The 144179-nt window shown below is 40.9% G+C and overlaps 4 protein-coding genes across 4 annotated transcripts; 3 read left to right on the top strand and 1 right to left on the bottom strand.

Annotated features, from left to right (window-relative positions):
• Positions 1-34649: 34649 nt before the first annotated feature.
• PCK1 (phosphoenolpyruvate carboxykinase 1) lies at positions 34650-41173 on the top strand. Its single transcript, XM_063425647.1, has 10 exons — positions 34650-34723; positions 35203-35476; positions 36047-36228; positions 36827-37030; positions 37208-37395; positions 37786-37948; positions 38491-38715; positions 39579-39710; positions 40036-40131; positions 40253-41173. Exons 2-10 carry the CDS (start codon positions 35253-35255, stop codon positions 40705-40707), a joined length of 1869 nt encoding a protein of 622 aa, XP_063281717.1. The 5' UTR covers positions 34650-34723; positions 35203-35252; the 3' UTR covers positions 40708-41173.
• A 7007-nt stretch (positions 41174-48180) lies between these two features.
• LOC134566210 (uncharacterized) lies at positions 48181-54149 on the top strand. Its single transcript, XM_063425919.1, has 2 exons — positions 48181-48283; positions 53497-54149. The coding sequence occupies exons 1-2, from the start codon at positions 48181-48183 to the stop codon at positions 54147-54149; spliced, it is 756 nt and encodes a 251-aa protein (XP_063281989.1).
• Positions 54150-67900: 13751 nt separating this feature from the next.
• On the top strand, positions 67901-85979 carry LOC134565950 (protein spire homolog 1-like). Its single transcript, XM_063425646.1, has 16 exons — positions 67901-68127; positions 70252-70283; positions 71048-71230; positions 71901-72026; positions 72304-72369; positions 73138-73302; positions 74763-74840; positions 79229-79358; positions 81368-81498; positions 81912-81981; positions 83023-83171; positions 83895-84005; positions 84118-84185; positions 84569-84596; positions 84680-84822; positions 85467-85979. The coding sequence occupies exons 1-16, from the start codon at positions 67902-67904 to the stop codon at positions 85654-85656; spliced, it is 1896 nt and encodes a 631-aa protein (XP_063281716.1). The 5' UTR covers position 67901; the 3' UTR covers positions 85657-85979.
• Positions 85980-87637: 1658 nt separating this feature from the next.
• On the bottom strand, positions 87638-115168 carry ZBP1 (Z-DNA binding protein 1). The gene is made up of 11 exons (XM_063425918.1): positions 115024-115168; positions 111567-111647; positions 108444-108620; positions 107497-107574; positions 107058-107138; positions 100793-100978; positions 96744-96827; positions 95246-95389; positions 94356-94520; positions 91217-91327; positions 87638-87831 (listed from the first exon to the last, which is right to left on the bottom strand). The coding sequence occupies exons 1-11, from the start codon at positions 115124-115126 to the stop codon at positions 87638-87640; spliced, it is 1404 nt and encodes a 467-aa protein (XP_063281988.1). The 5' UTR covers positions 115127-115168.
• Between the last annotated feature and the right edge of the window lie 29011 nt (positions 115169-144179).

Genomic DNA, 144179 nt, shown 5'->3' with positions numbered 1-144179 from the left:
ACCACTAATATCGAGTGTATATAATTCTGGCACATGTTTTTACTGTTGCGAACTTTGTGATATTTTTTATAATTTTTTTTTAACCCCTTCCCTAACCGATCCTTAAGGACCTCGAACGTACCTAGTACACCCGCGGTATTCTTATTCACTTACCCGATCGCTGCCGTTCCCCCGCCGGGGGAATATATGTCTACATAGTATGTAGATATATATATATATCTTATATAAAACGTCATACTAAGTGTACTTTTTTTATTAATATATACATATATTAATATAAAAATACACAGAGTAAAATTATATATATATCTATGTATATATAAATAAACAAAATAATATGAAATATACATATATCTATATACATAATTACATAAATAATTTAATAAATATACACGTAGACTTCAAATATGCATATAGTGTATTTGAAGTAATGTATTTTTGCATAGTTAAGTAATTTTATTGATTGCAATTTGAGTGATCAGAGAAAGAAGTCCAGATAAATTAATTTGCTAGCACTGTATTTAGCCCTGTAACTTTCCATGACACCATAATACCTGTACATGGGGGGTACTGTTTTACTCAGGAGACTTCGCTGAAAACAAATATTAGTGTTTCAATACAGTAAAATATATCACAGCGATGGTATTGTCAGTGAAAGTGAAGTTTTTTGCATTTTTCACACACAAACAGCACTTTCACTGATGATATCATCGCTGTGATATGTTTTACTGTTTTGAAACACTAATATTTGTTTTCAGCGAAGTCTCCCGAGTATAACAGTACCCCCAATGTACAGGTTTTATAGTGTTTTTGAAAATTACCGGGTCAAATATAAGGCTTGATTTTCCGTTTTTTTACATTTTAATTTTCCAGATTGGTTATGTTGCCTTTGAGAGCGTATGGTAGCCCAGGAATGAGAATTACTCCCATGATGGCATACCATTTGCAAAAGTAGGCAACCCAAGGTATTGCAAATGGGGTATGTCCTGTCTTTTTGAGTAGCCACCTAATCACAAACACTGGCCAAAGTTAGCGTTAATAATTGTTTTTTGCATTTAAAAAAAAAAAAAAAGCTAAGGACATGTTAACATTGGGTATTTCTAAACTCAGGACAACATTTAGAAACTATTTAGCACGGATGTTTTTTGCCGGTTGTAGATGCGTAACAGATTTTGTGGGTCAAACTTAGAAAAAGTGTGTTTTTAAAAAAATGTCCATCATATTTTATATTTTGTTTTATAGTAAATTATATGATATAATGAAATAATTGTATCTTTAGAAAGACCATTTAATGGCAGGAAAAATGGTATATAATATGTGTGGGTACAGTAAAGAGTAAGAGGAAAATTACAACAAAACACAAAAACCACTGAAATGTAAATGTAATTTGTTTTACAGTGTGCTATTACCTGCTTTATTACAGTTCATAAACGAGAGTAAATTGATTTATATTAAAGTTCATGTTTGGCGCCCCCTCTCTTGTTAAAATACAGTTTTACTTCTTACCTGAGGACCCCCACACCTCCTCTCTGTCGGAAGCTCTCTTCATTGAGAAAAGCATGGCAGTGAAGGCTTTGCTCATTGGCTGAGAGTGATGAGTCAACACTCTCAGCCAATCACCCTGCATGCACAAGGAATGCAAAGTAACCTGATGTCCTTTAAAGTTGATGTCACTTTTTTGGGGGTATGAACTGAGCCTCTCGGATGAGATATAGAACTTAAAGCTGCAGCGATTTATACCAATTGCTGCAGTTTTAAAGGGAAACTGTACGTCCCAGGATTTTCAATATTGTGTTTACTTAACATATCTGTATTCATGAAAATGTGGAAAATGTACTTTATTATAGAAATTTACATAATTTTAACCTGCAACTGGGGGCCTCCATCTTGTCTCACTGTCAATTATTGCTATAAACTCTGTCCTTTGCACCTGGTAGGGAATTTCTATTTCTCCCCCACATTTGCAGTGTTTGTCCTGGCTAAACCTGGAATAAACTGGATTGAAATGTAAAGGAAAGGGAGATCACATTAAAAAGATTAACAAAAATAAAAGTTGTTTTTCAGTGTTATTCAATGGTGTAACCATGGGTAAGTAATGGCTCCCGTGTAAGTGGATTCAAGCACAGGGAATCTCGTTGTACCATACGCGGGAGGCGGTGATGGCTGGACCATAAGGACATCTAATTTATCAAAATCGCATTTTAAGGACGTGTTAGAAAAAACACATGTCTGTCATGCTTGGCAGGATTGTTTACTACAGTGAGAATTCAAAGTGAATTTAAAATGTTAGGCCAATATAGCCAAATTAGAAAAAGCCATGCTTTCAGTTCAGCTAATTCGGCCTTAAATTAAAAATTCGCTTTGAATTCTCCCCTCAGTAATTACCCGTGTATAGCTGCAGTTTCCATACCTCTCCTTATTGATAGACGGAGATGCAGCTGGTTTTGAACTGGGGTTAAGCGGGTAAAATCAACCAAATCTGGGGGTGCAGCGCCCCACCATCTTTGAACTTCGCCAGCCGCCACTGCCTGAAGTTGTTATGGTGCTTGGAGTGTCCCTTTAAGGACTGATAATTGTGGAGAATATATGCTAAAGAACTATATCACCTTTAATGCTTCCCAACAGGATAAACATTATAAGAATGTTTTTCTTTAAACTAGAAAAGAAATATGTAAAGACTGCCAATATCTTAGAAACTTGCAGGAACAGAACAGAGCACAAAAATAGCCGTAACAGCCCTGTCACCTATAGGTGTTTATGTCAAATTCCAAGGGCTGTTTTTTTATTTTTTTGTTCTGCATCTTTAAAAAATATGTTGTTATTGTGACCTTTGTCTTTTTTTTCCCATACCATGAAATCACTGTACAGAAAGTGATGAATCTTCACCCTCGCAGGTCACCAGCTCCGTATAGCCGCCTGTATTGGCGTTTTATATTTAGCCTAACGGGGCTGTCTGTGTGACCAGTGTATGGGTTTAAATATCCTGGATTTTAATTACAATTGCAATGCGAGTGTAGATACTCATAGCAAGTATTTAATTTGGATTTCATTTCGATTACAATTACATTTTTTTGCCAATAATTCACCAATTCAGGTGTCCTTCCAGTTTGGCTATTTTGATATAAAAATTGAAGACTGCATGCTGCCTTGCATTATATCCCAATAGCGAAACTCAGCTGTGCAGAACACACTGAGGGCTAACCACGGATATAGATAAAATAGTGTAGGCTGTACAGCTGTTCATAGCATACTACAGGCAGAACACAGCTGTACATAGCATATTATAGGCTGAACACAGTTGTACATAGTATACTATAGGCTGAACACAGCTGTACATAGCATACTACAGGCAGAACACAGCTGTACATAGCATACTACAGGCAGAACACAGCTGTACATAGTATACTGTAAGCTGAACACAGCTGTGCGAAGCATATTATAGGCTGAACACAGCTGTACGTAGTATACTATAGGCTGAACACAGTTGTACATAGCATACTATAGGCTGAACACAGCTGTACATAGCATACTACAGGCAGAACACAGCTGTACATAGTATACTGTAAGCTGAACACAGCTGTGCATAGCATATTATAGGCTGAACACAGCTGTGCGAAGCATATTATAGGCTGAACACAGCTGTACGTAGTATACTATAGGCTGAACACAGCTGTACATAGTATACTATAGACTGAACACAGCTGTACACAGCATACTACAGGCAGAAAACAGCTGTACATAGTATACTGTAAGCTGAACACAGCTGTGCATAGCATATTATAGGCTGAACACAGCTGTACGAAGCATATCATAGGCTGAACACAGCTATATGTAGTATACTATAGGCTGAACACAGCTGTACACAGTATACTATAGGCTGAATGTAGCTGGGCATACACTGTATGTAGCAATATTGTGCTAAGCATGTTATTATCATAATACCACAATGCATTGCTTCATACATTTTGACTGGCACAGTGCAGAGCTCAATGCTGCCCAGCTCACACTCACTCCTAACACCTCCCTTGTCCCATTCTTGTGAATTTTGTGGGAGCGGAATAATCTAATCTACATCATAAGGAGTGGGGCTAAATTAAAGTATTAAATATTAGTAGATAAAGGATGGGAATTATGGGATATGTAGTATGTCCTATAACAGCAGTCCCCATCATTCCATAGGATTATTAGACCTGTTCAATAAGCTATAGAATATACTGTATCTGCTATCAGTGTATACACAGCCCATCCGACTGTTGTACTGCGTTAGTGTCCATTCACAGTCGGCAGATTCAGTGCCTTCCTTATCGTGCCCGTACACGCACAATAGTGTCCAAACTGGAACAGGCAACTCGGCCTAAGTGTTCAGACTGATTAATCACTGCAGCATTAACATTGGGACTGGCGGCGTCCATGATGTTTGAGACCACCTGAAATATCGGCATCCCTGCCCACTGAAAGGGCATGTCAGCCCAGGAATCCAGCACGCCAGCCTTACAGACAACCTCCCGGCCAATCCCATCATGGAGGCGGCCCCAAACATTCAGCACGAGTGAGTCTATCTAACTGGGACTGTCCTAGCGAAAGCAGGACAGGCGGGAGACATAGCCTTGGACTCAGTGGTGTAAGCACAGTGCACTCTGAATAATGTAAAGTGGTTATGGTGCTTAGACAGATTCTTTAAGAAGCGACATACTGTAGTTATCACGTCTGTAAATGTTTGTATTTTAACATCCATATAACCCCGTATGTACGCACTTCAAGTAAAACCTAGAAGACCACAGCATCGAAGAATGCAGGCAGTCAGGTTATTAAATGTGTGAGTCTAACAGTTATTTTCACCTTGTTTGCAAGAAAATCCAGTACAGAGGTGCAACAGCGACCCGGCATCGTGTAGCTCCTGGGATACGGACGTTTTTTAATTTATAACTCCATCTAACAGACTGCAAAGCGGTTAAAGTTCTCCCCACTTTGGAATTGTTGGGCTTATTCGATAAATAACGAATTGCAGCAAATTGAAAAACAAATGGCAAAGTTTGCAGAATTGGGGTATTAAATATCTAAATCAACCGTTTGGCTTAAACTTTAAAATTCAGTTTTATGTTTACTATTAGTATGGGTTCAGTGAATAAAATCCTGTGTCTATTGCACAAATGGCAGGTTAATTCAGAATGTATAGCAAAAATTAATCCATTCGGCACGCTGGGTTTAACATTTGAGAGAACTGACCGTGTTTCCACATGTTTAGTAGGACAGGTGCACTTGTTATGTAATTTGTGAGTTAATAAAATGAAGATGTGGGTTCGCGAGGAGGAAACCGGTTTAATGATTTTTTTTTTGCTTGTTTGTTTACGCAGAGTGCTCTGGACTCGGTATAAACTTTGAAGAGTCTGTGTTTACTTGCTGGTGTTCTGGAATGTGAAAACAGAACCCACGGAATGTTATGATATATCAGGAGGAGAGGTTTTACCTCTCAGGAGCCTAAATTTACAAGATGCGCACCTCGTTAGCCCCCAAATAATTGTGCTCACCGCTGTTCTCCAGCTTTCAATTGTAATGAAGTTGTTATGGTGTGCGAAGGTTTCCAGGCACTGGCACTGGGGTTAAATCATTAATGAACAGTTTAACCCCAAAACGTTACATACTGCGCCTGATCACTCTGACTAGCTTTTTCGCCACAGTCCGATGCTTAAATTAGAAGCCTCAGACAGGGACTGACAGGAAAATGTACATATTTTTTAAACCCTTTTGGTGAATAGAGAGCTACTGATATCTCAGACTGCGGCAGAAATAGCTGAGCAGACCAACTGAGCGCTGGATTCAACACTTTCCGTTGAGCTAACTTCCTCCCAATTAAGTTATTATGGTGCGTGCAGTGTTCATTTAATTCACAGGTTAGTCATGAAGATAGTTATTCACTAAATAGTAAAATTTAAGGAACTGGAAAATTAACTACAAAGTCTCGGATAAAATAGTTGGACATTTTTTCTTAATTTTAGTCTAAATATTGCAATTAAGTTTTCAGTTCACGACTTTATAAAGCACTAATATATTCCGCAACGCAGGCTATAAAGTATTCACATCCATTTGGGGCTGACCTCCAATTTTTGCGAAGTGAACGGAACCTCTCCGAGGAGAAGGGGCCTCTGATAGCGTGGGCCCCCAGAGCCGGATTTAATATTTGGCAGAGAAGGCATTTGCCTGCTGGCGCAACTCATATAGTGGCGCCACACACACGTGCCCGCTCTGCCATTTTAAATCAGCAGATTTTTGTAACGCTTTACTGGCTGTAAGAGAGTGTTTAGTACGAATATGATTGACTGTACATGTGTGTAAATGCCAAAGTGTTTTATGTTTTGTATTGTTTATACCATCATATAACTTAAAGAAAAACACTATAGTCACCTAAATGACTTCAGCTAAATAAAGCAGTTTTAGTGTATAAATCATTCCCCTGCAATTTCACTGCTCAATTCACTGTCATTTAGGAGTTAAATCACTTTGTTTCTGTTTATGCAGCCCTAGCCACACCTCCCCTGGCTATGATTGACAGAGCCTGCATGAAAAAAAAAACTGGTTTCACTTTCAAACAGATGTAATTTACCTTAAATAATTGTATCTCAATCTCTTAATTGAACTTTAATCACATACAGGAGGCTCTTGCAGGGTCTAGCAAGCTATTAATATAGCAGGGGATAAGAAAATCTTAATTAAACAGAACTTGCAATAAAGAGAGCCTAAATATTAACAACTTTTGGAATACAAGATATTTTTTATGATCAAATAATGAGTTTATATAAATTACCATCGGCAAAAGTATGTGGTGGGGAATTGAATTCTAAAGGATTTATGATAAACAATGGGACAAGACAAGGATGCCCATTGGCTCCAATGCTGTATATTCTCACCATAGAACCATTGGCCGCATTGATCAGACAAACAAAAGAGATACAGGGAATTAATATTGCAGCCTCACAATATAAGATTTCTCTATACTCCGATGATACAATCCTCACACTATCTTCACCTAATACATCTATTCCAGCAGTAATATCGAGTATTGATCAATTTAGCTTATTTTCAAACTATAAAATCAATATGTCAAAATCTCTTGTTCTGTATTATAACATCTTAGAATCGGATCTCAATATTTTAAAAGAGAAGTATAAATTTAAATGGTCACCTGAATTTATTGAATATTTGGGAGTTAGATTGGGATTTAATTGGAACAAAATTATTGAGATAAACTATCTACCTCTTCTTTAGGACATAAAAAATACATTATCTATATGGAAACCTTTATATATTTCATGGATGGGGAGAATAAGCGTTATTAAAGATTACGTATTACCCAAACTTGAATATTTAATGAGATCAATCCCAATGAGGATACCAAAAAAAAATATTGCTCATGAAACCTTCCTGAAATTTGTCTGGGGATTTAAAAAGCCAAGAACATCATACCAGATATTAAGCCGTAGACAAAATGAAGGAGGAGTATATTTTCCTGATTTGATAATGAAACACGACGCAATTATGATTATGCACTTATTTAATTCAAAGTTTAAAGATTCAGAACAAACTTCTTGGGTAAATATAGAACGACTATCGAATAATTTAGATTCAATTGCTTTAATTTGGTTGGATAAAATAGCTTTTAAGAAATTAAAAGTACAAAATAATATCTTGATAGAACTATACGTTTAATTATATGAATTACATAAAAAAAAGATATAAAATTGAAAATAATATTTCAGTATCCGCTCCAATAGAGGTACTGAAGGGATATATAATTGATATAAATTTGAGTAAATGGAAACAGCAAGGATAAAAAGTAATGGGAGACTTTTCTATAGATAAAAACAAAAAGTCTTTTCAAGAAATATATGAATTAAATATCCCTTTAACCCCTTAAGGACACATGACGTGTGTGACATGTCATGATTCCCTTTTATTCCAGAAGTTTGGTCCTTAAGGGGTTAAGGAGGCTTTTATGGTGGAACCCAAGACACAAAGACACCTCAGACCTTGCCTACAACTGGCTGAAGCATTATGGGACGCAAAACAAAAAAAGCGAAAGCGGACAAAGGCTCCCAAGGGAGAGACATCGGTGACATGCTGCGGAACTCGCAGCAGGCCGCGTGGTCCAAAATGGCGCCGGGCGACGACTTAACCTCCTATTCCTCGGAGGACTTCATACCCGACCTCCTGGATGGACCACCTTATGGCTGCATACCAGACCACAAAACGGCGCCTCAGAGGACCGGGGACCCGGTCACTGCAGACCAAATTAAAAAGATGCTGGCGGATCTCCGCAAAGACCTGGCAACGGATATGGCTGGATATAAAGAGGCCATAGCAGGGGCCACAGCCAAAATCTCCCAGCTGGAGACCCACTCTACCACCCACTCTTTTCCACTCACAGAGGTGGAAAAGCAAGTAGCAGACTTGGCACGGCACCACCTAGCCACATCAGACAGGCTGGACGCTTTTGAAGATCAGAGGCGGCGGTGCAATCTGAAGGTCAGGGGGATCCCCGACTCGGTCGACATCGCTGACTTACCTCACTACGTGCGGCGCTTCATAGGAGGGTTGCTTCCACCAAAGCAGGCTAAATCCCTGAAGCTTGATGGCATGTTCCGGCTGCCTAAACCAGCCAGAGCACCGGCAACAGCGACGGCCGACCTCATCCTCAGATTCCAAGCACTCTCCGACAAGGCCACACTCCTAACAGCCTTGCGAAATAAAACGCCCATCTCATTCGAGGGCTCCTCAATTACAGTCTTCCCAGACCTCACCAGGGGCACGCTTACCTGGAGGAAATCATTACAACCTCTCCTGCAACACCTTTGTGCCAAAGATATCCCCTATAAATGGGGTACACCACGAGCTATCATGTTTTCACACAACGGGACTACCCTCAGAGCACAGGAGTATAAGGAGCTAGAAGCACACCTACAATCCGCAGGCATCTGGCAGACATCACCGCCGAGTAAACCGGGACTATCCCAGCTGAACCCGGCCACCATTCGGGACTTTACCCCGAGAGGGCAACGAGGAGCCCCACCAAATGGCTCCATCACCTGAGCGAGCAGAAGCTGAATCACCCATGGGGACTTTTTGTGTTCCACCGTTAATAACCTCCATGACTGCCATAGAATGTTATTTTCGTTAATATGCCTTGATGTTCTCATATATATTTGTTTCTTCTCTTTATTTTAATTTTATTTTCCTTTTTATTGCACATCCTGTAACAAACTACCAAAGCCTCATAGTCCTATAAGCGGCCAATCACACTGTACCATGAGAGAGTAACGAGCACACATATTGAGAAGACGCTGATCCGTTCACTAGCGCCTTGCATACTACACGGCCGAGTAACCACTGCCGCTCGTCTTCTACCACTACCCCCCCCCCCTCCTTCCAGAGAACCAACTTTAAAATGCCGAACACATAGCCTAGTGGAAGGAGGTACAAATTTATCGTAGATACCATCAGGCTGCCATCTACTTTTACCACACCCACAAGGGGTACCACAATCGATGTCACCTACTCTTGACTTGTTTAATGTATTTAAAATATAAAATGTGCTATGTCTTTATATGCCAACGAATGTTTACTAATGTTGACTGCTACGCTAGCAATCGCTGTTGGGGCATTGCTTGCCTAGTTGTACCCTACATTCACAACTAAATAAAGAATAAAAAAAAATTAAAAAATAAAAATATCCCTTTAAAATCTGAGTTCTTGGCTTACCAAAAAATAAGAAACACCCTGAAAACTAAGTGTATTGAAGAAGATCTCTTTGACAAAATTGTATCGATTAAGGGGAAAGATAAGTTAATTTCAAAAATAAATAGAATATTATATGATTATACTACTAGGAATAAATTAAATAAAATCAGTAGATGGGAACAAGAAATAAAAATAGTTTTCACTGAAGAAGATTGGGCAAAGGCATTTAAATTAACAAAAAAACCAATACATAATATTATTATTTATGAGAATTACATTAAGATTCTACATCGGTGGTACATGGTACCAGTAAAACTTTTTAAATTTCAAACAGGTTCTAGTGATATTTGATGGCGATGTAATCTGTTTACGGGCACACATTTACATATATGGAGGGACTGCCCAAAGCTTCAACTAATGAAAAATAAATTGGAATTGGTAATAGGTGGAATCTATGGAATGAACATCCGATTAACCTCTTACACATTTCTATTTCATTTAGATTTACCAGACAGTAATATCTACTCCCACAGATTGACGATACAGATTATAATGGCATCAAAAATCTGTTTAGCTAGGCGATGGAAAACTAGTATAATCCCATCGTGGTCGGAGATACAAGCACAGATACATTTTAAAAAAACGATGGAAAAAGCATTGTATGTCAATATAAGAAAAAAAGAGGAATACTATAGAATATGTAACCCCTGGGAGACTGTTACGGACGTTTCAGAGGTGGCCTTGTAGGCAGATCCCCTCTCCCCCCGATAGCGCTCAAGAATGTATGAGATTAGTGTGAATGGAAGTCTATTTGAGGCAGACTGTAGCTATCACGTTTAAATATAAATATTAAAAAAGTACGAAATTAGCCTAAATAGGGCTCTCTTTACAGGAAGTGTTTATGGAAGGCTGTGCAAGTCACATGCAGGGAGGTGTGACTAGGGTTCATAAACAAAGGGATTTAACTCCTAAATGGCAGAGGATTGAGCAGTGAGGCTGCAGGTTCTATACACCAAAACTGCTTCATTAAGCTAAAGTTGTTCAGGTGACTATAGTGTCCCTTTAACACATAGTGTCATACAGCGAACCCAACCGTCCTTGCCAATAAACTGACCATGCGCCTATGTGCGACTTCCTCTCACCTCCCCCCTCGTCATAAAAATAATTTCCTTCCAATGCCTGCCATCAGCCGACCTTATCCATGCTCGATGGGCACGATACCCCAGGTAACCTAAGGTTAACTCTTTGAAGCAGGGGAGGTTGAGACCTTAAAAATTTGTCCATCTCATTCCATATACTTAAACGTAACCCCTCAAACTCAATTGGCAAGGACATACCCCCGGCTAGCTGTGACTAAATATACTAATAGGGCGGGCGGGAGGGAAGCTGTTTGCTGGCCCGAATCCCAAGTGGCACTGAGGTAAGACCTCCCCCACACTAACTTACACAGAACATAATCCCACCCACACACTCTTTCCCAACCAATCCCATGCATCTATCCCCACACTCCTACATGGGCCCTTGTCCGCTTAGCTGCGCTATCTCCCCAGGGCCTTCTACACAACTGCAATACTACATACAAATACGCCACTACATTAAAATGGCAAAACTGCACACAAACGGCATTTAAGCACCAACACAACACACAAATACACACCTACATAGCACATACCTACGCCATACAAAGCATGTTCATGTTCAAGCACGCAGACACTCACAAACACAGCCCTGCACGGATAGACAAATGGTAAATCCTCAGCTGAAAATACATCATGGGACTTGTACAACAGTTGAGGATTTATCTTTTGGCCACCCTTGAGGTACAGGGGGGACTTAAAAATTCCTTGAACAAGGGCCCTCTCTGTATTAGTTCCGCAACACTTCTGCAATGTTATTGAGTGGCAAATTGGAAGAGGCTGGACAAATTCAGATAATCGGTGCAGTCCATAACAAAATAATGAAATGAGAACTTTGCTGATTGTGCAAGTGACATCATGTGCCCCCCACACATTGGTCCATCTCTACCAAACTGCTCTTATATACCCCAGGGGTGCCCAGCGGAGACTCTTGGTCAGTGATACAGGGTTGCACAGCAGGACTTGGTTGAGTGGAGCTAGCGGAAGCTTCTTGCAAGAGCTTCTGAGCGCCCAGCAAAGCACAGGTAAGTTGCCAAACCATTCTTAAATAGCAAACTGCTTATACTTGGACAGCGTCAAGGAATTCCAGATACCACAACCACTGTAGCAGGTTGTCTTGGCCATGGTGGTTGGAGTGTTCCTTTGATGTTCTCACCATTTCTCACTCAGTTCCTAATGCACAAAGGTTGGCACAGAAAATAACTCTTGGTTTCTCTGCCAGATTGACCAATACGATTATATAACACATAAGATTATACAACACATGGTAAAAGAAATAATTGTCTTGATGTAATAAAGCACATTTTAGCACTGCTATGAAAATGTGAAAAACAAAGTCATAAAGTCAATGGAATTGTAATCAGACTGTCCTCATCATTACCGAGGGATAAAAACAGATTCAATAAAACCTCACATTTATTAGGGTCATTCCTAAGGTAGACAGAGCATCATGTGAAATGTAGTCAGCACATATATGCAGCTCTCAGTTAGGGCATCACTGCTGTAGCTCTAGAATATTTATGAGATTTAATGAGTTAATCCAAACACCATGGCCACTGCTGCTATTTGAAGTGGTTTTGGTGTTCAATGCCTCCCAACACTTCCCTCAGCCAGTCCTATTTGACATCTGTCACCTGGGCAAGTCAGGTGTATGGGAAACTATGACTTCCTCAGACGAGGAAGTGGTGGTCGGTATCTCTGGAAACCACATGTGAGCTGTATGTAGACAATAAATCCAAGTGTTTATCATAGAAACCTGTCCAGACGCTTCTACCACCATAACAACATCAGTGTATGGAAGATTTAGGGGGTGTGAGTATTCCTTAAAGAAATATGATACAAGCAGGTAAAGTAAGAGATAAATTATGGTCATAAATGGATAATCCCTTTAAAAAGGTCACACGGAGTCCCGCCAAGTCTCCTCCCAAAGCGCTCAAACGTAACCTTTTATTTCCCTGATACCAGTTAGATCTTATCTGATGATCTATTATAATGCTTTTATAAGGCTATAACTACCTGGGTCAATTGGAAGAACACCAATTTATATTTGTTAAGCTGTGAATGTACTAAATTTGGATTTAGATTGTGTTATATGGAATAAAATCGTGTTTATTGTCTCTTGCCTTTTACCACGGCCCCATTTGTCAGGTTTTTTCATATCTCACATTATGGATTGGCCATAACAATACGGTTTAGTTGGCACCGATGGGAGGATATCATGTTAAATTCTATGTGTTTGGAGAACAAACGGCTGATTCACAGTTGCCATTACCATCCTGACACCGAACAAACCTTCCAACGAAGGAATCCGTCCTTGAAACTCTATACTAACATCCCTTTGTGTTGGCATTTCTCACCAGCAGTTCCAGATCTGGCATACCAGTCTTGTTTTTGGACCCCTGTCCCTATCATTGTCTTTATCATTGTACAATGATACAACAAATGTTGTACACCAAACAACAGACCCCTTAAGTGATTCATTAAAAGGCCCTCATTCAATACACCTTCCACCATGTCTTACACTATGCCATTGGCAAGGACTCTGCCAGGCCAGTACCCCTCCCCTTGTGTGCCATTTTCATTCCGCCTGATTTTTGGTGTTATGTGGTTATTTTTAAAGATCATTTGCTTACCAATACAATCTGCGCTGATCAGCCACAACATTAAACCCACTGACAGGTGAAGTGAATAACATTGATCATATTGTTACAATGGTTCCTGTCAAGAGTTAGGATAGTCAGTAGGGAATAAGGTGAAAATCAAAGCTTTATCCCTGATGTGCCTACGAGGGTACCCCTTAAAAATTCTAGCCTCCCCTCCAGCCTATCCATAACTGGCCAGATAATAACAAAGCTTGTTCAGATCCCTATACGTGGATAAAATAACTAAATCCTGCAAAATTTAATAATAACCAAAAGTAAATTAAATAATAGAAATAGTGAGATAAAATCAAAGATTGGTTGAACTTGATAAGGGTGTAGTGGCATCCTCAGTATCGTCCCTTGTAAAAAAGCCACTAACACACAGTAAAGTCCGACGTGCTTTTCACCACTAATTGGCTCTTCCAGTATGTATTCAGACAGGTTTTGAACACTTGTATCATTTTTTTCATGAGTTTTTATTGTTTTTGTGTTTTTTTTTTTCTTTGGATTTGTTTTGTGTTCATTTGTATATTTGTTATGGCTTTATTTTATCTATAGTGCATTACTCTTGTTTATTTATTCAGTTGGAAACATGCAAATATGTGCACATTAATGTATGGATATAGAGTTACCTAGTAAAAATGGTGCTGCTTCTCATTCATTCTCTACAGAGCGAAGGCTAGCATAATGCTCGCCATGATAGAAAGCTGTCAGAACACACAGTGCATCTCAGTTTGCTGCATATGGGACTCCGTAGCCGTAGACCAGTCAGAGTACCCATGATGACTCCAGTCCACCGCCGAAAGCACCTTCAATGGGGACGTGAGCATCAGAACAGGACCATGGAGCAATGAAGAAGGTTGCCTGGTCTGATGAATCACACTTTCTTTTAGATCAGGTGGATCGCTGTGTGTGTGTGTGTCGTTTACCTAGGGAATAGAGGGCAGCAAGATGCATTATGGGAAGAAGGCAAGCTGGTGGAGGCAGTGTTAAGCTCTGGGCAATTTTCTGCTGGGAATCTTTGGGTCCTGGCATTCATGTGGATGTTGCTTTGACATGTAGCATCTACCTAGAAATGTTTGTAGACCACATACACCGTTTCATGGCAATGATGTTCCCTGACGGCAATGTGTTCTCTTTCAAGGTGTTGCCATGGCCTCTAAATTCTCCAAATCTCAATTCGATTGAGCATCTCTGGGATACCCTTTAACAACAGATCTAATTCAAGGAGGCCCCACTTCGCAACTTGCAGGACTTAAAGCATCTGCTGCTAATGTCTTGGTGCCAGACACCACAGGACACGCTCAGAGGTCTTGTGTAGTCCATGCCTCAGAGCTTTTTTAGAAGGTGATATTATGTTCATGATATTAGGCGGTGGTTTCCATGTTGTGGTTGATCAGTGTACATGTAAATAGCTTATTTTCTCATTTCCACTCTTGATTTTTCCCACTATCCCAGGGAGCTTAGTGTAGTCATTTATTCTGCAAGGAATCTTTTATTTTAGCACTGTGTGGAAACTGGTCTATAGCAGATGCAGGGCACATATTTAACAATGGATTAAAATCTCAACCGTTGAAATGACAGGCTTGTGAACTTGACATTGGAGATGGCAGAATTATATAAATGGATATAATTAAAAAGCATCAACATTTTTTAATCGCCAAACGAGTTGCATTCTAAGAAGCAAAAACGTAGTTCAAAGTTTTGAAGGAACACAAAAAGTGCTAGAGAATAAAACACACCAAAAATCAGCTATGATACTACGAGTTGTGTCTTGGGCATAACCCGTATATTTATAAAAAAAAAAAAAAATAGAAGAGAGGAGAGGAAGATCCAAAAGAAAACCTACGGGACTCCCGCCGCTAAAATAAGCTACTCAAATAATTGACAGGTCCAAAGTTATATCTCACTTCTGAAACCAGTCAGTAAATAACAATGTACAATGCTTCTACTTTGACCTTATTCGTGTATATATACCATTGGAAACATTGTAATAAAATAAATTAGGTGCCCACAAGTGAGAATATCCCGTAAAGATCTTTTTATATCGATGTCTGGGATGAACGGAATTAAATTATTCACTATTTATGAAACAAAATCCACCAAAATAAATCATCGAAAGTCACCTACTACTAAACTATTCGTTACATCCACACTGAACGAAACTTCATGAACTGTTAGAGAAATATTTTTTTTTAAAAGATATAGGAAATAGTTGAAGAATCACAGATTAGCAGGTAATGCCCTACATTAGGTTCGTGCATGGGTAATGAGTCTAAAGTGTCTTAAAAAAAACTCTCTCTAAGCAAGAAAGAGTAACCTTATTTAAGTGGATGTAGGTAAACAAACCTATTGAAAGTGTAGTAGCAATAATTAGGAGTATCAACAGACTGCTAAACAGAGGAGGGAACTGGGCCGAGAGAGATAAACAACCTTGTTTGGGTGCCAAGCCTCATATTTTAAATACTTTATTGAGCTATATTGTTTTACTGTATATTTATTTTATGAGAAACCTTAACAAATATAATTTCTCAGTATAAAAAATAGCCACAACATATTTATCATGCTTTTCTCCTACAGCAGCAGCCTTCTACACACATTGACCCAAGCCATGTGTGTCATGTCCCACTCCACCACCTATCACTTTGTTCTTGTGTCAAGATAAGTCTCTTATTTAAATCAGCCCTGTTAAGTTTGTTTCTTTTTCAATTTTTCTTGCCTTATCCCCCTGTACTTTAATGATTATATTCTCCCCTTTCTTTACACTTATTGGCTTTTCTTCCTTGTGCTGAATCTCAATATCTGGGGGCAGCCATTTTGATTTCTCCTGCCCATGATGTCTGCTGTTTGCCCAACTGTGGGATTGATTTTACTGATGGATTGCGGGTGAATTTGATTGCCACCTAAAGCACAACCTTGCTTTAAGCTCCACCCCATTGTCAAGGTTTGTCAACCGGACTGCTATACATAAAGAAAATTAGTCCCCACTTTCCTTGATGAATTTTATGGAAACTCGAACACTTATTGAAAAATAAAAATAGATTCAGACACAGTGAGCTACACTATGTGGAAAATATATTGGGAAACCTGACCATTACACCAACAGGGACTTTTACTAGGTCGCCCCTTTGCAGCTTTAACAGCTTCCACTCTTCTAGGAAGGCTTCCCACGAGATTTTGGAATGTTTCTGTGAAACATTTTGCCCATTCATCCAGTAGAGCACTTGTGAGATCAGCCACTGATGTTGGGCGAGAAGGCCTGGCTTGCCATCTCCATTCCAATTTATCCCAAAGATGTTAATGGGGTTGAGTTCAGGGCTCTGTTCAGGGCCAGTGAAGCTCTTCCACACCAAACTCATCCAACCATGTCTTTATGGACCTTCATTTGTGCACTGGGGCACTGTCATGCTGGAATAGAAAAGGGTGTCCCCAAACTTTTCCCACAAAGTTGCAAGCATAGCGTTGTCCAAAATGTCTTGGTATGCTAAAGTATATCTCTTCACTGGAAATAAGGGGCCTAGCTCAACCCCTGAAAAACAGTCCATTACCATTACCCTTCCTTCACCAAAATTTACAGTTGGCACAATGCAGTCAGATAGGCAAAGTTCTCCTGGCATCTGCCAAACCCAGACTCGTCCATCAGACTGACAAACAGAAAAGCATGATTTGTCACTCCACAGAATAAGTTTCCACTGCTCCAGAGGCCAGTGGTGGTGTGCTTTACACCACTCAATCCGCCGCTTGGCTGTCAGGATTACAATTGATCCAACACACAGTATTAGTATCACACTTAGGAGTAAGGATAACGTGTAACATACCAGAGAATAGTCTAAATACTAGTCGAGGTCAGGAACACAGAACGAAACACAGTTGCAAGGAATAGCCAATTGTCAGGGAAACCAGAATTCAGGGAAGTCAGTACGATGCCAAAGTCAATAACCAAAGAAAAACGATCAGAAACACACTTTTGGATAACCAGCAAAGGGAAACCACAACAGGGCAATGAGCAGAAGAAATTAGTGAGTTTAAATATCCCTCTTGCGAATCAGATTTGCCGTATCCGGTCTTTGACCCCAAAACGTGCGCGTGCGTCCTCTACGTGACGTCACCCGCATGTCGACGTCGCTACCACTCTGGACAGACGTGGGGCTGCATAACAGTGTGGATCCGCAGTGGCCGGCGTTCACGGGCCTGTCGCAAAAGCCCGACCTTATGGCATAGGACCGCCGATCAGCACTTCTCCTATTCCTGGAAAGGTGATTTATGTTGTGCATTGCATATGGAGAGGATGTATATGTGACGTTGGCAGTTTACTTGGTGATGTAAGCCTTCCATGCAGCTGCTCGACCATGGAAACCCATAATTCCATAAGCTCCCGCAGCACAGTATTTGCGTTGGAAGTTTGGAACTCTACAGCTATGGAATCAAGTTGGTGACTTACACTCGATGCACCTCAGCACTTGGTGACCCCATTCATGACTTAACCAGGTCTTCTGCTTCATGGTTGAGTTGCTGCTGTTCCTTAACACTTCTACTTTCCAATAATACCACAGTTGACCGTGGAATATCTAGCAGGGATGAAATTTCACAAACTGACTTATTGCAAAGTTGGCATCCTATCACAGTACCACGCTCAAAATCACTGAGCTCTTCAGAACGACCCATTTTTCATTTCTGTTATAGTGGTAAAGGCTTGGGACCTCCAGCTCCTAGTAGTCATTCACAAGACCTTTACAAGGTCTGAGTCTCTCCCCAACCACTGGCGTGCGGGTTGAGGTAGAGGGGAGGCCATTCAGTCTAAGTTACCCCATAGTGAAGCACATAAGGAGTTTGAAAATACGATTAATTGAGTTAGTGGGCTGATCATGAAATATGTGAGTGCAGTTAAGGAGTTCTGACCTTTGAAAATGACAGGTTCTTTTTTAAATTGTGACTTTACTCAGTGTGATTTATTAATCTATTAAAGGTGACGCCTTTAATGTTCCTTTAGAAACAGGTGCACTGAGTTTGCTGGAGAGGCAGAATTGGTGTCAAAAGCAACACACTGTGCCTGACGATAAGAAATAGGAACAGTTTGTTTGTCACAAAGCGGGTGAAAGACCTTTGACTTGGAAACAGAGAGAGAACACGATTATTATAGTAGTGAATGTTTAACTCCTTCTACACTGCTAATTACTGCCAAAGTAATAGAACAACAATTGACTTGCACTACCTGCAAAGTATCGCAATACAGTGTATTGGATTTTTTTTTTAACCCCTTCACTGCATTGCTTTTTTTTTTTAAAGAATCAACATTTTAATGCATATACATACCGTACATTAAAGGTTTTTTTTTTTTTTTGTATCTACATTGCTGTTCAGAGACACCTAGAACTGAATATTTTGTGCATTTTACACAATTTTGATTTTCAATTTGTTAATGCATCATTTATTTCAACGGAGAGAAGTCGGGGGGTGGGACGGAAAAAACATAAAATATTTTACTGTATTATAGTACTGCCGTGCTTCATATTGCTTCTACAATATTACCAGGGGCATGCATTAATTTTTTGGCATGCAATAGAAGTAACAAAACAGGTAAACAAAAATGAATCTATGCGCATCTCAGGGATATGCCATCTGTCATGAGACCCTAAACATTTTGACTATATGTGTTCATAATGCCATCTAATGTTGTGCCATATAGGCCTTCCCTAGCCTCTTCCATGGCTACAAGAAAGCTGCCCTGTACATCAGAGACTTATAGGCTTCTGTATAGGACAGTAGGTTATTTTGTGTGATGTAGAGGGACGGGTTGGGTCTCTGGAAGAGAAATTTGTTTTTCCACTGGGTGAAGACAAGTACTGGAGCAGGGTATGATGTAAGTCCAATTATATGTTTGGAAGAATGTGGGTTTTACTTTTTACAATTTTTTGTTGTTGTTTTTTCTAACCTTTCCTAACTACTATTAACATAGATCTAAAACATATATAATTTGTGGTTTATTATTTTCTCCACGTGACACAGAGTTAACCAGATGCACTAAGCATGGGGTATTCCTGTTAGGTTCAGGAAAAGTCTTGGTAATCAATCAGTCCTTACACCACAAGTTCAATGCGGAGGCTTGCAATAAAGCGTTATTGTCCTTTGCCGACTACCAGAAAGGAGCTCCAGGGTCAGGGCCAGGTTAAGAGCCCAGTGGGCCTGGTGCTGACAATTACGATGGGGCCTAACTACAGAATCTTATCGACCAAAAACACTAAAACAGTCATACCTCTCAAGAGTCATGTATCTGATGGAGTTGGTGTTGGAGGGAAACTCAAAGGATGCAGCTATAAGAAAACACATACTCTATGCTAATCTCTTTATCTAATTAATGCTTTCATCTTTTAGGTAAATCCATACCCCATAACAGCAGTGTCCATGGGCGGGGTAAAAGGGTGCGCCACTGACGCGAATCATATGACTGACCAGAGCTGCCAAAAGGGGCAAACATGCCAAAAAAGGGGGCATGTCTGTCCAAAGAATTGGAAAGCCAGCCTGACATCAGTGTCCCTATGTACCACAGTATCAATGTCCCCATGTCGCCCAGTCCCCTAGTCTCCCAGTGTCTGTGTCCCCATTTCTCCCAGTGTCCCCATGTCTCAGTGTGTCCCGTGTCACTAGGATACTAGGGGACACTGAGAGAAATGGGGACACTGAGAGACCCGGGGACAATGGGAGGAATGGGGCACTGGAAAACATGGGGGAACTTGTGAATACATGGGGACACTGGGAGACATGGGGACACAGACACTTGGGACACTGGCTGGGAGGCATGGGGACACAGACACTTGGGACACTAGGAGACATGGGGCACTTGTGGACATAGACAAGGGGACATTGGGAGACATGGGGACACTGAGACATTTGGGGACACTAGGAGACATGGGTACACTAAGGACACAGAGACATGGGGACACAGACACTGGGAGACATGGGGACACTGAGACACTAGGGGCACTTGCTGGGAGACATAGGGACACTGGGAGACATGGGGACACTGAGACACTAGCTTGGAGTCATGGGGACACTGGGAGACATGGGGACATTGAGAGACATGGGGACACAGATACTGGGAGACTAGGGGACACAGGGAGCCATGGGGACACAGACATTTGGGGAAACTAAGACACTAGGGAAACTGATAGACATAGGGACACAGACACTAGGGACACTGGCTGGGAGACATGGGGACACAGACACTTGGGGACACTGGGAGACATGGGGCACTTGTGAAAATAGACATGGGAACACTGGGAGACATGGGGACACTAAGGACACAGAGACATGGGGACACAGACACTGTGAGACATGGGGACACTGAGACACTAAGGACACTGGCTGGGAGACATGGGGACACTGAGACACTGGCTGCGAGTCATGGGGACACTGGGAGACATGGGGGCACAGAGACATGGTGTCACAGATACTTGGAGACCAGGAGACACACGGAGCCATGGGGACACTGAGACACTAGGGACACTGGCTGGGAGACATGGAGACACTGTGTCCCTAGTGTCTCCATGTCCCAATGTGTCTCCATATGTCTCACAGCGTCCCCATGTGTCTCAGTGTCCCCACATCTCCCAGTGTTCCTTACGTCTCCCAGTGTCGCCTTGTGTCTCAGTGTCCCCATGTCTCCCTGCTGCCTTTCCCCCCATCCTTCACATACCTGAGCTGTAGTCTATCTCTGCAGGCTGGGAGCTGCTACCTGGACTCTCTGTGCTGTGTAGCTGCTCCCCCGCGGGTCAGTGAGTAGAGAGAGGCAGGGAGATTCTGTAACTTGCTATCCCTGCCTCTCTCCATACACAGACCCCTACTGGCTGGTGCTAGTATTGCAGAGTAATCTCAGTTTATACGGAGACAAATATTTGCATTTGTATTGCCGGTATTACTGCAATACCGTCACGGCCAGACAGCCTCCAATACCAGCTGTGCCTTAAAATACCAAAAATAAAAATATATTTTTTTTTTTACAATGGGCCTATTCCATGGGCCTGGGCCTGGAGCTGCAGCTACATCAGCCCCTATGCCCCATTAATCCGGCCCTGTCCAGGGTAACAGCTCAAACTGGTATTACCTGCACATTTTCAAAGCCATGAGCTACAAAACATACTGGCCTTTAACTCCCATTATCCTTAACCAGTAGTCATCTGTACGCAAGGAACATGTGAAATGCAGTTATAGCACACCAGAAACAAGCATGAGCCCACCATCTGGATGGTCTACGGTTGACACTCATCTTTTGGATTTCACGTTACTCTGTTAAATCGTTCTTCTAAATATTTTTGTTCTATCTAACTGCCTCACTCCTTGATGTGTTTCGTATGGATGTGAGAACGCTCTGACAATTGTTATCAATCTTCATCACAATTCTGTTGCTCCTTTGACCAAGTAAACATTTTGTAGTGATTGATGTGTTTTCATTATCTCATTGTTCCATACCAGCTAGCCCAAGGGCTATTCTGGTTACCAGCACTACAGCATAGTTTAACAAAGTCTGTCCCACATGCTGCTGTAAACTTGGCCCTGAAGAGACACTGAACTACTAAATGCTGTGGAAATATTCAAGAATTGTCTACCATTACAGGTTGCGGTGCTTAATATAAATTTGGGTCATTTTAAGAAAAATATGATTGGGATACAGATTGGGCTATCAAAAATATAATTAAGGGAAATAAAGTGCGTTACATATTTCTAATGGCAGTGAATGTCTGGACCGCTACATAACTAAAAGAGTTATTTTCGAGGGGTGATAATTGCCGGGAATTTCAAATTAATTGCCAAAATAGGCAAACAGGAAACAGAATAGACTTTTTTCTGAATTTTTCTAATTTGACTATTTTGGTCTAAATTTTGAAATTTACTCTTGAAATTGCCAGAAATTCGTGGGGTTTTTTTATCTGACAGTTATGGCAGGCAGTTAGGCAATTGATGTGGTGGCTCCTAGACTAGGAATCATGGCAAAACAAGCCCTTGAAGGCCATATTACTACTATGTGAGGATACATCTAGAAGACTTACTTGTGGATACATCTGGTTGCTTCTATACATATGTAGACTCTTCACCATGGGAAATCCTATCGTTTGAACAGATCCATTAATTGCTGTTCCCAACTTCCCTCGAGAAGAACTGCATCAGATCGAAGGGACTCCCCATTGTGGGACCTAAAACCTAACCATCCTCTGTCCTTTGATATCTCGCCCTAAAGAACTTTATTACTTTCTATACAACTCATCCCTGGACTTATCCTACCTTTAATTTCATCATCTGTAAAAATAATTCCAATGTTTTAAAAGTATCCAATCCAATTTATTAATTTATTAAAAAAATATGAAAAAGTATGTATATGATGACATATACTGAACATGATTGTATTTATTTATTTGGAGTTACTTGAAATGGAAGAATACCTGCTTTGGGATATTTCTGCCTCTGTTTAGGGTCCACAGACTCTTGTCTGTTTTTGTAGATCTTATTTTTATTGGCTTATCTCCTACTGGTGGCACACGAATTCTAGAAAGGGATAAGTACAAAATACTTGTTTTCACTGTGTGTGTTCTATTCCAACTCTTGCTTACTTACCTAGCTCGGTCTAAAGAGCCTGTTTTCCAAATCTAACGTTGAGTCTCGTTAACTACTAACTCGATGCTGAGAATTTGTTGAATGTGTGTTCCAGTAGAGACGTCACACATGGCCAGTCCTGATCTTTCACCTACTTTCTTTGTCTCCTAGCTGTAAATAGGAAACAGGTATTGATAATAGAGCTCAGAAGGAAAACAGAATCTGTTCAGAGCACGACACAGCAATAGCCAAACAGGGCTCTCCCTTTGCAGCAGAACTACAATTCCCTTGATGCTTTGCCAGTTACAGATTCACAAATAACTGCTAAAAAAACAATGGGTGTCTTAGTGTATAACAGAGCTCCACGGCAATAATACTGCCAGTAATGTGTCCGAGTGTATAACAGAACTCCACGGCAATAATGCTCCCAGTAATATGTTTGAGTGTATAACAGAGCTCCACAGCAATAATACTCCCAGTAATGTGTCCGAGTGTATAACAGAAATCCACGGCAATAATGCTCCCAGTAATATGTCCGAGTGTATAACAGAAATCCACGTCAATAATGCTCCCAGTAATATGTTTGAGTGTATAACAGAGCTCCACAGCAATAATACTCCCAGTAATGTGTCTGAGTGTATAACAGAGCTCCACAGCAATAATACTCCCAGTAATGTGTCTGAGTGTATAACAGAGCTCCACAGCAATAATACTCCCAGTAATGTGTCCGAGTGTATAACAGAGCTCCACAGCAATAATACTCCCAGTAATGTGTCAGAGTGTATAACAGAGCTCCACAGCAATAATACTCCCAGTAATGTGTCTGAGTGTATAACAGAGCTCCACAGCAATAATACTCCCAGTAATGTGTCTGAGTGTATAACAGCTCCACAGCAATAATACTCCCAGTAATGTGTCTGAGTGTATAACAGAGCTCCACAGCAATAATACTCCCAGTAATGTGTTCGAGTGTATAACAGAGCTCCACAGCAATAATACTCCCAGTAATGTGTCTGTGTGTATAACAGAGCTCCACAGCAATAATATTCCCAGTAATGTGTACGAGTGTATAACAGAGCTCCACGGCAATAATACTGCCAGTAATGTGTCCAAGTATATAACAGAGCTCCACAGCAATAACACTCCCAGTAATGTGTCTGAGTGTATAACAGAGCGCCACAGCAATAATACTCCCAGTAATGTGTCTGAGTGTATAACAGAGCTCCACAGCAATAATACTCCCTGTAATGTGTCTGAGTGTATAACAGAGCTCACCGGCAATAATACTCCCAGTAATGTGTCTGAGTGTATAACAGCTCCACAGCAATAATACTCCCAGTAATGTGTCCAAGTGTATAACAGAGCGCCACAGCAATAATACTCCCAGTAATGTGTCTGTGTGTATAACAGAGCTCCACAGCAATAATACTCCCAGTAATGTGTCCGAGTGTATAACAGAGCTCCACGGCAATAATACTGACAGTAATGTGTCCAAGTGTATAACAGAGCTCCACAGCAATAATACTCCCAGTAATGTGTCTGAGTGTATAACGGAGCGCCACAGCAATAATACTCCCAGTAATGTGTCTGAGTGTATAACAGAGCCCCACAGCAATAATACTCCCAGTAATGTATCTGTGTGTATAACAGAGCTCCACAGCAATAATACTCCCAGTAATGTGCCCAAGTGTATAACAGAGCCCCACAGCAATAATACTCCCAGTAATCTGTCTGAGTGTATAACAGAGCTCCACAGCAATAATACTCCCAGTAATGTGTCTGAGTGTATAACAGAGCGCCACAGCAATAATACTCCCAGTAATGTGTCTGTGTGTATAACAGAGCTCCACAGTAATAATACTCCCAGTAATGTGTCCAAGTGTATAACAGTGCTCCACAGCAATAACACTCCCAGTAATGTGTCCGAATGTATAACAGAGCTCCACAGTAATAACACTCCCAGTAATGTGTCTGAGTGTATGACAGAGCTCCGCAGCAATAATACTCCCAGTAATGTGTCTGAGTGTATAACAGAGCGCCACAGCAATAATACTCCCAGTAATGTGTCTGTGTGTATAACAGAGCTCCACAGCAATAATGCTCCCAGTAATGCATCTGCGTGTATAACAGAGCTCCACAGCAATAATACTCCCAGTAATGTGTCTGAGTGTATAACAGAGCCCCACAGCAATAATACTCCCAGTAATGTCTCTGTGTGTATAACAGAGCTCCACAGCAATAATACTCCCAGTAATGTGCCCAAGTGTATAACAGAGCCCCACAGCAATAATACTCCCAGTAATCTGTCTGAGTGTATAACAGAGCTCCACAGCAATAATACTCCCAGTAATGTGTCTGAGTGTATAACAGAGCGCCACAGCAATAATACTCCCAGTAATGTGTCTGTGTGTATAACAGAGCTCCACAGTAATAATACTCCCAGTAATGTGTCCAAGTGTATAACAGTGCTCCACAGCAATAACACTCCCAGTAATGTGTCCGAATGTATAACAGAGCTCCACAGTAATAACACTCCCAGTAATGTGTCTGAGTGTATGACAGAGCTCCGCAGCAATAATACTCCCAGTAATGTGTCTGAGTTTATAACAGAGCGCCACAGCAATAATACTCCCAGTAATGTGTCTGTGTGTATAACAGAACTCCACAGCAATAATGCTCCCAGTAATGCATCTGCGTGTATAACAGAGCTCCACAGCAATAATACTCCCAGTAATGTGTCTGAGTGTATAACAGAGCTCCACAGCAATAATACTCCCAGTAATGTGTCTGAGTGTATAACAGAGCTCCACAGCAATAATACTCCCAGTAATGTGTCTGAGTGTATAACAGAGCTCCACAGCAATAATACTCCCAGTAATGTGTCCAAGTGTATAACAGAGCTCCACAGCAATAACACTCCCAGTAATGTGTCCGAATGTATAACAGAGCGCCACAGCAATAATACTCCCAGTAATGTGTCTGAGTGTATAACAGAGCTCCACAGCAATAATACTCCCAGTAATCTGTCTGAGTGTATAACAGAGCCCACAGCAATAATACTCCCAGTAATGTGTCTGAGTGTATAACAGAGCCCCACAGCAATAATACTCCCAGTAATGTGTCTGAGTGTATAACAGAGCCCCACAGCAATAATACTCCGTCTGAGTGTATAACAGAGCTCCATAGTAATAATACTCCCAGTAATGTGTCTGAGTGTATAACAGAGTTCCACAGCAATAATACTCCCAGTAATGTGTCTGAGTGTATAACAGAGCCCCACAGCAATAATACTCCCAGTAATGTGTCTGAGTGTATAACAGAGCTCCACAGCAATAATACTCCCAGTAATGTGTCTGAGTGTATAACAGAGCCCACAGCAATAATACTCCCAGTAATGTGTCTGAGTGTATAACAGAGCTCCATAGTAATAATACTCCCAGTAATGTGTCTGAGTGTATAACAGAGCTCCACAGCAATAATACTTCCAGTAATGTGTCTGAGTGTATAACAGAGCTCCACAGCAATAATACTCCCAGTAATGTGTCTGAGTGTATAACAGAGCTCCACAGCAATAATACTCCCAGTAATGTGTCTGAGTGTATAACAGAGCGCCACAGCAATAATACTCCCAGTAATGTGTCTGTGTGTATAACAGAGCTCCACAGCAATAATACTCCCAGTAATGTGTCCAAGTGTATAACAGAGCTCCACAGCAATAACACTCCCAGTAATGTGTCCGAATGTATAACAGAGCGCCACAGCAATAATACTCCCAGTAATGTGTCTGAGTGTATAACAGAGCTCCACAGCAATAATACTCCCAGTAATGTGTCTGAGTGTATAACAGAGCCCACAGCAATAATACTCCCAGTAATGTGTCTGAGTGTATAACAGAGCCCCACAGCAATAATACTCCCAGTAATGTGTCTGAGTGTATAACAGAGCCCCACAGCAATAATACTCCGTCTGAGTGTATAACAGAGCTCCATAGTAATAATACTCCCAGTAATGTGTCTGAGTGTATAACAGAGTTCCACAGCAATAATACTCCCAGTAATGTGTCTGAGTGTATAACAGAGCCCCACAGCAATAATACTCCCAGTAATGTGTCTGAGTGTATAACAGAGCTCCACAGCAATAATACTCCCAGTAATGTGTCTGAGTGTATAACAGAGCCCACAGCAATAATACTCCCAGTAATGTGTCTGAGTGTATAACAGAGCTCCATAGTAATAATACTCCCAGTAATGTGTCTGAGTGTATAACAGAGCTCCACAGCAATAATACTTCCAGTAATGTGTCTGAGTGTATAACAGAGCTCCATAGTAATAATACTCCCAGTAATGTGTCAGAGTGTATAACAGAGCTCCACAGCAATAATACTCCCAGTAATGTGTCTGAGTGTATAACAGAGCTCCACAGCAATAATACTCCCAGTAATGTGTCTGAGTGTATAACAGCTCCACAGCAATAATACTCCCAGTAATGTGTCTGAGTGTATAACAGAGCTCCACAGCAATAATACTCCCAGTAATGTGTCTGAGTGTATAACAGAGCTCCACAGCAATAATACTCCCAGTACTGTGACTGAGTGTAGAGCCCCATACTCCCAGTAATGTATCTATGAACTACAGAAATCACCAACTGTTCCTTTCTGTCTATTAGTGTTTTATTTAAAAAAAAAAAATCAAAAATATAAATTGGCCAGAGTTTTGAAAATACACATTGGCAATGGTATAGTCAACATTGTTAATCTTCCCTATCCAAATCAAAAATCTACCGTCGGTATCATCTAATATCGGAACAGTATGGCAAGGCACGTTTCTATTAACGGACAAAGATAAACCTCTAGACTTATTTTTGTGTGAGAGGTGGAATTGCAGAGTGAAGTGTCTTACCATAAAGTTTGGAACACTTGTGCCCTTAAAATGAATCTCCTGTATGCATATATAATCCAAATTGTGAGCTCTAATCTATTTAAATAATAATCTTCTTTTGTGTGCTGTATTTAGATCCTTTACATTAAAAGATAACATTTCAAAGCCATGATTCATAATTTAAAAAGAGGGCTTTCAGCCCGATAGAGCATACTGTATCAAAATAAGATGAGATCCAAATCACACAAAACACAAGGGATCCAGACAGAGCCGTCTTTAATAATGATTGGGCGCCCAGGGCCCCCTGGACCCACTCCCTGGGGTGCAATCGCGCCTTCCACCCCAACGCAGAGGCGGAACTAAAGTATAGAGGGCCAAGTGCAAGAATTTTATTGGGCCCCTAATTGCAGGGCTGGAAAGATGGTAAAACCCTATCTGTCGTGGAACTCCAACAATGCATTGACAGCTGGGACTCTACCAAGTTCCCATGCTTGCAGGGTTGCATTTAGCACTGTGTTTGTGTGTTTAAATGTAAGCATGTTTTTGTATGGAGTGTGTTTGTATGAATGTGTTTGTATGTGGTGTTAGAGTTTGAATGCAAGCGTGCATTTATGTGTAGTGTTGTTTTTTTAATGTAGGGGTGTGTTTATATATAATTGTGGTGTTTAACACAGAGGTGTGTTTGTATGAAGTGTTGACGTATCAATGCAGGAGTGTGTTTGTATGTAATGTTGAAGTTTGACTACATACAGATACGTACAAAGACTACATACAGATACGCACACAGATATACACACTGACAACATACAGATACACACAGACACATACAGATACACAGACAGATAAACTGAGACTTACTGACACACACAATACATACAATGACAGACATACTGAGACACACACTGACACACAGGCACATACAATGACAAACATACTGACACACAGATATACTGACACACACACAGGCACAAACCCTGATAGACATACTGACACACACACACACACACACACACACACAGATGCACTGATAGACATACTGACACACACACGCACACACACTATGTCTATTAGTGTATGTGGCTGTGTGTGTGTGTGTGTCAGTATGTCTATCAGTGTATGTGCCTGTGTGTCAGTATGTTTGTCATTGTATGTGCCTGTGTGTGTCAGTATGTCTATTCGTGTGTCTGTGTGTGTGTCCGTATGTCCATATATGTGCCTGTGTGTATGTGTCATTATGTATATCAGTGTATATACCTGACACACACACACAAACACACACACACACGTACACACAACAGGTACATATATACACACACAGATATACTGATAGACATATTGACACACAGGCACATACACTGGCAGACATATTGGCACATACACTGATTGACATACTGACACACACACAGGTACATTTACTGACAGACATACTGACACACACACAGACACACTGATAGACATGCTGACACACACAAAGGCACATAAACTGCCAGACATACTGACACACAGACACATACACTGACATACATAGTGACATACACAGACATACTGACACACACACAGACTTACTGACACACACAGACACATACACTGACAGACATACTGACATACACAGACATACTGACGCACACAGATACATACACTGACAGACATACTGACACACACAGACTTACTGACACACACAGATACATACACTGTCAGACATACTGACACACACAGACTTACTGACACACACAGATACATACACTGTCAGACATACTGACACACACATCTGTGAACTATTTTCAAGAAGTTGCAGCCATCATCAGCATGTGCTTAGCATCCTACGAGCTCAGTGTCTTATAGGAAAATGAAGGCAACTCCCCCCTAAATAGAAAGCTGTTTCATTAATGTGTTTATTAATGCATTTTCAAACTAATCATGATTCATTCAAATTTTGGGCAATCATTGAATCGTCCGGATGTCGTAACTCCAAATCGCCATATGACCAAATCACGAAACAAATGAAACTCGGAATGAACGAGCCAGTTTGTTTATTTCATGATTTAGCGTTGTGTCCATGGTGCCAAAAAATAAATAAAAAGATTGATGGGAATAAAAATGATCGATGGTTAGGGAAAGCCAGTAAACATTAATTTTATTCACAGATCAAGTGAGAAGCGACCAATATAGAGGGAAAAAACAAGCAACAGTAAATATTTTTTTTTTTTTTTTTATATATTTATTTTACATATTTAATAAACATACATTTTTTATTGCTTGTTTTTTTTCTCGGCTTGTTGTTCTCACGTGATCTGTGAACCAAATGGCGTTAAAATCAGGTGTCGGTGTACAGTAAAGTATTGATTGATTATGAGATTATGTATATATTTTTCACTACACTAATAACGCATTTTTGCACCATTTTAATTAGTCCGAATCGTTTTTCCAACAACAGTCACAAAATTCGAAACCCGATTCCCCTGAAACAAAAAACATTTTGAGTCAGCCAAAGGAAATGTTGTCGTCTGCCTATTTCCAATACTTTTATTTCTTTATAATGTTTATTGATTTGATTTGCAGAGTGTGAAGACATACATATTTCATTATATCACAATTACATACATATATGAGACACATACAATATGAAGATAATTACAATCCATAAATTAAATTAGGGCAGTGTATAGAAGGTGAGCCACGGAAGGAGAGGGGAGAAGACCTTTATAAACTCAAATCAGCTCAGCTCTGGGTCTCAGCTTCCCAATTATAACATTGTATCTCGGACCTTTATCCAGTTATCCCATATGCTATATTTTTATCGATTAACACAAAAATTTGATTCAATTTCGCGTTCGATTTTACACTGAAATTTAACCTGCTCTTTATTTTGTGGCCATAGTACAACCTTTGTTGTGGCAATAGAGCCTTTAAATGTCATTAAAATATGAGTGACCCAACCAGATTTAATCAGGGGTCAATTCGTCGGCTATGTCCGACCACCTCTCCAACAAAGACATTTATCATGGGGTTACATCCAATTAAATTTTTGCAGGGCTAAGTGTCAGCTATAAAACTCTTATAATGAGTCTTAAGACAGTAAACAGATATATAGTAGTTCCTATACTTTTCACTCGGTCAATGATAATTAGTCATTTAAACCAACTTTTTTAAAATGATTTAATTGACAAATTATAAGAGGGGTGGACTTTGGACAATCAAAGGGCACGCTTGTTAAATTAGACAGCACATTCATTATTGTGACTTTTTATCTTTATGATTTTTTTTTCTTTTGGGACTTGTTTGTACATGACCCTCACAAAAAAAAAAAAAATAGTAATGGTGGTATGTACTAATAAGCCGCATTTGTACAAAACTCCTAAAAATGAATAGTGTGTGCCTCAACTCAACTCTGTGCCTCAAAAATAGCAAATAAAAGTATCTCATAAAAATGTTCATGGTATATATATCGTAAAAACAAAAATTGTGCATGTACTCATGCCACTGTTTAACCTGTATACAACATGTACGCTGTTGTGGCGTTTGATCTTGCGATGTACTTACCTGCACAAAAAAAAAAAAAAAAAATGTAAAAAAAAATAAAAAAAAAATTTTTTTTTCATGGTAAATAAATATCACTTGCACTAAATAGCACATTAAAGAACCAAATACTGAGTATTTTTTAACATGTATTCAATAAGCTGAGATAGTTCTAGTTTGTGAATATATAGAAGAAGTAATTAGACTTAGTAATGACTCTCTGTTTAATTTAGTAAATTACTACCTAGTGCTAAATGTAACAAATCTCTAAGTATTAGTTAATGCTCAGTTTTTTGTACTCTTCATTTTATAAACATTTATTACTTTTTTGCGTTTTTCCCTAGTAGCGATTATGAGTCAAAAAGTAAATTTATAGTAAGTTTAATCTCTGTGATAGTATGTTCCTATATTAGATCTATTTCAGCACATTGACTGATGTACAATGAAAAATACACCGATATGTTCTTTTAACACTATATTTTGTGCAAGTCATACTTAACGTGCATGTTTTGAATTCACTATTTAAAATACATATTAGTGAACAGTGCACACACACCCAAAAAAAAACAAATCAGTTTTAAATCTTACATGGTTCTAAAAAATAATCACCTATTTTAGCAAAAAAATAGGAGGTTTAGTTCCACTGTATCGTCCTATTGTGTTGCGCCCACCACTACGTCCTACACTAACTTTAACATGGGAGATTAACATGCCAACTGCAACACTTACTGCTTATACTGCTTCCCGAGACTCTCAATTTATGCTTTCCTGTGGTCAACTCCAAAGGGGCACCCATAGTGGATGGTTGGTGTGCTCAACCCAAACGGATTATTTTTGAAAATCTTTTTGCTATATTAATTTTTAGTGGTAAGTGTGAAGGTATGGAAAACTGAGACAGAATATTAATTCTTGCTGTTTTGCTAGACACACCATTTATTTTTAGAATAATTTTTTTCTACTGCGGCTGGTCAGCACACCCTAAAATATGGATCCCAGCTTAAAACAATACATATTCCGTTATGGGGATGTACGATCACCCTTCTTTAATGTATCAGCACACTTCTTGTCTCTTTTCTGTGCATTGCACGGCTCTCCTGGCAAGCTAAGTGTTTGATCTGGCAGCTGAGTCAGTCTGTCGTTGGATATTTGGCTTCCAGTCCCTGGGGCTACACACCTTGAGCGAGCCTCCGTGTCCCAGCCAATCCCCTGCACGTGGGCTGGCTCTGGCTAGCCCGGCCTCCCTACCTGATGTAATACCTGCCTATTTGGAGACTGTAAGGGCCAAGTTTCTTGCATCAGGTTTCAACTAGGTCAAAGTTGAAAGCGATCAGCTGGAAGCTTTCTTGTTGGAAAGAATTAGCAGAATAAGGGGAATATGAACTAAATTAGTCTCTTCTTTGCAGGATTTCCCCAGGACGTACTTGGAAACCACAGTGATCTGAATGTACCTTTCCTGGTTAAATACTTTGTTATTATTATTATTTTAATGCAACGATGGGCCAGGCTGGATAATATCCTTGGATAATGTCCTTCGGCCCCCTGTCCATCCGTTAGTCTTATTTCTGGTCTGTTTTCAGTTGAGCCTTTTTATTTTAAGTATCCAGACCACGATTTTAACCCAGACGTCTATTAAAGATGCCTTTTATAAAGCGGCGGTGATTTTAATGACATCCCCTAAGCAGATATTTTGTAACGTGTTAGTTATACTCCCACCAGCCAGAGCAATGTCAACGATCATTAAGCAAGCTAATACACATCATTGAGGATATACTGCTAATTGACATGAATCCTTATTCTGGATTGTGGGTTATATTTAACAAGACCAACATTTTCATTAAGTGCCCACAGTTTAAGGGGCGTCCAATCGCCCTAGGGCAGTCATGGCTCTCCTTGGCATGCCATATGTTTGTGAGCTACATTACCAATGACCCTCAGCCGGCCAATGGATAGTGATGACACACCTTGGATTTCTAGATATTTGTCAACCATATTTCCTATGACCCTCAGCCAGCCGTAGGTAAATGTAATTCACAAACATCTAAAATGTCAAGAAAATCATATTTTGGGTATTCCACTCCAAATCATCCCAGAAATATTGTACTACGCCAGACCACCTTGTCCCTGGATTATACAGCCCGCGGGGTTTTTCAAAACTTGGTATAGTCACTAGTGCCGACTGCCGAGTTAATTGCCTGCCAAAGGACTAGTAAGGAATTTTGTAGAAAAAAAAATTAACTTTTGCATACAACGGAATGTTATAACGTTTGTCTTATTGTTTACGCCGACTTTATTACATTGAAAAATACAAAATTCATTTAATTTTAAAAATCCTTGGCAAGTAGCTAAATAAGCCTAACGTCAGATGCGCTTGTTGTTACATGTATAGTATAGGCAACTGTATATCTACATTCATCTATGATGTAAAATACTGGGCTTTTGCATAAGCCGTAAATGCACACTTTTTGCATGCTACCTTTGTCAAGATGGAAAAATTAAGAATTAAAAAAAAAAAAAAAAAATGAATGCATACCTAACATGCCACATTATTGTACTAATATAAATATGCGAAACGAGCCTGCTAACGCTGTTGTGGCGACACAGGCACTGTTGTACCTACCTGCATACCTAAAAATAAAGAATTAAAAAAAAAAATTAAATATATATATATTATAAAATATATTTTGATATATTGTTACAAGGCATAACTATGTATTGAAAGATTCCTGGAGAAAGTTTTAGAAAGTCACAGATAAAAATGGTTAAAAAATTACCAGTCAATTCAGCACTCTTGGGATAAGGGTAAATGAAAAAGGGGACATACTGTCCTAAGTAGATGTTTTTTTTTAAGACTTTGTTTCCTAAGTGATCTTTGAGCTACTGTAGGCAATAATGCACCCCATGTAAAGGGCAGGTAGGTGATAAACTCCCGGCTGTCCAATTATTAGCTATTTAAGTTAAGTTGTTGTTCAGAAAATTTGTTACGACAAGACTTGTTTGTTGACTTAACGCTAAAACGGTCAGAGATGACGAAAAGATTTTCAAGAGCTGTTTTTCACAGCAGGGGGAGAAAGTTCAGGTAAGAAGGGAGGGGGAGGTAAATGGGAGGAGTCACAGCAGGGTATTTAAGGATCCAGATATCATTTAGGTGTTACAGGAAGAACGAAAGATAAAAAAGCTCTTCTCTTCAAATAAAGAGCACCAAGCTCTGCTCCTTCACTGAGGAAATCATTACTTTGTGAGTATAGACTATCGGAATATGGAATGGCAAAGTATCTATTTCAAATTTAGCTGGTATTATTATTATTATTATTCTTATAAGATTTTATTTTTACATTTACTTATTTTATACACGTTGCTTGTCATTGCACAGATTGCTTTATATAAATATATTTGATGTATAAAAATATAGTATCGAGATATATTTGTAGTCAAATTGGAAATTGCTCAATTTCGGCAAAAATAACAGATTTTTATAGACATGACATTATTTTAAGCTTAATATTGCAATTTTTTTTTTTTTTTTTTTATTCACTAAATTTCTGCGTTTAGTGGATAAATCCCAAAATGAAATCCGAGAGGAGTCAAGAGAAGAGTTGGTGTAATATAAATGAATTAAATTTAAATCAACCAATCGGAAATTGAGAAACGCTGGGTGTATTTACTGCAAGTCATTGCAAACTTGTAATATAATCACTTAATTACATGTCTTTGCAGAACACAGAATTACTTGATCCTTTGTTGGTTCCATCGATAAGAGAGCAAGCATGCCTTCTAAGTCAACAGCTGATCTCCATGTCACCGGCATCGTGACCCAAGGCGACCTCCATGCTTTGCATCAAGACGTCAGCGATTTTATAGTGATCAATGCAAGGATCTGCCAACCTGACGATATCCATATCTGCGATGGGTCGGAAGAAGAAAACAAGAAGGTTCTCCACCTGATGGAGGAGACTGGAATGATCAAGAGACTGACCAAGTATGAGAACTGGTGAGTATTATGCTTAATGCAAACACTGCGATGGCAAAGACAGATACATAGAAATTTTCATAAATTTCAAAAAGCAATGGCTCAGATTGTAGGAACTCTTACACTACATTACTTTCTACGGCCTCTGCTGGAAGACTGTTCCATGCATCTACAACTCTTTCAGTAAAGAATAAATCCTGACTTTATGTGCTGCTTACCAAGTATTACATGAAAAGTTGTAAATCACATATTGATTTATATAAATTACAAATGAGTTTTAGTGTTAAATTTAATGGGTTTCCATGAACTGAAATACGTTCGATTTTTCTGATTTGAATAACTCTGACGTCTGACATTTCAGTGCTAGTTTGTCCACGTATGGGGGTAAGTTCAAGTATGGGGTTAATTTCTTGTGTGTGAGAAGTTCCTTTGTTTGTGGGAATATGATATTAAGCTGTAATCTATCCTCAAGGCGTATCTCTTGCTGTCTGACTTTTGCTAATTTGTGCGTAGAAGGGGTAGACAGGAAATACAATCTCTGGATACATCGTCTACGTACTCATGTTTTATGCATGTTTACCTGTATACCAGCTGGCTGGCACGCACAGACCCAAGGGACGTGGCCAGGATTGAAAGCAAAACCGTGATTGTTACTCAAGAGCAGAGGGACACCGTTCCAGTTGCCAAAAGTGGAATCAGCCAACTGGGTCGCTGGATGTCAGAAGATGATTTCGAGAAAGCATTTAAATCACGATTTCCTGGATGCATGAAAGGTATCAGACAGAATTTTTTTATACTTAGCCCTTTACGAGACGTTAAAAATCATAGTTGAGCACCCATAAGGAATTTGTCTTAATTAAAAGTTGTCATATAAATGCAAATTAAGGGTCTCTTTAAACACCATAACAACTCTGTATCATTACAGAGAGCACCTTGGCTGCTTTTCAACTTAATCAGCAGTTCCATTAATTCTTCAAATAATGGAATTACAGCTAGAAAAGGACTACATAGCTCATAATCCATAATGACTTTTTTGAGTTGGAAAAAATCCAAAAGACTGGAATGAAAGGCACCTGATTGGTGGAGATGCTTCCCGATCAGTAGTCTGTTAGTTATAGTGTTTGAACAGGCAGGTTTTGCAATTTTAGGAAATGTTAAACCCAAATGTAGAATTCCATCCTGGTATTCCTAGCAGGTGCATGTTAGGAGTTGTGGGAGCTGTGGGAGACTTGCAGTCTTTAGTCGGAGAGTAGATGTGGGTAATTGCTTAAACCCTGTAAGTGAAAACCAGGGCCACAGACTCTTTAAAGATATTACTGAAAATATCCTACTCTCATAATTAAACGTGACGTGTTTGGATCTATTTTGCAGGACACACAATGTATGTGATTCCATTCAGCATGGGACCGATTGGGTCTCCACTATCCAAGATCGGGATTCAGCTGACCGATTCTCCCTACGTAGTCGCCAGCATGAGAATTATGACCCGGATGGGAACCGCTGTCCTGGAGTCCTTGGGCGACGGAGAGTTTGTGAAATGTCTCCATTCTGTCGGATGCCCTTTACCGTTAAAAAGTAAGTCACATTTTCAACACTCTCCAATGTCTTGACCTGAAAGACTTCATTTTAATACATTTTATTTGCATTATGGAAAAGGTTGGCCATTTTGTTTCCTGGAATATGAAGCCAAGCCCACTGTATTCCTACTTGCTAGTTACCTGTGGTTGTTTTTTTTTTTTTCTCTTATTTTAGAACCTTTGGTGAATAACTGGCTGTGTAATCCAGAACAAACGCTCATTGCTCACATACCAGAGCGCAGAGAGATTATCTCATTCGGAAGTGGTTACGGAGGAAATTCACTTCTTGGCAAAAAGTGTTTTGCCCTCCGGATTGCGAGCCGGATTGCCAAAGAAGAGGGATGGTTGGCCGAACACATGCTGGTGAGAAAAGTCTTGATATACAGTTTTCTCCACAGTTCTTTGTCTCCCATTATAGCAAAAGGGGTTCTCGTAAGACACAAGAGGGGTGGGCAGTTTTGTTTTAACGAAAATGTTCAAAACAAAAAGATGTGTACCAAAATTAATGAGAGTGATGATGTTTAATAAAATTTTTTTTTTTTTTTTAAATACCTTTTTACAGAAAGCTTTTGGGGTGCATAGATTTCCCCTTTAAATTTTAGAATCAATAAATTAAGAAAAAGTTAACATTAAATACTTCTACAGAAACATTCAATCAACTGGCCAGTTTATTAGAAAAAAAAATCCCTTGGAATGTTGGGGGTCCTGTTGATCTGTTTGCCGGTTGATGTAACAGTTGTATCGTCATTATAGATTCTGGGAATCACCAATCCAGAAGGAAAAAAGAAATATTTCGCGGCCGCATTCCCAAGTGCATGTGGGAAAACCAACCTAGCCATGATGAAGCCTTCTCTCCCCGGGTGGAAGATCGAATGCGTGGGCGATGACATCGCTTGGATGAAATTTGACGAACATGGTAAGAAAGTCATCATATTTAAGAATGACATCACATATACAACATATTATTTTTCTTTTAATGTTTTAGGGGTCCAGTGTAAGGAGAATCACACGTGTCTTATTACCTTGACTATGCATGCAAAGAGCTATAATAATATATTTTTTTAAATTGATCAATTTAAAAAAAAAATGCCATAATCTACAATAACATAATTATGGCCATTAAGATGAAAGCCGATTTGAAATGTTTTTTTCCCATTCAGCTATTTAAGGTCCAACTTTTCGAATTCAAGTTTATTTTGCTGTACTTCACTGCTTAGTGAATACACCACCCTCTCCCTGTAGGCTTACAATCTAGTTACTTACAATGTGTCAGGCGCAGGTAAAATTGAAGAGAATGGAGAATAAAATGAGAGAATGGGAGGTCTATTGTTTTTGCATTCTATTGCTAAATTGAAATATGAAATTATACTTTAAATAAATTTACCATACAGTTGATTTTATATGCCCTTCATATGAATGCTACAAAAAAATAATGAAACTAAACTGATTATTTTACAGGGAACCTTAGGGCTATCAACCCCGAAAATGGATTTTTTGGAGTTGCCCCAGGAACGTCAGTGAAGACCAACCCCAATGCCATGGAGACCATTAGAAATAACACCATCTTTACCAATGTTGGAGAAACAAGTGATGGAGGAATCTATTGGGAGGGCATGGGTGCAAATCTGCCACCCGGAGTTACATTGACCTCATGGAAAAATAAAGATTGGACACGTGACGATGGTAAGAGGAATCTAAATATATCGTAACCTCTATTACAGTCAGGCTTCAATGGATCCAAAACCCCAGATTATCTTAGACCAAAATGCTTTTCAATAATGTAATAATATATATTATATTTCATTATTTTACATGATGTTATATTATATTATAGTTATAACATCATATATGATAATAATTCTCCCTAAAACTCAAAAATACCGCCTCAAAGTTCCAATTCTCTATCAATATTCCTTAAACAATATGAGGTCTATTCCCTAAACCGTGGGTTGTGTAAAATTGAGCATTGCAAATTTCAGACCAAAATTGTTAAGGTAAAAAAAATTCCGACTGTTATGTTGCCAGCTCGGGTACTGCTCCGGCATAAAACCTGCAATTTCCTTGTCAAGTCACCATAAATCCCATTTCTTTTAGTCAGCAAATTAGATTCACAGGAATCTGTACTAAATGATAATAATAATAATCATAATAATTTAAAATAAGTCGGAAACTTTTTTTTTTTTTTTTTTACATTTTTCTATTCTGCTTCGGAGATAGTATTTATATCAGTTCAGTATTAAACCCCGGAGGATTCTAAAAGATTTGTTGAAGCGCAGTAAATACCGTTCTGTTATTACTGGAACGTTCCCACCCAGTCAATGGGACGCTAGTTGTCAGGTTTATTTTATAAGTAAAGGCTAAATTTTATTTATAAAATAATTCTGTGAAATTGAACTATCATTTTGCAATTTTGTTTATGTTCAGTTGAGTTTATGTCTGGCTTTGTAAAAAGTCTAGTCTGACAAAATGATTATCGAGTATAATTTACTTAAATTAATTATGTTAGATGCTGCTCTGTAAACCTGATCGTTTCTCCTTTTTTCTAGGTGAGCCTTGCGCGCACCCTAATTCTCGATTCTGCACCCCAGCTAGCCAGTGCCCAATCATTGACCCTGCTTGGGAGTCCTCCAAGGGGGTACCTATTGAGGGCATCATTTTTGGAGGACGCAGACCAGCCGGTAAGTGCATTAAGTCCTTTAATTTTATTGCACAGTAAGCCATAACTTTATCTAAGTCTTGTACATAAGGACATTCATAAATATTACCTTTAATGCACAAATTTTAATATTAATAATATATATACATTTTCTGTTCTTTGAATGTCTGCACTGCCAGAATGCAATACTCTGAGGCTTATATCTCTATCACGATAATCATCTTATTTGATAACTAGTAACGTGAAGCCCAGGATGCCTAGTGTTAATGCTCTTTTGAGATAGACTTTAGCCGTACGCTATCCATTTTTATGGCCTAATTGGACCGTATCACTTTTATGATCTGCAGGTGTGCCCCTTGTATACGAGGCATTAAACTGGCAACACGGGGTTTTCGTCGGATCATCGATGAGATCAGAGGCAACAGCCGCAGCTGAGCACAAAGGTAGCTATACTCTTGTTGGCACATTTTTGAGTGTTTGCTACCAAAATGTTTCCTTTATACTTTATAACTGCAAAAAAAAAGTATCTTAATGGTTGTTTTCTCTTCCTTTGTGCCCTCACAGGCAAAGTAATCATGCATGATCCTTTTGCCATGAGACCATTCTTTGGCTACAATTTTGGCCGATACCTGAGCCATTGGTTGAGCATGGAGCATCTCCCATCAGCAAGACTTCCCAAGATCTTCCATGTCAACTGGTTCCGTAAGGACAAAGAAGGAAACTTCCTATGGCCTGGATACGGAGAGAACATCCGTGTTCTTGAATGGATGTTCAATAGAATCAACGCAGAAGCCTCCGCTGAAGAGACAGCCATTGGTTATGTCCCCGCAGAGGGCTCCATGAATTTGAAGGGTCTAGGAGACGTGAACACGGAAGAGCTTTTCGAAATATCCAAAGAGTTTTGGGAAGAGGAGGTTGCAGACATTAGGAGATATTTTGATGATCAGGTCAATGCGGATCTCCCTTACGAGATAGAAAGCGAGCTGAATAAGTTAGAGGAAAGAATAATGCAATTGTGAATATTTGTGTAGCATCACAAAAACTTTGTGTAGTCTCTAACATTGAGAATTAGTGAGGGGCAGGCCACTAGTCTAAACTGTGAGCCTGTGTCTTCATTACAAAGGCCATCTTGGTCTTAGCCAATTCCACGTGTTGTGGGATTTTACCTGTAATGGGGCGAATCATAATAGTTAACAAGAACTATGTACTGTATCTTTCAAATACTTGTCTTCCATTCTTGCTCTAATTCCCTGTGTGTATATACATACATATATGTAAGGTAAAGAGGGAGACAGTTTCCGAGGCAGTTTTAGGAGAAAAAAAGGATGCAAGAGCAAGGGAGCGATATTCAGAGAGGGTGAGGATTTAAACTATGAATAATATTTTAATATTGTTTTTTAGATATATGATGTTTCATGAATTTGTAATTATAAATATTATGTCATAATATTTCATGTATAGGAACCTACATTTTATATATTTTCTACCTGTATTTTCTTGCTGTTTCAAAAATATTTTTGTGCAAATTCAGTTATTAAATTTTGTAAAAAAAAAAAAAAAAAACCTATAATATGACTCGTCCAAATTTTGTTTCTGTTAAAGGTTAAAGGTTATTTTTTCAGCCGCTCTGACAAATAAAACATTTTCGATATAGAAATGTGTATTTGTTGCACTCTTTGTGAAACAAATCGATTTGTTTGACATATGGCTCCTTTCGATTAGTTTTTAAAGTTATGGATCAGTCTAAAAACAAATTGAAAGGGGTTCTATTCTGGACTCATCCATGCGCCGTCAAATAAATTGATTAATTTAAAGGAACTTGTTTTCCTGGCACTATAGGGTTATTAGGTCCCCCCCCCCCCCCCTCGGAGCCCCCCTCCCGTTGGACTGAAGGAGTTAAAACCCAGCCACTTGCCTTAATCCAGCACCGGTCTCCCTCTGTGCTGGGGAACTCTCCTCCCACTGCCGACGTCAGCTCTCAATGTGCAGCGAGAGCTGCGCGCGCATTCAAACCGCCCATCGGAAAGCATCACTCAATGCTTTCCTATGAACGTCCAGCATGAGTTTAATGCAGCCTCTAGTGGCTGTTAGAGAGACAGCCACTAGAGGCTGGATTAACCCTGCAGTGTAAACATAGCAGTTTCTCTAAACTGCTATGTTTTCAGCTGCAGGGTTAAAACTAGAGGGACCTGACACCCAGACCCCTTCATTGAGCTGAAGTGGTCGGGGTGCCCATAGTGGTCCTTTAAGGAAAAGTACAACAAATGAACATGTCTACTAAACAAGTCTGTTGGAAACTTGCTTCAATTAAATTAGAATGTCCAACCTAGACACAAATATGAATGCCCCTTTCAGGGTTATTTATTTAAGTGTGAATTTCTGGAAATTCAAAATGAATTTAAAATTGCTGGATTGGAAAAATTCTCCAATATATTTTCAGTCTAGATATTTTTTTACCTAGAATTTTAAATTCTCTTGAATTCACTCTGAATTCCTGACAAATCTCACTTTAGTAAATAAACATGAAAATTGGTAATCATAATACATATCTGATTGCAAGATATATTAATATGGCCACACGGCCCACATGCCAGATTGCCTACATATATTTCAGTTTGCCTCTATTTTATTTTGCCCACATCCATGCCGCATTGCCCACACATGCCATTTTATTACGCCCACAAATGCCATCTTATCCATTTATTTCACTTTGCCTGCTATACCTTGAGTATGCAGGCTCCCTTGACTTGGGCTGGCCGCTTAAGAATCTGCTCCGTGCTTCTACAAGTATGCCTTGTGGCTCTGTAATTCTCGACTGTTCTACTGCAGGACATATTGCCATCTTGCGGGAGAGTGACCTAGATTCAGTGAACCACGCTGTGTGTAAGAGAGCACAGGCCCTGCTCCACGGCCTCCACGGCCCACAGCCTTTGTGCACACATTAATTCGTTTGCAGGCACACCTTACAGTGAACATTGGTCGCGCGAGGAAGCTGAGCAGGGAGAGCTCAGGGGAAAGTGCTCCATTGCCGCCCGCCTGGGAAACAACTGGTCGCCTGCCCCAGGAGGGTCCAACGGCCAGCTGATGGGCCCCCATAAAACGAGGCAAACAAGGCATGGGCATTTGGGGGCGGCGTCTTTTACCGACCCCTGGAAAGTGCCGCCCAAGGCAAATGCCTTGTTTGCCTCGCGATAGATGCATCCCTGAGTCTAATGAGTGGACAAATTTTGCACGCGCATTAGACCCTCCCATCGAAAAGCATTAAATCAATGCTTTCCTATGGGGAGAAATCTGACGCTGGATGTCCTCCTGCAGAGTGTGAGGAGGTCCAGTGACAGTTACCGGACCAAAGGTCCATTTGGATGCAGGAGGAGCCCCCAGTGGCTGTCTGGTAGACAGCCACTGTGGGCAGACTTAGTGCTGCATTGTAAACATTGCAGTTTCTCTGAAACATGACCGGTGTATAGTCGCCATTTGGGCAGTCGGAATCCAGAACAATCAACCCACATACCTAACCCAATAACGTACAGACACTAGGGTATATGGGAAAAATTGTCCACAGCTTTATTAAGCAATCTTAATTAATAACCATTTCAACAGTTTTAATAATAATAATAATAATAATAATGATAATAACTTAACAAGTAGAACATGGGTCATTGTCTCCCATACTCCGCCCTTGCATCCGCATCCTTCTGTTAATATAAAAGGCAATGACCCCCATATAAATAACACATATATATATATAACATACACCAACATTATTCCAACACACCAACTTAAAGTGCCAACCATCCATTAACCACGGCAGGGGTATACCCGGATACCCCTGCCCCACCAGGTTCTGAGCCACCGACAGGACTCGAAACCTATCAACCACCAATGACCACCACTTTTTGTTTCCATCACGTTCATCCTAGGGAGCCTATTTCTTCTCCTTCAGCTCCCTATCCAGCCGCTGTGAAAAAACGAGACAACCCCTACACAGAAACAAAACCAGGGAGGGTGGGTGGGACAAACTCAACCAGGTAGGAAATTATAATGACTTACCTAAGATGGCTGCCTATTTAAATAGTCCAACCTACTTACCCATAACTCCACTCCTTGCTTCCTTCCTCTTCTGCCCACCTCCTAACCCCTGTCAAGGCCCTTTTCCGCTTAGCTGTGCTCTAGCTACATGGGGCTACAGAATGTTCTACATTGCAGCTCTAAGTGCAAAATGTTCACGGCACCCAGATTACTTTAATGAGCTGAAGTGGTCTGGGTGCCTACAGTGTCCCTTTAAGAAGCCGCTGCCAAGGTCATTTTATTCATACAAAAGAGATACATATACCTAACATGAATACCAGTCTGGCCTGAGTGATCTCTAGTCTTGGGGGAAAGGACACTTGCCTTGGGCCCCCCATACTGTTCTAAGTATAAATAAAAATGTCTACCTGTTAAATTAACATTTTATTAGCCTGTAGTCTGGAAGACAGAATTCTCAGGAATAACTATTTCATTGAATGTTTTGTACACCTGGAAATGTTTCACTAGTATTTAATGAATGTTGGCAACTCACGCTATTGATCCATACACATTAGGTCGAATTAAAAAAATATTTGCCATTTTTATCCGAGATCTTATCACCTAATAATTTGTAAGGATGGTTTTATCAATAGCGCACAGTCAGAGTGTACAATTAAATCCCGATTTATCTGCAGGTTTCTGTAATATAGCAATTGCACGGCAGTTAGTCAGACTCAGCACTACCCTTTCACGTTGAGCCTTGACATGAAAACATTTTAAAGTGATTGCAAAATGTCATAACACGAAATATGTCCATAAAGGGGAAACATCTAGCACCATAACCACTGCAGCTGATTGTACAGGTTTTTGTTTTTTGGCAGGCTGCTTTATTGTTCTCAAATATGTTGTGTGCGCTGAGCAACTTTTAATGGCCTCCATGGATCAATAATAATGTGTTTCCTTATGCCTTGTATTTAAAGGGACACACCACTGCAAAAAAGCATGTTTAGCAGATAAACATCCAATGAAAACATGCGTGCATTTACTATTTTTGCATTATCTAAAAACAGCTTGCAAAGTCTACAGATCTCTGGTCTGCAGTCTTTGCAGGCCCTCCCCTTTAATCCCCGCCCAGACTTTCTGTGGCTGTCCAATCACAGACTTCTGAATGCAGCTCAAAGAGATGGGTGGTGTTCTGGGCAATTGCCGCCTCTTGAGTTTAGTTCAACTGAGCAAAACAAACCAGGAAGTAGCAGGTTTGGTTGTCTGATTGACTGCTGGGGGGCTGTAATAAGGTTAATTTATAAAAGTGCCAATTTCTATTGAAATCTGCTCTTTCTGTGAGAACTAAAAAGAGGACACACTTTTCACACATAAAGCATTTCAGCAAGCTAAAGTGCTTTACGTGTGTGGAGTGTCACTTTATCAAATATGTGTCGTGAGGTCTGAAAAATACGATTAAATGCAGAATGAATACCACTGTATTTGTCTCTACCTTTTATCCAGTGCCTCCATCTTGGCTCCTTTAGAAAGGGGTGATCTGCCAGGCTGACTCAGGAAGCCCCATGTACAGAGCGCTACTAACGCACTCTCTCCATGGTTTTAGTGTCCTGTGCCTCACGCCATTGTCCTGCATTATGAAATATGCCCGGTGTGTCCGTTTAATCGCTGAGTTGCACATTTCAGAAAGTGAGTCACGTACCGAGACAGGAGCCCGTGAAGCGGTACTATCCCAGCAAAAACAGGACAGTTGGCAACTACGCATCATTGAGGAAAAAAATCTTTCTTTATTTAATCTCACAATTTAGCAAAAAAAAAAAAAACAAGAACAAAACAGCAGTTGTGGTTAAAAAAGAGGGCGGAAAACATATTTTAATATTCTGCAATTTGCAGTTTAGTAAATAAACCCCGGAGAGACTGAGTGCCATTTACCAGAGTCGTAAACCCTTGTAGATAGATTTCCTGGTATTACATGGATTTTTTTATTACGATCATCTAAAATGGTAAAAAGTTCAGCCCTTGTTTAAATATAAACATGTTTTGCTCTTCGAGTCAATCTGTTTTGCTGGGTTTTTCTCATTTAACCTTTGTTTCCTATAAACATAAAAGTTGTTTCCATAACTAAACTAGGACTTTGTCGGCTGCAGTGGGAGCAGCGTTGCCAGACTGTGATTGTAACGAGGGTCAGGTGTGAAAAATTTATATTTAAACCTGAGCTGCAACATTCAGTGAATCTCCATATCCTGCCTTTGTCATTTTAAAGGGAAGCTCCACTGCCCAAATGTAAAAAAAAAAAGAAATACAAAATCACTTTTTAGTGGCAGTAAACATCCTTGCATTTAATTATATATATTTTTCATCTGGGTTATATCTTAAACCAGCTTGCAAAAACTGCAGATCTCTTATCTGTAGCCCTTGTAAGCCGTCCCATTCTAACCCCGCCCACTGGTTCTGTGGCTGTCCTATCACAGGCTTCACAATGCAGCTCAATACGGAGCCTTTGCAAGGCAGGTGCTTTGTGCAATTACTGCCTCTTGGACCTGTTGTCTGACTGACAGCCAGGGGGTGTTACAACATTAATTTATAAAGGCCTCAATTTCTATTGAAATCTGGACTTTTTGTAAAATGAGCTAGAAAACACTTTTCACGAGTTAACAGGCTGAAGTGCTGTATGTGTCTGGAGTGTCCTTTTAAACAGACACTACATGCACCTAGACTACGTCACACTGGATGCAGTGTTAGTGTCATTTTAGCTCTGTAATGTAAAACATTGCCATTCTTCCTGATAGCCACTAGAGGGGCTTCCGCTGTAAGATCTGAATAAAGCTCATAGAGCAGCATTCAGAGGAAGTAATGTGTGAGAACCGAGTCTGCATTAGATTGGATGAGACACTTGCCCGGTGACATTGCAGAAGGAGGAGTGGGCGGCTCCACGGTACGGGTAAGTCTTGACCGAAAGGTAAGTTAAAATTTTTTTTTTAAATTTAATTTAGGGAGCCCCTGAATCTAAACGGTGATAACTCTAACATTAGGAATACATGTTTGGACTGCTAACGCTATAGCGTTACTTTAAAAACATTGCTTATATTTGCCCTTTCTTAATGCCCGTTGCAGACAAAATGCTTGTTTGCACTCTTAACATTTCTCATTATGGCTACACCAACCGCTGATGGTTTGACTAAATTCCTCCTGATAGCGAACGTTCCGTAATGGAGCCTCTGCTTATATTGCCTTCCTGACCACCCACTCCTCCAACACCTCACTCCACTGCCAATCATTAAACTGGCTCTCTATGTGCTTTAGTTCAAAATCCTAATGACTCGCACCATGATAGTGCCCCAATATACATATCCTTACTAAAAGGTGCATACCATTGTACCACTGCCAAAGACTCACACCTGTCCTCTTTCTGCACCAAAAGATCTAGGCGATCTAGGATTTTCCATATTTTGTTTTCGTATGCCTATTTTGATCAAATATAGTTTTAATGTAAAAATGTAATCTGTTGGCGCTATATAAATGGCAATAATAATAAAAATAATAATAATAATAGAAACCTTCACCTCTTTATCCTGCAGCTGTGCGCCTCCATCTTTGCACCTTGCAATCAGCATAGAGAAAACATACAGAAAAGAAGAGAAATGAAACAATGTTTCTCCTGTTTCTTTCATAAAAATTTTAAAGAAAATGGAGCAACTTAAGAAAAAAAGTCAACACACGTAGATGATTTTCAATCAAAGGTTTAATTTCTAAAGAATTGACGGTTCCCTTTAAAATCCAATTTCTTTTTGAAGGGAAATCAATTAAACAGTTAAGTTCTGCCTCATCTTCTCTAAGGCTTCACTAATTCCACCCTCCCCTCTATGTCTCCTCTTTTTATATATTGTATAAAGACATATATTGTTAATTCATATAGCAATGGTTTCTCCTTTGAATCGAATGTACTTTTACCATTAGCTTCTCTTATAAAGGCACTATAGCTCCCCCCATATCACCCCATCTCATTGGAGCTTGGGATGGGTGTACTGCCCCTGAAGTTCTAACCTCTGCATATGAAAACATTAGAGTTTGCAAGCAACGCAATAGATGTTCTTTATCCAAGGAGAGCTCTGACTGCCATTCTGGGGGCAAGAAGGGTTGTTTTCATAGTTTGTTGGAAAATTGGCATCGCTTCAAACTGGGTTTTTTTCCTTCTTTTTGGATCAACAGCAAAAACAGATGTGAGAAAGGCTGAACTTGATGGACACACGTCTCTTTTCAGATATGTAACTAGGTAACTTTCTTGCAGTAAAAATTAAGCTGTGATGTCCTCCAGTTGTCCATTGCACCAAACGCCCATAATACACATTACATGGCAGAAGATTAGTAACTGTGAAAGTACTAGCTCACTAATTATTTCCCCACTGCTCATTTAGAGGAATGTATATCTACCGCCCCCTAGACTACAGACATGTAGATGAAGGGTTTTACCAGGAGCATTGCAAATGTGCCAAGATGGAGAAACCATTGAGTCTTCAAAATTCACCAATGTGCCTGTTTTGTCAAATATCATCCATCCTCAGCTTAGTTTCTTTGTGAGAGCATTTGGTAACTGAACCTGGAATACCAAAAAATGACTCCATCATGCAGTCAATGAGTGTAAAACCCTAAATATAAATAAGGAGGCTTCTCCTTGACCAATAGTCTAACAGTTATTTTGTATAATTCTGTGGGAGAGGTCTTATCTTCATGTTCTTATTCTTAGCTCCTGCTCGTTCCCTCCCTTCTCCCTCCCTTCCCATTGCTTCTTTGTTATTTTGTCTCTCCATCCTTGAAGAGGCAACGCTGAGTTTTGTCTCTCTCCGTCTTATTAGCAACCGGCGGCTGGACTTGTTTAATCAAACTTGCCTTGTAAATCCCAGGCTTTTGCTTTAGCCTTTCCACTTGAAGTCCATCGGTTGTTATGATCTGATGGTCTCCTTGGAAGGAGTATCTGCTTTCCCACTACTGCAAGATGGTTTGTGTTATGGGACCAGGTACCAAAAATCGGCTTTCCCCCCTCCTTGGCAATGGTCGGATTGGGGAGCCTGCCTGCAGTTGCTTGGTGGTGTTGGTCAAGTCGAAGATGTTTTCAATGGATACACCACTGCACAATCAGATTTGATCTGCATTCTCTTGTGGCCTCCGTCCATCATCGCGGCCACCCCATTTAGTCGAGTTATTTATCTATTTATTATGGCCATTCTATATGAAAAGTTTTGTTGCCTAGAGTGGTGATGTTAAATAAATGATGCCAGTCCTGGCCTTTTTCTCTCCAGCTTGGTGTCATGGGTTTTATTTCTTTGTTTGGGTGAATGTAGGGATCGGTGGTTGTGGAATGGTGGTTAGGAGTTTCTCTTTGAGGTTTTTATGAATTGTAGAGACATTAGAGATGACCCCTTATGATTATTTAATAGTCTTTGTAATAGTATTTATTGAGCTAGATTCTGTCATTAAGCATTGGTTTAGACAGGTTGTTTCTTTTAAAAGAGATTGTAATAATAAATTTTTGCTTTTCTGGTATTTGTTAGCAGTTATGCTAACTGACAATACAAACTCCATTTTTCTAACAAGAAACTCCATTCCATGACGATAGGCATGTCATGTATGCAATGCTGAATCAATTTATGTAGCAACATTCGGATAATGATTGTTGAAATAACTGTATATTGTACCCAGTGTGTCTGGTCTGGTTCTAGCTGAGTTAAGTTCCTTTTCACAGCTATTTTGTTATGTAAATGGGGTGATTTTTGGTATCTAAGAAAATCTTTTAAGTAGGCAATTAGAACAAATTAGGTTGATAAATATTATCTGTAATTTTCTATATTTAGTAGGTATATAAGTCTTTGCACAATGCTCAGAGATCACACTTCAATAGTGATTTTTAGGTTTAACTTGGGATGAGTCATATTGTAATATTAATAAACAGATCAGCCCATAAAGGGTCAACCTGTGCTGGCAATACCTGGTCTGGTTTCATTTTATTCTTGGAACGAACCTATGGTGATTGGATTTATATCCTGAATTCAACAAGATGGATCTTCGCATTAGAATTATTTGAATGTGGACCTCTGCAGAAAGGGTTAAGGCAGAGGGGTAAGTAAGAGGTGTGAGCTGACCGGTCTAGGGCTACATTTGGCTGGATACCACTTGTAGTCTATAGCACAGTTCACATTGCATCAGAATATTTCGAGTTACAGGCTGATATCAGGCAATGCAAAGGAAAATGCTGAGCAAATCGTTATGTCACGGCATTTAAACATGAACTTTGTCAGTTTCTAAATCGGACATTATTGTGCAAGAAAAACAGGCACGTTTAAGGATAGGCCAACACTACAAGCCAACCAAAGCAGTTTAATGCGGATCTGTCACAATACAGATAAGAGTATTTTTTAATTCAGCAAATACAAATAGTTACTATTGTAATTAATTTTTATAGATAGCGCATTCTAAGCAATGCTTTCCTTCCCAACCCTGTGTATGCAAAGTGTAGCGTGACGTCCAACTAAAGATCTCATAACATTCCCCTTTGCTTCAGTGACAGCCTTCACCCAGCAGAGAAACACGTTTCCTCCTTAGGATAAATGAAAACTGGGAGGGACCCTTCCTACAGTCCCTCCCATGTCTCCAGCGGTTCAGACGCTGGCCGCTATAGCCCCGTCCCTTTTTATGATGCGGCGTGTGCCGATGATGTCATAGCCCGCCAAAACGTTTGGATTCAACCGTTTTGAGGGCGTGGCTATAATTTAAAGACATAGGGTATACAAGGAGCACTCAGGGAATGGATCATTGCCCTGTTGTGGTTTCTGTTTTCAGTTCCCAAGAGGGCGTTATATCCTGTGTCTATTCTGGTATTTTGATCTTGGCTTTCAACTGATTATTCTATGTTCTATCCTCCCTGACTCGGCTATTGTTTTTTTCGCTAGGTTACTGTGACAGTATGTAAATGGATCTGTGTGTGGTGTACTTTGTGTAGCTAGCAGCTGTAATGTATGTGCGCGTAAGGGGCTATACAGACTGTGCGTGTGTTTACTGGGGTTTTAGTGAGTGTGTGTATTGGGTCTGTAGAGTGTGTGCTTGTGTATCTAGTGGCTGCAGTGTGTGAGCGTATGTATTGGTGTTGCATTGTGTGTGTATCAACGAGCTGTAGTATGTATGTATATAGGGATTGTTGTGTCTGTGTATAGGGGTGAAGTGTGTATGTGTTAGGGGATAAAGTGTGTGCGGGTAGGTTTACTGCATTGTGTGGGGAGGTGTGATGTGTGTGTATGGGGAGTTGTACTGTTTGCATAGGTGTATTGTGTGGGGGTGTACTGTTCAGGGGAGTGTACTGTGTGTGGGTGGTGTACTGTGTATGTGGGAGTGTGTATTGTCTGTGAGTGTGTACTGTGTATGGCGGTGTGGGAGAGGGGTAGGGAGGGGATTTATTATTTTTATTGCATTAATTCAACAAAAATGATTCCCCTTATCCCTGTTTTTACTTGAAGGGAAGGGGTGCATTCAGATCACTGGTGGTTTTGAGCGTTGCTTACTGATTGGGTGTAGGGCAGGTCACTAGATGAGAGGAATCTCTCTTGGAACCCCAGCATTTACACTTAATGTTAGAGCATTGCCGCGAATTACCACAGCAACACTCTGACACTGTAAGTGCTCTGTTAGTAATGCAAATTCCGGTTTTAATTAGTCGCTTTTAATGTTGCTTGAAGGAGACAAATTATGTTGCATGTTCTAGACCTGAGCAGAGCAGAACATATACTTGGTTGTGAGAAGATGTGGAACGTTTAGGAGAGATATGTGTCCCGTTCACCCACTGGCCATTGACTTAAAAACATGAAGATGCCGAGTGATATCTCAAGCTTGACCGAGGTAAGTAGCTTAGCAAGTCATGAATTCAAGAAAGCTCCAGCCTTCAGCAGATGACCCGATTACAGTAATTCGGATAAGAAGACCCAATTTGGGGTTCAATGCTCTAACATTTACACAATTCAATAGCTAGACTTGGAGATTAATTTCTGTCTGAACTGCAATTCATTTGGATCGGGGCTGACTGATCAGTTGATTGGTCGAATTCCCAAAACTCCAAGCCAAAATGTAGCCGAATTATGAACCAACCAAAACTGGCAATGGCCAAACATGTTCGTTATGATCCGTGATTTTAGGTGTCAAGAAAATAGACGATTGATGGCTAGGGGAACAGTCATTAAATGTTTATTAAATTTATTAACAGATTAAGTGAGAAGGGGCCAATAGAGAAAACAAATTGGGGCAGTAGAAAATAAGTTTAGATTAAATTAATAAATATATACCGTAATATGTAAATATAGATTTATTTTCCATTTTTTAAAAACATTTTTTCATATATTTGTTACTTTTCCTTACCTGTGAACCACTTGGCATGTAAATGCTCATTACGGTGTACTACGAAATATATACAGAATATTTTAGCTATGTATATATTGTGCAGTCAGGGAGACAGCCACAAGAGGCCCGTTAACGCTGCATTGTATTCAATGAGTGGCAAAGACAAATTGTAAGTTTTAGAAGTTCAGCACTTTGTAATCAGGTCTACATACAGTTAGGTGTGTTCCTAAAATCACGAGTAATCTTGTAAAGCCAAAACTTGTGAATAATTATGTAGAATCAAGACTCTGACATTACCAGTGGCCTGCTTTGATTTGGCTAGCAGTGTAGTAGCCAGAATTATCTCACTGTGATGTCATGCAGTGACATCATAAAGGGATAGCACATAGCTGCGACTGACTGGTGTTGAAGAGCAGTTGTTGCTACTATACATTACTGAATCTGAGATTATTTTATTTGTTGTGTGTTTATGGACCGTGAGAGACGGAGGAGGAACCGAAGGATCTCTTATATTGAGGAACCTGGTGCATCCCGACCAAGCAAGTTATAAAGACGTAGTACATCCACTGTCCTCACACACGCACTATGCTCTATATTGTCACACTATCACTTTATGCAGTTCATGTAAAGGTGCTGAAAGTGTTCATCATAGGGAATGTCTCGTTTTTATTTTCAGACATGTAACACCCTTCATTATATGTTTTAGTTGCGTTATATGTCTGCACCGACAAGACTATAGTGTCTCCACTCAGAATTTTACACTTCAGCAAAGTATAATGGGAAAAGACCCCAATAGGGTGGTGGAGTTTTGTTTGAATTTAAATTTTAGGGGTTTATTTGGGTGTAAAAACGGTTGAAAACATGGGCAGGGTGAGTGCCTGTCTTCATAAATTAAGTTTCATCATTGATGGCTCCATGAACACAGTCTGGGCTTGAAGACCCTATTCTGGCATTGAATGTCCTTCTTGAGTCATGACACTAGGCTAAGCCATATGGTACATTCTTCTTTGTCACAGGGGCTTAAAATTGAGATTGGAGACAAAATAGACCTTCAGAAGTCCATAGTGGGCTAATGACCCCACTAAAACCCCCATTTTAGCTAATAATAACTCAACAAGTGCTCTAAATTCACTAACCTTACATGTTTTACAAACATTATTCTTCAGCACTAAATAAGAACATGCTGCACATATATATAATAATGGTAAATGTTGTCTGGTGCAAAGCTAATACTTTAAGAAGATAACTGATGTTCAAGACTAGAGTATATTCACATTTGCATCCTCTTTATTCAATGGTTTAAAGTAGATTTGAAACATAATCAGTGAACACTCAAGGAAAGCTAAGTTTTGACTTTCAAATTAATAATTTGATTATTTTCTTATTATTCACAATTATTATTTCTATATTTCTTCTTTTAGGATCTAGGGTAAGGCACAATAACCGCAGAGCTGCTAGATCTCGTACGCCATCTTCGGTAAGGCAGGCAAGAAGGAGGTATAGACAAAGCCAAAGAGCTCAAGTGCCTACTGAACCTTCAAACAATAATGCTCAAAGGGAGGCTACAAGAAGGAATGAGAGAGGTCGACCAGAGGCTTCCCAAAGACGTGGGAATGGACAAGAAGGGGGCAGACAAGGAAGGAGAAATGCGAGATCTCGTTCCCAGCGGAGTCCATCTCCTAATGTCGAAGATGTTGACGATAGACCACGATGGATAAGCCGATCTCCCATTAATAGAATGGTGGATCCCAATTCAAATTCACTGCATAATGCTGAGGAAGAAGATAGTGCAGAGCACCAACCAGATGTCAATGAGCCTAGTCCTGAAAATGTTGAACGCGAACAGTCTCTTCCAGAACCTACTGAAGCACAGGATAATGAACTTCCCCAGCTCGAATCAGGTCCACCTGTTGAAGATAATGGTGTAGAAGTGTGCTGTATATGCCTGATTGCATTTAGTACTGAGAAGGAAAGTCTGCGTTTGCACTGCGGTCATCGATTCCACACTCAATGCATATTGACGTGGCTAGCGGACCACATCACCTGCCCCTACTGCCGTGCTGAACTCTTTTAAAAAAGAGCAGAGCTCTGTTCATATCACTAATATAACTATGCAGAGCTCCTATTGAGGAAGGACACTGAAATGGACACTGAGAAGATGTACCTGTACCTGCTTCCAACATACCATTTGGAGATGTACCATCCAGTTTCCACTAAGCCGAGTTCAGTGAAATGTTCTTTTAATATAGCTATTAAATTTATCCAGACACAACTGAAAATTTAAGTGTTGCTATTTTAATTAATTTTACTTAATAATGAGAATTTTTATATTATTCTCTTTTCATTATCTGTTTTACATGTTGGTGTTTTACATTATGATTCATATCTGTTATATAATTATGATGCAGGACTCCCATTGAGGATTGGTACCAAAATGCTCACAGGAAAGATTGCCTGTGCCTGCTTCCAACATACAATATTTTGCGGAAAAGTTATGTACCAGCCATGGGCGTCCGCAGGAAGTTTTCCTGGGGGGGCATAATTGTAATGACATCTATGCTTGGCCTCTTTTTGACAGTGTCATGAAGGGGAGGAGCATAGTGATTATCACATAAAGCCAGGGTGAATAGCGTTTTCACAACTATGGTGTCAGGAATGCATGTTTGTATTCCTGACACTATAGTGTTCCTTTAAGCAAATTAAAGGAACATTCTGGTCATCTAAATGAAAATGCTATGATGCCAGGAAGCCCCTGGGTGCTCTTTTCTTTAAAGGGTTAAGCCGCTTTCAAATGGTTTGACCCCATAGGCTTCCTCCAGCTCCAGGTCCCTCAGTGGTATTCGGCATCTGAAACGGAGTGTCAGGAAGTGCAGATTGACGTCAGGCATGGGTGCCGCTGATTGGCAAGAGTTGACGCTCTAAGCCAATCGCTAGTTCCTGGTTCATAATTATTTTAACTTTTTTATGAATGGGGAGCTACTGATTGGCTTAGAGTGCCAGCTGACCGCTCTAGCCAATCAGCAACACCCCTACCCAGTGGCACTCTGTAAATAAACAGAGACCTGACACTCAGTAAATAAAAGTGAACACTGATATTTTTTTTTACCTGGGGAGATGAGAAGGTCCAGAGTTTCCTGCCAGGCCCAGGTAGTGGAGGGTTCACTTCATTTGTCCTTCCTGCTCCAATCTCCTTTTCTTCTCCTTCATTTGACAGTCTTCTTTTTCTTCTGACACTGTCTTCTATATTTGGCTCCTTCTGCTCCTTTACCTTTCTGCTCCTTTCTGCTTATTTTGCGCCCTTCTGCTCCTTTCTCATTCTGATTCCTTTCTGCTCCTTGCAAACCTTTTCTGCTCCTTCTCCTACTTTAGCTTTGTGCTCCTTGCTGTCCCTTTCTGCTCCTTCTTCAACTTTACCTTTGTGCTCCTTCTGATTCTTTCTGCTCATTTACCGTTGTGCTCCTTCTGTCCCTTTCTGCTCCTTGCAGACCCTTCCTGCCCCTTGCTGCCCAGTGGTGTATACTGGTTTTGTGCTGCCCTAGGCAGGACAAAACTCAGGCGCCCCCCTCTCCCCCGCCCAACCCTTCCCCCCGCCCCGCCTTCTAAATACACACGCACACACACTCACTAACATAAACACACACTAACAGACACTCATACACTAACAGACGGACACACACTAACAGACAGACATACACACAGACACACTCACTAACAGACAGACATACACACACACACTAACAGACACACTCACACTCACTAACAGACATACACACACTAACAGACGGACACACACACACTAACAGAAGGACACACACACACTAACAGACGGACACACAAACAGACGGACACACTCACTAACAGACTGACACACACACACTAACAGACACACTCACACTCACTAACAGACATATACACACAGACACACACACACACACTAACAGACACACTCACTAACAGACTGACACACACACACTCACTAACAGACTGACACAGACACTGACTAACAGACACACTCACACTCACTAACAGACACACTCACACTCACTAACATACACAGTCACTAACAGACACAATCACACTCACTAACAGACAGACATATACACACACAGACACACACACTCCCTAACAGACACACACACACTCACTAACAGACAGACATATACACACACACTCCCTAACAGACACACACACACACGCACACACTAACAGACAGACATATACACACACACTCACTAACAGACAGACATATACACACACACTCCCTAACAGACACACACACTCACTAACAGACAGACATATACACACACACTCCCTAACAGACACACACACACTCACTAACAGACAGACATATACACACACAGACACACACACTCCCTAACAGACACACACACACTCACTAACAGACAGATACACACACAGACACACACACACACTCACTAACAGACAGACATATACACACACACACACACACACTCACATTAACACTTTTTTTTTAATTTAGCCCCCTTACCTTTGGGAATGCTGGGGGGGTTCTCTTTCTTCCTGGGGTCTAGTGGGACTGCTGGGCTGGATGCTGGGCGGGCGGCTGGGCGGGCTGGCGGGGGAGCACTTCCTCTGAGCTGTCTGCTCAGCTCCCTTCCGCGCCGCAGAGTGAGGCTGGGAGCCGGAATATGACGTCCTCTTCCGGCTCCGAGCCTCACTCTGCGGCGCGCGAGGGAGCTGAGCAGACAGCTCAGAGGAAGAGCTCCCTCGCCACCCGCCCGCCCAGTATACAGCCCAGCCGCCCGCCCAGCATCCAGCCCAGCCGCCCGCCCAGCATCCAGCCCAGCCGCAAGGCAAACAAAGCATTTGCCCTGGGCATTAGGGGCGGCTTTTTTTGTCGCCCCCTGGAAAATGCCGCCCAAGGCAAATGCCTTGTTTGCCTCGCGGCTAAAACATCCCTGTTGCTGCCCCTGCTCCTTGCAGACCCTTCCTGCTCCTTGCTGCCCCTGCTCCTTGCTGACTCTTCATTTAGCCCCTCCTCCCCCATGCCCCACTTGCCTAATCTATAGGCTGCCCCCCATGCCTCACTTGCCTAATCTATAGGCTGCCCCCCATGCCTCACTTGCCTAATCTTTAGGCTGCCCCCCCCCATGCCTCACTTGCCTCATCTATAGGCTGCCCCCCCATGCCTCACTCCCCTAATCTATGGGCTGCCCCCCATGCCTCACTCCCCTAATCTATGGGCTGCCCCCCCATGCCTCACTCCCCTAATCTATAGGCTGCCCCCCATGCCTCACTCCCCTAATCTATAGGCTGCCCCCCATGCCTAACACCTCTAATATATAGGCTGCCCCCCTATGCCTTACTCCTTTAATATATAGGCTGCCCCCATGCCTTACTCCCCTAATATATAGGCTGCCCCCCCATGCCTTACTCCCCTAATATATAGGCTGCCCCCCATGCCTTACTTCCCTAATATATAGGCTGCCCCCCATGCCTTACTCCCCTAATATATAGGCTGCCCCCATGCCTTACTCCCCTAATATATAGGCTGCCCCCCATGCCTTACTCCCCTAATATATAGGCTGCCCCCCATGCCTTACTCCCCTAATATATAGGCTGCCTCTCCCCCCATGCCTTACTCCCCTAATATATAGGCTGCCTCTCCCCCCATGCCTTACTCCCCTAATATATAGGCTGCCCCCCATGCCTTACTCCCCTAATATATAGGCTGCCCCCCCATGCCTTACTCCCCTAATATGTAGGCTGCCCCCCATGCCTTACTCCCCTAATATATAGGCTGCCCCCCCATGCCTTACTCCCCTAATATATAGGCTGCCCCCCCATGCCTAACACCTCTAATATATAGGCTGCCCCCCCATGCCTTACTCCCTTAATATATAGGCTGCCCCCCATGCCTTACTCCCCTAATATATAGGCTGCCCCCCATGCCTTACTTCCCTAATATATAGGCTGCCCCCCCATGCCTTACTCCCCTAATATATAGGCTGCCCCCATGCCTTACTCCCCTAATATATAGGCTGCCCCCCATGCCTTACTCCCCTAATATATAGGCTGCCTCTCCCCCCATGCCTTACTCCCCTAATATATAGGCTGCCTCTCCCCCCATGCCTTACTCCCCTAATATATAGGCTGCCCCCCCATGCCTTACTCCCCTAATATGTAGGCTGCCCCCTCTTGCCCCCCCCCCTGCGGACGCCCATGGTACCAGCTAGCATTAAGCCAACAATGGTTCTGTTACTGCTCTGTCATCATGCCAAACCCATGTGGTTCTCCTGCATTGCACCCCATCAAAAAACAAGAAAAGACAAATTTCTTCTCTCAGCCCCTTTGCGTGTCTCTTCCTCCTCCAACTTTTTTGTATAACTCTTTTTTCCACCGCAGCACCTTCGTGGGTCTCTTTCTCTTCCCAGACCCTCTGTGTGTCTCTTTTTATCCTCCCAGCCCCTCTGTGTGTCTCTTTGTCCCCCCAGCCTCTCTGTGTGTCTTTGTCCTGCCCAGCCCAGCCCCTCTATGCCTCTTTATCCTCCCCAGCCTCTTTGTGTCTCTATGTCCTCTGCAGCCCTTCTGTTTGTTTCTTTGTTCTCCAAACTCTTTCTGTGTCTTTTTCCGCTTCTCCAGCCCCTCTGTGACTCTCACCCCCAGCACATTTGTGGATCTCTTTCTCTCTCTAGCCCATTTGTGTGTTTCTCTTTACCCCCAGCCCCTCTGTGTGCCTCTTTGTCATTCCACCAGCCCCCCGTGCATCACTTTGTCTTCTTCAGCCTTCTGTACACCTATTCCCCCCTCAGCCCTTCTGTGCGTCTCTTCTCCCCCTCAGCCCTCTGTGTGACTCCCCCCTCAGACCTTTATGTGCTTCTCTCCCCCGGCCCTCTGTGTGCCTCAAGCCAAGCCCTCTGTGTGTCCCTCCCCCAGCCCTGTGTGCTTCTCCCCCCCTAGCCCTGTGCGCAGGGCCGGATTTTCCTATAGGCTAACTAGGCTTCAGCCTAGGGCCTCAAGATCAAGAGGGGCCTACATTCAAATTGTTAGCAAAATTAAAATTACACTATTCTAAAAACAGTGAACACTAAAACACTGATATAACTGTCATATTTAATTTCCCCCTGTGCGTCTCATGTCCCTGATTGGTCACTGTTGTTTGTGTTATTTGGAGAACTGATATATATTGTGTCTGTGAACCAGAAGAAAGTATGTTCGGAATTTATCAAGAAGGAGTTATGTGTCTTTTGAAGCATCCAGATGTATTACTGTTTGTTGTCCACTATAGAACAGTTACCGGTACTCATTTTTTAGTTAATTGTTTATTTCAGAATTTGAATAGGTGCTGGATATCACTGTGAATGTGCGTATAAAACGAACAGATCGACACGGTTGTTATCCAAAGTGAGAATTCTTAGTGAATTTAAAACGTGGATTTCAAATTTTAGGCTAAGGTAGCTGAACTGGAAAAATTCTCTAAATCTGTTATGCTTCCAATTTAACTACTCTGAACTTAAATTTAAAATTCTCTTTAAATACCCTTAGAAATCTCTCTTTAGTGAATAAATCTATCATATCTGCCTTTCACGGCGGACACAGTTATTAAATACGTTATATTTAATTGTTTCAATATTAATGGTCCCATATCTTCCAAATGTCCCTCTTTAGGATGGTCCATGGCAAGCTCTGGAGGGGCACTTAGCCATTAAGCCCACCTTGGTGGCATGCGTGTCATTGGTGATGACAATATGCCCTTAGTCTGGCCCACCTCTCCATTTAGGCTGCACTGCATGCCTGGCTTACATTTTTGTCCCAATCTGGCGCTGGGTTTAATCTTAACTTTATTCACAAAACCAGAAATTGTTGCAAATTCATCTAGAAAATTGTAGATTTCAGACAAAAATAGCAAAATGAAAAAAAATGTAAAATCCAATTCTCCAACTTAGTCTAAAATGTGTTAATCCTTAATCAGCGATTTGCACCCCTCTTACAATACGATTAGAGAGTAAACCCCCAATTAGAGGGCTAACAATTACCGAAGGATCCAATAGCAGCAGAGCAAGGTACTGTCAGCATATCACAGAGACAAATCCCTGAATGTCCATGAAAAGGATTTTATGACGTTCAGCTCAAATTCCTATTTACCAGCCATTCCTCTTCTGACATAGGAAGAAGTAAAGTCCTCTTTCAACATATAGAACCGTCTGAACTCACAATTATAAAGTGTCAGGTTAAAGGGACAAAGTAACATCACGAGAGGGTCCACACTGATAAATAACTACGTATATATTAAGCAAGGACTCTGAGAATTGGAGAGAATTGTAATCTAAAGCCAAACTGGATATAAAGGGACATTTGCATATGTATGTGTTTATACATGAAAACTTGTTTTACATCGGAATTGGATTTTGTAGAAATATTTACTTTTGATTATAATGCTACTTCAATTCTAAAACGGCATGCAGGGTCTGTTTTTCCTTAATATTAAGAAGTTCTAAGGCAGTGGCGAACACATAACCCATGTTCAGAAAAACACTGGGGTTCAGTATACAGAAAAACTAAACAGCATTTTTTTTACATCAGTGCTGTCAGCGGGAATAGTCCATTTGTTTCATTGTGATTGTTCCACGGTTACGGCTTTGCCCCAGAATTGTAAACTTCCCAATATTATAAATGGACAAAGAGGGATACTTTAAAGAGACACTGTAGTCATCAGAACAACTACAGCTTAAGGTAAAGAGAAAAGGCAGTGTCTACATTGCACACGATTATTTTCCTTATCTCGGTATTCACAATGGCATTTAAAAAGGGCAGCTACAACAAAGCAATTACCTCCTAATTACTTATAAAGAGGAACGGGCTGTTCTGAGAAATTTTAGGTGACCTACTATTAGCAATTTATACAACTAGAATATAATTTATAACAAGAACAATGTATCTATTTACACAGACTGATTTCTAAACACATTTATTGTAGTTTAAAGACACATTACTGGGAGTATTATTACTGTGGAGCTCTGTTATACATTCAGACACATTACTGGGAGTATTATTGCTGTGGAGCTCTGTTATACACTCAGACACATTACTGGGAGTATTATTGCTGTGGAGCTCTGTAATACACTCAGACACATTACAGGGAGTATTATTGCTGTGGAGCTCTGTTATACGCTCAGACACATTACTGGGAGTATTATTGCTGTGGAGCTCTGTTATACGCTCAGACACATTACTGGGAGTATTATCACTGTGGAGCTCTGTTATACACTCAGACACATTACTGGGAGTATTATTACTGTGGAGCTCTGTTATACACACAGACACATTACTGGGAGTATTATTGCTGTGGAGCTCTGTTATACACTCAGAAACATTACTGGGAGTATTATTGCTGTGGAGCTCTGTTATACACTCAGAAACATTACTGGGAGTATTATTGCTGTGGAGCTCAGTTATACACTCAGACACATTACTGGGAGTATTATTGCTGTGGAGCTCTGTGATACACTCAGACACATTACTGGGAGTATTATTACTGTGGAGCTCTGTTATACACTCAGAAACATTACTGGGAGTATTATTGCTGTGGGGCTCTGTTATACACTCAGACACATTACTGGGAGTATTATTACTGTGGAGCTCTGTTATACACTCAGAAACATTACTGGGAGTATTATTGCTGTGGAGCTCAGTTATACACTCAGACACATTACTGGGAGTATTATTGCTGTGGAGCTCTGTGATACACTCAGACACATTACTGGGAGTATTATTGCTGTGGAGCTCTGTTATACACTCAGAAACATTACTGGGAGTATTATTGCTGTGGAGCTCTGTTATACACTCAGACACATTACTGGAAGTATTATTGCTGTGGGGCTCTGTTATACACTCAGACACATTACTGGAAGTATTATTGCTGTGGGGCTCTGTTATACACTCAGACACATTACTGGGAGTATTATTGCTGTGGAGCTCTGTTATACACTCAGACACATTACTGGGAGTATCATTGCTGTGGAGCTCTGTTATACACTCAGACACATTACTGGGAGTATTATTGCTGTGGAGCTCTGTTATACACTCAGACACATTACTGGGAGTATTATTGCTGTGGAACTCTGTTATACACTCAGACCCATTACTGGGAGTATTATTGCTGTGGAGCTCTGTTATACACTCAGACACATTACTGGGAGTATTATTGCTGTGGAGCTCTGTTATGCACTCAGACACATTACTGGGAGTATTATTGATGTGGAGCTCTGTTATACACTCAGACACATTACTGGGAGTATTATTGCTGTGGAGCTCTGTTATACACTCAGACACATTACTGGGAGTATTATTGCTGTGGAGCTCTGTTATACACTCAGACACATTACTGGTAGTATTATTGTTGTGGAGCTCTGTTATACACTCAGGCACATTACTGGGAGTATTATTGCTGTGGAGCTCTGTTATGCACTCAGACACATTGCTGGGAGTATTATGGCTGTGGAGCTCTGTTATACACTCAGACACATTACCGGGAGTATTATTGCTGTGGAGCTCTGTTATACACTCAGACACATTACTGGGAGTATTATTGCTGTGGAGCTCTGTTATACACTCAGACACATTACTGGTAGTATTATTGTTGTGGAGCTCTGTTATACACTCAGGCACATTACTGGGAGTATTATTGCTGTGGAGCTCTGTTATGCACTCAGACACATTACTGGGAGTATTATTGATGTGGAGCTCTGTTATACACTCAGACACATTACCGGGAGTATTATTGCTGTGGAGCTCTGTTATACACTCAGACACATTACTGGGAGTATTATTACTGTGGAGCTCTGTGATACACTCAGATAACATTACTGGGAGTATTATTGCTGTGCAGCTCTGTTATACATTCAGACACATTACTGGGAGTATTATTGATGTGGAGCTCTGTTATACACTCAGACACATTACCGGGAGTATTATTGCTGTGGAGCTCTGTTATACACTCAGACACATTACTGGGAGTATTATTGCTGTGGAGCTCTGTTATGCACTCAGACACATTACTGGGAGTATTATTGCTGTGGAGCTCTGATATACACTCAGACACATTACTGGGAGTATTATTGCTGTGGAGCTCTGTTATACACAGACACATTACTGGGAGTATTATTGCTGTGGGGCTCTGTTATACACTCACACACATTACTGGGAGTATTATTGCTGTGGAGCTCAGTTATACACTCAGACACATTACTGGGAGTATTATTGCTGTGGAGCTCAGTTATACACTCAGACACATTACTGGGAGTATTATTGCTGTGGAGCTCTGTTATACACTCAGACACATTACTGGGAGTATTATTGCTGTGGAGCTCTGTTATGCACTCAGACACATTACTGGGAGTATTATTGCTGTGGGGCTCTGTTATACACTCACACACATTACTGGGAGTATTATTGCTGTGGAGCTCAGTTATACACTCAGACACATTACTGGGAGTATTATTACTGTGGAGCTCTGTGATACACTCAGACACATTACTGGGAGTATTATTACTGTGGAGCTCTGTGATACACTCAGATAACATTACTGGGAGTATTATTGCTGTGGAGCTCTGTTATACACTCAGACACATTACTGGGAGTATTATTGCTGTGGAGCTCTGTTATACACTCAGACACATTACTGGGAGTATTATTGATGTGGAGCTCTGTTATACACTCAGACACATTACTGGGAGTATTATTGATGTGGAGCTCTGTTATACACTCAGACACATTACTGGGAGTATTATTGCTGTGGAGCTCTGTTATACACTCAGACACATTACTGGGAGTATTATTGCTGTGGAGCTCTGTTATACACGCAGACACATTACTGGGAGTATTATTGCTGTGGAGCTCTGTTATACACTCAGACACATTACTGGGAGTATTATTGCTGTGGGGCTCTGTTATACACTCAGACACATTACTGGGAGTATTATTGCTGTGGGGCTCTGTTATACACTCAGACACATTACTAGGAGTATTATTGCTGTGGAGCTCTGTTATACACTCAAACATTACTTGGAGTATTATTGCTGTGGAGCTCTGTTATACACTCAGACACATTACTGAGAGTATTATTGCTGTGAGCTCTGTTATACACACAGACACAGTACTGGGAGTATTATTGCTGTGGAGCTCTGTTATACACTCACACACATTACTGGGAGTATTATTGCTGTGGAGCTCTGTTATACACACAGACACATTACTGGGAGTATTATTACTGTGGAACTCTGTTATACACACAGACACATTACTGGGAGTATTATTGCTGCGGAGCTCTGTGATACACTCAGACACATTACTGGGAGTATTATTGCTGCGGGGCTCTGTCATACACTCAAACATATTACTGGGAGTATTATTGCTGTGGAGCTCCGTTATACACTCAGAAACATTACTGGGAGTATTATTTCTGTGGAGCTCTGTGATACACTCAGACACATTACTGGGAGTATTATTGCTGTGGGGCTCTGTTATATACTCACACATATTACTGGGAGTATTATTGCTGCGGAGCTCTGTGATACACTCAGACACATTACTGGGAGTATTATTGCTGCGGGGCTCTGTCATACACTCAGAAACATTACTGGGAGTATTATTGCTGTGGGGCTCTGTCATACACTCAAACACATTACTGGGAGTATTATTGCTGTGGAGCTCCGTTAAACACTCAGAAACATTACTGGGAGTATTATTGCTGTGGGGCTCCGTTATACACTCAGACACATTACTGGGAGTATTATTGCTGTGGAGCTCTGTGATACACTCAGACACATTACTGGGAGTATTATTGCTGTGGGGCTCTGTTATATACTCACACATATTACTGGGAGTATTATTGCTGTGGAGCTCTGTTATACACTCGGACACATTACTGGGAGTATTATTGCTGTGGAGCTCTGTTATACACTCGGACACATTGCTGGGAGTATTATTACTGTGGAGCTCTGTTATACACTCAGACACATTACTGGGAGTATTATTGCTGTGGAGCTCTGTTATACACTCAGTCACATTACTGGGAGTATTATTGCTGTGGAGCTATGTTATACACTCAGACACATTACTGGGAGTATTATTCCTGTGGAGCTCTGTCATACAGTCAGACACATTACTGGGAGTATTATTGCTGTGGTGCTCTGTTATACAGTCAGACACATTACTGGGAGTATTATTGCTGTGGAGCTCTGTTATACACTCAGACACATTACTGGCAGTATTATTGCTGTGGAGCTCTGTTATGCACACAGACACATTACTGGGAGTATTATTGCTGTGGAGCTCTGTTATGCACTCAGACACATTGCTGGGAGTATTATTGCTGTGGAGCTCTGTTATACACTCAGATACATTACTGGCAGTATTATTGCTGTGGAGCTCTGTTATACACTCAGACACATTACTGGGAGTATTATTGCTGTGGAGCTCTGTCATACAGTCAGACACATTACTGGCAGTATTATTGCTGTGGAGCGCTGTTATGCACACAGACATATTACTGGGAGTATTATTGCTGTGGAGCTCTGTTATGCACACAGACACATTACTGGGAGTATTATTGCTTTGGAGCTGTGTTATACACTCAGATACACCAACAATATGAAGCTTCTAGAAAAGAGGGACATTAGGATAAAAAAGAGGGACATAGGGATTTGAGCCTAAAATAGGGACTATCCCTCCTAAATAGGGCCACTTGGGAGGGATGGAATTGTGCTTTAGTCTTAATTTCCTATGTCACACTGATTTTTTTTTTTTTTTTTTTGTATTAATTTGCCATTCAATAAATCTAATTGAAAGAAAACAGAAAATATTCCTTGGCTGCACACCTTTATGTGCTGCACATAATTAAGGTTTTGTTAATATCAATAAATATATATAATCTTAGTTGTACTAGCTGAGTCCCATGTACATTTTGCTGCTTACTACTGCCATCTATTGGTAATGCAAGAAATTACACTTATTGCCTGCAGGGTAAACATTCACTTTTACGCCAGTACCCAAGTAATACTCTAACTATACCGAAGCTGCTAAAGTGTTGCTTTCCTCGAATCCATGGTTGATGAATGGACAGTGCTTGACGTTTATGGAGAGATATCAAACAGGGGACAGCGAGAATGCTTAGACAGCAGATTTAGATTTTTTTAAATAAATAATTATTTATTGAAATGTCATATGTAGATGAATCTAAATCGAATTTCAAATTCAGTTGTTTAGGTCTAAAAGTGGAAATTCGTGTTGAATTAATTTTGAGTTGTCGACAATTCCCACTTTAAAGTGGCACACTAGGTATCGTAACCGCTTCATGTCATTGAAGTGGTTATAGTGACTGGAGTCCTCTGGTGCCGACGCTCTGTTCAGTGTTAAACCATTTTGCCCATCCCCTCTGTGCTGCTTGGGCTAATGAGGAAGCATTAGCATGAGCAGTAATGAGCAGCAGTGATTGGCTGAGAGTGTCAGCTGACTACTTTCAGCCTGTCACAGCGGCCATTGTTGGTATGAAGTTGTATGGCCATAAGGAAGTGTGTAATCTCTGCCTTAACCACACCTCCAGTAGGGGCGGGACTATGGGAGTCCAGGGAACCTCATTCAGTGTTAAACTGCTTAAAAATAGTCTCTTACTGAATGTAGTGACAGTGCCAGGGGACTCCATGAACTATAACCGCTTAATTGAGATGAAATGGTTATAGTGCCTAGAGCAGGCATCTGAAACTCTGCTCCCCTCCCCACACCCCTGCAGATGTTGCTAAACTACATCTCCCATGATTCTCTTGCAATCTTTTGCAAATCCAAAGAACGGGTGATAAAAAGTGAAATTCCAAAACCTAGATTTTTCCTTTTACGGTAGTTTGTTTATTCGCATTTGAATACAATACATTGTTGTTCAGACGCAGCGTGTCAATGGACGTGGAAATGTCCGGAGATATATTTCTGGAGCTGCACACGTTGGCATCTTAACTCTGGACAGAAGAATCTATATATCTACCTGCCGTAGAGTGGTGCATAGAAAGAGATATTTAATTATAATTTTTTTAAGCTCTGCCAGTCGCTGTGAATCACTGTGTTCCCGGGAGAGTCTGGAAGCCTGTTTTTTGTCACCGTCTGACACATCTGAATTATTATTAATACGCTGGAGATTAGCTCAGACTGCAAATCCTGGAAGGGACCAGATGTGACAGTCGGCAACGATTATAAACTCCGTGATTTTGCATCCAGCTGAGTTACCTATAAGCTTGCCGTCGTACCTCTTTATAAGTAATTAGGAGGTAATCGCTTTGTTGTAGCTGCTCTTTTTAAATCCCTTTGTGAATACCGACATAAGGAAACGAATCGTGTGCAATGTATCCGTACTTTCAAATAAAAAAAAAACTATATACCTAGATGAACTCCCATTGCATTAAGCCAGCCTATATTTTGACCTAGACCTAAATTTCTCATTATCTTCGGACAGACAAATCCGTGATCAAGGGAGGAATAGATAGATAGATAGATAGATAGATAGATTATAGATATTGTCACACTTTTTAAACAAATCTTATAGAAAATAATGGTAAACAGTTTAATAAACTCTATTTGTTTCTATAGATTAAAAATGAGTTTAAAATTAATTTGCTTAAATGTCCATTTAGTGCGAGGGGTTAATGTGTCTTAATTGGACCAAATGAGCCAATTAGCTGCCCAGGCATTCTATAAGAGAGCAAAGCAAGGCCTTCTATCACCCAATGTGTGTTTAATGTTAATGTAAGCGATTAAAACGTAGCACTGACAGAAGCAGTGGCAGAGTTGTTTTAGGAATATGGATGAGGTGGATTTTATGGACGTAAGGCATAAAGTGCCCCTAAAAGACATATTAGAGGTGTACGGACAGCCTATCAGCGAGGAGCAGGCCTGGGCCCTGTGTTACCAAAGCTGTACCAAGCTGATAAACCTCCTGTGTTGGTCGCATTGGGTGCCAACGTTGGAGGGAGTGGAGAATATTTATATCTGTGAGGACGGTACCGTGTCTTTTGCATCTTGTGCTGGTAAGGAACGTTAATCGTGAGGTTTAGTCTTGTAACTGGGACGTCTGGTGGGAGATCTGGCTAAACAACTAGGGAGGGATTCACTGAATTGTGTGTGGGGGGGGGGGGGAATACAAATTGTGTTTTTTGGGAACTTTATACTATAGCTGTTGTTTCATGTTGCCACGGCTGTATTGGAAGGATCAAATCCTATCTTTCCAATAGGGTGAGTGCATTTGACCTATTTGTATTTTGTCGTTTTTAATATTATGTGAGGTTTTTAGGCTGTACAGAAATGTCTTAAAGGACCACTCTAGGCACCCAGACCACTTCAGTTTAATGAAGTGGTATGGGTGCCAGGTCCAGCTAGGGTTAACTAATTTTTTTATAAACATAGCAGTTTCAGAGAAACTGCTATGTTTATCAATTAGTTAAGCCTTCCCCTTTTTCCTCTAGTGGCTGTCTCACTGACAGCCGCTAGAGGCGCTTGCGTGATTCTCACTGTGAAAATCACAGTGAGAGCACGCAAGCGTCCATAGGAAAGCATTATGAATGCTTTCCTATGTGACCGGCTGAATGCGCGCGCAGCTCTTGCCGCGCGTGCGCATTCAGCCGACGGGGAGGAACGGAGGCGGAGAGGAGGAGGAGAGCTCCCCGCCCAGCGCTGGAAAAAGGTAAGTTTTAACCCTTTTCCCCTTTCCAAAGCTGGGCGGGAGGGGGACCCTGAGGGTGGGGGCACCCTCAGGGCACTCTAGTGCCAGGAAAACGAGTTTGCTTTCCTGGCACTAGAGTGGTCCTTTAACATGTACCGGTTATGGAGACAAAACCTGGCGATGATATTTAATCTTTACACTGCGCTAGTTAAGTTGGCAACAAATGTATAGATTAAATGTCAGAATGTATAGATCACAAGAGAAGCTACATTCGGTGACTATTTTATATCTCCAAAGGTTACATCAAGCCATCTTGTATAAAACCTAAAATTTGTATCATTATTTATGTTCTACCATTTTTATCTTGTTATGGTAAATGGGACATTGTAGTAGAAGCCATTTGACTTGACGCCCGCTTTCTCTGGTAAAACCTTTTTATTAAATGACCCTTTAAGGTGCGTTGCATTGAATTCCGTCTGGTTTTAGAACGTTACATTCTGGAATATAACAAATCTCTATGGGTTACTTACTAAAGGGTTACCATATACGGAGATCTGGTGCGGAGTCCATGGGCACTGGCCATCAGACTTTGGTGCCATAGCGTGCCCCCTCTGTAGCCGCACTGATGTGAAGTTTAAGCTGTCGTACTGTAAAGCTGTCAAACTTTTGATGACTATGAGCAGCTGAGCGAGACTGGGGCAGTATTTGACACCATAACTACCACAATGAGCTGTAAGGATTATGGTGCTTTGAATGTCCCTGAAAGACATATGACGGATTGCAAGGAAAAGATAACAGAACAGGGTTTATTTATTAAAGGGACACTTATTGTATTTGTTCTGGTGAGTATAATCATTCCCTTCAGGCTTTTTGCAGTAAACTGTCTTTTCAGTGAAAATGCAGTGTTTACATTAAAGCCTAGTGATAACTTCACTGGTCACTCCTCAGATGGCTGCTAGAGGTGCTTCCTGGTGCAGTCCTGCACAGTGTGACTGACATTCTGTGTTGACTCTCTCTGTATGCAGACACTGAACTTTCCTCATAGAGATGCATTGATTCAATTAATCTCTGAGGAGATGCTGATTGGCCAGGGCTGTGTTTGAATCATGCTGGCTCTGCCCCTGATCTGCCACTTTGTCAGTCTCAGCCAATCCTATGGGGAAGCATTGTGATTGGCTCAGACCACCACTTCTGATGATGTCAGCCAAGCAGGCAGATCAGAGGCAGCAGCTGCAGACTTGAATACAGGTAACATTTTACTATATTTAGGGGTGCAAGGGGGGGACTCAGGGGGATATATGGTGTTTTTTTTTATACTATAGGGTCAGGAATACATATTTGTGTTTCTTTAAATACTGCATTCCCAATGTTGCAAAAGTTTGTTTGACCTCCAGTAGTAAAGTCTATCTCGACTCGTGTCTCTAATCGTGTAAGAACCCCTAACTGTTAAACTCCCTGTGCTGTGTCTGATCAGGTAATGTTTTCATTGCAGGATCTCCGGATTCCAACCAGTCAGTCAAAGAGGTAAAAAGGAAAATGTGTGTTTTGTGGATAAACGTTTCTTGTCTCCATTTTACACTCTTCAAAAACATCAACATGTCTTACTTGGTCTGCACACCTTCTGCCTTCCCTGGGTGTTATGGGTACAGTCACTAGGGTTTTCTAGTGGTACAAGGGTATGCGCCAAATTTTGACTGTGCCCTGCATTCTTATAGTATATCTTCCAAGTGTCCCGGTTCTGTATGGATAGTCCCCATCTTGTGCCCAATCCTGCGTCCTTTTCTATCCTAATGTCCCTCTTCTCTTGGATTCTATAACAGAGCTTCACAGCAATAACTCACACGAATGCCCTTAAACTGCAATAAATGTCAGGTCGGTAGCTGATAACTGCTTAACCTCTGGCAGCCCAGTTAATACCGCCTGTATTTATCTGGACTACCGCAGTCTATGCTATCTGTACAGTCTCTGCATCCAGCAATATATCTACATTCAGATGGGATCAGGGCTGATCAGGAATTCTTTATGTACAACTTAATGTTTGTGTGTTTTTTTTGTTTGTTTTTTTGTTTGTTTTTTGGGGGGGGGGGTGTGTGGAGGGTTTGGAGTTTATATCTTTTTGGGGGGGGTTCTTTTGTGGTTGATTGTTTTTTGTTTTTTTGTGTCTTCAATTTTCATTCCTCACCTACATGCTTTAAGTGCCTTGTGTGTTTCCTCCTGAGTTGTGTAACTGTGGTCTTTGCATTTGTATCAATTTGTGTTTTTTTGTTTTGTTTTTTCTCTCTATTTAGATCCTTAAATGCCTGGGGCAGATTCTATTCGCTGCGCTGGACTGGGGTTTGACGGACGATTTAGAACGTGACCTGGCTGAGCCCCTCGGTGACCTGCTTTGCTGTATGCTGGGCTATCAAACTGAGATTAAATACCCTCTGACTAACTTCCAGTACTCTTTCACTCTAAATGACATCAGGAAGGTGAGATGCAGTCACAAGGTAGTGAATTATTGGGCTCTTCAAAGTATTTATTTATTGAGGTCATGAGGGATTATAAACCCCCTTCAACCCCAAAATGCTATCTCTCTGGACTAGTCACTATATGACAAAAGGCAGCTGGACCACAGATTAATTTAGTTGTCCCGTTTCTGCTGGTTTTAGCCACTATTCACAAAGGGCAAATTGAGAACCAAACTTGTCTTCTTTTCAGCCGCTGTTCGGCCGTCTGTTGGCGGATTCAATTATTCACCAACAGCCGAATATCAGCAAATTGATAAAGTTCCCTGATACAGTTATCGGAAAGAGGTCTATGCCGAGATGTTCTACGGGGGCTGGGTGAACCAGGGATCCATTCTACTCAATTCCACTAGTGTTTTTTGGGGTTTTTTTTTTTTTTTTAAGTGAATATAGAGAATATAAAATCAGATTAATCTCCAAAAGAAACTTCAGCACTTACTAAATGGAATTCATAGTTTAAAAATGAATTTGACATCCTTTGTTCTTAAGCATTTTTGGATGAACCTTGGTGTTTGTCAAGGTCAATCACTTCTGGCCTGTTGTCTGTTTCTCCAGCTGAATCACTAATCATTCTGTGATTTTTCTACATGGACTGTGATACATTTTATTTTTTATTTTTTTTTTATTTTTTTAGGTCTGTGAGGAGCGATTGTTTTTGCAGTCACAGGCATCCATCTACTACCAAACAGTCTGCCGTATTTATTATGCCGAACATATGGAGTTCCAGAAACTCTTGTCCACAATTGAGCATTCAAAGCAGGTATCTTTTATGTTTTACGCCTGCATCTGGGTGTTAGACTTTTAAATGAACCCTGGGTCCATCAGATGTGCAGACTGTAATCTTGGCGGCATTTTCCATTTTAGTTATTTTGGCATCAAATGTTCAGTTCCTGGGTGAATCCCCAATTATTCAGTTTAGTGCATAACCCAGTCTGGCTTTAAATATTGATTTCACTAAATTATTAGCAAAGCTGTGATTGGGGACAAAGTGAGCAGCCGTGACCGCCATATTCATTTCTGTTTACTTACTTTTTCAGAGTCTGGAGCAATCTGATATGGAAGAGATTTTAGAAAAAAGATTCCTTCCTCGATATTACAGCTGGGTAACGAATACGGTTTTCTAACTGTGAACTGAATGTACACATCTGAAGATACCTTTAAACCTTCTCCTCCTTTCCCATGCCCTGATTCTTATTCTGGAACCCTTCACAATTTGTACATGTATGGAAATATAACAGAAGCACAAATCAGATTTACCTTCAGAGAGCAAGGATGCATTACTAAGCAGCATAAATTAGACCGCATCAAGAATATACATTGATAATTGCAAATTATTGTCTGATATAGTAGTGCTAAAAAGGGGTACATAGATACAAGGGGGTAACTGATTGTGAGGATTGAAAGAGTGGGGTGATGTAAGATGTTGGTGGTATTGGTCTTTTTTAAAAAAAATTTTGGGGGGGGATGGTTTGGTTTTGGTCTGTTTGCTTGCAATCAATGGGTGGTAGGGATTGTAACAATGTAGTCTTGGGTCGACCGGTGAAGATCTTCTCGGAACCTTGAAAATACAGGCGTGAAATTAGAACTCATTAATACTCGTAATGTTGTTTTTTTTTTTTTTTGTTTTTTTGTTTTTTTTTTGGGGGGGGGGCAATTGGCACTTGGTTGGAGTTGGTGGCTAACTCATAAGCATTTGTCTTGGACTGCTTATATGGGGAGGAAGGAGAATGTGCAAAGGCAAAACTAGAATTGGCTCAAGTGGAGCAGTTAAGAAGACCTATTTTCCTAAATTCTGATATTCCTGGTCTAGTTTCACTTTTTTCAGTGAGTCTCAGTAATTGTATTTTTTTCTATTTTAATATCCTCTTCAGGGGGATTTGTGGTGTTGTGTAGTAAAAGAGCTCCGTCATGGGATCCGGCTCCGCAACAGTAAGGAGCGTTCCTACGTAGGGCTGACCGTCACACGCATGCTTTCTCCACATGAACGATTAATGAGGGATATACGTTCGAGGCGGTACACGCTACGAAAAGTCAAGGTGAGTTGTAACAACCAATGTTTTGCCATTGCCTGCTAAACCCCTTAAGGACACATGACCGAAATATACCGTCATGATTTCCTTTTATTCCAGAAGTTGTGTCCTTAAGGGTTTAAAGATGAGAAAACACACAGATCCCATTCTCCCCATTCTCTACAACAGGGGTGCCCAAAAGTTAGATCCCCAGATATTTTAAAGCTACAGCTTCCATGATACTTTGTCAGTCTAAAGGCATGCAAATCATCTTGGGAGTTGTAGTTTTACATCTGGGGTCTGCTTTTTGGCACCCCTGATCCTGAATATAAGAACAAAGTAAGAAAGAAGAAAACAAAATAAAGACTTTAAAGGCTTTAAACAAACTGGTGTTCATCCGAACTTTAAGCAATCGGTGGCCAGAGCTGGATTTACATCACAAGCACCTGTAGAATTATCTAGCACCCAATCCACCCTTCCAAACTAATAACATGCCCCCCTTACCAAGTACATCTCCCCACAGTTACACCCTTCACCCAGTCTCCACAATCCCTTCATTACACTACCCATGTTCTTAGACTGCAATTATATCCCCAGTCACATCAATCCCCGGCAGCCAGCCGGTTTCTCCTCTGCCCTACCAATCAAAGCTAAACTGGAAACTAGCACTAGCGGGAAATCTATCTAGAACTAGGTAGAAAGAGCTCGTCCTTATAATAAAGTTTCTGTGGATTAGAATCCGACACTGCCTGAGCATGATGGGCATTTGGGTTGCACCGGTTAGACTGCCTCTGTAAAACATGCCAGAGGCACAGAACTCCTAACATGCGAACTCAGAAACTGACTTGGCATGATGGGAGTGGAGACCTGCTGAATTTTCTAACAAGCTGTACAGAAATACTGCGCAGTCTTACCACCTCAATCATGGGAGATCGCGGGGCAGTTACTATGACAAACAAGATGATACCACAAGAAACGGTTAACTCTGCAAACATCACCACCTACTGACAGAACAGTATGTAACATGAGGTAGATAGAGGTAGATAGATATAAAAGTTGTTGCAATAGAGTATATGAACACCGTATTCTAACTTCCAGGCTGGCCTATGATTCCTGGGATGAGGGGTAAATAGTAGGGCGGTGGCAGTTCGGAGACTTTTTTTTACCAGTCCTAGGTGACCAGGTGGTCTGTCACACAAGGGCAGGAAAAGATTTTTGAAGTGCTACAAGGGATTTACATTAAGGTAGAAAGCGCTTTAATTTTTAATGGCATCTAGAATCCAATAAAGTCATTGGCTTTTGCCTGGGTGACCCAGTCTGGTCTGTCACTTTCTGCTCTCCGCCGGTTGAATGTCCTGGTTCAGATACAGGCTGCTGATTCGCTCGGGTGACTGCAGGCACCAAGTTTGCTGTACACTAATGTGCAATATGGTGGCTGCCCTGTTGTATAAAGAGTGACCTTTATTATCATTTTTTTTTTTTTTTAGGACATTAAAAAGCATAAAATGGACACATCTGATGACAACTTCATTACGGCCTTCATTCGTGAGCGCCCTCTAAGACCGGTAATGTGTTGAGCTCTGTCTGACCTGGCTGACTCTTAACTAGAACGTTTTCCCATAAGAATGCGTTGACTGTCTGAATGTTCCGCTTTAGGGAAAGGGTTCTCAGGTTTTAGGAAGTTTCTTAATTGGGTCTTTAACGCAGTATTACTGGCATAGCAATGTAAAGCATTACCTGGCTTTTTGTAAATGCGGTCTGCGGCGACTCTGCCTCCGTCAGATCACTAACAAAGTCCTACCTGAGTTTTATTGGTGCGTTTTAACCAATAATGTAAACGCTGCATGAATGCATGTAAATTACAACGGTCAAACTGGGCAATGTATGAATTTGCAATTTATCACTCCTAAATCTGTGTGAAAGGTCGTGTTCATGTGGCACGTTTGATAAACGGAGGCTATTGGAAGGATGTGATATTCCTATAATCTCCATCAAAATGACCTGCAAGGCATGATGGGATATTCGGATACTGGAACATGTGTGGAGGTGTTCACACGTGACTGTGGGGTGAGATGGGACAATGACTCGTATGACATCATAACACTTGCTAATGACACTGGTGACTCTGCAGTCACAGGAAGTAGTGTTGGTCTGTTGACACGCAGAGATCTCTGTAAATTCTCAGTCACGCTGCTGGAGTGAATAGAACTTCACATCACTCCTCCTGTCGAATCAATGTAATCACATTCTTCACATAAAATGTATTTGTCCCCTTAATTAAACGTTCCTATTCTGGCTCTGAGCATGTTTTAGCAAGCAATACATTTTGGGATCCGCTTTAATGCAGCCAAGGCTATCTGTTTATAAAGCCATGTTGGCCACTATTGATCATGTTGGCATACGCCCACAGCACTGTTAAAAGTAGTATAAATGGGGGGGGGGGAGGAGCCTGATGTCCAATTTAACCAGACGTGGAAAGCCTGAGCTAACTTTCTGGCAGAATTTAGGGTATTACACCCGATTTTGGGGCATCCACGGAAATGAATCTCTGTACATAGGGTCAGGGGACCCCGGGCTAACTTACCAGAGACGTTTCCTATACAGAAAGCCCAGGGGCTCCGCTGCGACCTACCAGGGACAGGGCCGAGGGGGCAGCAGACGATCCTCCTGTGCTTAAAGCCAGGGCTAGCCACCGTGGGACTCCTACCCCCCCCCCCCCCCCCACGGACCGGTGGGGGTCATCCCGGTCCCCTCAGAGCTTACTTGAGCTACTATTACTGCACTAACCACTCTGACGAGGCTGCTGTACAAGAACCCTCAACACTCCAAAATGGCGGATGCATCTCCCTCGGTGTCACATGCAGTGTGTTCCTAGTAGAGTCTCCTGCGACCATCTGATGGATTCATTGCGGAGGCTAAATGCCATCTTTCAGAGCTTCTGTGTGAAGTTGAAATTCCACTTACGAACTGCCAGGATACTCGGGCACGAGGGAATTGGGAGAACCAAGAGGTGAAGGGACCTACTCAGGGCTACATGCCAGCCACAAAACCCACATGCCCTCCCAGGCCGAGGGCCACAAGGGGCTTACCTGCATCGCCCACAAGGAAGAATGTCTGTGACCGTTAACGAATGCCATCTCAATCATCCCCTGCCGGGGAGAGACTTGGACTGCAGTAGTACCAAAGTCAGTGGTTGGTTTCAGAATGCCGGCCCTCACAGGCCAGGGGCTGGAGGAGTCCCCGATCCTGTCAAGTATTCTTGGTGGATGGCACAGCCACGATGCTGCGGACGGGAGTTGGCTGAATCTGAAAGAGGACTAGGCATGTGCATGGGGAAAATTTTCGGTTCAGTTCGGCATTCCGAAATTCAGGATTTTCACAATTCGGGACTCCGGCAACTCGGAACTTGGGCACTTCGGAAATTCGGCAACTTCGGAATTTCGGGACTTCTCTTGCAGCTGCTTGGTAGATAACTCCCTAATTCCCACAGTAAAGACCTAAATTGGTCTTTCAGCCAAATTTACTAATACTTAGTTACTTAGTATTAGTAAATTTTGCCCCTACTTGCTATACTGCGAGTAGGGGCATGTCTAGTAAACAGTGAGCAGCCTGTGACTGCTCATTGTTTAAAAAAAAAAAAAAAAAGTGCCCCCACCCCTGAGCGGGTGGGGGCCCTAAATACTAATAAATGTAGAGACTTACCTGTCAGTCTCTTCATTTATCTGTCAGAGCACTCTGAGTGGATGGCTTAAACCCACCGGAGTGCTCTGAGCCTAATTGCAGGGCGGGGCAAGGTTTTATAAGCCTTCCCCGCCCTACAGAGCTCAGTCTACGCGGAGCCCTCCATGGGTGAAGATGGATTATTTTTCTTTGCGCTAGTTTTTTTTTTTATAATTGCGTTGGTTATTATGGTTTTTTATTTGGCCTGAAAAAAGATTTTAGAAGAGAGAAAACATCGAAGGGGTTTTTTTTTTTTTTTTTTTTTACAGGTACTTAGTTAAAGGTCCCCCCCTCGTTAGTTTTTAGGGGGATAATTTTTTAGGGGGGGGGGGGGGAAGAGGGGGTGACTAGGGGTTTGGGGACATGGGCACATGTCTAAAGAGGACTGGTTCATACGCCTTCTGCCACATGTTAAAAGGCAGCTGTGATGTTCATTACTGCATATGCCAACCAATTAGCGATGTGTCTTATTTTTGATTTTCATTAGCTCCTCATTTTCTTCCTTTAGTTTATTCTCCCTACTTGACGTTCAGTTTAATCACATCGTCATGGTATTGTACTACAGCCTGGGGTTTAGCAAGTGTTACTACGCAAATGTCTTGGCATTACCACTCTGAGTATAAAAGTTTTGTCATGCGCTCAGACTGGAATGCATAACAAGCTTTCTTTCCTATATACAAAATTGTGCATGTTCTCTAGTTAACGTATTCACTGATTCAGTTGGCTCACTCAGCATGTTTTAGCTGGTTTAACACTTAAAACATAAAATTGTGCATATGTTCTCGACTACCCCAAATGTAAAGCGTGATGATATGCCTGAGATCTGTTGGGGTACCTCAAGCGTGTTTGTACTACTCTTTTCGACTGCAAAAATATAAAATAAAAAAATTAAGAGTCTAAATTGGTCAAAAGCCCAGAGTTCTATTTGCACAGTGCTGGCATGCCCAATAAATGCATTGTGTATTATTGGATATTTTACGGTCCACAGAAGTGGGACACGGCCACAAACCTGAGAAGGTGGGAAAAGACTGAAATTTGGGATAGTTAGAAAGGATGGCATTACAAAAATGGCAAAATTGACTTTTCTTTTCATACAAGTTTTGACCACTAGATGGCAGTAATAACCCTTTGTAATGTTTGCGCAGTTGATTTAATTTAAATGTTGTACAAAGTACCCACTTATTTAATTTTATTTTGTTACTTTACTGTTAATGCTAAAAGTGTGCAGAACACATATTCCTAGTGATTCTCAGTTAATCAGTGAGTTTTGGTCTAAATACCTCAGTACAAACTATTTTTTAATTTCTTGGTTGTAAATGCTTTAGCCTTGACGTTTTTGCTTCATGGTACTTGGTTGGGTTTGTGAATGTAAAATTGTGGCTTGATGGATATGGATATGGATATCTATATCTATATCCAGTGTTGTAGATGTAAAAAAAAAAACAGATAAAATTCGTATCTTGCAATACCTTTTTTATTGGACTAACAGAATTTTTTTAATGACAAGCCTTCGGGAGAACCTCCCTTTCTCAAGTCTAAAGCATTTCTGAGGAAGACGACACATAGAATTCAAAGTTGAGTTGTGATACAGGGGTTAAAGCGACATGAGTGCAGATAAGACACAGGTTTGTTCGAAAATAGACACCATTCTCCACGAGGGTCGTAAATATCTGAAGATCAGTGTGAAGTGGGAGAGGGGGGGGGGGAAACACATGAACTCATAAACAAATATAAATGCAGTTATGTGTGCATGTGTATATGTATGTAGGGGAAAGCATAGGTCTATACATAGTACTTTGTATAGTGATAGAATAAACATATTGGAATAAGTGATACATATGACAGTACAGTAAGATAATGTGGGCAAGTGTTGGTAGTGGGACAGGAAACTGAAATCAATATTTAATCCTCTATTCTTGCGGTTAAAAAATGTGATCATTCTGGCTTCAAAAGTTTATTTGTGGTTAATTTTAAAACCCCCTTTCAGTACTTTGATTTTCTTCAGTACAGTCTATGTACTGCAAAATATAAGACCATTTTCACACAGTTTTGACTTGTCATCATTTATTTCAAAGATTATTTAGTTCAAAACATGACTGAATTCCGGACCACCCAAATTAAATTTATTTGATTGAATCTTCCCCCACTGCCCCACCTCCCCACGCACAAGTCTCTACCAGCAGCTATATCATTGAAAACGCCAATTTTAGCAATGCATCTTTATTTGGTGCAGGCATCCGAGAGAACACTGAGGGATCGCACCCCTGAAGAGCCAAGTCTGCATGAGATGTTAATGAATGAAATAAGATCAGCTACAAAGCTCCGACCAACTTCTAGCCCAAAGAATGAAGATTGTGAACAAGGTGCACATACTGTCTGATAGAGAAGCCTTTTAGTGGGTGGTGGGTAAATAGTATGGATTTTTATTTTTTATTTTTTTTTGGCAAAGTTCATTAAACTTGTGAAAGTCATTATCATTTTGGGATTTTCATTCGGATTGATGAAATTCGGACCTCTGCTATGGCAATATCTTGCAGGAGTTCAGTAGAGAACTCCCTAAATCCCTTTAGGATTGCCATATAAGGGTAAATTAGGGATCTGTTTAGTAGATAGGTGTTTTTTTTTTTTTTTTGTTTGTTTGTTTGTTTTATTGTATTTTATTTTTGCAGCCTTATGGCACCCCCACAAGGATTTAGGGTGCTATCTAATACGAAGCTCGAGATACCAAAATTATGAAAACCCTCTGCTTTTGGTCTTTCAGTTTACTAATATTAAAATACTTAAATCCTCCCATGCTGCAAGTAGGGGCATGTCTACTAAACTACAACAGCCAGCAGCTGCTCACTGTCTTAAAGAAAAACCAAGCTAGTGACTGGACCGCTATAACTGCCCAGGCGCTAATACAATAAAGGAGACCTGGCACAGGGGCCTGTGGAAGCAATTAAAATAAACAGGATAAATGGACAAATAGCCAAATTCAGACGGAGACTTGTAAATCTGAAAATTAATGCCCAAGTCTAATGTTTTTGTGCGTTTTTAAAATTATAGTTTATATAAGGCAGATGTTTAAAGGTTGTCATGTGTTTACCAGTCTGCTATTTATAGTTGACTGAAGTGGTGGGAGGAGAGGTGGTAACTCTGCCAAAGTAGACTGAAAGAGGGTGGTGGGTGCCTGCTTTTAAGACCATTGACTATATAGAAACCTAGAATGGGACGGCAGATAATAACCATTCGGCCCATCTAGTCTGCCCAATTTTCTAAATACTTTCATTAGTCCCTGGCCTTATCTTATAGTTAGGATAGCCTTATGCCTATCCCACGCATGCTTAAACTCCCTCACTGGGTTAACCTCTACCACTTCAGCTGGAAGGCTATTCCATGCATCCACTACCCTCTCAGTATAGCACTCCCATGATCCCCTTCCAGATGATACTGTGCTGTTGAACTCTTTATGAACCCATTAAATGATCAGTTATTGGTACGTACGGGTGTCAATACACTGTATACCAGAATTATACTTTGCATATTTTGAACCTAGAGCACAAAAACTAAAAAGCGGCAAGCAGTACTAGCCATTGGCAAGTGAAAATGTAGTCCCAGCAAATAGAGGTTAGTTGCCACTACATGGCATGCTTCCCAGAGGTCAATTTCTAACGCTTGGCTAATGGCATAAAATGAATGCCCTAGTTGGGCTAACTGTGCCACATTTTGTTGAGCGTCCTAGGCTTTTGGTAATTGTCTCACTGAAAACTACTACCAAGACCTGTACTGTTGTCTGAAATCGTACAATAAATATGCAGGGCTGATTTTGGTATGACATACTGGGCAAAGTGGGCATCGAAGGAGGCATGATCATATAGAGGGCATGGCAGTGATGCAACTTGCCCCATACCTGACTCTCTGTCCTGCGTCCTGCTTGCCATGACTTGGCCATATCGTTACTGACACCCCAGTTCTGTTCCTGGGCTAGTAGATTTGCAGTAAAGGGTGTGCAGTTTTTCCCCTCTAGTTGACTGACTTAGTTGTTTTCATGTCTTCAGCACACTATGATTGTCCCTTTGGGGATGGCTCAAGCAGGAACTAAAGACCTGAGCAATGTAGCTGAGATTAAAATTTAAAAGTTTTGTTTTTTTCCATTTACAGTGATTTTTGTCCGAACATTTTTTGACACTTTTTTTTGTAGATGCATTGAGTTACTATCGTGGCTGTCATGCCCAAACAGCATGTTCTATTCAGTTTCTGGTGTTCCTGGTTCAGTAAATAAACACTTATTTATTAAAATAAATGTCAATGTATCTGGGTAATCCATTTATATTATCACTTCATACAAGTCATATTTGGCTATAGTTTTACTCCTATGTAACCCAAGTAGGACTTTCTCCACCACCAGATGCAGATTTTAGAATGTCTGAGCAGTTGTATGGCTCCGATTCTGGTTTGGGTGTCCGAGCAAAGAGGCAAAGGAGAGGCTCAAACTCGTGCGATTTACTAGATGGAAGTGAGGTAAGGTGTGAAATCGGGATGGAAAAAGGATAAGGGGGTAGAACCATAGAGGGAGACCTGCCAGTGGTGCAATTGTTTTCCCGATGCAGAGTTTTAATCTGTAAATTAAGAGATGGCCTAAAAGATTATTCAGCTAAGGTTACTTGGGGAAAACTGAAAGGCTGTCCTTATTGGTTGGAAATGCACTAGAATAACTTCTACCTACCCCCCCCCCCCCCCTCCTCCCAGCCATGAGCCACTTCATGAGAGGTTCCCCTGGTATCCCTAGATGTGGAAATAGTTTTTGTTGGATCAGGCCACTTGGGAGTTATAGGTAAAGGTAGAGTGAAAACCCTTTCTCTCTGATGCACAACATTCTCTTTGAGGCGCCTTCTATTTACCATCTGTATGTCTTTTGGGTTTTTTTTTTCCAGGTGAAAATCAGCTGGCAGTCTGACTCCAATTCTGACTCTTCATCGGACAGCAAATTATCTGATATAGCAGGTACCTGCCCTTATTCTAGATCGCCTTTATTGGCTTTTTTTTGTCTACGTTTGTCATTAAACTGTAATATTTAGTAGACTTTTGTGTACTGTGGAAAAACTTAGTTCAGCAGAACAATATTAATTTATTTTTTTTCCAAAATTTCAATTATGGGACTTCTTGACATTTCTGCTCATCTGAATATTGGAGAAAACAATTGGGATGAGCAAACAAATTAAGTGCCAAACTATGTATATGTTTGTAGTAGACGGATAGGCGCATTTCTTCCACCGATCAATTCACCGATCGAGTGAGCAAAAAGGGGGAGGAGGAGCAGTCAAAAAAATCTATTGAAATGACATATAAATGTTTATTTTTGTGCTACTCCTTTTTCCCTCTAATGGTCACCTTTCACTTGATTTCTGAATCCAATCTACTTTTAGTGACTGGTCCTATAACCATTGACTTTTATTTTTATTTTTTTCTACCACCACTCCTCTTTGGCGCCACAGGCGGAACCCTGAATCCTGCAGCAAACCAAACCAAGTAGAGTACTTTTTTTTTTTTTTTTTTTTTTAAATCCGATTAGCAGAGGGATGGACTTTGGGGTTTAAGAGAATCCTTTTGTCAGAGGCGTTTTTGAAGAAGTTTAACTTCCTCGTTATCCATGAAACTCCTTGTATGCCATGAGCACACCTTGCATTGAGTTGTCGACCGGCTCCCACTGTGAGATCAGATGTGTCCAGCTAAGCATGAAAACTTGCATCACTGGAAAATCCTTTGAACTCTATCAAACTCCTCATGCTGTTTGACAAAAACTTTACAAAACTCCATAACCACTATAAGCTGTAGTAGTTGGTGCTTGGAGAGGTTTGTTAGTGGCCAACTGGAGTTGGGGATTAGAAAAACCTCAACTGTCCTACTGCGTAGTCTGTAAGATGTGCTGAGGTTCCAGACTTTCTGCACAAGGTTCTAACTTAGAACCCTGACCTTCTGACACACTCTGATATGTATCTAGTTGATTGCTGATCTTGCTGTCAATTATTTTTTTCTGTCTTGTAGACTTGACGTTCTTCCCAGTGTTGACCTCTTCTCAAGTCGACCTAAAAATAAACAGTTTCGTCAACCAGAAGGCCAAATCCTTTCTTCACAAACGCTCTAGTTCGTATGACGGTTCCTCCCAGAAAACGGGATCTTTACAGAGAAGTAAGGTAATGCAAGTGGATGGTCGATGAAGGTTTATCTGTACATGTTGGCAAAACTTTCATTTTCTAGATCTCTTCTTAAACCGCTTGGCACAGGTATCCCCGCCAGCAGATATTCAAAGGTTTTTTCAAGGATTTCCACAGAGATTCTTACAGCGCTCATTTCTGTAGGAACGAGACAATCCTTTCCGACCATCTCCAAAGTGCCCACCTAAAGTCTGTGTTAATAACAATCTTTGCAGACTCCAAATGCTTAATGAGAATTGCAAAGTCTAAAAGATGAATTTGGAGATGAGCTGCTTACTTCACAAGCACCGGCTTAAATCTATATATTTATGTCTATACCATGCCTGTGGTTGTGTATGGGGTGGAGGAGGCTAGTTCTGGGCGGTCATATAGGTGAAAGACTGATACATGATATAGGTTTCTCTTTTCAGAATCTTCTGAGATGGAATGAACCATATGGAAAGCTATTAAACTTTTGGCCAATTAACTCTATTTAAACTGAGCACTGCAATAGAATCCCCGTCTAACTGCCATCATGCCTCTCTGCTTGCTGATTCAAAATTGCTGGCTCAGTGCTTCCTGCTATGTATTAGTCACATAGTTTTATTTATACAGTACTGTAGATTTGATTGTTATTTACATTCATAATTGTTTTGGAAACTATCCCCCCCCCACCCCCAATTCCTCTAATGGAAAGCTGTATGTTGTCTCTCACCTCCTCAGAGTTGCTATTACCAAAGGATTCTCCCACAAACCATTGAAGAGTTGGTCCTTGCTCGCCAAGCAGCCATGAAAGCGGATTTTATGGAGAGAAACGGCTGCTCTGGATACCGGGTAAGCATTACTAAAAACTACGACGCAAATGATCAGTTGATAAAAATTCACTGGCCGCCATGTCTGAAATGAAATCCGGAATCCAGTGCTTATGTATACATTTCATTTTTAGGTGTGTTCTACCTGTAACAAAAAGAGGTTCTTCTTCTCATGGCCATACACCTGCAAAATGTGTGAGAGGTAAGAATTCTGATGTGTTCGTTGTAAAATATTCTAAACTCAATGGTCCTAGCAGAACAATAATGGCCAATCTCACCATCCCTAGAAGTCCCATCTCTGAACTGTTCATTGATGCTCAGTAGACCAACTTAGGCCTTCAGGTGCGATAGTGCTCAGCAAGTTTTTAATATAATAAAATAATCAGAGGCCGTGACTAACAATCTGGAGTTGGATCTCATGCCCCCAAAGTTCCACGCGCAGAGCTCTTAAAGTGTTTAGAGTGACATCCACAGAATGAAACCCAAAGTTAGACTTTTGTGACTGATCTGTTGTCATGGTGGCAAACCTCTCTTGTAAATATCTTGTTTGGTGTCTATGTAATGTTTTAAACATTCTCTTTACAGGGTAAGCTGCCATGAATGCAGTATTGAGGTAAATTTAGTTTGAGAGTGTTTTGTCTCTTGTTGTTTTGCTCACATTCCAGACCGGCCTTTAATTATTTTCGTCCTTTTCAGATGTCGATGCCCTTCAAACAATGCATGCATATACCGATAAGCTTCTTCAAACCACTGGTTCTGAATCAGTTGGTGGACGCAGCTTGCAAGGACTACAAAAGCACTATTTTCTACAGAGCAACGCTAAACTGGGACAGTTCAACGTAAGATATATATTTTTATTGTGGCTTTTTACAAGGCCAAATTGTTCCTTGTATGGTTGTAAGCTTGAGTTGTGTGTAAAAACAGTATTTGTATTAATATTATGAGCACTATAAAGGACCAGGAACGATGCAGGTTTAGCCACAAATATAACATTTAGTTGAGTGTTAATTATTGATGTATAAATGTCTCTCAAATTCTCCAGATTAAAATAGTCCTGGTTTTCTTCCAAGTGTCACTTGTTAGGAGTGGAGACTACTTGGAGTCCAAATATCCTTTACCTGCTCTCCTGCCCGGTGTTTATTTTCTAGCAATATGTAATGTTTGGATGGTATTCACAGCCACAATACTGTCAAGTTTATTTAAATAAAGCACAAATTCAAAGTGAATTTCAAATTTAAGGGGAAAGTTTCTGACTTGGAGAATGTTTAAAACTTTTGCCTAGTTTTACCTTGAGATTGAAATTCACTTTGTGAATAAATTGGCCAATTGTTTTGCTGTGGAACAATGTGAAAATGTATCTCCGTTCTCTGGGAATAACCATTTTAACTACAGGAAACTCACTGGTAAATGTATATCGAAAAATATTCTCCCAATTTGGTCTCATGCTAAACTCCTACTCCTTTCTACACCACCTTTTTCCTAGTATTCCACTGGTCTTTGAACCTAAATATCTATCCGAAGAGGTTCCATCCCACAAAAATTCTATGATAAACTGGACTTGCATGGACATCTGTACAAAATGCGAAGAATATATATTGGATGTTTTAGACCAAAGTCAACGTATTGAGTTGCCGATCAGTGGATTGAAAGCGCGTAGCACCTCTGTATCCTAGAAGTTTAAATGCATTGGGTCAGGCTACAGCCCATAAAAGAGCCTGCTGTACCATGTATGACTGTTATCCAGATGGATAATGTAACATTATGAACTGAGACAAAAGGTGGCTCAAAAAGAGCTTTTTATATTTAAATTGTATGTTCCATTTGAGTGTTGTTCGAGTTTGTTGACAAGGCTCATGCGAGTAAAATGCAGTTCTCCATTTTAGTTGCCCTCAAAGACTTTGACTTCATCATTATTTGCAGATGTGTTTTTAAATGTTGCCCATCAATCTGCATCGTATTAACGATCCCAAGATCACAGGAAAGGCTCGGCGTTTGAATTGGCACTTCTTCTACATTTTAAAGAGAACACTGTATAACACTATATAAATATAATAACTTAAATATTTTAATATAATATAATTGTGTGAAAACTGTGCGAATATTAAGACTAGACTGATATCACATGAAGCAGGTTTTGAAGGCTGCTTACACATTGTGGCACTTTTTGGGGGTTTTTCTTGGTATCCTGTTCTTTCCTGGTGTCCTACCCTCCCAATAAGCCTTTTCTGCACTATGTATATTTGTGCATTCTATTTTTATTTATTTATTTCCCCTACGGTTAAGTAATGGGCTTCTAACACTTTTTTTTTTTTTTTTTCCTTAATTTATTTTTTTCTTAATTTATTTTTTGCATTCTTACTTCTAGCCTTACGAAAAATTCTTGGATTTAAAATGTGTATTTTGTTTGTCACAATCTGTAAAAATAAAGGCAACAATCCGTTACGTTTTATCTCGTAAGTTAATGTATGTGCTCATTCATCAATGTACCCTGTAAGAAACACTGAGCAAGGCTAGGGGACACAGCTTAATTCTACACCAAATCCGGGTTTAGCCTTAAACTTGACGTTTTCCAGTTTAGATGTGTAAAGGAATCTGTAAATGGTGACATTTAACCCTGCTCCATGTTGCATACTTCTCTAAATAAGCCCACCAATTGTGTTAACAAATCCAAAGGCACTCTGGGTTAGCATTCACCTTTTGACGAAAATATCTCACTGGTAGGACTAAACATTTAGATTTTTTTTTTTTTTATTGCCAGATCTATACAGCCCTACTGTTAATCCTGTGAGATTTAGGGGCTCAAATTATTGCATTCCAGTGTCAACTGGTGAAGTTTAAAGGTTGGGGCACTGCCCCTGACATGTTGGACTTTACCTACTTAAGATCAAATGCCCTGTTTTTAAAAAAACAACCACAACTTCAGTTATCAACAAAGGGAAGAATGCATATTGCAGATATTCTAATAACTGTGCATGAAAGATTTGTTTAAAAAAAACAAACTCATGTTATATAAAACTTTATTCGTGGTTTTACGCCATATTTTACAGTACCTGTTAAGGAACCGCAGAATTTCTGATAAAATTTTTTTTTTTTTTTAAATTCTTCATTCTCAAGTTCATTTAACCAAGATGACTTCTGTTGGTTCTGGGTAGTTCACAGTATGTCCCAAATTAAACCAGTGATAGTAACTCCAAGGAAACAAAAGTTGAGAGCCACACTGGTATTTGGTAAAGCATCCCTGAAATGGACTTTCAGCCTGTGCATGGCTTCACCCACAACAAATTGCCCAGTGTTGGACTACTTGAAAGGACGGTCTTTGAAAATCCGTTGTGTGGATCCTTGTTGGTTGAAGTAACTTGTTGTCTTTCCAAGTATTAAATTATCCACAAACAATTTTATTTTCATTCATTTACTGTATCACACAAGGAACTTTTGAGAGGGAATGTTACAATGGAGAGGACCTTCTTGTGGTATCATTTGGTTTTGATTTGGAGAAATCCAAAACCTGTTGGGTTTTCTGTGCCTTTATGTCCATCTCCGGAAAGGACTTCTAGTAAGAAGATGATTCAAATCTGGAGTCAGAGCCATTTTGCCACAGGTGAAGGCAGGTAACCTGAAGCAGTTATCACATCCACATTTGGCTAAACTGAGTCTCTAGAGTCCTGTAATTCTGACACTGGCTGGAATATTTTCTCCTTCTGAACTATCCTCTAGTGTTTCACCATTTATCTTCTTGTCCAAGATCACTTTCTGAAGTTGGTCAGTGATGTCTGAAATATTTAAGTCCTTCAAAGGACCTTCATTTCTGATTGGGGATGAAGTTTGAGGTGCTGGTGTCTCCCCAAGATCTAGAAGACAAATACATTAATCTCCTACTTTGTACTATAAATATGTCAGTGTTCTATATCACAGAATTGAAAATACACAGGTTTATTTACTAAAGTCAATTTAAGTTTAAATTAAAAAAAAAAAAAAAAATCCCACAGGCTTGAAGTCTCTAAATCATAATGTAGTCAGTTTAGCATGTTTAATCTAATCTTTGTGGATAGGTTTTCATTTCACAACCCTTCACTATTTTAATGTAATAAATCTTTGGTTTCTTCTGTGATTTATTGTGCTGCAATTAGAATTTGAATAATCCTATTTAAAGTGTACAATTTAGCTCCTTATTGAAGGAACATTTGGAGCACCATGTAGTGGTTATGGTGTCAGTAGCACAGTGAGACATTAAACCAATTTAACAGTACTTCAAGAACTTGCCTAGGTCCAGTTGGAAGAGTAGGAGTATCTGTAGTATAAACCACAACCAGGAACACACTCGATGGCTGATACCGTCAACCGATGGCCAGTGAGCAGTCCTCCATGGGCCTGTTCTGTTCACCTGCTGGAGGAGCCCAGGTGCCCATTGGGATCCAGGTAGGTTGATAAAATAGTCTGCCATGGCACTAAAACACTTCTGGCACAATAAGTGATCTTGAAATGGGCATTGAAAGCCATGTATCAGTGTTTGCAGATGACACAAAACTTTGTAAAGTAATAAAATGTGGGGGCGGGGCCTGACCGCGGAATGGAGCGGACGCAAGCTGCAACAGCTCCTGCAATTAACCGCTAATCCTACCAAACGTTCACGGAGCAGAGCCCGCAAACCAGCACAAACTTACCTACTCATGAAAGGGGACTCTCTGCCCTTCAAGCTGATACCACACAAGTGTACTTCCTCGCCAGCTCTGAGCAGACAAACCTCGCGGCCTAGCAGCATGGTTGGCCTGGGAGAGACGGCCGCTCTCCCACCGCCACAGCTCACTGCAGACCCCGGATTGGGCTCCTGTTCTCCCCCCTATGGACCGGCGGGGGTCATCCCAGTCCCCACCGACCCGGCACACACAAAATCTCAGGCTCCTACGGCCTGTTGTGATGCAGGCTCCGAATACACCGGGCCACACAAAATGGCAGACACTAGCCGCCCATCAAGGCCTGTGCCCACGCAGTCTCTGCTCACACGACTGGACGCAATATTCACCCTATTCTGGGAGAAACTGGAGGAGCGCTCCAACACCCAATTGTCTCCCGAACGGGGAAAGAAAGGAGAGGGACCGGAGACAGAGGCGGCATGGCCCTGTCTCGGGCACAGCACTTTGCCCAGCATATGACCCACGCACTAAAAGCCCACCCAGGCTGAGGGTCAACCGGAGTCCACCTCAGCGTCACCACCCGAACCGCCCGCCGGAGGCGGCGGAAGAAGATCAGGACCCCCTGCGGTGCCGACCCGGTCCCACGGAGTTCCCGAGTCTGCCGGACACTAATGCCAGCATCATACCAGGCCTGGGGCTGGAGAGGGGCCTCCTTCTTCCCTCAACCTACCATCACACTCCAAGACTTTCCAGCACCAGCTTCCCGCTTGCCAAGCACGGGGATCGGCAGACAGCATGGTCAGGGGACAGGATCCGGTCTGCCATTCAAGGAGAACTTTCCTCGGTTCCACATTACCCCACTCAGGCAGATTGTGACTCATTGCTCTCCCTAGCTAGCACCCCACCTCCATTATGCCTCTCCAGCCCGACTATTTTATTTCACCCGTATTGCATGACACCATGACCACTTTACTAACAGCACAGGCTGCCAACGACCATAATGCCCACAAAGTGAGCCAGGCCCCAAGTTGCCCAAATTTTAACTGAGGAAATCACTATGCCACTTTGGCAACCTTGTATAGGAGTCATGCCACACTTCATTAAGCGCTAGCCGATCAGGTGGTTCCAAACACAGCTACATGGGCCTACTCATGTCCTCTCTCAACATGACCAACTACTGTAAAGATACACTGTCTCTCTTAGCATATTATCACACACACAGTTCACCCAATGTATCTTATACTAAGCATGCTTCATTTTACCTATCTCACGAAAATCTAGGTTAACGCACGACTTTGGCGAGTAAACTCATACATAGGTAATCAATCACTAGCTCAGTCTATCAGCATATCGAATCGCACAAGCTTGTTTAACCTTTAACATGTTTCCTGTTCTGATTATAAAAAATCTGCAATGTTTTTCAATGCCATACTAATGATGTTATATGTATACATATTCGCTTGCACCAGCTATTGTGGCAGTGCAAATTTGGCTGTTCACACTTTGCACGAATAAAATAAAGAATTGAAAAAAAAAAAAAGTTATAAAATGTGAGCAGGATATTGCCTTGCTGCAGAGGGATTTGGATAGATTGGGGGACTGGGCACTAAAATGGCAGATGAAATTTAACGTAGAAAAATGCAAAGTTATGCACTTCGGGGTTAAGAATGCACAAGCAATTTACACCCTAAATGGTAGTGAACTAAGGATAACCACACACGAGAAGGATTTAGGAATTGTTATAGACAACAAATTAGGTAGCAATATGCAATGCCAATCTGCCGTTGCTAAGGCCAGTAAGGTTTTGTCATGTATAAATAGGGGCATAAATTCTCGAGATGTAAATATAATTTTGCCTCTTTATAAATCGCTGGTAAGACCACACCTTGAATATGCTGTGCAATTTTGGGCACCTGTTCTTAAGAAGGATATAATGGCACTAGAAAAAGTGCAGAGACGAGCTACAAAATTGATAAAAGGAATGGAGCATTTTAGTTACGAAGAAAGGTTAAAAAATTTAAATCTCTTCAGTTTGGAAAAACGGCGCCTTAGAGGGGATATGATAACATTATACAAATATATTCAGGGCCAGTACAAACCATTATCTGGAAATCTATTCATAAACAGGGCTATACATAGGACACAAGGTCACACATTTAGGCTTGAAGAAATTAGATTTTTTTTTAATCTTAGGCAAAGAAAAGGTTTTTTTTACAGTAGGAGCAATAAGGATATGGAATGATCTGCCTGAAGAGGTGGTTTTGTCAGAGTCTATACAGATGTTTAAACTGCAATTGGATAAAAACTTGCAAAAACATAACTTACAGGGATATAATTTCTAATTAGTGGGGTAATAGCTGCTTGATCCAAGGTGACATCTGACTGCTATTTTGGGGTCAAGAAGAAATTATTTCCTAGTTTGTTGCAAAATTGGAAGCGCTTCAGACTGGGTTCTTTGCCTTCTTTTGGATCAACAGCAAAAGCATATGTGAGGAAGGCTGAACTTGATGGACTCAAGTCTCTTTTCAGCTATGTAACTATGTAACCACTACAGTGTATGTCAGCTTGGAGAATTCCTTTAAGGAATGAACCATTTAAATACCTGTATCACTAAATATTAGGATGTTCTCAGTTGACTCCGATATTGGCTCAGGGTACCGGCTCAACACTTTTTGGACAGAGGCTTCGCTAGAATTTGTATCCTCTCCACAACCTAGTAATAGAAAACAGAAAAATCCTGTAAGGCACCATGTTGTGTGTTTAACCCCTTAACGCCGTTACGGCGTGCTATGCCGTCACGGGTTAAGTGGGCTTTAACGCCGTTATGACGGCATAGCACGCCGTAACGGCTTGCAGCCCCAGGAGGTAAGTTATACTTACCTCCGCCGCGATCCGCTTCGGGAGGACTGCCTCACAGCCCAGGCAGCCCTCCCACGGCAAATCAGGCCCCCGGGGGCCATGTGATCGCTCTCAAAGAGCGATCACATGGCCGCCTATAGCTGGCTGTGGATATGCCAGCAGGGGGACTGTTTGAAATATCAGACAGTCCCCCTGCTGGTGGGAAGTATAAAAAATAAATAAAAGACAAGTGTAAAAATAAATTAAATATATTTTTATATATATATAATATGTATATATATTATATATATAATATATATACATATTATATATATGTAACGTCATACAAAGTGTATTTTAATATTAATATAAGTATATATATTAATATTAAAATACACTTAGAATGACGTTACATATATATAATATGTATATATATTATATATATAATAGATGTACATATATATATTATATATAAATACGTATAATTAAAATAATAAATAAATAAAATAATAAAATAAATAAATAAAATATTGAAACAAAATTTAATATAAATTATATATGCATATGTAATTTCATTCTAACTGTATTTTGTTATTAATATATATATATCGGTAACAAAATACACTTAGAATGACATTCTATATATATCTATATATATATAAAATACAAATAACCGCAAATATATATATATAGATAAATACATATAATTACATAAAAGATTACATTAGTATACACGTAGAATTTAAATACCTATAAATGCATATATATTAAAATTCTACATGTATATTTAAATAATCTTTTAACGTAATTATGTGATTTGATTAATTAAAATTTGATTGACATGCCTGACAACACAGGGAGAAAGTGCAGAGAATTTAATTTGCAAGCACTATATTTGACCCTGTAACTCTCCAAGACACCATAAAACCTGTACATAGGGGGTACTGTTTTACTCGGGAGACTTCGCTGAACTCAAATATTTGTGTTTCAAACTGGTAAATTGTATTACAACGATGATATTTTAAGTAAAAGTTACGTTTTTTGCATTTTTTACAAACGAACGGCACTTTTATGGACTATATTATTGTTGTAATATGTTTTACTGTTTTAAAACACTAATATTTGTGTTTAGTGAAGTCTCCCGAGAATAACAGTACCCCCCATATACAGGTTTTATGGTGTTTTGGAAAGTTAGAGAGTCACATATAAGGCTTGCATTTCATTTTTTTCACATTGAAATTTGCCAGATTGGTTATGTTGCCTTTGAGAGCGTATGGTAGCCCAGGAATGAGAATTACCCCCATGATGGCATACCATTTGCAAAAGTAGACAACCCGAGGTATTGCAAGTGGGGTATGTCCAGTCTTTCTTAGTAGCCACTTAGTCACAAACACTGGCCAAATATTAGTTTTTTGCTTTTTTCACACAAAAACAAATATGAACGCTAACTTTGGCCAGTGTTTGTGACTAAGTGGCTACTAAAAAAGACTAAACATACCCCACTTTCAATACCTTGGCTTGTCTACTTTTTCAAATGGTATGCCATTATGGGGGTAATTCTCATTCCTGGGCTACCACACCGTCTCAAAGGTAACATTACCAATCTGGCAAATTTCAATTTGAAAATGTAATGTTCTATATTTGACCCTGTAACTTTCCAAAACAACATAAAACCTGTTAATGGGGGGTACTGTTGTACTCGTGAGACATCGCTGATTACAAATATGTGCATTTTTTTGCAGTAAAACCTAACAGTATTATGACATTCACAGTTAAAATGTCAGACGGAAATGCAAATTTAAAAAAAAATCTTATTTTCTCACATACTTTTATTCATAATAAATGATGTTCCATATATGAATAGTTAATGATAGATTAAAGCCCTGTTTCTCCTGAACAAAATGATATATAATAAGTGTGGGTGCATATAATTTGAAAGAGGGGAACTACGGGTGAACAGACATATAGCGCAAATTCCAGTTTTTGTTTACGTTTTGTTTTGATCAGAACGTGCACTATTGACTCCGTCCTGAAGGGGTTAATTTTATTTTTATTTTTTGTATTTGTTTCAACCTGTGATCATTTGCTCTATTAGCAAAGTTATCTGAAAAGCGCTCTGTTTAAGACTTGCTTAAAAGAACCTCACCATAACCACTACCATGTGCGAGAGGGCTGGGCTTGGCCCCAGAGCTCACAGAATTTCCTCTTTTACAGCTCCCACCTCTCTTAGCAGTATTTGAGTTGTGGAGCCATTTGTGGCAGACCCAGGTAAGAAGTCAAATCCTTAAATAAACAAAAGAATGGAGGAGGGAGTGGAGAGACTTGCTTGCTGTAGTGGTTATGGTGCATTTAATAATCTAAATCTGGCAAATAGTCTGTTCACAAAGCATTTACCTGATTTATAAAATGGTATTTGGTGCACATAATAACCTCCCAGCTGAGTAGGTGGTCTCTAAACCTGGACAATGTACAAGGTTTTCCTGAGCAGTAACCCTATGCGTGATTAATTAGTAAATTGGGATAAGTTTGCAGCTAACTAGCAACATTTGGACTGAGATGTAAGCTGTGCGGGACAGATAAGTGGAAACGACTTTTATCAAAGTTTGTGCCTCGGGAGTCGATTAAACACAAATATTTATTCTGAAAGGGACCCTGGGCACCATAACTTCATTAGAATGATGTAATGGTGCTGGAAGATCCATGGCAAATACCCCATTCCTAAAAACCGCTTGAAGAAAAAAAAGGTATAGGTTGAACAATAACTATAGGTGTAATTATTATTTTTTTTCCCCTCTCACACCACTGTTCACAATGTTAGAATAGATTATAAGTTCTAGCGATCTCCGATTTCTGGTGGTAAGTGACCACATCACACCCTCACTGAATCTCATCCAGTTTCTTACATAGTCCACTGTCGGCATTGCTGACTATTTTCATGTCTTGACACCCAGTACAGTTGAGAAGACCGCCATCCGGAAGATCCATAGTGAAATTCAAACCGTCCTGGCTCTGAGAATTGTATTGACTGTCACCGACTTCAAAGGCATTCCCAGCACCAGTATCCACATCTGACAATCACAAAACAAAACATTGGTGTACTATCTTCTATGTGAAAGCAGACCACGTAAAACGTTACAGCAAATAGCCACAGGGGTGGTCCAAGGGTAGATCTCCAACTGATGAACTACATCGGTTGAACTATAGGGTGGCAGAAGTTTATTAAAAGTGCAGTTCAGCCACATCTTGTGAAACAAGACTGGAGACCAAAGCTCTATTTAGACAGATCAAGCGAATGCGTGCCTTGTTAGTTTTAAGACATGGAGGTCATACTTTTGGATGTAGCTGATTTGGGAATGTATTTAAACTATATATTCATGGGTTTGTTTTGGTGGATTACAACACCCGTTGTTTGTTGATGATTTGGCCTTATTTTGGCAGGTGAGAATGGCCAACTGGTCTACATTTCCTTCTTGGCTTGACTCTGCTTCAACGTGTTGGGACACTTTTGTCTATGATATTTTTATGGGACCGACAGTAGGGTACCTCTCTCCCACATGTTGACTTGGTTGGTATATCAACTTGGAAAGTCCCACCCATTATTACGCCTCTAGGTCTAGCATGAAACCACAGTACGAAAGTCCCAGTAGCAGTACGGGATATTGGCTATTTGCCCTCACCCATCTCCTGATTGCCCCAATCGTATATTAGCAGAATCGTGAATATGAAAATGACCATGGTCTTTACATAGGACACTGGGACAAAGTATGGAAACCATGTCCGTAAGTTAACTTACCCTCTGAAACCACAGGTATTTCTTCTGTTTCTTTACTTCTGTACATTTGTATACAATTATTATGTCCTATTTGGATTTGCCCTGGATTCATAAAGTAATAATTTATTGTTTTCGGTTCTGTTGGAACACTATTGACAGCATAACCTGAAAATAAAAAACAAGATCCATTCATGGGTTCAGTAAAACAAAAACAAACTATTTTGGAACACAACTTAAAATGTATCTGTCATCGTACCTGAGGAGGATTAAGATCCAAGGACCCCTAAGCATGTTACCAGTTTGCTCCCCCCTGCTTCATTTTTTCCCATAGAAATGATTCAAGGGACCCTGGACCCTAGAAGGCTGAGTAGCCTTATGGATAATCCTTCTCTGCTTTGTCCACGTAAATTTGCCTCATTTAAAAGAAAAAATCCATAGTAGATTGTGCTAGCAAATGTATAGATTGAAATTAAAACCTATTAATGGCCTCTGCCACACCCATTGATCACATTTTCAGAATAAAGTTGCCATAGATCTCTCTTCCAGCAATTGATTGACAGGAGGAGCAGGACCCCCCTCCTACCAGTAGTTCTCCTGTTCTCTGACATGGCAAGTACAGCACATGCACGGTGGTTGCTATGGTTACTTCCTAGTTAACATGTCAGCATTACGGAGCAGGATTGCCTCTGCTCGGGTTAATTCAAATTGAATGACTGCGGGATTGGGAAATTTAGGCTAGTTAACAAATATCCAATTTGGCTTACATTTCGAAAATTAGTTATGGAAGGGACACCAAGTACCATAACCACTACGGCCTAATGAAATGTCCCTAGCTATAACTGTAATGTATATAATAAAAAAGTCATAAGTATTGTGTGACAATTTGGAAGGAGAGAATCCATAAGTAATTAAATGAAGTCTGCTGCCAAGGGTCAATTATTGAATTGCTATTCTATGTGTTGGCATATTTGGGACTTATCTCAAGATATGTCTCCAAAGTGAATATCTAATCCGGGGAAAACTTCCCAATTTAAACTACTTGGGACTGTTAAATTATATATCCCGTACACCCTGCTTAGAAGGAGTTTATAGAATACCTACAGTGCTCCCAATGAAAACAAGAAGCAGACTAGGATTGGCAGAGGAAAATCAGCCGATCCTTGCCCCAAAAGTAGCTGCGTAATTTTATCAGCCTTTGAAAAGTGAAGTATGATTTTCATTCTTTACATTTCGATTTTTTTTCTACATATATTTTTAGTGCATCATCTCCACGAGACATTAAAAAGATGAGGTGTCAACTCTAATCTCAAGTGATCCTTTGTTGTGACGATTTTGAAAATCTATGTATAGCATGGTCATAGGAAAGAAGGACTAAGATATGGCAATAATGTATCAGGAAATACTTTTATTGGGGGCCAGTGAGACATTAAACCGAATGATTAATCTGCCCGCTTTTGTTAGGACCAGTAGAAGACCAACCCAACCTTCGAATGATCATCATACATTCATTTTTACTCACATGGTTGTGTTGCGTTTTCTTCATAAGAAAATTCTAATGTCTTTTGGCTATCTGCCTGCTGATTCTCTGATGGCACATTTGTTTCTAAATACAAAAGATAAATACGCAATCCATAAAAAACGGTTGTAATTTTATATATTTGACATGTGATTACTCCGTAACAGCCAAAAACCTCATTGTTCTAAAAGACACAGAATTATTCTTTCTCTTATACGGATTCTGGTCCAGAGGAGAACCGGAATTATCATGATCGTCTACGAACATCGGAATATTCCGTTGCCCTGCTAAAGATCCTGTGCTTCGTATTCCCTTCACTCTCAGCCCATCTTGGTCTGGATGGGAGTGAGGGGATGTGCTAATCACAGCATCTCAAAGCGTACACTGGGATATTTTGTGGGCACATTCTGAACCCCCTGTGTTCGAGGGATTTCCAAATTTCACTCAAAGGAAATCTGTCATTGTTTATTATCCTTAAATATTAAAGACTCTATGTACATTATTATATATATAAATAAATATGTATAGGCTCTGTGTGTATTATTGTAGTGTGTGTGTGTGTGTGTATATTTCTGTATTTCCTAGCTTACATTTTTTTTTTTTAATTCTTTATTTTTTTTAGTGCGTACAATATACATAATAGTTGCTTATGAGGTACCCCAAAGGCATTCCTCTAGCACATTACGAACATTTTAAACATAGGGGTAGACAGTAAATCTTGCACTTTTTTTGTAGTAATAAGATGAAAGGTGTACGTTGTTTAGATAGTTAGTAGGCACATTTTTACAACATGTTCAGGCTTCAATAATTGTAACAGTATAGTTTTGATTTTAAGTGTACATTTACGCTGTAATCAGGCTTAGTCAGTGCATGGGTTAAATCGGTAACAGCGCGAGTAATACAGTTACACATTGCTAGCTAAATAATCAGGCTGATACGGTTACGTTTTTTAACTGTAGCCTATAGTTGAGGCACCTAGGCATTCTTCCACAGGAAGCCAGTCGCTTTTGATAAAGCCTATTGTAGTTTAAGCCTAATAGTAGTAGACTATAGTAGAAAAATGCTAAACTGATATAAAAAGGCTAGCTGGATAAAGAATAAGTCTCGCATGTATTAATAACAGTGGTGAGTACCACTGTTGCCCACTGGCTGAGGGTGAGTAGCTAAGCTGCGTTATAGAAAGCAGTGTAAGTGATATATCGGTAGCCCGTAGAGGGTGAATATCTTGGCCTTGTGCGATATGCCCTGTTGTGTTACAAGGATAATATATGCATGTTTGTGTTAGCTACTGTAGGCTCCGCTACGTCATCTCTATAGGCAAGCTAGTTGTAAATACGTATGTGTGATGTAAAGCCATCAATAAGCAAGTTTAGTGAAACATATTTGAGTTCAAAAAGGCATGTCAGGTATTGTAAAACTGCTGGAATAAGGCCGAGGTAGGGAATTGCAAAGTAAGAGGGATAAACCAAACAATAAATGTCAGATGACTGTAGTGTACTCAGCTGCAGTACAGAGAGTCCCCACAGCCACAGATCTTCACCCGATACCACTTATGTGCTGGAGCATATAGACCTTTCTGTGGCCCGTTAGTGACTCCTAGCGGAGCAGGAGCGCAGCCCAGGATCCCATGCCTCCTTTGCTTGTCTTGGCTGTCCCAAGTTTCATTCTTCCGGCGGGGTCGGTCGGGTTTTTGCGCACGGATGCCGGTCGAAGGGGCTGGTGTGTTGGCAGTATTCGGGCCTCTGGTGGAGCTGAGGGGTGCAGGCTTCTGGGCCCTGTTGCTGCCAGGTGGAGTGGGTGGGTAGGTCTAGGCGTGCGTTTAGTTGCAACGGGGCGCTGTGGGTGTCGGGAGCCCTTCCACCCCTGGGGTCGCTGGTGGGCCAGTGCTCCGTTTCTGCAAGCCTGACTTGTAGTGGGGCCCTGAGTCTCCCCCAAGGCAGTGGCGCGGTGGACACCGAATGTTGCCCGCGTGGTGCTCCTTTTGTTCCCCGTATGCTTGAGCGTGTGTGGCTGCCGCTTCACTTTCAGCTGATTCTCTGCTGTTTGTGGAGCGTCGTGGAGTGCTTTGCCCGGTTGGGCCTTCACCTTCTGCTTCGTGATCTGGTGCCAGTTAGCACTGTCTGGTTGGAGCAGTGTGGGTGCCTGTGCCGTGGTGCTGGCCCTTGGTGGCTGTAGAGGCTGGTGCCTATCCTCCAAGTGCGCCCAGAAGCATTCGCAGACTGCATCAAACCTTGCCTGAAAGGCAGCTGCCCAGTCCCCGGGACTTTGTTTCTTTGTGCTGGTGTCTGTGCCGTCGGCCATTTTGCTTTGGCCTCGTGTCTCCCGCCTGTCGGCCCCTCTCCGTTGGTTAGTACCTTCATGCTGGGGGTGGACCGGGATAACCCCCGCCGGCCCAGAGGGGGGGGGGAACGAGAGCCCCTCCGCAGAAGCTCAGTCTGACTTGGCGGCAGAGGAGCGGCCGTCTCCTGTGAGCCCGCCATGTTGTTAGGCCTCAACCTCATCTCAGGGAAATATTACTCGCTTTGTGTCACGGATGGTATCCACTTGTGCCTCTGGTTGGTATCCACTTGTGCCTCTTTTTGTGTCTGTAAGACGTCTTTTGATCCGTGAAATCCGCTCTATACGATTCGGATTGAGAGAGCTGAGGAGATTTGCTGCCTCTCAGCTCCCCGGTTAGGCCCCGCCCCCTCCTAGCTTACATTTTAAGTCCTCATTGGTCAGAGGCACCATGGATCTCCTAAAACTATACACAACTTGAATGGCCAAACCCAGCTTGTTGGCCGTTTGAGATACCGGCAGTAACACGTCATCTGAATGGGCGATGGTTAGATAAGCATCTAACCAAAGAGGATTTAAAGGGACACTATGGGCAGGGGCGTACCTAGAGCATTTGGCACCCTGGGCAGATCCTGTGTTTGACCCCCCACCCCCACCAAGTCCACCTTCTACAAAACCCCCCCTTTCTACATAAACCCTGCACCCCCTCCTCTACAAAAAACCCTGCCCGGTCTCCCTTCTATAATCCCCTTTCTACAAAGCCCCTGCCCAGGCTCCCTTTTACAAATCATGCTCTCCTAAACAAAAACCATGCACCTCCTCTACAAAACCCCCTGCCCAGTCCCTCTTTTACAGAACCCCCTTTCTACAAACCCCTGCACAGTCTGTCTTCTACAACACCCCCTTCTACCAAACCCCTGCCCAGTCCCCCTTTTACAAACCCCCTGCCCCATTTACAAAAACCCTGCCCTCCTCTCCAAGACCCCTGCCCACCCATACAAACCTCCTGCACCCCCATTCACAAAAAAACCCTGCCCGTCTCTACAAAAAACCCTACACCCCTCTACAAACCTCCTGCACCCCCCATTCACAAAAATCCTGGCCCTCCTTTCCAAGACCCCTGCCCCCCTACAAACCCCCTGCGCCCGCTATTCAGAAAAAAACCTGCCCCCCTCTTTACAAAAACCCTGCTCACCCCTCATAATTAGAATATTGTTCCAGCTGACTAACAGTATCCATTTTTTTCTCGCTCCCATTGGTCTTAGTTTGGGTATTACCCATAAGTGATGCTGCCATGGAATTAGCCAGGAATATAGAACATTCTCTCCATACTAACCAAAACTTTCTTTTCCTGGCTATTATTCATGGCAGCATCAGCAACCCTCCCATAACCCTCCCATAACCCTCCCATAACCCTCCCATAACCCTCCCATAACCCTCCCATAACCCTCCCATAACCCTCCCATTTTGTTTTACAATTTTAAACTAGACGGTGGGATAGAGGGAGGAGGGACCTTTTATGCCTACAGGCTGGTTCGAATTAGTTCATTGCTTCCTGTCCTGTTCCTGTTGGGGGCAGAGCTAACCCATAAGTGATGCTGCCATGAATTATTGCCAGGAAAAGAAAATTACGTTAAGTATGGAGAAAATTTTCTATAACATAAAAGTGCTTATTTTACATTAAAAATCTACATTTTTGACTCCGGCCCTTTAAATCACTATCCCACTACTATCTTTTTTTATATACTTGAGGATTGTCAAATCATTTTACAAACCTGCATTGTGCTCTGAATTAATTTGCCAGCATTTGGTCTCTTCGTCGCGAACGAGCAAATTCTCTTTCTCCATTTCATACAAATCCGGATTAACCTCTGATGAGCGTCTTTTTCCAATCTTACGTGCAATGTCTATAGGTTTTAGTGGCTTGTTAGTGTGCTTCATATACTGGTAGATTTCATTTTCTGTAACAGAAGTATATTGTCAGTATAGTCTCTCGTTCGTCATCAATAAAACTTTACTCAGTGAACGGTGTTGTACTCCACAGCAATAATACTCCCAGTAATGTGTCTGAGTGTATAACAGAGCTCCACGGCAATAATACTCCCAGTAATGTGTCTGAGTGTATAACAGAGCTCCACAGTAATAATACTCCCAGTAATGTGTCTGAGTGTATAACAGAGCTCCACAGTAATAATACTCCCAGTAATGTGTCTGAGTGTATAACAGAGCTCCACAGTAATAATACTCCCAGTAATGTGGCTGAGTGTATAACAGAGCTCCACAGTAATAATACTCCCAGTAATGTGTCTGAGTGTGTAACAGAGCTCCACAGTAATAATACTCCCAGTAATGTGTCTGAGTGTATAACAGAGCTCCACAGTAATAATACTCCCAGTAATGTGACTGAGTGTGTAACAGAGCTCCACATCAATAATACTCCCAGTAATGTGTCTGAGTGTATAACAGAGCTCCACAGTAATAATACTCCCAGTAATGTGTCTGAGTGTATAACAGAGCTCCACAGCAATAATACTCCCAGTAATGTGTCTGAGTGCATAACAGAGCTCCACAGTAATAATACTCCCAGTAATGTGACTGAGTGTGTAACAGAGCTCCACAGCAATAATACTCCCAGTAATGTGTCTGAGTGTATAACAGAGCTCCACAGCAATAATACTCCCTGTAATGTGTCTAAGTGTATAACAGAGCTCCACAGTAATAATACTCCCAGTAATGTGACTGAGTGTGTAACAGAGCTCCACAGCAATAATACTCCCAGTAATGTGTCTGAGTGTATAACAGAGCTCCACAGCAATAATACTCCCAGTAATGTGTCTGAGTGTATCACAGAGCTCCACAGCCATAATACTCCCAGTAATGTGTCTGAGTGTATAACAGAGCCCCACAGCAATAATACTCCCAGTAATGTGTCTGAGTGTATAACAGAGCCCCACAGCAATAATACTCCCAGTAATGTGTCTGAGGGTATAACAGAGCTCCACAGCAATAATACTCCCAGTAATGTGTCTGAGTGTATAACAGAGCTACACAGCAATAATACTCCCAGTAATGTGTCTGAGAGTATAACAGAGCTCCACAGCAATAATACTCCCAGTAATGTGTCTGAGTGTATAACAGAGCTACACAGCAATAATACTCCCAGTAATGTGTCTGAGTGTATAACAGAGCTCCACCGCAATAATACTCCCAGTAATGTGTCTGAGTGTATAACAGAGCTCCACAGCAATAATACTCCCAGTAATGTGTCTGAGTGTATAACAGAGCTCCACAGTAATAATACTCCCAGTAATGTGTCTGAGTGTATAACAGAGCTCCACAGCAATAATACTCCCAGTAATGTGTCTGAGTGTATAACAGAGCTCCACAGTAATAATACTCCCAGTAATGTGACTGAGTGTGTAACAGAGCTCCACAGCAATAATACTCCCAGTAATGTGTCTGAGTGTATAACAGAGCTCCACAGCAATAATACTCCCAGTAATGTGTCTGAGTGTATAACAGAGCTCCACAGTAATAATACTCCCAGTAATGTGACTGAGTGTGTAACAGAGCTCCACAGCCATAATACTCCCAGTAATGTGTCTGAGTGTATAACAGAGCTCCACAGCAATAATACTCCCAGTAATGTGTCTGAGTGTATAACAGAGCCCCACAGCAATAATACTCCCAGTAATGTGTCTGAGGGTATAACAGAGCTCCACAGCAATAATACTCCCAGTAATGTGTCTGAGTGTATAACAGAGCTCCACAACAATACTACTCTGCTTAGAAATAAGACACATTGTTCTAAATTAAAAATCTATATATTTTGTAATTTATAAAATAAAATAAATAGCATAAAATTCAGAAAACTGAATCATCGACAAAAGGTCTAACTTACATTTTAGTTGCAAAATATTTTAAATGGCAAGTTACTTAAACTTTCTCAGAACAGTCTCACCTCTGGCCACACCCCACTCACACCCCTAAAATAAAAGGGTCCCTCTTTGTCCATTTGAAATGTTGGGAGGTATCTATAGAAGGCTAACTTAGATCTAGGAATAATATGGGAGACAGAAAAATTAAGATATAGAAAGGGGAGTAATTTGTGATTATCAGACTTATTTTATTTAAAGAGAAATTATAGGCATCAAAACAACTTTAGCTTAGTGAAGTGGTTTTGGTGTATAGATCATACTACTGCAGTCTCACTGCTTAATTCCCAGCCATTTAGGAGTTATATCACTTTGTTTATACAGACCTAGCCACACCTCCCCCTGGCTGTGAATCAAAACAGCCTGCATGAAAAATTGTTTCACTTTCAATCAGATGTTAACTTGCTTTAGAAGTTTGTATCTCCTGCTCTGTAAATTTAGCTTTAAGCCTCTAATGGTTCCCCAAGGCCTTTGCACGCTGTATCCTTTCTTTTCAAGCTAATAAAATCTGTATTAATTATTCAATTTATTGTCTAGTAGTAAACAACAAAAAATGCAATTAGTCACTTAACCCCTTAACGACGAGTGACGGACGAGGTCCGTCACTCAGGGGAATGCGTTAATGACGAGTGACGGACCTCGTCCGTCACCCGTTAAAATTAACCCCAGATCGCCGCAATCGCGGCGATCGTGGGGTTAATGGTGCTCCGGTCTGCCTCTGCATTAGAGGCAGACCGGGAGCACCGGATCGGGCTGTCAGAGTACATGTGCCCGCTCTGACAGCATGTCTGAGCGGGCACATGTGCTCTCTATACTCACCTCCGCCTCCCTGCACTTCCTGGTTCTGTGTGAAGTGCAGGGAGACGGATCTTCAGTGATCCTGCCCCCTGGTGGAAAAAAAAAATAGTAAAATTAAAATCCCACCCCCCTTTAACCCCCCTTTACCCATTTTAATAAAAAATTAACCCCTTCCCTGCCAATTGATCACTGACTACAGTGATCAATTGGCAGGGATTACATTTTACTAAGATCTGATTTTTTTTTTAACCCCTGAGGGTTAATTCTTTTTTTTTTTTAACCCTCAGGGGTTCAATTTATTTTATTAATTAATTTAAATATTTTAAAATTATACATTTAGCTAGCTGGGGAGGGTGGAAGTTAGTGGGGAATTGGGGGATTTAGTATTACGCTAACTAGGGGTTAACGTTAAAAAAAGTTTAAAAATAAGCTTTAAAAAGTTAAAAAATTAAGTTAAAAAAAAAGTTTTAATAACATTTAAGTAAAAAATTGAAAAAATAAACCCCTTCCCTGCCAGTCGATCACTGCCTACAGTGATCAAAATACAGATCACAGTATTATACTGTTCTAATTTTTTTTTTTAACCCCTGACGATTAACTTTTATTTCTTTTTTAACCCTCAGGGGTTAAATTTATTTAATTAACTAATTTAAATATTGTATAATTAAATATTTTGCTAGCTGGGGTGGGAGTTATGGGAAAATGGGGAATTTACTGTTAGTGCTGCTTACTGCTAGTTAGGGGTTAACGTAAAAAAAAAAGCTTAGAAAAATGTTAAATCTGTAAAAAAAAGTTTTACGAAAGTTTAGGAAACTTTAAAAAAATGAATAATCAAAACAAAAGTTTAAAAAATAGTTTTAAAAAGTAAAAAAAGTTTTAAAAAGTAAAAAAATACATTTAATAACGCTCATTACCCCTACACCTGGTACAAGCTAGCGGAAAAATGATCCCACGCTAAGGTTCAAAATATGCCTTTTGAAATACCCTGGGATGTCTTCTTTAAGAAATGGTATGGCTTTATGGGGTATTTGGATTATATAGCCTGGTAAAATACTCTAAAATGGGACATGGGCACAGCGTAAAAATTTAAAGTTTGAAAAAAAATGGAATGGCTGTGTCCCAAATGTGCCCCTCCAATGTCCACATATACCTAGCAAAGGTACATACGGGGGTATTTTTGTACTCAGCAGACATAGCTGAGCAACATATGAAGTATTATACAGTGGTAGTACACATAAGGTTTGCAAAATATACTGTGCAAACTCACTTTGTGTGTCAAAAAGGCAGAAAAAACGCTTATTACCACTACACCTGGTACAAGCTAGCGGAAAAATGATCCCACGCTAAGGTTCAAAATATGCCTTTTGAAATACCCTGGGATGTCTTCTTTAAGAAATGGTATGGCTTTATGGGGTATTTGGATTATATAGCCTGGTAAAATACTCTAAAATGGGACATGGGCACAGCGTAAAAATTCAAAATTTGAAAAAAAATGGAATGGCTGTGTCCCAAATGTGCCCCTCCGATGTCCACATATACCTGGCAAAGGTACATACGGGGGTATTTTTGTACTCAGCAGACATAGCTGAGCAACATATAAAGTATTATAGAGTGGTGGTACACATAAGGTTTGCAAAATATACTGTGCAAACTCACTTTGTGTGTCAAAAAGGCAGAAAAAACGCTTATTACCACTACACCTGGTACAAGCTAGCGGAAAAATTATCCCACGCTAAGGTTCAAAATATGCCTTTTGAAATACCCTGGGGTGTCTACTTTAATAAATGGTAGGCCTTTGTGGGGTAGTTTGAATTTAAAACCTGCAAAGATGCTTGGAAATTGCACATAGGCCCGGCGTCAAAATTCAAAGTTCGGTCAAAACTGATATGGCTTGGTCTCCTATATGGCACTGTAGCTTCACAAAATAGTGCCATAGACATACAATGGGGGTGTCCTTTTACTCAGAAGACTTAGCTGAGCATAATTTGGGGGGTTTGAACTTAGTGGCACACATGAAATATACAAAATGCCCAGCAAAAATGCAATCCGTATGTAAAATATGCACAAAATTATTTTTTACCACATACTTTGGCATGTAATGGTAAAAAAATGGGGGCATGTTAAGGCACAATATGCACCTTATGAGATACCCTGGAGTGTCTACTTTTACAAATGGTAGGCCTTTGTGGGGTTTTTTTGAACAGTCAAACTACTATAATACCCCAAATGGAAGCATAGGCTCATTAAATCCGTCTCTCAAAATTCTACTGTGAATATTGAAAAGGACAGGTCTCCTATATGGCACTGTAGCTTCACGAAATAGTGCCAAAGACATACAATGGGGGTACCGTTGTACTCAGCAGAAGTAACTGAACACATAATAAAACTTTGTACAGGAATAGCACACACCAACTTTACAAAATACACATGAGAAGTTCTTTGTTATAAGTTTGTGTGCGAAAACCCCCAAAAAACACAATTTTACTCCAATATTTAGCAGAGGTTGGCGGTGAAATGGCTACGTAGAAAGTGTCAAAACAACCTTAGGTAAATAGCCTGTGGTGTCTACTTTATATAAATATATACTTTTGTGTGGCAATTTTGTTTTCTTTTATGGCTATTAGGCTTACAAGACAAACATACCAAATTCTAAAATCGCTCCACATAAAAAGTTTATTTTACTCCTTGTGCTTTGTGACCTGTAACTACCAAAAAAAACTTAAAATCCCAGACACATTATATATTCTGTAATTCAGAACAACTAAATGAATTTATTTTTAATTACTTTCCTTAACCTGCACTAATTATGTACACATTATTATTGCAAAAACTGTAAAAAAAAATACACAAATTCATTTTTTTGCATATTTCTGTATTTTTTTATAATAAATAAGCATTTATATATATATGTGTTACATCAAATTAAAGCCCTTTCTGTCCTTTAAAAAACGGTATATAATATGTGTCGGTGCAATAAATTAGTAAAATGCAAATTGCAGTTGAACGCAAATAGCAAAAAATGCAAAAAATGCCGTTGTCATTAAGTGAAAGACAAGCTTCTGAAGCTCTGTCCTTAAGGGGTTAAAGGAAAGTCAAGAAAAACAATAAAGGCAGAGTGTTTAATTTATTCTAAAAATTAAATAAATATATATTACCAGTTCCAGAATGTCAGGGTACGTCAATTTGTATATTCTGATATCTCCATCTTGGTTTTATAGATCAATGCCATCATCAAGGAACATTTTACAAACCTGCAGAACTTGGCTGTACCGGTAAAACAAAATGGAGGCTGTGAGGAGATACTCACGTGTTGGTGTTAGTCTGATGGGTGGCTCACAATTTGAATTCACTGTTCTGCCTTCAGCCTGTTCTGCAGAGCACGATGGACCTTAAAAACAAATCATTTGTTTATCGAATGAACATTTTAATTATTTTTTTTAATTCAAACTCTGCGATAGCAATTTTTTTTTCTTGCTTTTTGATTTTTGTTTTCTAACTTTTTTTTGTTTTTTTGCAATGATCCAGGTCAAAAATGGTATAAAGTATTTTCAAGTGCATTTAGTTTTTCTCATTTTTTTTTTCGTTTAAAAAAAAATAAAAAATAAATCTCCACCTGCGAAACTTTTCACATTTTCAATGAAAATAGACACATTCACATACACACACTTTGATATATATATAAAACTATATAATATCACAAATAAAATGATGTATTCAGTCATATGACTATCATAATGGCGACTTACTTTTACTGCCCAGTGACAGGGCCATCGTGTTCTGCGAGTAGGTAGTGTTATTTGTATTTTTAGATGTCACATGCTTTCCTGTTTAGATTGTGAATAAAGGTACGGATAGAATTAGTGGAGGCAATGTTTTTTCTTTATCAAAAATATCCGCCATTTTAAAGGTCACTGTAGGCAACATAGGTGCTTATCGGTAGCGTACTTACCGGGGCGGTCTAACAGGCAGCAGGGGGTGCACAGAGCGCACCTTTACTGTCATAGCTGGTTCCTGCCTACAGGTGGCGCTTTTTACATAGCCAGTGCCTACATTTTACAAGCAGTTCATAGACAAACATCTCAGGCGGCAGGGGATCTGATGGGATCTGTATGTATTCTCACTGCACAGCTTCTTCGCCCCCCCCTGTACTAATGCCGGGAGCCAGGACTTAACGTCACCCCAGCCCCGGAGTACAGAGCACAGACTGATCCCATTAACAAACCGCTAGACTCCAGGAATAAAAGTCGAACAGTGTCATTCTAACAGGGCTGCAAATTTCCCACGCTTTGCAAAAAGACCAAGAACACTCTGATTGGTTGACTAGTAAACCGACCAATAACACTTCTCTGACAGCCAAGCCTTGAGAAAGTGACCATTGTCCACCCCCCCAATTTTACAATTAATTAGAGCACCCGGCCGCCGGCATGGGTAGGAGCCGGCGGAGGGGACAACAGGTCCACCCCTAAAAATTTCAAGTATCCCCTACTCGATGCCCACGGTTGGGGTCCGGGCTATGTCTCCCCATTGTTACACAGGCCCCATTCCCCATTCCCATGGGATTAAACAAATTCACACACACACACACACAGATACAGACAGACAATGAAAACACTTTAGTGATTAAACCGGCATGAAGTTTTATAATTTCCACATATTACATAATTTTTGTCATATATGAAATACTCTGACAGACCTGTGTTATTGTTGTTGGTCACGGACCAGAGGTTTAAGTTGTGAGTTAGAAAATGCTTTCCCTTCATTAGATACAAATCAGGATTAACCTCCTTGGCACTTTTCTTATTCACACCTCGTGCGATATCCTTTGCTTTCTGCGGATCTTTATTTATCAGAAACAAATAGATCGCCTTCTCTGGAAAGCAAATATACAATTTCAGCAGGTTTTATCACCAAATTCAGACAAAGACTGAGCACAGTAATAGACAAGTTTGCCGCATGGGGTACAGTGGGGCAGGTCTTTACACCTTTGCAAATTAGTTTTCCTTTGAATTAAATGGTAACAGTAGCTAAACACAACATTCTACAGCACCAATCTCCATAAACTGGTTGTATTGCAGCCTTTTACAATGAACTGTAAGTTCATAAACCATAAAATACTTTATTATCACTGTAAATATTATGATGGGGTGGGATCTTTAAACATATTATGCAGCACTTTTTAAAGGAACACTTAAGGCACCCAGACCAATTCAGCGTATTGAAGGGAACTAGGTGCCCTGTCCTCCTTAGTCCTGCAATGTCAATAATTGCCGTTTTAGAGAAACTGCAATAATTACATTGCAGGACTAAGACTGCCTCTAGAGCAGAGGGAGCTGCAGTGTACACAAGTATTCCCTACACTTTAGAATCCCTCTGAAAGATATTCTAAAAATAAATAATAATTGACCTTGGTTAAATATTCCAGTGCACTCAATTGGCTGGGTCTGCGTATCACATTAACCCTATTTTCTCTTTTTGAGAAAACATTATCCAACATTCATTCAAGTCAATGGAAGCAAAGGTAGCAAAACAGGCAAAATGGCAGATTTAAAGTATAAAATATTAAATGTAGTAACAATGACAATTTTAAGCTACCATTGAGTCACACATTGTTGCAAAAAAAAGATATGCCTTTAAGTACGTAGTGTAAGAGGGGAGCATAAAAACCCAAAATAATTATATATATAATTCTCGAATACCCAGTTTGTGAGTTTTTGTATATAGATACCCAGCTATAAATAGTAACCAGTATTATACAGAGCATTGAATGGTGCTATTGTACCATAATATGTACAATAATGTTATAAAATATAATTATATGATTGTAACAGATCCCCTATACTCTGACTGAGTATATCCGTTGTGATTCTCCCATCTCCGAAGCGAAGCAGTGGTTAGAGCGCTTGGTTACCCAAACATCAGACAGAGACTTGATGAAGGGCACAACAGAATCTGTTTATTGAAGGCCAGATACACAGTATTTATGCACAGACCCCCGCAGGGGGTCTTCATCTACAGTAATGTAAAACATAAGCCCCCCCCAGCGTCGCTGCGTCTGGAGATAATGGTGTCTCCCAGGCACAGGAAGTGGACACACAAAAAAAAACACAAAATACACAAAACACAGTAATGCATCTCTACATGCCCTGGATAGCTCCTGGTCCGAGTTATGCTCCCTGCAAATTTTGGAGCGATCGGATCTACAGAGCCCGAGAAATCATCGTGTAAAGTCTGGGCTCAAAGCTCTGTACATACCCGAAAACAGTTCAACAAGATCACTTGGTTTAGGTCGGTGAAAGCAGCGGCCTATCCGGAAAAAGGGCACGAACACGTAGCGGCCAATCAGCATTCAGGGAGGGGAGGTGTTTTGCCGGCCAATCGGGAGAAAGGGCGCAAAACCAATTTGGATGGTAGCGCTTCTCCCATTGGTCGGCACGGACTCTGTGGTTGTGAAGCCACCTGCTAGTTGCAAAATGTCGGCTAGGGCTCGCGCCTCTCCCTGGTGGATGTCTCCATGTAGGTAGTACCAGGTAGAGCGCTCTTTGGGGATACAGTTCGCTACAATAATATATCATTAATAACTATAATACACACTTCTTCCCTCCGTACATTGATGTCAATGGTAGAAAAAATATGTATCTCTGAAGTCGTGGGGGGAAATTAACATTGTGACGAGAGCAATCTCGCCACATTGCATTGGAGAAGCCTGGTTGCCCGCCTGCTGCCTTTGGACTATGGCCCTGGTAGATTGGGCCCTTTAGAAACAGTATTCGGCCATACCAGAGTGTATGTCACTCATTCTGGCCCTTTAAATACAGTGGGGTCATTCGGTACTTGCCCTGTGTGAGCGGTGATACCCCAGATAGCTATGCCATGGAGCCCATTCATATAATGAAAGACTATGGGAAAGACTTTAGCTCCATGGCAATTGAACTGTATGTGTGTGGTCTGAGCACCATTCAATAATGTGCGCTCAGACCTAAGCTATCTGGGGATATGTTGCATGTATATGTTTTATGTAGTAATTGTAACATTGTGTAATTTTATGTCTTTTTGCAACCATGTGCTCAATGGAGTCTGCCTCTATCCCTGGATATAATTGGATTATTTTCCCATTGTCTCCAGGAGACAGGGCTCTGTAAAACCGGTTTGAGCCAGATAGCTATGTGCCAGCCAGGGCCCAAAAGATACTTTACTAACTTTTGAACCCCTGGTCTGATTCATGCAATTTTTTTAATATGTTGTTCCCCTGAATGGATTGATTGTGAATATATAATTTTTATGTGAATTGGATGTATGGTTTAAGAGTTATGAAAGTTGGGTAAAAAGTATGTTTTAACTGTATGTGTAATTGAGTTTCCTCTCAGGATAAGGGGAGGGAATCTGTGGGATGTAACTATGATGTGATTGGTTGTTTTATCCCTCCCAGTGGGCAGTCCTGTATTTGCAACAACTGTAATAAGAAACAGGCTGGGTGTGCCAGCACCTGAGACCACTGCTTGACCCTCAACACGGAGCCTTGTCTGGTTCTTGGGGGGATTCACTGTATGCTGTTGGAGACTGATTGCCAGGAGTGTAAGCTGATGTATGCTTTTCCTGTTCGTCTGCTAGCAGCTATTCGGGAGGTTCCAGTTTGGAGTGCTATTTTGTATCCAGTTCGGGAGTTTGGTGTTCTGCAGTAGCTGTGCCTGTCTCTCAGAAAGGGGCATATCGCCTAAACGGATTTTAATCCCTTTTCTGCTGAAACGGTCCGTTACAAACATATTACCATATTACCAGGGATTAAAGAAAATAAAGGAAAATCAGAGAATATACCCACGTAAAGGAGTCAGAGAGCACGGCACAACAACATTTGAATTCACTCCACCATTTTCACTCTCATCTGCAGAACTCATCGTACCTAGTAAAAAAAAGAATTTTTAATGAAATATATTTTCACATTTTTGGAAAATGTTTTTCCAAGAATATTTTTCACATTCACAGTAGTATAATAACCAACGATTATTTTTTTCCCTAATAATTTTTTTGCTATAGAAAACCCCCTTAAAAATGTATATATTATTACTAGAAGTTACGTAGCACTGAATTCAGTGAGTAGAAGTGGTGAAATAATAAAATGTAGTTAAAGACAAAACAAACATATGTTTGGTCATGAGAGCCTTGCCTGAAAGCTTACAATCTAAAAGGGAATGGATAGTCTTGAAATAAGGTGAATGTAGGCATAGTATGTTTAGGGAGGGGCGACTTGGGCACCTCTTCGAGCCATGTGCCCCTAGGGACCTATTATCAATCCTTTTTAAATTGGCACTATATAAAATATTTTTGCTAAATATTTTTAAATACAAATTAAATTAAAAAAAAAAAATATATATATATATATATATATATACAGATAGTGTGGCTGCACTCACGGAAGATTCCTTTAAAATTTAACTTTTATTGGGTTTCCATAAAAAATCGACGTTTCAGTCCAGCATGTGGACTTTCATCAGGATCCTGAATCCTGATGAAAGTCCACATGCTGGACTGAAACGTTGATTTTCAGTGTCTTGGCATATATATTTGCACTTTTTTTTTATTTAATAAAAGTAAATCAAACAAACTGAGTTATTAAGTTATTATGTCCTGTGGGGATCCAGCTGGAGCTCTGGCTGCTTTTGGTATACGTAGCGCCCCTTCTGCTTTGGCCTGTTTAGTCTGTCTGGAGGTAAATATCGTGGTCAATAACATTCTGATATAATGCAGCAGTTCTTCAGGGGTTATAGCTTCAGGGATTCCCCAGATTTTAATATTCCGGCTTCTGTGTTGGTCCTCCATGGCCTCCAGTCGTTGAGTAAAGGAGGTTTGTAGTTCTGCTTCTAATGTTTGGCATCTCGCTGTGAGACTTCTTGTGTCCTCCTCCACTGCTTTAACTCGCCCCCCAACAGTGTGCATCTCTTCCCGCATTATAGCGAGGTCCGCTGCAAACATCTTGCGTATGTTTTGCCGGAGGTCTTTGATGTCCCCTTTAGTTGATAGCATCTCATGGTCCTCAAAGGAGGAGGGTGGTGTAGACCTCCGGGGCCCAGGAATTTATCCAGTTCATCCATGGCCTGCTCCTCGCTATTTTCTTTTGGCACACGGACTGCTGCAGCCTTTTTGGGTCGGAGGAAAAGGTCTTCTATGTCCCGGGACCCCACTGCTTTTGTGGGTCCTTGGTGTCTGAACTTCTTCCCCATTAGGTAAGGTCGCATTCCAGGTCCAAATTATTAGGATGTGGTAGTTCTATTATGCTTGCATAGGCTCAATATTAAAGAGCTCTCCTGCTACACACCTGCTTCGTTCACCTGCTAGCTCCTACATTTCTATTTTCAAATCAAATAATGAAGGGCAGGTGGGCGCAAGAAGGGAAGAGGACGCATCATCTTATATTTTACAAGGAATGGAAGATAAAGGCCTAATTTCAGCCGTGACACAATGCACAGTCTAGTTGTAATCAAAACGATTCAACCCCCATTGAAAATTGTCAAAATGTTCAGCTTTCAGCTTATTGCAATGAACAAATCAAAGGAGAGCAACTGAAATAGCTCCACACAACGAATGCTTTAAGTGGTTAAATATACAATTTATAATGCCTTCTCCGGTTCACTATGTACCACCTGACCACTAAACGCCCCAAACTCAAAGTTCTCCTAAAACTAAGCCCCCACCCAGACCTAAGCCTGATATCCCAGACTTCGGCCATTTTAAAAAGTCCCCAATTTAATCCTGTGCCAATAGATGAAAAAACAAAAAAATAAAAAAGAAGGGATTCCTAGAAATAAAGTTTCAAAAATATAACTTAAATAAAAATGCCAAAAACTGCAAAGTGATGAGGTTTTCTGCAATCTCAGTTCCTTAACAAGATGGTCAGCCTATTGAAACATCAAGCAGATTTTTCAATTTATGTGTCAACACAAAGTCTATAGTGTAACAATAAACTGAATACAATGTAAACAGTGTTTGCCTCTGTACGTAACCAAACCCGGAAATGTTTGAAAAAAGGAAAAAAAAAAAATTCCTTTCAAATAGTTTTTAGTGATACATTTTTATAACACATAACAATATATTTTTTTTCAAACAAACAAGTAATGAACATTGTACAATTGAAAAAAACTAAAAAGAAAAGTCCGGTAAGAAGAATAAAATATAATAAAAAAACTAAATATAAACGTAAGAGGGAAAGAAGAGGGGAGGGAAGGGATCTAACATTTTGGTCGATATTAAGAATAATAAAAATGTACAGAGGTTATCGATAAAACCTCTACAGCCAAAAATCCCCCGTCCCCCCCCCCCCTGGCAGTACAGGGGGGCCTTAAAAGTTAGTTAGGAATGTAGACAAAAAGTACAATGAAATCTAGTATTGCCCTAACGTGCCTTGGAGGGCACCTATCAATAAAGTTATAAAACAATGCTAGTGCTGTATCTAAAGGCCCCTGAATTGTATAGAGAGATATGGGAACTTCGATAATAAAATGCTAAAATCTAAAGAAACAGCAAGCATCGATATGCCAAAGTGAGGGTCAGTAACATTTAATTTAAAAAAAAGCAGGGAGATTTCAGCAATAGCAGAGCCCTTTTTCTCTGAAAAGGTAGCGTTTATATCGAAAAGCCTGCAGGGACAGGCTATAGACACCATAACAACTATATTAAGCTACAGTGGTTATGGTGACTATAGTGTCCCTTTAAAAATTCCAGACAATTGATTTTACTGAATAAGCCTCTTCCTATCTCTCCTTACAGTGTCTGTCACTTCAATTAGCAAACAAATAACCTCAGGCACTTTTTAGAAAAACTTAAATAAACAGCCATCCCCCCATGCATCAGGGTACATGACAAAGTTCTATCCGCATTGTGGAGGAAGCTATAAAGTGCTTATCTCAATCTACCCGATAACGTCGGCCCACAGCAATAGAAACTTCTAGAATGAATTGCTATGGGCGCACTAGCTGGAAATCGTGATAAATAGAGTTGGAAATTACATTTCATCCCCACGTAATAAAAACAGGAAGCTGACATAGAGACGTGCTAAAAATAATGGCAAGGGTTATTTGGAATGCTCATAGACATTAATGAAATAAAAGATTTCAATTAGATTCAAATCTACCAAACATATCAGATCAGTAGTTATTGTGAGTATTCTGTAGCTACAGTAGCAGGATCTCAGATTGAGTGAGATTATTGCTGCAGTCTACGTCCTTGCACCGTTCCCAGTGAGTGGGAATAGGATTTTATTTTAGGATGTGGATTTTATTTACCTGCCGCAGCGCAGTCCTCAGTCACGTTCCCGCTGCTATCTGAAATTAGTCTGACGGGACGCTCCTTGGCAGCGGTGCATGGGATAGCCCAGTCACGTGACATGTGGCTTCAATTCTTAGTCATGTTAGGAAAACGAAACAAAACAGAAAAGAAATGTGTATGATCAAACTGCCGGCAGCAAGGTCTTACGGCTTGTAAAACAGGTTTAACTCTCTGAGTGCTGTATGAATGAGCAACGCTAAGCATTCTATAACTTACTGGACAGCTAGAATTAAAGATCTGGCAGGGGGCATTTTCCATAAATTCGGAGTCACTCGGAGCTCCTGAATTGATGGATGAATTAGGGTGCAGCACCTCTTTATTCAGCATTCCATAATGCATGCCTCACAACATTTCAAATGGAGGAAGAGAGACACTCAGGGCTGGGTTTATCCCCCTTGCTGCCCCAAGGCCATTTTCCTCAATACACCCCCCATGTCCCCGCAGCCCATTTCTACGTGTATATTAATGCACGAGTGTTATAGTATTTTTTGTGTATAAATTATATTCTGCTTATGCAATGATCAGCCACAACACTAAAACCACTTGTCTAATCTGGTGTAGTTCTCCCCTCGTGCTGCGAAAATAGCTCTGATACATCAAGGCATGGACTCAACATGACCTCTCAACGTGTCCTGTGGTTTCTGGCACCAAGATATTAGCAGTAGATCCTTTAAGTCCTGCAAGTTGCGAGGTGGGACCTCCATGGATCGGGTTTGTTGTTCCAGCACTTCCCACAGATGGCCAATCGGTTTGCCATCTTGCGAATTTGGAGTTCAAGGCAACACATTGAACACCTTTGTCATGTTCTGCAAACCATTCCTGAACAGCTTTTGCAGTGTGGCAGTGTGTGCATTATTCTGCTGAAAGAGGCCACTGTCATCAGGGAACATCATTACCATGAAGGGGTGTACATCATCTGCAACAATCTCTAGGAAGGTTTTACATGTAAATGTAACATCAAAATGAATGTCGAGACCCAAGATTTCCCAGCAGAACATTTCCTCCATCGACTATCCTTTTTCCCATAGTGCATCCTGCACTCACCATCCACCTGATCTAAAAGAAAACGTGATTTCCATGGTCCAGTTCTGATGCCCACATTCCCATTGAAGTTGCTTTCGGTGGTGGACAGGGATCATCGCGGACATTTTGACCGGTCTGCGGCTACACAGCCCTATACACAGCAAGCTGCGATGCACTGTTTGTTCTAACACCTTTCTATCATGGCCATCATTAGGTTTTTCAGCAATTCGAGTTACAGTAGCTCTTCTGTGGGACCGGACCAGACAGGCTAGCCTTTGCACTCCACATACTTTAGTGGGCACACCTGATGCTGGTTCACCAGTTGTCCTTCTTTGCACTACTTTTGGTAGGTACTAACCACTGCATACCGGGAACACCCCACAAGACTTGTCATTTGCAGACACACTCACACTGACCCGTGCAGACACACTCAAACTGACCCGTGCAGACACACTCACACTGACCCGTGCAGACACACTCACACTGACCCGTGCAGACACACTCACACTGACCCGTGCAGACACACTCACACTGACCCCTGCAGACACACTCACACTGAACCATGCAGAAACACTCTCTGGCCCAAGCAGACATACTCACACTGACTAATGCAGACACGCTCACTAATCCACGTAGACACACACTGACCAAAGCAGACACACACACTGATCCATGCAGACACACACTGATCCATACAGACACACTCACACTGACCCATGCAGACACACACACTGATCAATACAGACACACACTAACCCTTGCAGACACACTCACACTGATCCATGAAGACACACTCGCTGACCCGTGCAGACACACTCACACTGACCCGTGCAGACACACTCACACTGACCCGTGCAGACACACTCACACTGACCCGTGCAGACACACTCACACTGACCCGTGCAGACACACTCACACTGACCCGTGCAGACACACTCACACTGACCCCTGCAGACACACTCACACTGAACCATGCAGAAACACTCTCTGGCCCAAGCAGACATACTCACACTGACTAATGCAGACACGCTCACTAATCCACGTAGACACACACTGACCAAAGCAGACACACACACTGATCCATGCAGACACACACTGATCCATACAGACACACTCACACTGACCCATGCAGACACACACACTGATCAATACAGACACACACTAACCCTTGCAGACACACTCACACTGATCCATGAAGACACACTCGCTGACCCATGCAGACACACTCACACTGATCCATGAAGACACACTCGCTGACCCATGCAGACACACTCACACTGATCCATGCAGACACACTCGATGACTTATGCAGGTTTAAGTGGCTATCCAGTTGTCTTTGTTGGCACCAGGCCCCGGACTCAATGGGTGATGGTTGGCTGGGGTCTTTCCAGCTGTCCCTTGGTCTTGGTGGGCATTGGATGGCTTGTCTGTGGCACTGGCCACATCTGTGACATCATTGCTGGCCCCTAATCTTGGTGGGCACGATCAGCTGGATCATTGTACAGCCCCTGTCTTGGGCAGGCTGGTGGCTGGCACTGGCCCTTGCAAAGTTGGAAAGGAAGGTGAGAAGGGCAGGGCAGTTTGACCCCATATGCTTCCCTCACACACACAGAGAAGGAGGTCAAGCAGGGTTATGAAAGAAAGATGGAGGAGGGGTTTAGGATTTTGTGGTTACACAGTGCTACAGTGGGGTTTCCCTTTCTATCCTACACCTTTATATTTCACACAGTGCCTCCCTCCCCCCAACCATAAAATAACCCACAGGACCTTTTGTCCATCCCACCCACCATCAAATTACCCACAGGACCTTTTCTCCATCCCACCCAAATTACCCACAGGACCTTTCCTCTATCCCACCCACCATCAAATTACCCACAGGACCTTTCCTCTATCCCACCCACCATCAAATTACTCACAGGACCTTTCCTCTATCCCACCCACCATCAAATTACCCACAGGACCTTTCCTCTATCCCACCCACCATCAAATTACCCACAGGACCTTTCCCCTATCCCACCCGCCATCAAATTACCCACAGGACCTTTCCTCTATCCCACCCACCATCAAATTATTCACAGGACCTTTCCTCTATCCCACCCGCCATCAAATTACCCACAGGACCTTTCCCCTATCCCACCCGCCATCAAATTACCCACAGGGCCTTTCCTCTATCCCACCCACCATCAAATTACCCACAGGGCCTTTCCTCTATCCCACCCGCCATCAAATTACCCACAGGACCTTTCCTCTATCCCACCCACCATCAAATTATTCACAGGACCTTTCCTCTATCCCACCCGCCATCAAATTACCCACAGGACCTTTCCTCTATCCCACACAGCCCAACATCATATTCTCTACCAAGCCTTTCGCCCACCCGCCCATCATATTCTCAATGTCCCTCTCCTTGATCCACCATCATATTCCCCACAGCACTGACCTTCCCTCCCACCCCACTGTGCCTAAACCTGTTAGATTCTCCTGACAAGAATGATTGGTGGGGGAGGCAGGGGGCGGTTTCAATCTTGTACCGTGGCCCTTCTGTTTCTAGTAAACATCTCTGATTGGAATATTCAAATATATGCAAATTAGACAATACAAACGTTTCGGTGTTCTCACTACAATGCTAAAAGACATCCCACACCTGGCATCAATGAGGGAGGGACGTGCAGAGTATTTCCTGGAATTATCAACACTTTCTATTTTTAGAACAATGTACACCCACACCTAGAGAGCAAACACGGTGAGACGGCAGGTTTAGTGACGGAGATCAAGGATTTCCCTTTCTGCCAGTGGCGGGATTACATGTCGGACTGTTTTTAAGACAGGTGTAGGTACGAAGGTCAAAATTCCTTCTCAAGTTCAATCTTTTTCTTATCTCTGTTTCTATAACCAGAAGAAGGGGGGGGGGGGGGGGATTTGAAAAAAGGTTCCTGACTGAACAATATATTAGTGTAAGATAATGGAGAGCACACAAGATAAACAAAAAATCAATCGGGGAAAAAAAACCAAAAGTCGCTGAAACCAGACACAACAGAAGAAACAGAGAGAGGTAGAAAGGAGCTAAATGAAAAGTGGAAAAAGGAAAGGGAAGAATTAGGTGGAAATTAAAAACATCACACAATCTCTAAAGCCGGGGTCGGCAACCTTCAGCACTTCACATGTTGTGGACTTCATGACCCATAATGCTCTTGCACCTATAATGCTGGCAAAGCCTCAGGGGAGATGTAGTTCAAAGGTTGCCTACCCCTGCACTAGAAGGTGCTATTATCCCCCCTCTCCCCTCACACACACAGTTGGCCAGATTTATAGACATGTGCAACTTGCTTAGATTTGAATCAAATTTTGTCAGAATTTTTCAATTTGAAAGCAAACAAAATGTCCAAATAAAGAGAAATTAGACTAATTCGAAACAAATTGAAACAAGTCATTTCTGATCCGTCCGTTTTGGTAAGGATGCCGTAATAGGGAGGTTTCTACTTAACAAATGAAAGAGCAATTTTTTATTTTTTTTTAAAAAGGGCTTTTATTAATTTTAAACATTTAGCAGTTTAATCGATAACTCCCTGAATTGGTATCCTTACATGATATTGCCATATTTAAGGATACCAAATGAGGGTACTGTTTAGCAGATGGCTCCATTATTTGGTCATTGATGTTGTTATGGTAATCTGACGTAAGGATGGCATATTAGGGAGTTATCTACTAAACAGTTTAACAGTAATTTGCGACTGTCTCCTTAATTCATTCCCCATAAGGAATAATAGGCTTCCGAATTTTGGAAATGACGACCCGTAAGCACCTCTAGTAGCTGTCTAGGTAGTAGACAGCTACTAGAGGTGGAGTTAACCCTTCAATGTAATTATTGCAGTTTATCAGGGTTAAACTGACAGGGGCATTGCACCCAGACTTTAATGTGATAATGTGGTCTGGGTGCCTATAGTGTCCCTTTAACCTCACTAGTTGTGTAACAATCCTCAAAAGCAAAAACACACACACACACACAAAGTGATGAAAACATGATGAATAATATACTCAGATTGCAGAAGTATATAAATAACTTTGCCATTATGTAATATCTAAGCTTTACAATCAAACCGAAACGAAATGACTCACAATTCCAGCCAGAGCTGTTATACAGCAACAACAGGACAGACATTAGAAGATGCTGATCGAGAGCAATTCATATCTACATTGCTGGTGTGATATAGTTACTGCAAGACAAACCCAACAACTTTCCACACATAGCTGCCTAGAGCAGGGTTGCGCACGTGGTGGATTCTCGTTGTAGAACTAGAAATGGCACGATGCTTTCTCAGACTTTAGATGGCAAAGCATCGTGAACATCTGGGGATCTCCCGTTTGCCCACCACTAGAGGATTCTGTTCATGAATGACTCAGCTGTTGATTGTTTTTCTTTCTTTTAACCCCTTAAGGACACATGCCATGTCTGACATGTCATGATTCCCTTTTATTCCAGAAGTTTGGTCCTTAAGGGGTTAAGGGCGTTTGAATGGGTTAACAGGAGCTCATTTTATCGCGTCCGTAGTATAACGCTGCAATGATTCGTCTGCTGCAAGAGAAAAGAATGATATTATAGGACGTGTCCCAGTGTCGTTCTCGCCATGGCTCCGCTTGTTATCCAATTATCTATTGGTCTAAATTTTAAATATTACTTAGAATTCCTGTTAATTTCCCAGCAATTCAGACTTTAGTGAATAAAGCGTTTGTCAGGATTCTGTAACCCCAACACGCAGAGAATGGGACAAATTAACAGAACCCAAAAAACGAAACAGTCGGATAGGTAAGTTTTTCGAGTTCCCGGGCTTAATGCGAGGCCCAGGAGAGTGTTGGGAGGGGGGGCCGAGTTTAACTAATGCTCTCAGCCACTGAGCACCGCACAGTCAGCCAATACAAGCAATCCAGTCCAGCTCAGCCAACTTATATTCCAACTTGGATATATATGGACTCCAAGTTTGCAAATGTATTTTCAACCTGTTGCAACTCTGTGTTTTAAACTTCCCTCCAGCCTTGGATCCAGCGGACAGTAACACAATGAGACCATGTCTCACCATTCTGGTACCATAGAAAGGTCTTGTGAAACTGTTTTTTCCACTGAATGCTCAGACAGGCAGCAAGTTCATCGGTGACCAGTACTGCCCCTCGTGTTTGTGCGACTCTCTGTACATGCTTAGCCTTGGCTGGCAAGCAACGAGTCAGCTCAGCAGGCAGTGATTCAATAAATCAGGAATTATCAGGAATTAAAGTAGAACATGCAAACTCGAGAAATGCATGCAGTCCTGTCCGGCCGTGCTGCTTCAATCTGTCACTGGGTAGCACAGGGTGAGCCCCTCATTAGATGCTGTGCAGCGGGCTCTAAGATATTGCAGGGGGCTTTGGCAGTGCTCGCCATATGGTACTGAAGCCTGGGGGCCAGCTGGGAAAGGGTCAGTGAGTGGGCGGGCCCACCATTACAGGCATCACCATTGACACGAATTACATTATTTGCAATGCCCCTCAAAAGCTCCGCCTACCCCATTCCAATTCCATACCCCTACCTCCCCCCCCCCCAGTACCGGTTCCATACCTCCCCCCAGTACCGGTTCCAGACCTCCCACCCAGTACCGGTTCCATACCTCCCCCCCAGTACCGGTTCCATACCTCCCACCCAGTACCGGTTCCATACCTCCCACCCAGTACCGGTTCCAGACCTCCCACCCAGTAACGGTTCCAGACCTCCCCCCCAGTACCGGTTCCATACCTCCCCCCCAGTACCGGTTCCAGACCTCCCACCCAGTACCAGTTCCAGACCTCCCACCCAGTACCGGTTCCAGACCTCCCCCCCAGTACCGGTTCCATACCTCCCACCCAGTACCGGTTCCAGACCTCCCCCCCAGTACCTGTTCCATACCTCCCACCCAGTACCGGTTCCAGACCTCCCCCCCAGTACCAGTTCCATACCTCCCACCCAGTACCGGTTCCAGACCTCCCACCCAGTACCGGTTCCAGACCTCCCACCCAGTACCGGTTCCAGACCTCCCACCCAGTACCGGTTCCATACCCCCCTCCTATCAGTGTATCAGTGTGAATAATTTTTTCTGAAATTATTGCATGGGGGAAATTCAGGATAATACAATTCAGGATAATTCAGGATTTTTCGCTAAAGTGTGAATCCCATTGTACAGCGCTACGGAATGTGCTGGCGCTATATAAATAATAAAGTAATAAAGTAATAATAATTGTCAAGAATTCAAAGTGAATATCCAATTTTAAGCCAAAAGTAGTTAAATTGGAAACATTTCTCCATGTCAGCTATATTTGGCAATTTTACAATTTGGTTTCCAATTTACAACTGAGTGTTTATTGCATAAATCCTGTCATCTTTTTTATTGTGAATTAATAATTTGGCCTCCAACTTGAATTCCTCGATTTACTAACATACACATTTAACCAGGTGTTAGTGCGCCCTCAAGTGGCTGCATTCAGTACGCTCATAAACTTCTAAAGTAGCACGAACGTTTGTGTAGAAGCTGGTTACGTTAAAGAAGTAAAGAGCCATCCAGTGGCAGATTGTGGGTACTGCAGTTTATCACAAGTGAAAGAAAAATGTTGCTCTCTTACTCCCATTATCCACCAATAGCAAAATTAATCAGAGCCGTGGTGCTACAATGTGTCTCGCTCTGCTCGGACATAAAAAACACATTGGAATCACTTTATCCAGAGTCGCAATTGCATCTGACGATAGATCTGGCCTTAGAAAGTCAATGCCTCAAGCTCTATTGGAATTTTGAAACAGAAAATAAAGGAACTAATAGCTTGGCATTGAGTTATCCTGATCAGCTCTCATTCATGTTTTCAGTTCACATGTTAATGGAGAGAGACAAATTGCACCCAAAACAGCAGCCGATACTGAAATGTCAGCAAATACCTTCTACTACAGATATACGGCAACCCTAGACGATCATTTTGGCCTGCATTGAGCCTTGTGAATGAGATTTTACCAATACCTCCAGTAACACCGGGCATTGGTACCTCTCTGAATTACCCTTTAACTGCACACATCCTACAGAGTGATTAGTAAAATTACTATACTGGTTATCTATGCTCGAGGGACGGCAAATTCCTTAAAATTCTTTCGCATGCAGAGAGAGTCTAGACTATACACACAAACATAGAAATATAGAATGTGACGGCAGATAAGGACCGTTCGGCCCATCTAGTCTGCCCAATTTTCTAAATACTTTCATTAGTCCCTGGCCTTATCTTATAGTTAGGATAGCCTTATACCTATCCCACGCATGCTTAAACTCCTTTACTGTGTTAACATCTACCACTTCAGCTGGAAGGCTATTCCATGCATCCACTACCCTCTCAGTAAAGTAATACTTCCTGATATTATTTTTAAACCTTTGTCCCTCTAATTTAAGACTATGTCCTCTTGTTGTGGTAGTTTTTCTTCTTTTTAAATAAAGTCTCCTCCTTTACTGTGTTAATTCCCTTTATGTATTTAAATGTTTCTATCATATCCCCCCTGTCTCGTCTTTCCGTTCCGGTCTGCTAGTGGGTTACATTTCAAACAGCCTTTTACAGTACAGGTAAGCAGTGTGGAACCTATGCGGAAACTCCCACCTCGGTGCAAGTTGTCACCATGAGGCCGGGATAACCCCTACCGGCCAAGGGGGGGAGCAGGGCTGCATCCTGAGCCAGCGGGATTCTCCATTTAGGTATGTATTTCTTGCTTAGTATCAGCTCAATGCCGGGGTCTCTTATGAGTGGAATGGGCAAAGTTTAAAGTGGTAAGTAGGCCGGGAATGTCAGTATCTGTTCTCCTGGTATGCAACCAGTTACTTGTTGGTATCAAACTGGAGCTGGGGTTATTCTCCATACAATTTTATCAAAGAACCCTACTTTGGTGTCTTTTTGACCCTATCCAGCAGCCCAGGCCCGGAGCCCAGTTAGCCTCTATTCAGCCCTGTCCCTGGACTGATCTTTGGTGCCAATACAAAATGTACTTTCAACCATCTTCCACTTATCGTAACTTCCTGAAAGACCCTTCCTTCAGATTGAATGAATGCAGGTTGTGATCCGGACTATTTACTCGACGTTGAATTATAATACAATTTGCCAAGATATTACTATTCCCAAACACCCATCGGATGAACCACCATTGGGCAGATATACCACAGACTGCTTCTGTTCCAACATCACCAGTTACAAGGAACTCAAGTTGTACAATTTACTTCCCACTGTATTCATCTTACGCAGTCTTTCACCAAATTGATTGCTACCTTTACCTCATCTTATCACTTTAAATGAATACCTGAGTGCATTCTACGGTACATCTCTTTTGTAAAGATACATATTGGTGTGGTCAGGGACAATAAGCCGAGTTATAGAAGTGCTGGTGTGAGTCGGTTGTGGTGTGCCGAAACCAACGTTCGGATAGGCCTGTAAAAAGAGGGCCGGACAAAATTGAATGGCTTGATAAAGGGAGTGGTGGGTGGGCTGAACCAAGCAGTATCGGCCTAGAGTAAGGGGTGTACTGTGTATTTATAGGCCTGGTAACCCCTCCCACATCTACAGGCTCCGCCTACAGGATCAGTGATCCTATTTATCAAATAGTTGTAGTCGGAGAACATGACATATCCCTTAATAATAATAATAATAATCAGTTTTATTTATGATTTTATATTTATCATGATCTTCTGCATGTCCTGTGTTATTCATAAAAAATTCACTATAAATATTATTTATATAGCAACAACGTATTCTGTGGTGTGGTACAATATGACCGAGATCTCTCCTGATATCAGCTAGTCTATGTATGAACGCAATCAGTCAGGAAATGAGTTTCTGTCCCCAATGGGTCTCAAGCTGCGATAGCAGACTTTCAGCAGTGACCGATTTAACCCATTTTTATCTTGAGTGCCAACAGCATTTAGATTTAAAAAAATGTCACGAGATGCTATGTAGAATTCAAAAAAAATTAAAACGCATACATAGTAAAAAAAAGAAAAAAAATGGTTCATTTTCTATTATAACTCAAAGAGTAATGTTACTTTTAAAGGATGATCTCTGTAGAATTAATAATGTATTGTCCACTTAAAAAATTAAACCTCTCACTCCTACCAAGAGTTAAAAATTCTGCCAAAAAATCCAGGTCGGATAAACTGGTCCATTGCTGCCTTTTATTTCTTATGTAACAGATCTCAGCTGATTGGTTGAAAATAAAACAAAACTGCTTAGTACCCTGAAATGTTCCCGGCCTGGAGATATATTTTTGACACAAGAACACTTTGCACAGAGAGGCATCTGTTGAAAGTGTTAGCATATAATTTCCTCTGGAAGCTAATCCTAAAAAAAGAATAAAACTTCGGCTAGAAAAGAACTCCCTAAAATATCCTGTGCTCTTTCCTATGGGACTGGGAGTCGGCAAGCGCTCTGTCTCTTTTCTAAAATACTGACAGTGACCCCTTTTCTCACTCAGAATTAGACATTGCCTGGTAACCCTTTCTGTGCAGAATGATGGAGAATGGCGTGATCACCCACCTTACGTTAACAAGTATATCTAGAGCTAAAACAGCTCTGTCACCTAATTCGTTCTCTTGCCCCCAATTATCCCTCCCTCAAGTCCCCTCCGACCCTCCCCTTCGATTACCCCACATGTTAAAAATGATTTCCCTGAATATGATGTTTTTGTAAGTATTAATCCAGTGTTTAAACCTCTGTATAGACTCTGATGAAACCACTTCTTTAGGCAGAGAAATTATATATCCTTGCTATAAAAAAACAGTTTTCTTTGCTCCGGACTAAATCTCATTTCTTCCAGTTTTAATGTGTGACCTTGTGTCCTAGGCACAATCCTGTTTATGAATAGATTTCCAGACAATGGGTATTGGTCCTGAATATATTTGTATGCTATCATAGAAGTTACATCTGATTGATAGGGAAACTATTTTTTCCATGGGTCAGTCACAGTTAGGGGAGGTGTGGCTAGGGCTACGTTTACAGAAACAAAAGTGATATAACTTAATGGCAGAGAATTGAGCAGTGAAACTTCAGGGGCTTCATCTATACACAGAAACTGCTTCATTAAGCTAAAGTTGTTTTGGTTAGTATAGTGTCCCTTTAACATTCATTCATAACCAAAATGTTACATAGTTGCGTCCATCAAGTTCAGCCTTCCACACATATGTTTTTGCTGTTGATCCAAAAGAAGGCAAAAAAACCCAGTTGGAAGTGCTTCCAATTTTGCAACAAGCTAGGAAAAAATTACTTCTTGACCCCAAAATAGCAGTCAGATGTCTCCTTGGATCAAGCAGCTATTACCCCACTAATTAGAAATTATATCCCTGTATGTTTTTGTAAGTATTTATCCAATTGCAGTTTAAACATCTGTATAGACTCTGACAAAACCACCTCTTCAGGCAGAGAATTCTATATCCTTATTGCTCTTACTGTAAAAAAAACCTTTTCTTTGCCTTAGATGAAATCTCCTTTCTTCCAGTCTAAACGCGTAACCTCGTGTCCTATGTAAAGTCCAGTTTGTGAATAGATTTTCACACAATGGTTTGTATTGGTCCCTGATATATTTGTATAATGTTATCATATCCCTCTCATGCGCCGACACTGGCACACACACTCAGATACACACATTTGAACACACACTCAGACACACACACTCGAACATACACACTGACACACAGATATACACAATCTCAGATACACACACTTACACACATACACACATACACCTGTCATACTTTATATATTTGCAGCCTCTTGTTAGTTTACCTTTGTGTCCAGTGGGGTGGCTTGATTGGTGTTCGGTTCTGCTCCTGGCTGAGGCTGATGGGACTAAGCATGCAGAGCAGCTCACTTTTGCCTCTGCTCTGCCTTCCTGCTGCTGTGTACTCCAGTCTCCTCCATACTACATTCTTGCCACTCGTCGATCGGTGAAACAGGAAGGAAGTGACAGGCTGGCATTTCCTCCATGTTGGCTGATATTAGAGGGGCTCTTAAAGGGCCAGCACCCAACTGGGCCCCTGTTTAATAAGTATTAGGGGGGGGGTACAAATCATATTATATCCTAAAAATCACACACACACACACGCAATGTAAGTCAGATTGTTTGTGTGATTTCCGCATTCAAGATGAGGGAGTCTCCCGCAACCTCCAGGAGACTTGGAATGTCTGGCAACTGCAGATTGACATTGCACATTGTTGCCTAGTCTGTTGTCTATAACAATTCCCAAATCCTTCTCGTGTGTGGTTATCCCTAATTCACTACCATTTAGCATGTAAATTGCTTGTTCATTCTTGACGCCGAAGTGCATAACTTTGCATTTTTCTATATTAAATTTCATCTGCCATTTTAGTGCCCAGTCCCCCAATCTATCTAAATCCCTCTGCAGCAAAGCAATATCCTGCTCACATTGTATTACTTTACAAAGTTTTGTGTCATCTGCAAACACTAGAGCATGATTTTCAATGCCTATTTCAAGATCATTTATAAACATGTTAAATCGAAGCGGTCCCAGAACAGACCCCTGAGGGACACCATTTACCACTTCTGTCCAGCCTGAATATTTACCATTAATGACAACTCTCTGTACTCTATTTTTAAGAACAAGAATTTTCATCTAGAGCCGATTTCTTTGAGTTTGAAGACTAACCTATTGTGTGGAATTGTATCAAACGCCTTGGCAAAATCCAAGTAGATCAAATACACCCTGATCTAAACTTCAACTTACTTCTTTGTAGAATGCACAGAAGTTAAAGGGACACTAGACATGTGCAATTCATTTCGTTACGAATGTAGATTCGAACGAATTTCATGAAATTCGGACATTCGGATGCTTACGAATGTCCAAAGTTCAAAGTGCTGAATTTCCGAAGTCCCGATCCGAATTGCTGAAGTTCCTGATGTGGGTTAGGGTTAGTGTTAAGGGGTTAAGCTGAGGGGTTAGGGGTAAGGTTAGGGGTAGGGTTAGGGTCCGAATTACCGAAGTTCCAAATTGCCGAATTGTTGAAGTCCAGAATTTCGGAATTGTTGAACCAAACCGAATGCCATTGGTCCGAATTGCCGAAGCAGACAATTTTTTTTTCTTACCCGAATTTCCGAACCGAACTAAATTTTTTGCCCATGCACATCTCTAAGGGACACTATAGTCACCAGAACTACAGCTTATTGTATTTGTTCTGGTGACTATAACCATTCCCTTCAGACTTTTTGCAGTAAACACTGCCTTTTCAGAGAAAATGCAAAGTTTACATTACAGCCTAGGGACACCTCCGCTGGCCACTCAGATGGCTGCTAAAGGTGCTTCCTGGGGCAGTGCTGCACAGTGTGACTGACAATCAGTATCTCCACCCACTGTATGCAGACACTGAACTTTCCTCATAGAGATTCATTGATTCAATTAATCTCTATGAGGAGATGCTTATTGGCCAGGGCAGCTTTGTTTTCCTGGCACTATAGTTTCCCTTTAAGGGTTGTAGTGTGGGGAGGGAGGGGGGTACGGGAGGATGGGGGATTGGGACTGTAGTTTGTGGTTAGGTAGAGTTACCATATCCCCAATATTTTAAGGGACAAGTACCACCTGTTGCCATAAAGTATGTAGAATTTAGAAGGGGTCTAAGATTTAGCAATGAAGAATCCTGCAGAATATACATTATACATACTGTAGGGCAACCATTGTTTTCATAGATATATTATTATATGTGTCCTTGAATGCATGGTGGATACGGTTACTGTATGGTCAGAGGTTTTGGGGGGTCTGTAGTGGGGGGGATAGAGACTGTAGTGTAGGAACTGCAATGCAGTGACAGAGGCAGTAATGGGGAAATAGGGGCTTAAGGGGAAATTATTAAACAAATAGGGGATGTAATGGGAGAATTAGGGCTGTAATGGGGGGTTATATAGAGTGTCCCTTTAATAATATTAACCCACGCAGTATAGCTAACTGTAACCTAACCTACACAGTGCACCTAGCGTGTGTGGGAGTCTGGAGTGTCCCTTTAATAATATAAACCCACCTAGTATAACTGTAACCTAACCTACACAGTGCATCTAACGTGTGTGGGAGTCTGGAGTGTCCCTTTAATAATATAAACCCACACAGTATAACTAACTGTAACCTAACCTACACAGTGCATCTAACGTGTGTGGGAGCCTGGAGTGTCCCTTTAATAATATAAACCCACACAGTATAACTAACTGTAACCTAACCTACACAGTGCACCTTACATGTGTGGGAGCCTGGAGTGTCCCTTTAATAATATAAACCCACCCAGTATAACTAACTGTAACCTAACCTACACAGTGCACCTAACATGTGTGGGAGCCTGGTGTGTCCCTTTAATAATATAAACCCACCCAGTATAACTAACTGTAACCTAACCTACACAGTGCATCTAACGTGTGGGAGCCTAGTGTGTCCCTTTAATAATATAAACCCACCCAGTATAACTAACTGTAACCTAACCTACACAGTGCACCTAACATGTGTGGGAGCCTGGTGTGTCCCTTTAATAATATAAACCCACCCAGTATAACTAACTGTAACCTAACCTACACAGTGCATCTAACGTGTGTGGGAGCCTGGAGTGTCCCTTTAATAATATAAACCCACACAGTATAACTAACTGTAACCTAACCTACACAGTGCACCTAACGTGTGTGGGAGCCTGGAGTGTCCCTTTAATAATATAAACCCACCCAGTATAACTAACTGTAACCTAACCTACACAGTGCATCTAACGTGTGTGGGAGCCTGGAGTGTCCCTTTATTAATATAAACCCACCCAGTATAACTAACTGTAATCTAACCTACACAGTGCATCTAACGTGTGGGAGCCTAGTGTGTCCCTTTAATAATATAAACCCACCCAGTATAACTAACTGTAACCTAACCTACACAGTGCACCTAGCGTGTGTGGGAGTCTGGAGTGTCCCTTTAATAATATAAACCCACCTAGTATAACTGTAACCTAACCTACACAGTGCATCTAACGTGTGTGGGAGTCTGGAGTGTCCCTTTAATAATATAAACCCACACAGTATAACTAACTGTAACCTAACCTACACAGTGCATCTAACGTGTGTGGGAGCCTGGAGTGTCCCTTTAATAATATAAACCCACACAGTATAACTAACTGTAACCTAACCTACACAGTGCACCTTACATGTGTGGGAGCCTGGAGTGTCCCTTTAATAATATAAACCCACCCAGTATAACTAACTGTAACCTAACCTACACAGTGCACCTAACATGTGTGGGAGCCTGGTGTGTCCCTTTAATAATATAAACCCACCCAGTATAACTAACTGTAACCTAACCTACACAGTGCATCTAACGTGTGTGGGAGCCTGGAGTGTCCCTTTAATAATATAAACCCACACAGTATAACTAACTGTAACCTAACCTACACAGTGCACCTAACGTGTGTGGGAGCCTGGAGTGTCCCTTTAATAATATAAACCCACCCAGTATAACTAACTGTAACCTAACCTACACAGTGCATCTAACGTGTGTGGGAGCCTGGAGTGTCCCTTTATTAATATAAACCCACCCAGTATAACTAACTGTAATCTAACCTACACAGTGCATCTAACGTGTGTGGGAGCCTGGTGTGTCCCTTTAATAATATAAACCCACCCAGTATAACTGTAACCTAACCTACACAGTGCATCTAACGTGTGTGGGAGCCTGGAGTGTCCCTTTAATAATATAAACCCACCCAGTATAACTAACTGTAACCTAACCTACACAGTGCACCTAACGTGTGTGGGAGCCTGGAGTGTCCCTTTAATAATATAAACCCATCCAGTATAACTAACTGTAACCTAACCTACACAGTGCATCTAACGTGTGGGAGCCTAGTGTGTCCCTTTAATAATATAAACCCACCCAGTATAACTAACTGTAACCTAACCTACACAGTGCACCTAACATGTGTGGGAGCCTGGTGTGTCCCTTTAATAATATAAACCCACCCAGTATAACTAACTGTAACCTAACCTACACAGTGCATCTAACGTGTGTGGGAGCCTGGAGTGTCCCTTTAATAATATAAACCCACACAGTATAACTAACTGTAACCTAACCTACACAGTGCACCTAACGTGTGTGGGAGCCTGGAGTGTCCCTTTAATAATATAAACCCACCCAGTATAACTAACTGTAACCTAACCTACACAGTGCATCTAACGTGTGTGGGAGCCTGGAGTGTCCCTTTATTAATATAAACCCACCCAGTATAACTAACTGTAATCTAACCTACACAGTGCATCTAACGTGTGTGGGAGCCTGGTGTGTCCCTTTAATAATATAAACCCACCCAGTATAACTGTAACCTAACCTACACAGTGCATCTAACGTGTGTGGGAGCCTGGAGTGTCCCTTTAATAATATAAACCCACCCAGTATAACTAACTGTAACCTAACCTACACAGTGCACCTAACGTGTGTGGGAGCCTGGAGTGTCCCTTTAATAATATAAACCCATCCAGTATAACTAACTGTAACCTAACCTACACAGTGCACCTAACGTGTGTAGGAGCCTGGAGTGTCCCTTTAATAATATAAACCCACCTAGTATAACTGTAACCTAACCTACACAGTGCATCTAACGTGTGTGGGAGCCTGGAGTGTTCCTTTAGTAATATAAACCTACCCAGTATAACTAACTGTAACCTAACCTACACAGTGCATCTAACGTGTGTAGTAGCCTGGAGTGTCCCTTTAATAATGTAACAGACCGTTTTGCTCACCAGAGGTTAAAAACCGTTTAGGCGATATTCCCCTTTCCAGATGCACAGGCAACTACTGTAAGCACCAATCTCCCAAACTGCAAACTACACGAATCCTGGAAACAGCTGAACAGGAAAAACCATACGAAAGGTTTACACTCCTGGCAGTCAGCATACAATCCAATTCCCCCAATAACGAGATGACACTTCGTTTTGAGGGTTAAGCAGAATCTGGTTTACTGGGGCTAACTGCCCGGCTTTTATGCAGGTCTCCTACCTGGTGGACACTCCCCTAGGGGACCAGATGGGAGACTGGGACACAAAGGATACAAGAACCAATCACAGACTTACACATTTCAACAATCCCACAATGCATTACAATCCCTCCTCTCTGCCCTGGAGATAATAGGGAAGTAATCCAATTATCTCCAAGGACAGAGGTAAAACTCCATTAACCACATGTTAGCAAAAATACATAAAATTACATACTGTTACATTTAACACATAAAACATACGCATCCTACATATCCCCAGATAGCTTTGATCTGAGCGCACATTACTACCGAATGGCGCTCAGATCACATACATACAGTTCAATCGCCATGGAGCCAAAGTCTTTCCCATAGTCTTTCGTTACACGAATAGGCTACATGGCATGGCTATCTGGGTTGATGCTGTTCATACGGTTAAACTACCGAATGAACAGTCAGTCGGTACCACTACCGAATGCAGAGGTAAGGATGCTGGAGGCTCAGACAATTAAGTGTCCGTTTTCAGTTCCATAGTTTGGGCGCTGAACACCGCTGGCCGTTCAGGAGCTAAAATGGCCGCTGCCACGTGTTCAGCAAACGAACAAAGGCCACCCAGCATTTGTTAATTAAGCTGCGGTTAATCGCAGCTTCTGGGCGGTCAATTGACGGCACACTCCAGTTCCCAGGTGGTCCATAGTTCGGTACTTTGTTCGGTAGATTGAATCTACCGAACACCCCGGCAGAAAGGCACGATTAAACCTTTCAGCAGGGGAAATAACAGGTTTGAACTGCAGGGCCATAGTCTAAAGGGAGCAGGCGAGCAACCAGGCTTCTCCAGTGCACGGTGGCGAAGTTGGTTCCGCCACAAATAATATAAACCCACCCGGTATAACTAACTGTAACCTAACCTACACAGTGCATGTGACGTATGTGGGAGTCCCTCAGGGCTCGAGTCCTGCAGGAACGCATGGGAACGGTGTTCCTGCACTTTTTTTCACAGCAGAAACGCCGTTCCGTTGCTCCTGCAGGCATTAATCAGGAGGAAGCATAAAATGCTGCCCCCAAATGCCCCCGTGTTCCCCCTGTCATGAGTGGGCCACCTGATGGGCACCCCCCGGCGGGCGGCTGTCTACCTGTCAGACGCGGCGAGGGAGCTGTGTTCTTGCCAGGAGCATCAGTAGACAGCCCGTGCAGCGCGAGGGAGCAGAGCAGAGAGAACACAGCTCCCCGCCGTGTCTGACAGGTAGATAGCTGCCCGCCTCACTGAAGCCCCACTGGGCCCCAGCGACAGGTCCATGCCAGCTCTCCAGGTAGGGAGGCTGGGTGGACATTTGTAAATTTTAAAAATATGAATAATTTGTGTGTTTCTGTGAGTGTATGTGTGTGTCTGAGTATGTGTGTGTGCCTGTGAGTGTATGTGTGTGCGTCTGTGAGTGTCTGAGTATGTGTGTGCGTCTACGAGTGTGTGTGAGTGTATGTGTGTGTCTGTGAGTGTGTGTGTGTGTACCTGTCAGTGTGTGTGTGCACGCTTTATATATGCCTACGAGTGTAAACCATTTTTTGGGAGGCCGGGGGGAAGGCTGGATCTTGGGTGAGTTCCCACACTTTTTTCCCCAGGATTTGACCCCTGGAGTCCCTTTAAAACTTTTGCCAGTTCTTGGCCGAGTGTCTATCTGTTTATAAGAACGCATTACAAGGAACTTTTTGCGAGGAAACAGTTAAAGGTAGTTGCTAGGGCAGTCAGGAAAATCTTTGCGTGCTCTCAGAGCGTTTTGGAGTCCTTGGCACGCAGACGCGGTTATTGTTCAGCTTTGGCAACGCCGAACGCTGCAGCTGCAGGAAATGGCTGCTTTTCCGACAAGCTGTTCCAGAAAGCTGTCATCGGGAGCCAGTTTAGAAGTAAAATCAGTTGACCTCAGCACAGTGTGATCTCAAATATAGTAGCGACCACGGACCCAGAAAATGAATTAACTAAATGTTTGGAATGGGAACGCAGTCACCTTCAGTGTCACACCTGTGTCGGGGAGACTATTATCTCAACAATTCACATTTCAAGGGCTTAAGGAATATTTGTTAAGATCGCAATTAGCTTAAAAACCCACAAAGGGTGGACACCGCCTAACGACCTATTGACGGCAATTCCCATGTAGTTTCTTTTTACTTTTCACTTATTAGGAAGGGGAGTGTTTTGTAAATTAACCCCTTCTTTCCTGTGACAAGGGAAATAATTCTATAACGTTTGGAACTGGAGAGAAATAAAGTAACTGCTAAAATGTGTATGATGAGTGTTCCATATATAAAATAACGATTTACGGGAAAGATTTCTCTATTTCCCAGTTTAATACTTTTTACAGGGTAGTGTGTTAGTTTTTTTACATTTTTTAAATTAATTTTTTTTAAAGGGACAGCCATAAACGAAATACATTTACAATGTGAAATCACATAGACAGAATGTAAATTATAACATGATCAGTAATGTGCCACATCTGCCAACCTGACGTGGGTCGATCGTTGATTCTTTAATACTTCCTGCGTTTCGGCAGCGCCATCACAAATGTGCCAGAAATTGATTTAACTTCTAAATGGCAGAGAATTGAGCAGTGAGACTGCAGGGGCGTGATTTATACACCATAACTGCTTCATTAAGCTAAAGTTGTTTTGATGCCCGTAGTGTCCCTTTAATCAAGACAGTGTCGAGTAGACTTGTGCGTTAATGCTTTTCATCTGGTACGAACGAATCAAATTCCTTTTACACTACGGCCGAACGAACTGGTCTGCCCAGGATTTACCTGTGGAGTTTGGTTCAATTAATCAATTTGGATTGGTTCATATAAGGTGAAATACATTTGTGCACAAGTCTGGTGTAGATCCTTTCTTGTTTAACTCGTTTTCCCATCTGCAGCATAGGGATTCTATATATTGCAGAGAAGCCCTTTTCATGTGCTGTTCAACTGCTTGAAAAAAATATCGATGTCAGCGAAAATATGCAGGATCTAACAGCCTGTCATTGCAGAGAATAGCTTACATTATACAATGGCGACAACATAGACATCTATGCCCACATTAAATCAAGAGAATCTTCCTACAATTTGTCTGCTGTTTGTCACAGCAACTACATTGCGTGAGTTGTGGTTTCCGTGACTACGCCTCTACAGGGGAGTATAGGACCAGAGTGACAGATGTCACTCCAGTCTGGTGCCAGCGCGCAGGCATTTAGATGAGCATGTTGGCATCATGGGGAGAATCAATCTATATGTGTTTATTTTGCTGCTTTGATACAATAAAGGGAACCTATTGTGGCAGGTGAACTTGAAAGGGGCACTCTTTGCACCTTAACATAGTAAGTAATGATGACATCATTGTGTAGTGGTTATGGTGCAAGGAGTTTTGGAGTGTCCCACCCCCAATGTTGTCAATAGCAGTGATAGGCTGTGCATACCTCCCAAGTGTCTCTGTTTAGAATGGGCAGTCTCTATTTTGTGCCCAAATAATAATAATAACAAAGTATTTAACCAGTAAAGGTACATTCAGATTACTCAGGGTTTCAACTACGTCCTGGGGATGTTACCTTAGCCCAACATCCAGGGGCTGTGCCTCTATTCCTCTTTTAAATCCTAATGTCCCTCTTTCTAGGATCTACAAATTATTGGAGAACAAATTAAAAAAAATTAGTTAAAGGCACTTTTTGTTGCGTAAAAAAAGTATAGTTTGGGGCCTAACAAGCAAGCTGAACAGTTGCATGATAGCTGGGCTCCTGCTTCAATAGCAGATAATCTGAGAATACTCACCAAACTCGAGATTCCACAAAAACCAGGGGGCCATACCTGAATTTGGGGTACCCTGGTGATACTTTACCCAAGTGTTTTTGGAGATCAGGGGCCTGAGGTGGTGCAGCGCGGGCCTGCTGGTGACGGAGCCGGGGAAAGACGGCCGCTCTCCTCGTCCCTGCAGCGGAGGTGTAGTCCCACCAACAATCTACCCGTCCGTCCCCCCCCAGACCGGTGGGGGTTATCCCTCTTCGTTCCTGAGACGCAACCCACCTGCAACAAACTCACACAATGGTGTTGCACGAGCGAAATGCAAAAGCAGAGTCAAGCAAAATGGCGGAAGCCACGTGTGTACCCAAGCACAATGAAGAGACGCCCGACTTGCCGGCTAGGTTGGACGACTAATTCAATGCCTTCTGGAAAACATTGGCGCTCAGGGAGCAGCAGGCTAAACAAAAACATCATTTTTTTGTAAAAGATCTAGCACTGAACTGTTCAGGAAGATATTCTTATTACAACCCCACCATGACATTTAGAACGCAAACATAGTGCATTTTTGGAAATACGCCATTTATTTTTTTTGCATAATCGGAACACGGGATGGGAGGAATGCTACGAGCAGAAATTAGGTCTGAACGGATCGCTGAATCTACCTCTTTAAAACGGGCTCAAAAATAGCAAACGTGTAGTTATAACGCTGCCAGAATCCGCGATATAATACAGATATGTCATACTGGGAAAAAACTCTACACTAACTTAACCCTTACCCTGGCGGAGAGGCCAGGAATCCTTTGTTTCTATGGCAACTGAAATGTTCTTTTTGGACAAGAAGAGTAATTGCAGATTTCACATAACCTGCGCAGTCATTCCCGAGTACGTTGTTAAATTATTCAGCAAGACTTTGCCACAACAGTGAAACTTTTCACCTCTCCTTTTTTTCCCATTCTTCATCACAGACTGTGAATGTGCCAAGTTGAATGCAGACCGTCTGAAGCTTGACTGCAGGATGCAGACAGTATAACGGTGTACGAGGGAAACGATATATGTTTTTTTTTACTATAACCCGCATAGCGCCAAGAAATTCCTCAGTGCTACGTACGTTGCTTACCTGGCAAATGTCACTGGAATAGAACCCTGGAAATCACCTATAACTTGTGATGCTCCGAACGGCCCAGTACTAAATAAGGGAAAAACCATTTGCTCCTGCACATGTCCATTCGGACTTCAAAATTCAGACTTTGCTCATAGCATGTAACAACGTCCAGATTTTGCAGAGAAGCATCCGAATAAGCCTGAATCTGGTTCAGCTGCGCTGAAAGTTGTTGGAGGGCGGAAAGCCAGGCTTGAATGGACTTTGATTTTTTTTTTTAAATCTATATTATTGTTGAAACCTTCCTTTTGCCCCTACCTGCAGTGCCTTGTATTTGGGCATGTCTACCTAACAGTGAGCAGACACTGGCAACTAAAAACTAGCGCTTGGGTAGCCATTGCTGCTGAGCCATTAGACAGACCCCATAAGGCCTGTTAAATAACAGGGGGGTGTCTTTCCGGAAAAAAAGGATATATTTTTTAAATCTTGCAAGTATTATATTTATTGACTCCCCTGAATAGTTAGGGTGAGGGACTATAGGCATAAATGTTGTGGGGGGAGGAGGGAGGAGGTGCTAGGGGCTTAGGGACTCATAGGCACTAAGTGTATGTATAATAGGGGAAATAGGCTTGGATGTGGCAACGGAGAAATAATTCTGACCACAGCACACAAGAAGTCTTTTTTTTTTTTTTTTAAATTAGGATAATTATGCTGGTTCCTGCTTGGCACTCACAGAGTTAATATGAAATGCAGCTTTGTTCATTCCAGTCCCTATGCCGTCTCCCATAGGTTTTTGATCTTCGGACCTGTCCAGATGTACAGGCAAGTCCCTTCTGCTTTGCACAGCCTGGAGCTGTCAGACTCCGTACCCAAACTGTATGTAATATCGCGAGGATCTGTAATGGATCGTGTAACAGCTGTGCGGAATATTCAATAAATGGGCAATTGATGTGTGAGCCCTCTGCAGGTCTATGCATTGTCTAGGGCCTGTCATAAAGCATTGCTATATAAGGTCACTAAAACTGCTCAATGTCTTAAAGAGCAGTGCACCAGGTGTTCTAGATCTGCCAGCCTTAGACAAAGCATTCTAGGAAATATAATTTGAGAGCTAGTCAAAGCATCATGGTGCATGTAGTTCCGGCTGGAGAGCTGTCAGTTGGCAACACTGACATAGATGATTATCAGTTATCTAGGCAACTGGTTCTAAACCAAATTCTCAAGACATAATGGGTTTCTGCTGTTGATCCAAAAGAAGGCAAAAATCCCAGAATGATATGTCTAGCACAAAGCCAACCAACGCTGTAAATGTAGCGGGCACTGTGGATGTGTGGTCACATGCAAACTCTCTTGTATTATAGTTTGTTGGGATGCCAGGGAAAAAAATTGGGGTCTGGTGGTCAGAGCTTCCAAGTCGAGATGGCCTTACTAAATCTGGGATTGTTGACAGGCATTGCACGTGTTAGACACAGATCATTCAATCCCAGCCTTCAAATCCTATTGCCTATGAAGATTATTTTTCCACCCAGGGTATTTAGACAAAGGATATTTAGATTTGTCAATTTAGATCTGAACGTAAAGTAGAAAAACCTGATTCACCAGATGATTTTTTTTTTAAACCGTTTCGAGCTGCTGAACTCTAAATAAGCATGTTTTGACTGCGTTATCACTTCAGCATGACGGGGTTAGATAACTGTCACTTTAGCAGGGAGGAGAGGCTGAGCTTTTGACAGTGGTGGGTAGGGGATTAGTGACCTCATATTAGAACGATTTTGAGATCCTATTATTAAGAAAGTTACAAATATGGGTATCAGTACTTTACAGAAGTACGAACAGTTAATGTGTTTCCACCAAAATCATCACTATGAATAGCTGGAAGCAAATGCAATGGTGTTAGCTTTGGGACAAGATCATAGCGGGCTGGATTAGTCAAAAATGATGACCCCAGTAAAGCTGGGTAGAACGGACTGATAATATGAAAATGATCAACTGTGAAGCAATAACTGGTCCATTACTCTTCTAGCTTCGTCCACTTATTCAATCTTCCTAAGTTCTGTTCAATCCATTATATAAGTTTGGGCCTGCTTTAAAATCAGTGTTAAATTGATTTCTACCTTTTTATGTAGAAGTGAGAAAGCTCGCTGGAGAATGTTCTATGGAATGTGGAATAGAGAAGAGATACATTTTCGCTTTGCAGGGGTCCTGTGAAAAGTCTGAATATGGGACTTTAAAGTCCCATTTTATTGATTTGTAGTGGTCATGGTGTCTGGAGTCTGTATGTGCAATGTTTCACAGTAAAAATGGAGTTCAACCCGTTGGCTGCCGGAGACGTACAGCTATCGGCAGCCGCGTCATTGGGCCATTGTTAGCTAGCATGGTACAAGTGTTCCGGGCTGGCTATTGTCAATTCTGTGTATGCTGACATTCTCAGCCACTGAATGGCTTGCAGGACTGGCTTTTGGCTTCTGCTGCATTGCAGAGACTAGATACATCACCACAGGTAAACCAGAATTGGTAGGGACCTAGGTACGAGCAACATTTTCCCGCATTACTGAGAAAGTACTAGGTACGCCTAAAATAACTGCATGATGGTGGCTGTGGGACCCGGGGCTACAGTGGTCATGGTGTTTTGAGGGCCCTTAAAATCCCCAGTGTAGATAACTGAAATCCAAATGCAATATTCAGACTAAATTAACCAAGCTGAAACTTGGGAGATCTTTTCCAAATCAGCATTCTTGACAAAATGTCTCAATTTGGACTTCAACGAGCTACCTTACATAGTTCAATAATTAAACACTTTAAAGAGGTTTGAAAAACATTACTCGGTTCAGTTGTGGAGATATAAATCTTCCCAAACAAGGGCGCACTGGATTTCTTGGGCTCCCTTCCACTCCAGCAGCATTAGGAGGATGTGAAATTAGATCATTTTCTCCCAGCTCACAAAGCAAGCCATATTAGAGTAAACAGAGAATTCTCACGGTTTGCTGCCGAATCCCTACTAGATCTCAGGAAAGTTACCCAACTGCAAAAAGGTAGAAAGCAATTGCCAATATGCATTTTAATATTTATCTGTGAGTATAAACACACATGGCAATGTTTAACCTGGTGCGTGACTGCATACCACCCATCAATTGGGACAGGGAATTGTGTTAGGCACCAGCATTCAAGATCTTTGCAGAGGGCACTGCTAAAGCCCCCCGTGCATGGTCTTAGTGACCGCTGCACAGAGCGAGTCTGTGTAATGGTGCACTCGCGCTATACTGCCTGGAGACAGCTTCCTGGTGTTTATTGAGAAGTTTTAATCATTCTATGGAGGAATAAAGCTGCTCCCGGGGATAAACTACTGAACCCATAAACCTCTGCTGGATAGGGAGTTTATGGAATAAGATCAGATTCCATGGACCAAATCAAAAGTCTCATCCTAGTCAACGAAGGTTCTGTCTGAAAACGACAATCGGATTATCTAAACCATACAGTTACAGGACGCCTTATCATTTTAGCACAATAGCTCACGTTAGAAAACAGTGGATACTTTTTGTGCTGTGTTTCACTTTATAAAATAAATGTTGGTCTGTATGTAAACAAATGAAAGATCTTTATTTTGAATCTATTTAGTTTAACATGAATCTATGATATCCCAGTTTTATAAAGGGCACAAATATTACCAACACAATAATCTGTGCCTCCAAAGACATCGGTGTAGACGCTCTAAGTCTTTAAGCAAACTCAATATTTTTAATATATTTATATTTTATAGCTTGATTACGGATGAGTATATATTCAGACGAAAATGTATCAGGCGAGCTTTCCTTCAAAAAAAAAAAAAAAAAAAAAAAAAAAGTTGCAAAAATTACCTTAACATTTAAATGTGGACACATGGGAGTAATTTAAACGCACTTTCTTGATAGCACCTGATAATTAATAATGCAATATATAATGGTATTTTGCATATTAAATCTCGTATGGATAGCTTAAAATCTTATACAGAAATAAATAAAATTTAAATTAAATTTATTACAGAAAAGAAATGATTCAGCTGGCAGTATTTGAGGCAATATGTAAGGAAATTTATTGAAGATTAAGTATTGCAGCCTTTCCATTATAACATTTTAAACTACGAGTACACCGTAAGCATGGATATTTTGAAAATTGGCACCAAAGTACATCTTTATATACCAAAACGGCAAAAAATAAATAAAAATTAAAAATAAAAAAAAAAGTATATTTTCAGAATAATTATACGTACTGCATTGAATGTGCTGTATATAATTGTTTACATAACTGGAACATAACTTGTGATAGGTTTGCCTACTTACATATGCTATATATATATATTATATATATATACGTGTGTGTTTTTGGAAAAACAAGCAGTTTGGCTCATCTAAGAGCAAAATATTACAGCAATATTTGAAAGCATAGGTTCTGAAAAACAATTTTTTTTACTTGTATTATTCTATAAATAAAAGGGAAAATAAAATCAATCAGTTATACATTGAAAGAGTTGAGAATATTCCACATCTTAACATCTTTAAGATTGCGTTAAGCACAAGAACAGAATCTTGTTCGAACTTCAAAGTGTCTTTTTTTTTTTTTTTTTTTTTTTTTCTTTGTGTATACATCCAGAGCTTAGTGCAATTCAAGTTTTTTTGTTCTTTTTTATTTTTTTTAACTATATAAAAAAAAAAAAATGTTTTTATTTTGCTTTATTTTTCCAGAAATTAGTCAGTTTATCTCTTCTTCACATATTTTTAAGAAACAACGCACTAGATTACTAAAGCTTAATTTCATAGCCCACATAAAAATTGGGCAACAAAATAAAATCGAAAAAAAAAAGTGTAACATTTTCACCCTTGTCATCAGACACCCAATGCATTTAATTTGTGTAAAATCATTAATAACCAATACTTTCTGTGCAAAACAGATTAAAAAAAATACATTTTGCGCTTCTAGGTAAAGTAGACTTTCACGGCCGATGTGTGTTAATGAAATAAATATAAAATATGGGCGACTCCCAGCAGTAGGCGAGAATGAGGATGGGCCAACACCAAAAAAAATGTACAAAGGGTACCTTCTTCCAATTTTAAAATATACATTTTTTACTGAGAATGTTCATTTATGGGCCAAGAGATACATGTAAACTGCCTGTAGTAGAGGAAGGACAATAACACGATTTAAATATAATGTTGTCCCACTTACGTGGGCATTATAGAACTTTAAAATTCTAAAATCCAAAAGATTTTAAATTCCATGTTTGAAGCAGACAAGGAAGCCCCAGTTATCAATAAATAGATTTTTGTTTTATTTTTATAGAAAATAAGAACAATTTATAAATAGGAATGCGAATATAATAGGAAGTTGTTAATGTTAAGACTACAGATATTTTTCCAATTTTTAATGATTGTAAAGGTCACGTTTTTTTTTATTTATTTTTTATTTTTATATGTATTAAAATTTAAATACTTCTGCTAGGATGCCAATACTTTCTCAAACAGAACGTAAAAAAAAAACAAAACTGAAATAGACAGAGTTGCCTTTCACAGGGGAATGATTTAGAAAAACGAAACAAATAGAATATAAATTACGGTCATATGGCTAACCATTAACACAGCATCGGTCCTGAAAATCTTCCTTCCGCATTCTCTTTATAGAACAGAACAATATAAACATAACTGTGTGCTCAAACCAAGGCCGGAAAACACTGGGATTTGAGGCTGATGAATCCTGGGCAGTCTTCAAACATAATAAAAATATTGAAAATGTCATCTATATAGCGTGTACAAATATTAAACGGGAGTACTATCAACTTGGAGCACACTAGAAACTTGCATAACTTTGCTGTATTAGACATGCACCTTCTACGGAAAGTATGTACGTATAGGTATAGCAACTACTCTAGTCAATAACAACAAACACTATTTAAAAAAAAATACCTATTTAAAACACTATTTAAAAATAAAATCTTTACCTAGAGACTAAATAATTTCTACTTGTTTTCAAAAAACAAAAATACATTTCTTTCAATTGGTCATTGGTAAGAGTACGGATGGTGGACTATTATAGACTATTACTCCACATAAAATGTAAGAGAGTTAGCTGGCAGTCATGATTAAAGTGGACATAGCCAAAATGTTGCATCGGTGATGTCTTTTCCACAACAATTGTATCCTTTACTGGTACATCGTGTGGTCTACCAGATTTTTTTGTCTACATTTTGTGGAGGTTGATGGCGAAACTCTTGGCTGGAGAATAGTTTATCGTGGAGGAGTCTATTTCTGGTTACTCCTGAGTGTTCAATGTTTAGCAGGTTTCTCTACACAATGATTTACTGCAATATATTTTTCTAATTCATCGAAAAACAAAACAAAAACAAAGCCCTGCATATTTATGTTCTTGGAATGTGACAATGTTGATATTAAAAAAAAAAAAAAAGACATCGAGAGCCTGATTAGACAACGAGAACCAAAACAACAATTAATATCTTTGCTCTCAAAATATAAAAATGTGTGTTGTGGGAATTCTGACCTATATCGAAGACAAATTTAGATGAATTTATCCAAAAGTTCTTAATATTTGCTTTTCTGACACTCGTCACAGCTTACCATTTTGTTTAGCAGGGATTCAGCAGCCATAGGTCCCAAAGTGCTTTCCAACTTACATCATTTTAATACAGAAATCCGTTCAACATAACCAAAAGCATTTTCTCTTTTCTTTTACATAGCAAAAAAGGATGAACAAAAAATACAGAGAATGAGAGATTCGCGCTTACACATTTTTTTTGGCTCAATAGGGCAGTCAAAAGTTTTGGGTTGCATCAGACTATACAAAATCTACCACAGTTATTTAGCCTATAATTATAGGATATGTGCATTAAGAAGGTCAAGGCTTGCACAGAACCTTGCAAACAGTCCAATGCTTGGCCAAAAGGGAGCACCATACAGCCTAGGCACATTAAATTGGGCAGGTGGGGAGAAAGCAAGGGGAGGGGGCCAGAGCAGCATTTTCCTCAAGGTGAACACAATTTTTTGGACAATGGAAATACAAAGTGTACTAGCCTGTAAATATGGCACATACATTATTAGAAGGTCTTAACCCTTTATTATAGGAAGGAAAAAAAGAATTGCTGTCCTCCAACAAGACAAATGGGCCGTGGGGGTGTGGGTAATAAGGCACTAAATTGACATTACACTAAAGTAAAATACAACTGAAAAAATAAAATCTGTACATCAGG

The sequence above is a fragment of the Pelobates fuscus genome, chromosome 6 (assembly GCF_036172605.1).
Source record: "Pelobates fuscus isolate aPelFus1 chromosome 6, aPelFus1.pri, whole genome shotgun sequence".
Taxonomy (NCBI): domain Eukaryota; kingdom Metazoa; phylum Chordata; class Amphibia; order Anura; family Pelobatidae; genus Pelobates; species Pelobates fuscus.
The sequence above is the reverse complement of the archived record's forward strand: the minus strand, read 5'-3'. Positions and strand labels throughout refer to the sequence as shown.

Coding starts and splice junctions, on each gene's coding strand:
- PCK1 (XM_063425647.1), top strand. CDS start 35,253: ATGCCTTCTAAGTCAACAGCTGATCTCCATGTCACCGGCATCGTGACC. Junction 37,031..37,207: donor ATGCCCTTTACCGTTAAAAA/GTAAGTCACATT, acceptor CTCTTATTTTAG/AACCTTTGGTGAATAACTGG. Junction 39,711..40,035: donor TGGAGGACGCAGACCAGCCG/GTAAGTGCATTA, acceptor TATGATCTGCAG/GTGTGCCCCTTGTATACGAG.
- LOC134566210 (XM_063425919.1), top strand. CDS start 48,181: ATGTGCCAAGATGGAGAAACCATTGAGTCTTCAAAATTCACCAATGTG. Junction 48,284..53,496: donor TTTCTTTGTGAGAGCATTTG/GTAACTGAACCT, acceptor TTCTTCTTTTAG/GATCTAGGGTAAGGCACAAT.
- LOC134565950 (XM_063425646.1), top strand. CDS start 67,902: ATGGATGAGGTGGATTTTATGGACGTAAGGCATAAAGTGCCCCTAAAA. Junction 83,172..83,894: donor GATCTTTACAGAGAAGTAAG/GTAATGCAAGTG, acceptor TCACCTCCTCAG/AGTTGCTATTACCAAAGGAT. Junction 84,597..84,679: donor GCCATGAATGCAGTATTGAG/GTAAATTTAGTT, acceptor CGTCCTTTTCAG/ATGTCGATGCCCTTCAAACA.
- ZBP1 (XM_063425918.1), bottom strand. CDS start 115,126: ATGTCACGTGACTGGGCTATCCCATGCACCGCTGCCAAGGAGCGTCCC. Junction 96,828..100,792: donor TAATTCAGAGCACAATGCAG/GTTTGTAAAATG, acceptor TTTTGTATTTAG/AAACAAATGTGCCATCAGAG. Junction 91,328..94,355: donor CAATGCCGACAGTGGACTAT/GTAAGAAACTGG, acceptor TTCTATTACTAG/GTTGTGGAGAGGATACAAAT.